The sequence below is a fragment of the Mustela erminea genome, chromosome 6 (genome assembly GCF_009829155.1).
Source record: "Mustela erminea isolate mMusErm1 chromosome 6, mMusErm1.Pri, whole genome shotgun sequence".
Classification (NCBI taxonomy): Eukaryota; Metazoa; Chordata; class Mammalia; order Carnivora; family Mustelidae; genus Mustela; species Mustela erminea.
The window spans coordinates 53,044,133-53,188,311 of NC_045619.1; the positions used below are offsets into that span (position 1 = coordinate 53,044,133).

General features: G+C 37.0%; 7 protein-coding genes across 13 annotated transcripts in view; 3 read left to right on the top strand and 4 right to left on the bottom strand.

Annotated features, from left to right (window-relative positions):
• The first annotated feature begins 430 nt into the window (after positions 1-430).
• LOC116593235 (UBX domain-containing protein 2A) lies at positions 431-4,908 on the top strand. The gene has a single exon (XM_032347210.1). It carries the CDS (start codon positions 544-546, stop codon positions 1,315-1,317), a length of 774 nt encoding a protein of 257 aa, XP_032203101.1. The 5' UTR covers positions 431-543; the 3' UTR covers positions 1,318-4,908.
• An 8,013-nt stretch (positions 4,909-12,921) lies between these two features.
• KLRB1 (killer cell lectin like receptor B1) lies at positions 12,922-22,492 on the bottom strand. Its single transcript, XM_032345601.1, has 6 exons — positions 22,318-22,492; positions 19,004-19,102; positions 18,255-18,329; positions 17,179-17,333; positions 16,690-16,799; positions 12,922-13,165 (listed from the first exon to the last, which is right to left on the bottom strand). The coding sequence occupies exons 1-6, from the start codon at positions 22,415-22,417 to the stop codon at positions 13,018-13,020; spliced, it is 687 nt and encodes a 228-aa protein (XP_032201492.1). The 5' UTR covers positions 22,418-22,492; the 3' UTR covers positions 12,922-13,017.
• Positions 22,493-37,744: 15,252 nt separating this feature from the next.
• CLEC2D (C-type lectin domain family 2 member D) lies at positions 37,745-68,518 on the top strand. Of its 4 annotated transcripts, none has more exons than XM_032347215.1 (10): positions 37,745-37,821; positions 38,596-38,988; positions 39,424-39,473; positions 40,130-40,274; positions 55,053-55,205; positions 55,873-56,062; positions 60,155-60,268; positions 61,502-61,686; positions 66,546-66,649; positions 68,198-68,518. In XM_032347215.1, the coding sequence occupies exons 6-10, from the start codon at positions 56,005-56,007 to the stop codon at positions 68,334-68,336; spliced, it is 600 nt and encodes a 199-aa protein (XP_032203106.1). In that variant the 5' UTR covers positions 37,745-37,821; positions 38,596-38,988; positions 39,424-39,473; positions 40,130-40,274; positions 55,053-55,205; positions 55,873-56,004; the 3' UTR covers positions 68,337-68,518. The 4 variants fall into 4 exon arrangements, with proteins under 4 accessions (XP_032203106.1, XP_032203107.1, XP_032203109.1 ...); XM_032347216.1 differs by having other exon boundaries at positions 55,126-55,205; XM_032347218.1 differs by lacking the exon at positions 38,596-38,988 and having other exon boundaries at positions 37,756-37,821.
• Positions 68,519-72,396: 3,878 nt separating this feature from the next.
• LOC116593236 (killer cell lectin-like receptor subfamily F member 2) lies at positions 72,397-106,790 on the top strand. 4 transcript variants are annotated; one of them, XM_032347213.1, is made up of 7 exons: positions 72,397-72,418; positions 94,690-94,784; positions 95,612-95,710; positions 96,831-96,920; positions 100,376-100,530; positions 101,524-101,636; positions 104,310-106,790. In XM_032347213.1, exons 2-7 carry the CDS (start codon positions 94,694-94,696, stop codon positions 104,440-104,442), a joined length of 681 nt encoding a protein of 226 aa, XP_032203104.1. In that variant the 5' UTR covers positions 72,397-72,418; positions 94,690-94,693; the 3' UTR covers positions 104,443-106,790. The 4 variants fall into 4 exon arrangements, with proteins under 4 accessions (XP_032203104.1, XP_032203102.1, XP_032203105.1 ...); XM_032347211.1 differs by lacking the exon at positions 72,397-72,418 and adding an exon at positions 81,420-81,507 and having other exon boundaries at positions 94,693-94,784; positions 104,310-106,758; XM_032347212.1 differs by lacking the exon at positions 72,397-72,418 and adding an exon at positions 93,955-93,994 and having other exon boundaries at positions 94,693-94,784.
• LOC116593478 lies at positions 82,767-86,248 on the bottom strand. The gene is made up of 4 exons (XM_032347753.1): positions 86,233-86,248; positions 85,481-85,556; positions 83,236-83,730; positions 82,767-82,942 (listed from the first exon to the last, which is right to left on the bottom strand). Exons 1-4 carry the CDS (start codon positions 86,246-86,248, stop codon positions 82,822-82,824), a joined length of 708 nt encoding a protein of 235 aa, XP_032203644.1. The 3' UTR covers positions 82,767-82,821.
• A 5,199-nt stretch (positions 106,791-111,989) lies between the features above and the next one.
• Positions 111,990-136,443, bottom strand: LOC116593238 (C-type lectin domain family 2 member A-like). The gene is made up of 7 exons (XM_032347220.1): positions 136,183-136,443; positions 123,616-123,666; positions 120,711-120,863; positions 119,904-120,044; positions 115,624-115,793; positions 113,136-113,239; positions 111,990-112,261 (listed from the first exon to the last, which is right to left on the bottom strand). The coding sequence occupies exons 3-7, from the start codon at positions 120,757-120,759 to the stop codon at positions 112,138-112,140; spliced, it is 588 nt and encodes a 195-aa protein (XP_032203111.1). The 5' UTR covers positions 120,760-120,863; positions 123,616-123,666; positions 136,183-136,443; the 3' UTR covers positions 111,990-112,137.
• Positions 136,444-142,390: 5,947 nt separating this feature from the next.
• LOC116593239 (killer cell lectin-like receptor subfamily B member 1B allele B) overlaps positions 142,391-144,179 on the bottom strand; it is a 20,737-nt gene continuing 18,948 nt past the window's right edge. The window contains exon 6 of the mRNA XM_032347221.1: positions 142,391-144,179. This exon is cut by the window's right edge and continues 47 nt beyond it. Within this exon, the coding sequence (XP_032203112.1) occupies positions 144,112-144,179 (68 nt within the window). The 3' untranslated portion in view covers positions 142,391-144,111.

Genomic DNA, 144,179 nt, shown 5'->3' on the forward strand with positions numbered 1-144,179 from the left:
TTCAGAAAAGACTTTTAGAAAAAAGTGATAGCTCGCCAACATCTCTCAGAGCTCCTATCTCATCTCTGAAACAAACAAAACAAAAAAATAAACGAAGTGGGGATGATTTTAAAAGTCATATAGCACTCACATGTAACACTGAGAAACAGTATTTTACAGATTGAGACATTTTGTTGAAAAGATATGTATGGTAGTAGAGTAAACAGAATAGGTATCCCTTTAAACCAGGATTTTATTATTTATTTATTTATTTTTTTTAAGGAAAAAGGAAGGGGTTCTAAAAACATTTTGGGAAAATTTGGATACAAAATATATCTTAGAATATACATTAAATCATTTTTAATTTGCATAGATCAATTTCTATTGTGTGCAACTTACTTTCAAATCATTCAGAAAAGAGGGTAATAAAAAGCAAAAGAGGAGGGGCTCCGGCCCGGCAGCGGCGGTGGCGCCCGCGGCCCCGGAGCGAACCGAGGACCAGGCCGGGAGGCGACAGCGCGGCGCGGCCCCCTCCAGCGGCCGCGCCCAGAGTAAGGCAAGAGAATGAAAGAAGTAGATAATCTCGAAAGTATAAAAGAAGAATGGGTTTGTGAAACAGGATCTGACAACCAACCTCTTAGTGATGATCGACAAAGAAATTGTGAATATTTTGTTGACAGCCTTTTTGAGGAAGCTGAGAAGGTTGGTGCCAAATGCATGTCTCCCACTGAACAGAAAAAACAGGTGGATATAAGTATAAAATTATGGAAAAATGGATTCACAGTCAATGATGATTTCAGAAGTTACTCTGATGGTGCAAGTCAGCAGTTTCTGAACTCCATCAAAAAAGGGGAGTTACCTTTGGAATTACAGGGAATTTTTGATAAAGAGGAGGTGGATGTTAAAGTTGAAGACAAAAAAAATGAAGTATGTATGTCAACGAAGCCTGTATTCCAGCCCTTCTCAGGACAGGGTCACAGACTAGGAAGTGCCACACCAAAAATTGTTTCTAAGGCAAAGAGTATCGAAGTTGAGAATAAAAATAATTTATCCGTTCAACTAAACAATCTGGAACCCATCACTAATGTACAGATCTGGTTAGCCAATGGAAAAAGGATTGTCCAGAAATTTAACATTTCTCACAGGATAAGCCACATCAAAGACTTCATCGAAAAATACCAAGGATCTCAAAGAAGTCCTCCCTTTTCCCTGGCCACAGCTCTTCCTTTCCTCAAATTGCTAGATGAAACACTCACATTGGAAGAAGCAGAATTACAGAATGCTGTAATCATTCAGAGACTCCAAAAAACCGCTGAACCTTTTAGAGAACTTTCATAACATTGATTTTTGATACACTGAGTGGAAAGTTTGCAGAGAAATGATGGTTGTAAATGAACATCCAAACCAAAATGAGGGAAAGGAAGTGAGATTCACTGGACTTTTGGTTCGAGCACTATTTAACTCCCTCCTGATGAGAAGATTTTTAAATAAGTACAAGTTAGGAAAGTGAACCATGACTGGAAACTATATTCAGTGCACTTTTCCCAAAAAGCTGCTCAGAAAGAAAACTACACTTATTTTCAAATACCAGTTAGTTATTCAACAATAAGGTATATTAAATCACTATATATCGTATAGAATCTTAATGTGTATAAATTAGCAAATGTAATCACGGCACCATTCATTCAGATACTCCCAAACAGCAGCGGTATGTTCAGATGTTAGCTGTCTCAGATTTTTGAAATGACAATATATTAAGAAATTTACATGGCAGGTTAAAACATCAGTGTAATGATTTTACACTGAGATACAGTCAGAAGGCTGGAAGGAACTGCTTTCACCAGAGCTATGCCTGAACCTCAAAATGTTCTCAATTTTTACTTTCTAATGGTGAAATATACTCATTTGGCACAGTATCTAAAATGTATTTTAAGAATAAAACTGCAGCTTAGTATAATGTCAGTATTAATCTGCCTACTCACATTTTGACATTTTCAAGAAGTGTAATTTTTAAAAATTTCTTTTCTATGCAGGAACCCTAGTTCAGCCGTTATTTTGTTTTCTTTTGAAAATTAGGGATTTGTTTTTAGCTAACATTTTTGAGTTAGCCTTTCATTTGCTACCACTCACTTAGAATCTAATGCTTGTGTTGACACATTGCTATTTAATATTTTTTAACTGCATCAGATAAAGTATGGCTTTCAATTCCATATATATCAGAGCCAACCTGGGTATATATTAAAGGATTATTTATTACATTCTGATGCCACTAAGGAAAACATGTTTTGTATCTTAGTCTTTTAATTCAAACTGGTTAGACTTCTATATTTCACTGTCAGATTGAATTCCCATGCCTGAAGATAAGTTTAAGAAGTTTTTTTTGCAAATTCCCTATTGAATCTTATTTAAAGCAGAATTTACATTGAATGTGCCAAGGAACTAAGTAGCCATACCTATCAGCAGTAATGTTCACAGGGCACTGGGTATCTGCTGGAAGAGCAGTTCTCAGACTTTTTGGTCCTGAGACCTTTTGTTTATGTGGGTTATATATATGATACTGAAAATAAATTATAAAATATTTATTCATTAAAAATAATAAGCACGTTAACATAAAACCACATTTTATTGAAAATGCATTTTCTAAAAAATTCAGTGAGTAAAGTGGCATTGTATTCCATTTTTTGCAACTGTCTTTACCATCTGACTTAGAGAAGACAGATGGACTCTTGTATCTGCTTCAGCTTTCATTCTGTTGGATGTTGCACATCGTGTGGCCTCTGGTAAATGCTGCTGTATATTCACGAGAGAAGTGGGGGCAAATAATGTCTTAGTTTGGTTATGAAAACAGTTTGACTTAGGGACCTCCTGCAAGAACCATTCTTACAAAGCAGTTTACAGTGATTCTCGAGTCTTAGTGTAAGAATCACTAGGGAAACACTTCAGAGTATCTGTTCCAAGCATCTGCCACACACATTCTGATTCACGGTATCTGGGATGGGTCCCAGATCTCTGCATTTGCAAGATCTCAAGTGATTTTTAGGTATGTAGTAGAAGAACCATTCCTTCACTGTGCCTCCACCCTAAGAAAATAAACCTGCGTGTTTCACCAGGAACAGTGGAAGAAGACTCTCCACTCAAATGGGACTTTTGGACCTTTTAGGTTTAATCCTTTCTCTCCCATGGTTGGTTCTTAGACTGTTGCCCTTTAACTCTTAATCATGGTATAAACCTGTACTCCTCTTCTCCAGGCAGCCTCTTCTGAGGCTGGAACATTTAAATGAGATTTTCATTAGAAGCTCATGAATAACGAAAGGGAAATACACACAACTAGATGACCCGGTTTGTCAGCTGCGTCTTGTGTTCGGGTCCCTAACAAGACTGCTTCCTTTTCTAGCTCGCAGCCTTCCATGTGGTAGAGGCTTATCTTTTTATCAGGAAGAGAGGAAAGGCAAAGGAGAGCCTTTTCCTTTTGTCATTTACTTTCAGAAGTGAACAGATAACAGAAAGTACTATCACAATGTTTACGGCTGTAGTAGAGCCACTCCAGTGAAATACAACGGTATTCTTAAAATGAGGGGATGGTAAACATCAGTGAACTCTTTCAGATATAAAAATATGATGATGGTTAATATATTTTTCAAGAGTCTGTAAGAAAAGGTTTCCTATAGGCCTATCATGAAGCTTTGTATATTTTAATTTGCATAGTCTATGTGATTCTCCATATATTTCTGTCAAAGGGCTTCTCATTGGAAATACTTTCTCGTACCTATAAAAAAACCTCCTTTGTGGATTTTCCAGTTTTTAATTATCTATCCAGAATATACATAGGAGGTTTTCTTGTGTGTACATGTAAAATATACCCCAGTGAGAAATTCCTATGGAGAAAGACCCATCATCAGCAATACTTCATTTCTGTAACTGTGAACACCTTTGTTAATGTGAATAATACTCTCAGAGGTTTTCAAAATGAGAATAATTCGTTAAAGCTTTCTACCTTAAAAATAGAAAACTGAAAGGTTGTTAATTCAGTGTGTGGATTATGTAAAACATACTGATGTTAGAAGATACAAATTGAATTTGGTGAGGGAAGGCAAACTTGAAAATAATCAAAACATTTTAGGTGTGGAATACAGTTTGACCTACGTAGTTGTTTCAAAACTCATCAGTCTCTTGAAAATCATTGTTTAGGCTGATATAAGAAGTACATTTCTGGTTTTACAGATTCTGATTTAATAGTTAAATTAGTATGCATTATGCTGGCTGTAAAACTGGTCTTATTTTATTTTATAGACTTTTTTTTCACTCAGAACACTTTTCCTTATGTTCATTGTGTTGAAAATACGGTATTATGCATCTGTTTCAGTGCCTTATTTTGAAAGCAATCTTTGGCTAACAGTTAAAGAATGTTGTCTTAAGAATGAAATAATAATTCATTAAAAGGATCTGTGAAATAATCTACAGTTGTTTCTTACACAGTAGTTGCATCTGGGTGTATTTGTTACTTTTATTTGGCACTGGCAAAGTCATTCAGTTTGAGAATCAACATTTATTAGGTGCCTTCTGTTTACCAGGTACTTTAATCGGTGTTGCTTTCATTTAATCCTCAGAAAGGTTAAAATGTGGTATTTTTAATAGGTGCGTTTTTTAAAAAACCATTTGTGTCCTGAGTTGAATTAGGATGAAGACTCCTTGGTAGGGTTTACTTCTTTGTTCTTTCTCTAAGTACAAACCATTTAATTAAGAAGTTGCTCATCATGCTAATCTTGAGATAGAAGTGGCTTTTTCAGTAAACTAATATCTGGCTCTTTGTCATTAGCTTTAAATATTTTTTTCACAGATAATTCATATTCTTTGTAGAAAATTGTAAAATGCTGAAGTGATCACTAAATCACCTATTTCACCTTTCAAATAATGTAACCACTAATAACATTTTGGTGTGCATCCTTTCAGGTATTTTTAAGTGAGTCAGTTTTTATATTAATTAAAAGGCTTCTTGGTTATTGCAAAAAAAAAAAAAAAAGCAAAAGAGAGGTAAAGTTCACATGGAAAAGTTGTATTAAGTGTTAGATCTAGGTAAGGAAAATACTGATGTTTATTGAACTTTTTTTGTAAATATGAAACTTTCCCTCTGGAAACTGCATTTTTATTTCTTTAATTTTTAAAGATTTTATTTATTTATGAGAGATAGCAAGAGCGCGCGCGCACTAGGAGGGACAGGAGCGAGGGAGAGGGACAAGTAGACTCTGTGCTCAGCCCAGAGCCCAACTGTGCTCCATTCCAGGACCCTGACGTCATGACCTGACCGAGACCAAAAGTCAGAGGCTTAACCTATTGAGTCACGCAGGTGCCCCCCAAACTGCATTTTTACTGTTGCAGCTGCACACGATGGTCACAAGGTGGCGGTAGACTCACTTTTGAATTTTCATACGGACGCTTCTGCAGTGAAAGGAGCTTCCAGAAAAGCGTACTTCCTAACACAATATCTTCAATAGAGAAATGTGTAAAAATCTCGGAGGTAAGAATCACAGAGAAAATTCACACTTAAAACTGAGAAGTTAACATTCACATGGGCATGCTGGAAAGTGGAAGAGACACAGAAATAGAAAGAAGCAAGGACTGATTGGGAGAAATCTAGTTTTTAGTCCTGGCTCAATTAATGCTTAATCTGTGACTTATCCAAGTCAACTATAAGTAGCTTTCACATGTAAAATGGAATAAAAAGTTAGACTCAGGGATCTTTCACTTTCTTTCCAGCTGTTAAAAAAAAAAAAAAGTCCTTTCTCTTTTTGGTTCAACTTGAATATGGTAAATATCTAATAATGAACTACTTGCATCTTAGTCCTCAGAGACATTGACCCTGGAAGCCAGTGCCTGATAAACCCCGCTGACATTGTTGCTCTGACAAGTTTCCTGTGGAGAAGGAAACATAGTCCCTTGTAAGATATATACAAGTATGATTGCAGATGCCATAAAGTATTCGTGGGCACTTATCTGTTTGTAGCACATGGATAGGTATTTCTGAAAGCGTATGTACATACACTAGATTTCTGTAATTGTTACTATAGAGACAGTTCACCAGAGCCGATTTTCCTCTTCTGCTCCTATGCATTGCCGTCCCATATGTAAGCAACGTGGAGAGAGTAAAGCAACAAAGCTAAGAGGGATGAAGAGGCAGTGGGCAACAGGACATATGGTAAAGATCTGGAAAGATTTAAACGATAAATTTCTTTGATGGGAGAAGGAAATAGAGCTGGCTCTGAATCAATTATCTTGTGCATTTCATCTTTCTCAGACTGCATGCACCAATTCATTTTGTTCATGACCCTCACTAACATTCTGACAGCTGTACCCAGGAGGCTGGTGTCTTTTTACTGTTTTCTGGTAGCTTCCAAAGCAACCAGATCGTCCCTCTTCTATCATATCCACTGTTATCAAACTATTTGCAACTCTATCCCCCCTTGAAACTAAAGTCCATTTCATAGGAAAAACATGTTTTCGAACTGACTGACAAATTTTATTGATTGAAAGTCCCTTTTATCTCCCCCCCTCTAATTTTGGGGGATAAAGTCATAGAATTGTTGAATCCTTCCATTGGAAAACGCCTCTTGGACATCTAGAACTGATATCCCAATTAACAGAAGAAATTTCTGCATATACACTGTGTAAAGTATGGTACAACTAGAAATCATTTTGAAGGGTTATATGTAAATTGAGTAAAAAGAAATAGCACCAGTCCTGCTTCTCTGCTCCTCCATTGTATCCATGCCCTTTGTAGGGGTACTTGGCACCTCCTCCCATTAAGATCAGAAGTCTACTATCCCCACTCCTTGAACTGGGCTAGTTTTTTGACTGGATTTGTCTAACAAAACGTGGGGAGAGTGACAGAGTCTACTGGCAAGCCTAGGCCCCTCTACCTCTTGGAACTCTTCTAGCCACCATCTGAATAACTTGAGATAACCTGATGGAAAATAAGAAATGCCTGAACCTGCTGGCCAAGTGGACAGTGAGCCAATCGCCTCACAGGTAACTAGGGTCCCCCAGCCCAGTCAGCCTTCAGATGCTTGGTCAGTAGCCCAAAGGTTCATGAGTGAGCCCAGGCAACATCAACTGAACTAAGATCAGATCAGTAGAAACTTCCAGCTAACCATTGATCTCATAAGTAAAACTAAATCAAGTTTTAAGCCATGAGTTTTGAGGTGATCTGTCATGTTAGAAAACCTAACTGACTCTGGTAGCAAGTACAGTTGTACTTGTACTTATTGTTTCTAGTATAAATCAGTTTTAGCATTGTATAATTCCATTAATTAAATCTGAAAAATTTAATAATAATTTGCTGCTGACTTGCTTGCTCTGATTTGATTGGTTAGAAATTTTGGATATTATTTTGGTTTGTTTTAGCAATTCTTCCTCTGGGTTGCTTTTGTCTCTGTCTGATAACTCCAATGGATGCTAATTCAGGAAAGAATATTGATAAGCCAGAAGTCGCTCAATTATACGCTATGTAGTGTGAAAATTTTAAAAGAAATACAATGAATGACTCTAAAGACTGTATTTGTCTTAGCATAATAACAAAATTGAGAAATAAGGGAATTGATAATAAATTTAACACAAGTATGTGACCAAACCTGAAAGTGCTATAAGATTTCACAGAAATCAGCATCTCCTGCAGCTCAAACAATCACAAGGTGCTTTATCTAAGGTAGAACGTAATTGAGTCTTAAAAATACTCAACATTCCCAACAGGTTCAGAGAAAAGAAGGGCATTCACTCGGAAAAACAGCACAAACAAAGGCATCCTCATCCCAAATGCTGTATGCTCTTGAAACATCATTTTTAAAAGATTTTATTTATTTATCTGAGAGGGAACACACACGCATGCGCATGCATACACACACGCGCACACACATGCACGCACACATACACCCATGAGTAGGGAGATGGGCAGAGGGAGAGGGAGAAGCAGGGTCCCTGCTAAGCAAGGAGCCCAACTCCGGGCTCCACCGCAGGATCCTGGGATCATGACCTGAGCTGAAAGCAGGTGTTTACCCGACTGAGCCATCCAGGTGCCCCTTGCAACATTGTTTTCTTAACTACTTACAATTACTTACGAAATAAACTGACATAGAATATTTATTTTTCTTTTTAAATCATCATTCATTCAGTATTCGCTGAGTACCTGCCTGGCATCTTTCTAGGTTCTTGGGACACATCAGTGAAGAGACAGGCAGAGGTCACTGTGACTGAGGAGCTCACGGTGATGAAGGGATTCACCCCTCCATTGCTGGTTGGCAAAAATCGCTTCATGTGCAAACGAATCATTCATTTAAATCACCCTGTAATTTCATTAGCACCAAACAAGAAGTTGAAATAGGGGCACCTGGGTGGCTCAGTCGTTGGGCTTCTGCCTCTGGCTCAGGTCATGATTCCAGGGTTGTGGGATTGAGCTCTGCATCAGGCTCCCAGCTCAGAGACTGGAAGGCTGCTTCTCCCTCTCCCACTCTCCCTCCTTGTGTTCCCTCTCTCACTGTGTTGCTCTGTGTCAAACAAATAAATAAAACCTAAAAAAAAAAAAAAAGTTGAAATAATGTGTAATAATTGGGGTACTGCCTTTCGTGCTTTCAGCCTGAAGAATCATTACTAATGAGTAAAAGTATCTGAATACAAACCTGGAGAAGAAAACAAGCTATCTGGAGAGCTGTTTTAGTAGAATTGGAAGTACATTTAGAGATTATGCTTACTGAATGTCTTTGTCTGGGAATTTGTAGCCATGAAGTAGTTACCTATTTCCTAAAGTTATTGAATATTTGAAAACTTCCCATGAATCACAAATGATAGATCCAAAGCACACTCTCGAGTATACAGTGTTCAAATGTTTGTTTTGAAAGGGCCCCACTAGATTGTGTTGGGGTAGATGGAGAGGTAGATACGCAATCACCTTCATATACTTGTGAGATCAGATTTGGTTCCAGCTCTATCAGTGGGTCACTTCCTAAATGCTGACAAGTCATTCTGTACTGCTTTTATTATTATTTGAAAAATGGTCTTTTTAGAAAAACTGTTGCTTTAACTCAGCCATCCACCCTGATGAGGTTTGAGGCAACAGTTCTAATCAGTAACCACAGATGTTGGTGAGGAAAGCTTTGCTTTGAGATAACGCCAGTCCCCATCACCATCTCACTTCAGTCACATTAGAGACCCCAAGCAAGGACCATCTTGGCAAGCCCATTCAATCAACAAATATGATTGTATAATAACTTATTTGTGCAGGAAATACTTACTGAGAACTTACTATGTGCCAGAACCACACATTGTTTAATAATGCTACATAGGTCCTTCCTCTCACAGAGTTCATAATTTTCTTAAAAGATTTTGAGAGGAAGTTATTTACTTTGAGAGAGAGAGAGAGAGAGTTAGAGCATGCATGAGTTGGGGCAGAGGGAGAAGGAGAGAGAATCCTCAAGCAGACTTGCTGCTGAGCATAGAACCCCACATGGGGCTCGATCCCAGAACCCTGGGAAATATGACCTGAGCCATGCATGATCAAGAGTTGGCCTACCAGAATAACAATAACAAAACAATAATCAGATAAACAAAATAATTACCCCATTTCACGTGTTACAAAAGAAATAAGGCATTGCAATGGGACAGAATGGAAAAAACTTTCCTGATATAGTACTATTTATTGTTTGTTTGTATCATTTCTCCATGGCAAAATTCTTTAATTATTTAATTTAATTTTATTTATTTTATTTTATTTTTATTCGAGTACACTTGACACAAACATCAGTTTCAGGTGTTTTTTTTTCCTTTGTTCTACTTTTGCTTGGTTGGAGCAGAACAAGCCCAGCCAGGAAACCACAACCCAAACCAGTTAAGTCCACAAGGTGGCAGAATGGAGTCCGCGGCAAACAAGGGAAGTGCAAGAGTAGGTTACTTAACAAAGCAAAAGAATCTCGGGCCTGGCTGCCTACACATCTGGGCATTGGAAACAATGACTTTTAAAAAAGCTAAGCTAGGGACGCCTGGGTGGCTCAGTTGGTTGGACGACTGCCTTCGGCTCAGGTCATGATCCCGGAGTCCTGGGATCAGGTCCTGCATCAGGCTCCTAGCTCCATGTGGAGTCTGCTTCTCCCTCTGACCTTCTCCTTGCTCATGCTCTCTCTCAAATAAATAAATAAAATCTTAAAAAAAAAAAAAAAGCTAAGCTAATGCATCAAGAATACCTTATTTTTAGGTTTTTTTCCACCATAAGGGTTTTTGCGCAAGAACCTCTTAAAATTTTTTTCAAAATTTAAATTCAATTAATTAACATTAATGTATGATTGGTTTCAGAGGTACCGGCCTGTGATTCATCAGTCTTATAAGATACCACGAAAACTACTTTTTACCATGCACTGCCCCTATAGCAGCAGGCTGTGAAATGAGCGGACAGGAAGTAAAACGGAAGCAAATCTCCAAAAACGGTCTTCAAATCTCCAAGTCATGGTGGAGAAAATAAAGAGAAGGAATCTCACTGGTCCAGCCTCAAGGTCCATCTACTGCGACATGAATAGACTACACTGTGCCATTACTCAGCTTAGCTCACGATATTAAAACAAGTCAGGGATTTCCTTTACTTCTTTTCATTGTTCTGTCTTGGTACTTGTGCAGCGTTAGCCAGGAGAGCTGTGGAACCAGCCTGAGAAACATAAAAGCAATTCTTATAATATAGCAAAGAAGAAATATAATTATATTTTGGAAAAGTAAAGAGAAATAAATTACAAATTGGGGGAGACAGAGAAGTTGAGGAAACATCCAGAAAGGAATTAACATTTGATTTAAGCCATCCGCAACTACTCTGGTTTTTCTAGTCAAAGCATGAAGATGTGTGAAAAGAGGACCTCACATTCATGGGACAACACGTATTATACTTTGAAATCATACAACGTCAGGAGGGATTTGGAGATCGGTAAGGAGCCTGCACACAGAGCTTATGGGCCACATAGTGGAAGTGTAGATGGCAGATCTTGAATGATGCACCAAGTATTTGGTACATGTTTTAGAGTAGCAGTTAGTTTATGTCAATAAACACTGACTCAAGTACTGTAACCAGAATTGTTTCTTAGATCTAATTTTTAAAAAAAATTTTCTTAGATTAACATATAATGTGTTATTTGTTTCAGAGGTACAGGTCTGTGATTCATCAGTCTTACACAATTCATAGCACTCACCATAGTAGATCTAATATTTTTTTGTGCTTGGAATATGGTTAGACATGCTTTTCACAGGGAGCTGCACCTTCCTAGTTTGAGTCTCAGAGATGATCTCTGGTATCCTATCCAATGATAAATTTAATTGATCATCTGATACTGCAGTAGAAAATCCTGGTGACAGAAACTAACTTTTTGGAGTCAGTTTCATTGTAAAATTTTCTTACAGACGTGTCCCTTAGGAACACTTCATTTGGGATCTAACAAGTGTAAGAGAAGGAATAGATCCATGTTTGGAATGAATTCTGGATTAACTGGATGGTTTTAGAGAAACGTACCCTGATTCTCTTTGGAAAGTTGCACTGAGGGGCGCCTGGGTGGCTCAGTTGTTAAGTATCTGCCTTCGGCTCAGGTCATGATCCTAGGTTCCTGGGATCCTAGGGTCCTGAGATCAAGCCGGGCATTGGGCTCCCTGCTTGGTGGGAAGCCTGCTTTTCCCTCCCCCATTCCCCCTACTTATGTTTCCTCTCTCTGCTGTGTCTCTGTCAAATAATAAATAAAATCTTAAAAAAAAAAAGTTGCACTGAACATCATTTCAAGGGTCAATTACAGAAACACATTTTTTTTCCAGATTTCTGTTCTTTACAGGTCTCTTCTTCAAAAGTGCCAAACACTTCAAAATCTAAGTAATTTATTTCCTAACTTACACAAATGAATTATACTTTGGGTTTTTGACATATTTAAAATTGTATATTAACAAGTATTATAAATCATTACGGAAAACAAAGTGAAATATTATTTTGGTCATCATAGTATGTACTTGAATTTATATAATTCAAATTAGCATTGAATTATTAGAGTAAGTATATATCTATTTTCCAGAAATTTTATTAAAAGTCTCCAGTATTATTATTTATTAGATCTCCATAGAAGATGTGGTATGTTTTTTAAAAAAGTTAACACTCATGATATTTATCTGAATAAACATTTCCCTTTTTTTGAAAAAAAAAACATTTATTTTCCATTAAATAATGGAAAATTTAATTGCCTATTTCTTGCAGCATGAATGTGAGCCATAGAAAGGAGACATGGAAAACAGAGAAGTAATGAGAAAAAATGTGAAAAACCTTGGAAGGGCGGGAAGAGTGTAGATCCCTTTCTGAGATTTTTTGGTTATGAGATTCTATCAGAGTCAACAGAATGGACTTAAGTCAATGTTCTGCCCCAATCCAGTTGTGTAATGATATGAAAAATCATAGACTATGAAATATTCACAGGACTTTAGTAATCTTTTACTAAAACTATTCAAGAGGTGAGCTCAGGCATAGAGGAAATTGATGAAGGACACACATATATGTCAGGACTGGAAACCATTTCTCTCAGTTGTTCTGGGCTTCTTTCCATAGAAAATCACTGTATCTTAAAAATGATACATGTTGGGGCAGCTGGGTGGCTCAATCGGTTGAGTGTCTGCCTTTGGCTCAGGTCATGATCCCAGTGTCCTGGGATGGAGCCCTGCATTTGGCTCTCTGCCCAGCAGGAAGCCTGCTTCTCTCTCTCCCTCTTCCCCTGCTTGTGTTTCCTCTCTTGCGGTCTCTTTCTTTCTGTCAAATAAATAAATAAAATCTTTTTAAAAAATGATACATGTTTTCCCCATATATTTGTTTCCTCGTTCATTTAATGAGCAGATTAGACATGAACTTCTGTAAGATCCACAATAGTTTTAGAATTCTGAGTATTTGTACACTTTGCATTACTAAATACACATCTAGGCCAGTTTAGCTGTCTATATAGTTGAAATTGCAGAGACATGTAATGGAGAGTAAAGAAATTGAGAGGGGATGTATAGTCAAGACTCAGAACATACTTTATTTCTGACAGGTTTTAGTTCTTTTTGGCAGATCCATCGATTTTCTGTGTCACAGTAGTCAGAAACAATTCCTGTCTGTGAGATGAAAACACAGCTGCTTTCTTGAGTAGAACCAGTAATTTGTAATCTGTGGAGCAAAAGAAAAGCTTCCCTTAGTGTTTCGGATTTTGGCACATAATCAATTCTCTTCATGTAGCCAGTGTCTCCTGTAAATTTCAGGCAACAATGGGATGCTAAATTATTACGTATAGCATAAGTACACAATCACAAATATAATGGTATAAAATTTTTCAAAAAAATATTTCATTTATTTATTTATTTAGAGCACAAATAGGGGGAGGAGCAGAGGGAGAGGGAGAGAAACTCCCAAGCAGACTCCATGTTGAGTGTGGAACCTGATGTGGGACTCAACTCTGGGCTGGACATGGGGCTCAATTCCATGACCCTGAGATCTGAGCCACCAAGGAACCCTGAAATAAACCTTTAATTTAAAGCTCTATCTATCTTTGGAACTTGCAAGTTCATCTTCACTGGAAAAGCATCTCCTTTAACAAGAAGCTTCATAACAATATATACAAAGAAGACAAGCTTTGGAAACTGGGATTCTCTTCTTATCCTTATTCTATCATTAACATATCATGTGAAATTTTCTTTACTGAACTTCAATTTTCTTAAATATACAGGACATAACCACTAATATTTGGGGGAGACATTGAGATGGCACATGTGAAAGTATGACAATGCTTAAAAGTAAATGTAAATGTAAAGTAAATGTATTAAGTATGCAGTGAGTGAGGAACATACAGGGTCTACAGATGGACGCAGCTAGGAAAAGACGCTTTCTTTGTGTGGCATGTGGTCAGAAGTTTCCTTTTTTTCCCATTCCAGACAGAGGTTGGAGGGTGTGTGCTCCAATATGCCATTAGTTCCAACAAACAGGAGGTTTGGGGTTCACTGCTGGTGAGGGTGAGAGAGTAGAATCAACAGTGGAATAGGCAGCATTAGGGTCAGGTGCCAGGAATGGGGTGAGTTCAAGACTCACGTATGTGTTTCAAACCAAGTGGAGTGGTGGCTGTGGACAGGGTTCTGTCACAGCTTTTCTTTGTTACTTCATTGCATTTTTTCATGCAGTTCCTTGGTCCTCAGTGGTCAATCTGATTCTTCCCTAGTGTCTGACACTTTTGTCAAATTATGAACTTCTCTCAACAGGGCTATTGCCGAAGTCCACCATGTTTTATTTCTTCTATCTTTTTGATCCCTTCTTCAGCTTTCAAGATATCTTTTTTAATGCTCAGATGGCCAGGCCAATGACTGTCTTTCCAAAAGGCTATTAATGGCTTCCCAAGCTTTCTTTGACCAGATCTCAGATTGGTTCTCTAACCTTATCTCATTTAATCCCTAAACAGTCCTGTGAGAAAAATTATAATCACTCTCTATTTTTCTCTGTACCAGCAAGCCAGGCTGACAGTTAAAATGAAGGCAGAATCTGATGCTTTTTCTACTATAACCCGATACCTTCTACATTTATCTGATCACCACCATCTTACTCAAAGCATCATTTTTATTCCAGAGTAAAATGGAATGTTCAGCTGAATTTAATTCATCCACTTATATTTCTGCTCAGAGACACTTCAGTGTGTTTTCCAATTTCATTATGAACCTCAGTAAAATAAGTACACATATGTTAAATTGAATCAACCAAAATTAACCTTTACTGTATGTCTTAAAAATTAGAAGTAAGTCAGTATCAAAATTTCATTTATATGTAAAGTATAGGATATAATACCCAGAAAGCATATAAAAATATGAGGACAGATTTTTATGTGTGTTTCTGTGCTCTGTGTGTGTGTGGTATATGTGTAGAATACATGTGGTGTATATATGTGTTGTATATGTGTAGTGAGTACGTTTTGTGTGTGGTGTGTGTGGTATATGTGTGATGTGTGTTTGGTGTATGTGGGTGTTGTTTTTGGCATGTTTTGCTGTGTGTGTTTGTGGTGTACATGTGGTGTGAGGATAGATTTTATTTAACAAAATGAGTATGCTTACCTTTTCAGGACACTTTATTTATTTATTATTTATTTATTTTAGATTTATTTATTTTAGAAAGAGTGAGAGAGCACACGGGGGAGAGACAGAGGGAGAGAGAATTCCACGCAGACTCTGCTGAGCACAGAGCCCAACACGAGGGTCTGTCCCGTGACCCTGGGATCATGACCTGAGCTGAAACCAGGAGTCAGATGCTTAGCCAACTGCACCTCCCAGAACACTTACTTTAAAGTAATATTTTAAAGAATCATATTTGAAAAAATAGTTTAGAACATGGGTCAAACAATGTGAAAATGGTCTAATGAAGCCAGCTTTTTTTCAATGCTTAACACTTTCCATATAATCACTACAGCTTTGATAAACTTGAACATGCTCCTGTGTTTTAAATTTCATGTTTTTTCCTCATGTTCCTCATGTTTTTTGAATGGTAAAAAAATTTTAACTATAATTTATGCAAATTTGATTGAATCAAAGACTTAAAAATGTGACATAATATCTCTTCTGAAAAATTTATCAAAAAGTTTTTTTTTTTAAAGATTTTATTTATTTATTTGACAGAGAGAGAGATCACAAGTAGGCAGAAAGGCGGGCAGAGAGAGAGAGAGAAGGAAACAGGCTCCCTGCTGAGCAGAGAGCCTGACACAGGACTCAGTCCCAGGACCCTGAGCAGAGGCTTTAACCCACTGAGCCACCCAGGTGCCCTATCAAAAAGTTCTTTACAGAACATTATTGAATTCCTACATGCTCTTGCTTCTGATGAAAAAAAAATACTCTTCCCTTGTTGTACAATTAACCATGAATTCTGTTAAAATATGTAATTTACCTGTGCAGCATCAATTCATATTAATCAAGCCATATTAATCCCATTAATCAAGCCATATTAATCCCATTTCCTCAAATAACTGTCTCCTTTACACCACTAGTTAAAATACACAGCTGACCCTCAAACATGGGATTGGACTACATACTTTTATGCATTTCTTTTTGGATAAATAGAATATATTTTTCACGTTTATGCTTTTCTTTTTGGATAAATAGAATACACTACTGTAAATGTCGTTTCTGTTCTTATGATTTTTAAATAACATTTTATTTTTTCTATCTTGTTGTAAGAATACAATATAGAATATATATAGCATATAAAATATGTGTTAATCAGTAAGCTTTTGGTGTGTCTGGGATCTGCACTCTGATATTTACTTTGTTTTTCCCTCTTATATTCACTGTTCCACGGCTGATTGTGACCAACCAAAGCATGTTGTCCCACAACTTGAAAAACACTACTTAAAAATTTTTGCATGCTAAAAGCCACCAGCTAGAGATGTTTAATTTCATGTGCCTCTCCCAAAAAAGTTAGTCTATTTCTTGTCTCCTCTAAAACCCTTTTGCAGATTAAAATAGATATTGCTATGATGTCTTTTCACATATGGAACTTTTCAACCAACCAACTTCAACATCATTCATCTTAGTCTATTCTGAACCTCTTAAAAATTTCTAGACTAAATTAAAACCACAAAACTCGATCTTCCATAACAGTATTACTATCGTGAAATATAAACCTGATGTACAGTGAATATTCAAATTAGCTGGTCTAATACTCACACATTTGAATTTAAAAATGAGCCATTAATCCACTTCCATTTCTTTTCTGATAATGTTAATCCAATCCAAAATAGCATTCCCTTTTCATTTATCCAGTTTTGTATGAGTTTCTACCAATGAAATGGAAAAAAAAAAAAAGGTTGAATATTGAATTGGCATTAGCTATTCATGGTTTGCATTTTTCTACTCGTTCTCTAAACCAGAGTTCAAGTGTACCTAGTTTATGATATCTTTCCTAACTCCCCATCAGAGTTAATTATTCTTTCTTTGTGATATTATTATGTCTACATTTATACTCATATTGTTGTATGCATCAAATTATATTCAATTATTTGCTTATACCTGTGTATAGTCTCTCAGACTGTGAGCTTCCTGAAGTCAAATTCGCTACTTCTATCTGCATAGAACATTTGGGCTAAAGCCAGAAGATCTTGGTGTGGTTAGAAAAAAGTGCTGAGTTTTACTAAGGTATCTTATTTAATTATTTACCAATTCTTCCTGATCTTGAATAAGCAGCAAACTGGATTCTTTTGTGGAACAATCAGTCAGACTGTCATTCCAAGTGTTGGGAGCATGGGAAAGAAACAAGCATTTTTCTTGGAGTAGATGCCAGTCTCCTGGGCACTTTAACAGGTTTGATTTCTCTGAGGTAAACAGAAAGAAGAAATAAGTAAGTGTTATATTTCTATCCTGTCTCCACCCACCACGACTAATCATACATGTACAGGTCATTGTAAATGCACAGAAGTCTCTGATTCTCACTGTGAGAACAACAAATGAATTTATTATAATTTAAGGTTTTTGAGACTTACTGTTCATTCTGGTATCAAGAAGTGCAAATTCACGACCATGAACTATATTGAGCATAAATGGAATTACAGTTATATTGAGCATCAGTGGAATCATAGAATATTAGGATAGGGAAAGACCATCAATGTCATTTAAGCAGCCACGTCCTACTTTTTAATGCACTGACAGAATAATTTAAGTCCACATAATCAGATGGTGGTAGAAGTCAAAACTATTCCTGAGTTTCCTGTAATAATAATTTCTACTCAGCACTAGGTCTGACTCCAATATGTAGTTTTCCAAAAAATGTTTATTTTAAACAACATGCAAACTGAAAGGTAGATAATAATTGATTTCACTAAATTAATGACAAATTCTATGGAAAATTTCTTATTGCCAAATTATCTATTTGCTAACTTCAGGCCAAAAAGGATAATAGTTAACTTTTTGACATGCTCATTAAGATCATCAAATATTTCATGTGAGCCCATAGTTTACTTTTTAATGTGTTATTTGACTATTAATTATTGAATATTCTAGCAGCAACTTCTCATGAGGGGCCATGAGCTGGTGATTAAGATCATAGACTTTGATGTCTGGCCACAGGTGTAATTTCCGTTGTCACCTCTTACTAGGTGACTAAACAATTTGCTTATCCTTTCCTTTTCTCAGCTTTGTCAAACATAAAATGAGAAAAATAATGCCACCTTAATGTAAGGTTTGCTATCTGTCAAATATGGGCTATTATTTTTAGGAAGTTCAAGCTACCAAGTTACCTTTTGTTTCATTCTTGTTCTCTTGAACATCCACTTGGCTTTCCTCTATTGATGAGTTTCGTCTTAAGAGTATCACTAGTAAGTAAGGAGAAACCATTAAGAAGATTAAATGCTGAATGTGGTGAAATGGATATGTTATATTGATCACGTTAGGAGACTGTATTATCTCAGCAAGGCTGATAAAGCAATAGTTATGTCATAGCAAAGGGTCTAGAACACAACATATGTGTTAGAACACAGCATACATATGCAAACAAACAAACAAACAAGAAAACACATGGAACAGTGAACTCACACAGACACTGACTTACCTGCTATCTACTCTTAAGTTGTTTAGACTCCTGACCAAGCTTTTTTATCTTCAAAATGAATATAATCATGCCTACCCCATGGGAGAGATCGCCTAGTGCATTCTGGAATTTAGTAACACTTAAAAAACTGTAAATAGGGGAAATTTTTATTTCTTTTTGCCATTGTCATGTTTTTATTACAATTGTGATCATTTACAGGTTCTGGGAGCACATCTGAAATACCCCATGAAGATGATCAGAACAATTAGGAAGAGAAATGTGAAAGGCGAAAGTTTGCAGAGGAGGTTGGGGCCAAGCATTGTGTAAAACGTTGTTTTGTAATTGTTTTTATTTACTAGTCTTTCACTAAGTCTGTGGTGGCCAAATGATGTTGATACTCTAGTATTTGTGATAGAAATAATATAAGTATTCTGAAGCAAATGATCTTGAATCACTTACCTGAAACACTCAACCCAATCACAGTCAAAGTAAGAACAATAATGGCAGTACAACCAAGTTTCAGAGCAAACGGATGCCAAGATGAACCTTGACAGATGTCTGAGAAGTTAAGAAAATACACTCAGTTAATCCAGTTGAGTACATCTGGTATAAAAAGCAAGGGCGTTTTGGATCACATATAGGCAGATTCAGGTTGGGAGCTGGGAGCAGGGAAGAACATTTATCAGCCATATTAGGGTCCCAGGAGGTGGATTCTCAGTCAGATCCAGCTGAGAGTTTGCTCATTGATAAAACAGAAATATTTATGCTTGTCTTATGGACAAATGATCACTGTAATAATCAGGTGGGATAGATGTGGAAAAAGCTTGAAAATTGCCAAGCGCTGGTGTGAAAATGAAGGACATACCCTATTGTAGGGAGTAAGTTAAAGGACTTTGTTTAAAAAGGATGGCCTTCATCCGGTCAAGGTATTTTAGAAAGAGCTCTACTGAGGCTCTATTTTGTGTTAAGCACCATTTTAGGTTCCGGGGATATACTACAATTCTGTTCTTAGACATGGATTCCTCTACTTTATTGTTATCTAAAATAATTATCTCCAACTTGAGTCAGATGCATGACATTAAGGAAGAGTGTTTTGTGAAGCTGCATATTATTTTCAGTATTTCAATGAATGTAACATAGCACAAACTTATGTCTACGACATTGCATATTCTAACAAAATATCAAACACATTTGTATTTCTCTGTAATCGTAATATATTGTATATCTCATGTTCATCAGAAATTGTGATTGTATTAATGAAATGGGAGCCTAAATTAATCATAACTTTATCAATATATTTTGGTTCTCAACATCTTTATTTAATTTTAAAAAAGATTTTATTTATTTACTTGACAGAAAGAGAGCACAAACAAGGGGAGCGGCAGGCAGGGGGAGAAGTGGGCTTCCTGATGGGGTAGCTTGATTTCAGGACACTGGGATCATGACCTGAGCCAAAGGCAGATGCTTAACCGATGGAGCCACCCAGGCATCCTGGTTCTAGACATCTTTTAAGTTTTGGATTTATAGGGAAAAATCACGAGAGTAAGTTTCTAATAAAAATATTTATCCCACACTTCTTTCAGGTCTTGACTCCAGTGTCACCTCGCTATCACCTTCTGTAAATATTCCACTTGATACAGTCCCCTTCCCCAAAACTAAATTCCTCTTCTATTTTTTATTTCCTCAGTTGCACTTAATATCATATGAACTTTTTACATATACTTAGTTCTTTGTTTATCTGTGTTTATAGTGGTATAATATAAATGTAATAAAGGAAAATCTTTTTCTCTGTTTTGTTTACTGCTTAGTCTCAGCACCAATAGCATGCCTGGCACATAGGAGGTGCTTATTTTCGAATGAATGAATAACCTCTAGAGGAATTTTGCCATCACCTTGCATATTTTTCTAAGGGACCAAACGCCTTGGCTGTGACAAAATAGGTCAATGATCACATCTCTGTCTGGTTTTACTGACTCCTTTGTTTGTGCTTACTATTTTACAGTAACCACAGCTTGAAAAATTTGGCCAAGAAGCTCAGTAGTGGTTTCATAACAAATGTAGTATCAGGTCAATGGTTTTTAATGACACATTTTGCTTTTTCTACTTTTTTAGGTTAACTTTCAGGATGATATTTTGTAGGATAAAAATATAATCAGACTAGACAAATTTTCTGGACCCACTGATTTGGGGTCATAGAATAGCTTTTGAAGAAAATCTCCCTGCCTCTTTTCTCTTCCTTTTTTTCTGACATTCCCTTTCAACACGATCTTCCTTTCTCTCCATTTTTGCTAGATCTAAATAGGGTAAAAGAACTCCTACTCTGTCCCATAAAAAAATAACTGTGGCTAAACCAAATCCCAATTGTAGTTATCAAAATCGTTCAATTTCCCTTAATCACTATATGGACAGTATAGTGAAACTTATTTAGTAATCCCTAAACCTTTTTTCCCAATTTAGAACATTGATAATTTAATAGTTGCAAGCCTATACCAAATCATCCTAAAAGGATATAGCCCACATGCTTAGCACAACATGAAATGAATATCAGGTTAGATAAAAATCCCAATATTACATTTGGTTAGATTTCAGAAATTCATGATAATTTCATATGTATTTTCAGCCTAGTTCCTAGTCTTTTTTCACCCATGTCCAGATCATGGCATCCCTCACCTATTACTTCACATTACACTTCCCCATTTTATTCCCCTGCCACAGAAAAGTGCTGATTTCAACAAGTATCAAATAAGCTCGTTCATTAATGATATTCTCTAGTGTCTCATGGCTTATCTCCTTCTAAACTGTAATACTTTTTTTTTTAAGATTTTGTTTATTTATCTGTCAGAGAGAGTGAGAGTGAGCACACAAGCGGTGGAAGTGGCAGGCAGAGCAGGCAGAGGGAGAAGCAGGCTTCCTGCCAAGCAAGGAGCTTGATGGCAGGACTTGATCCCAGGACCCTGGAATCACGACCTGAGCCGAAGGCAGTGGCTTAACTGACTGAGCCACCCAGGCATCCCTAAACTGTAATACTTTTCCAGTATCAAGTTTCAAAGTCAGAAACTATCACATTGTAATTATATTGAAGTCTTTGATCTTGAATATGATTTTCTTCCAGAAATTTTCTCCCCCTTCTCTTTGGAGAAGGAAGGATGTTAACCATTAAGCTTGTACTTTACATTGTGAAAAAATACTATAGAAGTGAATTCATTAGAACTTAATCTTAGTATTTTGTGGAGGGATTTGGAATAATATAGACTGCCATTACAGCAAGGTAGTAATGTGTCTGTAAAAATATTACTTTGTTTATACGTGTAAAATATTTCTTCCTGGTTTTTAAGGCTCAGTAATAGAAGTGATGTTCTATGTTCACACTAGTGTCTTTAAAAAAAAAAAAAGATTTATTTTTGTATTTATTTGACAGAGAGGGTGAGTGAGCAAAAGCAGGGGGACTGGAAGAAGCAGGTTCCTCACTGAGCAGCCTCCTTGATGGTGGGTTCGATCCCAGGACCTTAAGATCATGACAGGAGCTGAAGGCAAACACTTAACTGACTGAGCCACCCACATGCCCCCACACTAATATCTTGATAAAAAATGATATCTATAAGGTCTGTGCTTTTCTGCACAGTTACTGTTACCTACAGACAAACTATGCTGCACCACCATAACATAAATATAGGACTGCTGCTCATCCTCAGAGCAGTGATTTAAAATCCTAAATCCAAGAAGAAACTCTGGAAGATAAAACAAAGGCCAAAAGGAAAATTAAAGGTACCTACCTTGAGGAAGTGATGGGGGTGATGAACTTGTAAGGCAAGAACCCCTGGATAGGTTTAAGTCAGCATATACCACTTGTCCATCCATTGCAAACAGGGGCATATGGCCCTGAACTTGTGTGTAAGGGCAGACTCCAAGTTCTGTGAATCAAGATCAGCAAAAGGAAGTGCCCAGTCTGAAATGCTTTGTTGTCTCTCTTGTATCCCCACCCACCCACACTTTTAGCTGTGGGTTTTCTCCGTAAATTAGTGAGACAATCCACTTATTGGGTGTCCAATATACTTAGATACGTAATATCTACCTTGCTTAATAACCTGGTCTGTATGACAAAATTCGGACAAAATTTTGTCGTTATCTTTCTAACCATTCCTTTTGAGTATCTTTCTCAGGGTCAGAACCAGGATGAGGCAAATGAGACATTCATTTAGGATGCACATTGAAGGGACTCTCCAAAAAGACTCAGTAATCAAGAGAAATAATTAATTCAATGTTGCAAAAAATAAACATTTATGCAAAAAGTGGCAGAATGCCTTTTAAAAGCTCTAAATTCTTCCTGAAATATTTGTGTTCCAAATAAAGTTGCAAACTATGGAAAAGGGCATCTAAATGTGGAAATGGCCACTTGTAAGATAATTTTTTAAAAAAGTATCTATAAACCACTCTTAGCTTAGTTCTAAAGGCACTTGTGAGTATAACAAAGTTTCTATGTAAGTAAAAAAGAAATTGAAATCTGCCAGAATTATAGAAAGTGGAGCACTTAAGTCTGTGGAATTTCCTCTTTCAAGAATTTTTGGGTATAGGACCTTGGATGTCACCAAATCTGACATTCCCACTTTACAAATGAGAAGAGAGAAAACCAGGAGTTTCCTCAAAGTCACTTAATGTAATCAGGGCAGAACTGTATCAAATGCTCAAAATCACTGGATAGTGAAAGCAGTCTCCTGGTTTTGACTCCCCAGAAGGCAGGAAGTGTCTGTTCACAGCAGAAAGTTTTCTTTTTTTTTTCCTTTTATATTTATTTATTTATTTTAATATTTTTTTAATTTTTTCAGCATAACAGTATTCATTATTTTTGCACCACACCCAGTGCTCCATGAAATCCATGCCCTCTCTAATACCCACCAGCTGGTTCCCCCATCCTCTCACCCCTACCCCTTCAAAACCCTCAGATTGTTTTTCAGAGTCCATAGTCTCTCATGGTTCACCTCCCCTTCCAATTTCCACCAACTCCCTTCTCCTCTCCATCTCCCCTTGTTCTCCATGCTATTTGTTATGCTCCACAAATAAGTGAAACCGTATGACAATTTACTCTCTCTGCTTGACTTATTTCACTCAGCAAAATCTCTTCCAGTCCTGTCCATGTTGCTACAAAAGTTGGGTATTCATCCTTTCTGATGGAGGCGTAATACTCCATAGTGTATATGGACCACATCTTCCTTATCCATTTGTCCGTTGAAGGGCATCTTGGTTCTTTCCACAGTTTGGCGACCGTGGCCATTACTGCTATAAACATTGGGGTACAGATAGCCCTTCTTTTCACTACATCTGTATCTTTGGGGTAAATACCCAGTAATGCAATTTCAGGGTCATAGGGAAGCTCTATTTTTAGTTTCTTGAGGAATCTTTACACTGTTTTCCAAAGTGGCTGCATCAACTTGCATTCCCACCAACAGTGTAAGAGGGTTTCCCTTTCTCTACATCCTCTCCAACACATGTTGTTTCCTGTCTTGCTAATATTGGCCATTCTAAGTGGTGTAAGGTGGTATCTCACTGTGGTTTTAATTTGAATCTCCCCGATGGCTAATGATGATGAACATTTTTTCATGTGTCTGATAGCCATTTGTATGTATTCATTGGAGAAGTGTCTGTTCATATCTTCTGCCCATTTTTTTAAATATGATTTTGTGTGTGTTGAGTTTCAGGAGTTCTTTATAGATCCTGGATATCAACCTTTTGTCTGTACTGTCATTTGCAAATATCTTCTCCCATTCCGTGGGTTGCCTCTTTGTTTTCTTGACTATTTCCTTTGCTGTGCAGAAGCTTCTGATCTTGATGAAGTCCCAAAAGTTCATCTTAGCTTTTGTTTCCTTTGCCTTTGGAGACATATCTTGAAAGAAGTTGCCGTGGCTGATATCGAAGAGGTTACTGCTTATGTTCTCCTCTAGGATTCTGATGGATTCCTGTCTCACATTGAGGTCTTTTATCCATTTTGAGTTTATCCTTGTGTACGGTGTAAGAGAATGGTCGAGTTTCATTCTTCTACATATAGCTGTCCAGTTTTCCCAGCACCATTTATTGAAGAGACTGTCTTTTTTCCACTGTATATTTTTTCCTGTTTTGTCGAAGATTAATTGACCATAAAGTTGAGGGTCCATATCTGGGCTCTCCTCTCTTCCACTGGTCTATGTGTCTGTTTTTTTTTTTTTTTTAATGCCAGTACCATGCTGTCTTGGTGATCACAGTTTTGTAGTAAAGCTTGAAATCAGGTAACGTGATGCCCCCCCCCCCCCGTTTTATTTTTGTTTTTCAACATTTCCTTAGCGATTTGGGGTCTCTTCTGATTCCATACAAATTTTAGGATTATTTGCTCCAGCTCTTTGAAAAATACCAGTGGAATTTTGATCGGAATGACATTAAAAGTACAGATTGCTCTAGGCAGTATAGACATTTTAACAATGTTTATTCTTCCAATCCAAGAGCATGGAATGGTCTTCCATCTTTTTGTGTCTTCTTCAGTTTCTTTCATGAGTGTTCTGTAGTTCCTCAAGTACAGTTCCTTTACCTCTTTGGTTAGGTTTATTCCCAGGCATGTTATGGTTCTTGGTGCTATAGTAAATGGAATCAATTCTCTAATTTCCCTTTCTGTATTTTCATTGTTAGTGTATAAGAAAACCACTGATTTCTGTATATTGACTTTGTATCCTGCCACGTTACTGAATCGCTGTATGAGTTCTAGTAGTTTGGGGGTGGAGTCTTTTGGGTTTTCCATATAAAGAATCATGTCGTCTGAAAAGAGAGAGAGTTTGACTTCTTCATTGTCAATTTGGATACATTTTATTTTTCTTTGTAGTCTGATTGCTGTTGCTAGGACTTCTAATACTATGTTGAACAAGAGTAGTGCGAGTGGGCATCCTTGTTGGTGTTCCTGATCTCAACGGGAAGGCTGCAAGCTTTTTCCCATTGAGGGTGATATTTGCTGTGGGTCTTTCATCGATAGATTTTATGAAGTTCAGGAATGTTCCCTCTATCCCTACACTTTGAAGCGTTTTAATCAGGAACGGATGCTGGATTTTGTCAAATGCTTTTTCACAGCAGAAAGTTTTCATTCTGTTTCTGCTTTAGCCACACACAATTATTCCTTAAAGATTACTGATAATTATGTAGAGTAAGCATGTGTGGGAGTTGAATGACCCAAAAAGAAAAATATGACATTTGTAATTTTTAAAAATTTTATTTATCCAGAGAGAGAGTGTGTGTGAGTACAAGCAGGGAGAGTGACAGAGGGAGAGGGAGAAGAAGGCTCCCCTTTAAACAGGGAGCATGACGGGTGAGGGGAGTTTCAATCCCAGGACCCCAAGATCATGACCTGAGTGGAAGGCCTATGCCTAACCCAGTGAGCCACCCATATGCCCCATTACATTTATACCTATGCACCCTTAAGCTGATGGTGAGGAAAAACAAAAGAGGTTGCTATTTTTAGAAACATATGAAAACTACATGTCCATATATTATAAAAATATATCCAGCATTCTTGATGATAATATTCTGAATTTTAAAACTTCTAAATATTTCTTTTCGTTTTCTTGTGAGAGTTTGATTATTAGAGTGATGCACCAATGCTTATCCACCATTATTTAGAAGGTGGATGTTTCACCTTTCCCCCAAATTCTGAGTTTTGAGTATGATATACTGGGTCATTAAAACTAGCTTAGGTTGATAATACCATTATATGCACTCTTCAGTGACTCAGTGCCAATGTTCTTTAATTATCTGACTATTTGGTAAACTAAGAGTCACTTTATTTGTGCTGTGATATTTGGTTTTGTCACATACTTCACCTAAATTTTTAGAGTAAACATAATCTGCCAGGATTATGGAAGGGGATACTGGGTTATCTATATAGAACAATCATTCCTGAATTTTAGTACCTATATACGGAGCACCTGGAAACTTGTTAATAATGTAGAATCTTGTCACACATACTCTTCTCTTCCTAAGATAAAGTTAGTCTGAGATGGGGGTTGTGTTAAAAAAAAAAAAATCCCAGGTAACTGGGGTGGTTCATGAACCACAAATAAAGAAACACTCATGTAGCAAGTAAAAAGTGTGGGGACATTTGAGGAAGATCAATAGAATTAACAGAAGTCTGTTAATCATGGGATTTAAATAGATGCTTTTAGTGTAATAAAGTTTAATTTAAAGTTATGCAACACCAGTATGCCTGGGTGCCTCAGCCTTCTGCTCAGGTCAGGATCCTACAGTCCTGGGATGGAGCCAGGACTGTAGGGCTTCCCCTCAGTGGGGAGTCTGTTTGTTCATCTCCTCCCTATGCTCATGCACTCTCTCTTTCACATATATAAGTAAAATCTTAAATAAAGTTACAAAACATGATTGTGACTATTAGGAATCCACAATGGCCATGTGAAAAATAATTCATTTGAATGTTCCTTTCAGAGTGTTTCCTTAGCTTAAAGAGAAGTCGGAAGAAAAAAGGAGTCTTTACTTGTGCATATATACTATCCAACATATTGATGGTTCATTTTGCTTGTTACAGCCATCTTCACAATCATCTGTCACGAAAGACCCTTATTGTGTAATCATTATTGCATACATATAAAATAAACCCTTCATGGGAATTCATGGGAGAATGTTTTTAGTTATGTTCATTCTATTCATCTAGATGGCACTTTTGCAAAAAGGATATCAGAATTTAGTAATATATTGTCATATATATATGTGTATATGTTATATGCATATATATATCACAGTACATATAGTGTATTTATATATATATATGCACACATACACACACACATACAGAGTAGGCAGACATATATATGATGTTAAAGTTAAATATTTCAGAGAATGAATGATTACAAACTGTGAGATTTAGAAGGTATAATAGTAGCAATAATATTGAGTAACTAAAAAAACAATAAAGAAAGATTTCTTTTTATTGTACCACCTATTTTGGCTTTGAGCTTTTCTAGGTTAATAGTGGGAGTTGGAGTGGGCAGGAAAAGAGGTTTAAAAAAAAAGGTTACTTTTGAATGTGAAGAAATATAATAGAGGCCAGAAGATAGCTAGAAATGGAAAAACGAGTGGTAAGAGAATAATTTGGTGCAAGAAGATGGAAACTCAAGAAGCAATATGTGGTAATCATGAGACTAGAGAATCCATTCCAGGCTTAATATATATATATATATATATATATATATATATATATCAGACTAGGAAGCTACAGACCCACCTTCTTCCACTATATTAACAACAATATATAGGTCAGAACACCTCTGTAGGAGTCTAGAGACCAGCTGAGAAACTGCAGCACCCAGGCTATTATAAAACCAAGAAAACATTCCACCAAAAGGGGTAGGATAATTCCCAGCATTTGGTACACTCATTAGTGCCCTTACCCTTACACAGCACATTGTGGAGACATTAGGAGGAAACCTCATGTAACCTCCTTCAAGATTGGGGGTGGGGGGGGAGAGTGGACCATCCACCCAACATTCTGGATTGTCTGAAGGCTACTCTATTAACTGGTTTCTGTCTTGGCTACCTCAGAGTTTTTAGGGGATCAGTTCAAAATAAGCCACTCAAAACTGAGGGGAGCAGCAAGCAGGGCTACAGTATTTCAGGCAGACATGGGAGGAAAGGAAAGGAAGAAAATTATTCCATTTATAATAGCATCAAAAAGAATAAAATACTTAGGAATAAATCTAATTAAGGACATGAAAGACTTGTATGTTGTAATCTATGCAACATTACTGGAAAAAATTAAATAATAATTATTTAATAATTATTTATTTCCATAAATAAATGGAAAGGCAGCCCATGTCATGGATTGGAAGACTTAATATTGTTAAAAAGTACATACTGCATAAAATAATCTTTAGATTAAATGTAATTCCTATTAAAATCCCTAAGATACCTTTTTTTTCCTCATGAGTATAAAGAAAAATGGGGTGCCTGGGTGGCTCAATCATTTAAGCATCCAACTCTTGATCTCAGTTCAGATCTTGATCTCATGGTCATGGGACTGAGGCCCACATCAAGCTCTGTGCCGTACTTAAAGCCTGCTTAGGATTCTCTCTTTCTCTCTCTCTCTCTGCCCCTCCCGCCCTTAAAAAAAAAAAGCAATAGAAAGAAATCATCCTAAAATTCATATGGAATCTCTAGGAAATTCAAATAGACAAAACAACTTTGAAAAAGAAGAACAAAGTTGGAGAACTCATACTTTCTGATTTTAAAACATATCATAAAGCTACAGTAACCAGAACAGTGTGGTACTGGTGTGAAGACAGACAAATGAATCAATAAAATAGGGAACCTAGAAATAACTCTCATGTTTTTGGCTATATGGTCTTCAATAAGTCTGCCAACACTACTCAAGGGTAAAAGAGAATCTCTCCAACAAATAATGTTGGGGAAGTAGACATGTATAAGAATGAAGTTGGAATATTACTTATATTATATATAAAAATCAACTAACAATGTAAGTGTAAGACCTAAATTTATAAAAGTTTCAAAAGAAAACATACAGGAAAAACTTTATAACATTGAATGTGGCAGTGATTTCTCTTATTTGATACCCCATAAAAGATAACATCACATCTAGGCAAATGGAACTACATCAAACTTTAAATCTTTTGTGCATCAAAGGACACAATAAAGTGAAATATTTGCAAGTCATATATATGATAAGGGGTTAATATCCAGACTATATAAAGAATTTCTATGACTCATATACTGCAACAACAAAAAATCAAAGAGCCTGATTAAAAAATAAGCAAAGGAGAGGAGGAGAAAGATGGTGGAGGAGTAGGAGACCTAAATTTCATCAGGTCCCAGCAGTTCAGCTAGATAGTTATCAAACCATTCTGAACACCTACAAACTCAACAGAAGATTGAAGAGAAGAAAAGCAGCAATTCTATGAACAGAAAAGTGACCACCCTCTGGCAGGTAACATGTGGAGAAGTGAATCTGAGGTGATATTTGGAAAGATAGACCACTGGGGGAGGGAGCCTTCATCAGCCACTTCCTGGCAAGTGAGAGAGCAGTAGCACACAAAATCAGAACTTTTAAAAGTCTGCTCCAGTGAGGGATGTGGCTCCAGAGGCTAAGCAGGGGGTGGAGCCCTCATGGGAACAGTGTGGTCTCAGAACCCGCAGTGTCACAGAAAGACCGGGGGTGTCTGAGTGCGGCAGAGCTCCCAGGTATCAGAACAGGGAAGCCATTGCAGATGTGGAGCCAAGGAGGGGCTCTCAGCTCGGTGTTACCTTAAACCATGATCCAGGCAGAGTTGGGCCACTAATATTTGAGAAGGGACCCCACAAGTGGCAGATCCAGGGAGACTCACCTTCCTCCTCTGGGAGAAGCCATGCGGGAACACACTGGAGAAATCTGCTGGGTTTGGAGACTCCAAACACCAGAGATAGAAATGCCTGGTCACAGGCTGGGTGAGCTCAGAGCTCTGCCAGAGACCAGAGAGATGGGAGGGATTGACTGCTTTTCTCTGAGGGTGCAATGAGGAGTGGGGCCCCGAGTTCTGGGCTCCTGCAGACCAGAGACTGGGAGGCCACCATCTTCATTCCTGTCCTCCAACATGGTATGGAAAGTGTTCAGGGAACAAAAGCGCCCAAAAGCGAATCCAAGCAGACTACTTAGCCTGGCCCCTAGCAAGGATGGTGCAATTCTGCTTCAGACAAAAATAGACTCCAAATGGATGAAACAGGATGAGACAGGAATCCATCAAAATCCTTGAGGAGAACACAGGCAACAATCTCTTCGACCTCAGCTGCAGCAGCTTCTTCCTAGAAATGTCGCCAAAGGCAAGGGAAGCAAGGGCAAAATTGAGCTATTGGGACTTCATCAAGATCAAAAGTTTTGCACAGCAAAGGAAACAGTCAACAAAACCAAAAGACAACTGACAGAACGGGAGAAGATATTTGCAAATGGCATATCAGATAAAGAGCTAGTATCCAAAATCTATAAAGAACTTAGTAAACTCAACACCCAAAGAACAAATAATCTAATTAAGAAATGGGCAGAAGATATGAGCAGACATTGCTGCAAAGAAGATATCCAAATGGCCAACGGACATATGAAAAAATGCTCATCACTCAGTATCAGGGAAATACAAGTCAAAACCACAGTGAGACACTACCTCACACCAGCCAGAATGGTTAAAATTAACAAGTCAGGAAAAGACAGATGTTGGTGAGGATGCGGAGAAAGGGGAATCCTCCTACACTGTTGGTGGGAATGCAAGCTAGTAAAGACACTCTGGAAAACAGTATGGAGGATCCTCAAAAAGCTGCAAATACAAGTACCCTACGAGCCAGCAATCGCACTACTGGGTATTTACTCTAAAGGTACAAATGTAGTGATCTGAAGGGGCACGTGCACCTGAATGTTTATAGCAGCAATGTCCACAATAGCCAAACTATGAAAAGAACCTAGATGTCCATCAAGAGATGAATGGATAAAGATGTGGTATATATATATACAATGGAATACTATGCAGCTATCAAACACCCCCAAACCTTGCCATTTGCAACAACATGGATGGAACTAGAGGATATTATGCTAAGTGAAGCAAGTAAACTGGAGAAAGACAATTATCATATGATCTCTCTGATATGAGGAATTTGAAAAGTAGGGCAGGGGGTCGTGGAGGGAAGGGAGGGAAAAAAATGAAACAAGATGGGGCCGGGGAGGGAGAAAAACCATAAAAGACTCTTAATCTCAGGAAACAAACTGAAGGTTGCTAGGGGGTGGGAAGGGAAAGATAGGGTAGCTAAGTTATAGACACTGGGGAGGGTTTGTGCTATAGTGCCATGAATTATGTAAGACTGATGATTCACAGACTTGTACCTCTGAAACAAAAAGTACATTATATGTTAATAAAATTTTAGGGGGACCAGGGCGGCTCTGTGGGTTAAGCCCCTGCTTTTGGCTCAGGTCATGATCTCAGGGTCCCAAAAAATGAGCAAAGAACTTGAAGAGATATATCTCTAAAATGATAAAGATATGGCCAACAAGCATATAAAAAGATGATCAACATCACTAATCATCTGAACAAATGAAAAGCATGCTAATTGGTATAAAGTATCAGTTCACACAGTTAGTCTGGTTATTACAAAAAAAAATACAAGTGTTGACAAGGATGTGGGGAAATGCAAACCCTTGTATATTGTGGGTGGGATTGTAAAATCCCGCAGCAACTGCTATGGAAAATAATATAGAGGTTCCTTAAATTTTTAAATAAAACTCCTATATTAATCCCATTTTTGGGTATATATTCTAAAGAATTGAAAATAATTGAAAGAGAAGGAGTCCTAAAGAGATATTTCCATAATCATCCTCATAACAGCACTATTTGCAATAGCCAAGAATTGGAAACAATCCATATAACCCTTGACAGATGAATGGATAGAGAAGATATGTTATGCTGACACCTGTCCAAATGGCTGGAATTCAAAAGATAAGAAATAATAAGTGCTGGTGAGGATGTGGAGGAAAAAACCCTCATAAGCTGTTGGTGGGAATGAAAATTGATACAGCCGCTGTGGAAAAGAGTATGGAAGATATGAAAGTGACTCAAGTAACCATGAGTAGATGGATTCAGATAAAGATGTGAGAGATAAATAAATACACACATACACACACACACATATACGTGTGTAAATGTTTTATGTATGTATATATATAGATAGATACAGAGAGAGAGAGAAGAGAGTGAGAGAAAGAGAGAGAGAGATACACAGTGTAATATTACTCAGCCATAAGAAAAACGAGATCTTGCCATTTAAATAACATGGATGGACCAGAAGGTACTATGCTAAGTGAAATAGTTCACAGAGAAAGACCAATACACATGATTTCACTCATATGTGGAATTTAAGAAACGAAAGAAATAAATGAAGAAATGAATAGATAAAAATGCTCTTTTTAAAAGACTATTCATCTGAGAGACTGAGTGAGAGAGAGAGAGCACACGAGCAGGGGCAGCGGGAGAGGGAGAAGCAGACTCCCCCTGAGAAAGGACACCAGTCTGGGGCTTGACTCCCAGGGGAGTCGATGTGTAACACTGCCTGTGTTGATTTGCTAGGGTGGCCAGAACAAGGTTCCACAGACTGGGTGGTAGAAACAACAGATGACTTATTTCCTCATAGTTGTAGATGTTAGAAGTCCAGGATCAAGATGTCAGCAGGGTTCATTTCTTCTAGGGCTGGCTCTGTGTTTGGATTTTAAATGGCTGTCTTTTTTCTGCGTCTTCCCATGACCTCTCTGCAACTGTACCCTAATTTCTTCAAATATAAGATATTATAAATAATAAGGACACTAGTCGTATCGGATAAGGGCTCACCCTAACATCCTCATTTTAAATTAATTACCCTTCCCCTCTATACAGTCACTTACTGAGGTGCTAAGGCTAGGATTTTAGTATATGAATTTTTGGGGGGGGGGCGTTAGGGACTATAATTCAATCTAGAACATATTCTAACGAATTTTCCACTTTTAAACTGGGCTAATGGTTATATATGGCTGCAAAAGATGGTTTAGGGTTCTATAACTGAACTTGAAATTATTAATATAAGCTGATCATACTGCAAAAATCAAAGATATTTATGGGATGCCTGGGTGGCTTAGTTGGTTAAGCTTCTGCCTTTGGTTCAGGTCATGATCCCGTGGTCCTGGGATGGAGTCCCACATCAGGCTCCTTGTTAGTGGGGAGCCTGCTTCTCCCTCTGCCTGCCACTCCCCCTGCTTGTGTTCTTTCTTTCTCTCTTACAAATAAATAAAATCTTTAAAAAAAATTAAAGATATCTAAACACCAACCGAACCCACTATTTAATCCAAGACAAAATACAAACTTTCCGAATAGTTAATGCACTTTCTATAGCTTGTTTCATAATGAGTTATGCCAATATTGAGAACATTTTCACATTATGATAAGAAAGATACTGCACAGAAATGTTTCATGTTTAAGGTTTAGAAATTTCCACTGCAGATAAAATAGGTCAGTTGGCTATGCACAGGAAATACTTACCACAAATACCGTCCTAGAAACATTTCCATTTTTATAGCTATGGTCAGGTGGTGTGCCAGCAACACTAGCCCTATTAGCATTTGCCTGAAGTCCAGCCACTAAAATGAAGATGAATATATATAGTTAGAACCCACATTTATAATGTGCCTGGGTGGCTCTATTGGTTCAGCATCTAACTTTTGAGCTCAGCTCAGGTCTTAATCTCATTGTCGGGAGTTCAAGCCCTGTGTTGGTCCCCATGCTGGGTGTGGAGCCTACTTAAAGAAAAAAACAAACAAACAAAAAACAAAAAACTAACACCTGTTTATATAACTGGAGAACTGTGGTTATTTTTAGTGTAGCACAGTTCTTTTATCATGTTTGTATTATCAAATATAGAGGAGGTACACGGGATATAAGGCAGCTGCTAAAAATCAAATTCTCAGACTTGATTTCATAAAGTGATATGATGCCCTTGTCATGTGATTATTTCAACAGTCATTTGGTCCATATTTATGAAGCATCTACTGTGTTATACTTCATGTTATTTGTTGGGAGGGTTATGTAGTAAAATCTAAATATAAAATACAAATACACAACACAAAGTTAGCAACAACCAATGTAAAGTACAATTTAGGTTTTCCAAAAAAGTAAAAGCGGTTGGGTAAATTTCCAGCTGATGTGTGGGTGGTTGTGGTATGAGGATGGTGGCAAAGGTAAGAGAATTTATCTGAAGGGGAAAAAAATGGCTTAAAACAAAAGACACTTGGGTTTTGAAAACCATACAACAAAAACCATTGTCTATATTATTTATCAATACATACTTGTGGTAAATTCATAAAAAGCATGCATGCAAATTGCAGCAATCTCAGATTAGATTTTAACTTTGGGAGAAAAGAAAGAAAAAAATGGCTTTGGTGGGATCTGTAAATTTTGCTTATTTTTTAACTTGATGCAAGGCAGTTTGGGCGCAAGTGTTAATACATGTTATATATGTGAGGGATTATTTTATTGACTCACTTATTTATTTAATTTTTTAGCTGCAAATCCAAAATATGTACTGGGCCATTTTTTTTTTGCAATATCTTTAGTCATTTTGCTTAAATGCATTTCATAATCAGCAATTTTTATTTTATACAAGTCATAATGTATTTTTGTTACTATAGCAGATTGCCCCAAATTTTATCTCCTTATTTTGTGCATGTGTTTGTGCATATGTGTTATAATTATCTTTTGTATATGATCTATGTTTTCCTTTTCTGCATAGTCCATAAGTGCACACCCTTCTTTTGGAAATCTAGAAGCTTTATAATCTTATTAAGGTCTTTAGTGGCAAAAGTTTATCTATCATCTATCTATCTATCTATCTATCTATCATCTATCTATCTATCTATCATCTATCTATGTATCATATCTATCTTGGTTAAAAATTTACATTGCTTTTGTTCTGAGTGAGTTGAGAATCTGCTCAGTGCTTTGGGACCATTTGTAGATCCTTTTTGTAAATTTTCTGTTTTTGTCATTTGACTATTTTTATATTGAATCATTAGAGGATATCTTAATGAATACTTAAAACTCTTAATATATTAAAGGAATGAACCCGTTTAACCCAGATTAATATGTAATAGTTATTTTGTTTGTATACTCAAACAGTTAAAGGATATTACCACCTGACTCAAGCTCTTCCAATTTATAACCTTTATACTGGGCATCAATGAATGCGTTAAATCTTCCTATCACCTCCTTTTTTATAGCCAGCAAACTAGAAATATTTTTTATTTTTACATTTTTCTTTGTCGGGAAAAAATGTTTTAAAGAATAGTTTATACTCAATGCAAATTTAAATAATCAGAATAAGGACGTTTTAAAAAAGATTAGTATGTATGTATGTATGCATTTATTTATTTATTTATTTAATTTATTTGAGAGATAGAGCACATGAACCAATTCCAGCATCGGGGGTGGGTTGAGGGAGGGGAAGAGAATTGCAAGCAGACTCCCTGCTGAGCAGAGGCCTGCCATGGGGCTCAAACTCATGACCCTGACATCATGACATCCTTGTATTGTTTCTATGTTAAAGGAAAGGCTTTCAACCTTTCACCATAGACTATGGCATTAGCTGTGGGCTTGTTGTATATGACCTTTATTATATTGAGATATCTTCTTTCTGTAACTGTTGAGAGTTTTTATTATGGAAAGATGTTGTAATTTGTCAAGTGTTTTTCTGGATCTATTGAGATGATCCTATAATTTTTAAATTTAATTCTATTAACATAGTGTTTACATTTATTGATTTGCATATGTTAGACCATCCTTGCATCTCAAGAATAAATCCCATTTGATCTTGCTGTCTGATCCTTTTCATGTGCTGTTGATCTCATTTTTCTAAGTATTTTGTTGAGAACATTTGTATCTATATTTACCAGGGATATTGGTCATTTTTCATCAGGATAATGCTGGACTCATTAAGTGATTTTGAAAGTATCTCTCCTGTCCTATTTTTAAGAAAAGTTTGAGAAAGATCAGTACTAATTCTTCTTTAATATTTGGTAGAATTCACCAGTGCAATCATCTGGTCCTGGGCTTTCCTGTGTTCCTGTGTGGGTTTTTGATTACTGGTAGGATATCTTCACTTGCTATTGGTCTGTTCAGATATTCTAATTTTTTATGATTAATTCCTAGTAGAATGGAATTTATCCATTTCTATTAGGTTATCCAGTTAGCTAACATATAATTGTTTATAATAGTCTCTTATTATTTTTTTATTTGTGTTATCAAAAGCTGAAGTGAGTCTCTTATAGGCAGCATATTGTTGGATCTTCTTCTTCCTCCTCCTCTTTTTCCCCATTCCTCTTTTCTCATCTCTCCTCTCCCCTCCCTCCTCTTCTTCTCCCTTCTCCGACTCCCCCCATCTTCCCCTCCTTCTTCCCCCCTTCTTCTTTCTTCTTTCTCCTCCTCTTCCTTCTTCCTCTTCTTCCTCTTTTCTTTTTTCCATTTGGCCCCTCTGGGCCTTTTCATTACATAATTAATTCCATTTGCTTTTAGCGTAATTATTGATATGTAAAGACTTCATAATGCCATCTTATTAATGCTTTCTGACTATTTTGTAGTTCAGTTGTACCTTTTTCCTCATCTGCTGCCTACCTCTGTGAATTGGTGATCTTCTGTGGTGGCATGATCTGATTTCCTTCTCTTTGTTGTTGTGTGTGTGTGAATCTACTATGGTTTCACACAAAAGGTTTTATAGATATGAGTGCATTTTATACTGATAGTGACTTAACTTAGACAACATACAGAAACTCTACCCCTTTAGCTTTCCTTTTACGTTTTTAATATTGAAATTTCCCGCTTTACACATCTTGTATTTAAGTATAGTAGCAATAATTGATTTTAATACTCTTTTTCTTTAACATTTGTAATTCAGTGATTAATACACCATTATGTTACAGAAGTAAAGTTTTTGGAATCTGATGAATTGGAGGTTTGCATTACTGTTTTCACACTTGAAGTAGCAGTCACTTCCTTCAATCTTTACTAGCTACCTTCAAGTGAGAGGTACTTTCTGTTGATCCTGCTCATATTTTGAGGCTTTCTCTGGCCTCGTAGGATATACTTGCTCCATGCTTCTTGTTCCCTATTTTGGCATAATTCTTAAGCTTGTATATTTTTCTCCACCTTCCAACAGAGCCTGTTGGCTTTGGTAACCTCCCTTTTTATTCCTGCGGGTGGTGCTAGAGTTGAAGATTATGTTTCCTCTCTTACCTCAAAACCTAACTTGTTTTCTGCATAAACTGTGTCTAATCTAGTTTCCTCTTGCTGCCCTCCCAAGGAGTGCACATAAAGAGCCAGCTACAAATTGGGCGTAAGTGTGGGTTTGGTGCTAAGGGCTTTGGGGGTGCCTAGGCACCAGTTGGGGTGGTTCCTCAGGTGAAGTTTTCCCAGCAGCTCTTGGCCAGACTTCCTACTGGAGTCTAGAAGTCAGTTAGTAGGACCGGTGTTTCTTGTCTTTTTTTTTTTTTTTTTCCTCTAGGAACCGGAACTACTCCTTTTTTTTTTTTTTTTAAAGATTTTATTTATTTATTGGACAGATCACAAGGAGGCAGAGAGGCAGGCGGAGAGTGAGAGGGGAATAGGCTTCTTGCTGAGCAGAGAGCCCCATGCGGGGCTGGATTCCAGGACCCTGAGATCATGACCTGAGCCACCCAGGCGCCCCTAGAAACGGGAACTTCCATAAAGACTCTTGTGTCTGTGAGTATCTGCCCAAGTCAGCATTTTCCAGGCACTGTGGTCAAAAGGGATTGGATTCAGTGAACAAGATCCTCCTGGTTCCACAGCCATATGGGGTCTGTCTGCCCATTGCCCAATTCCTAGGTGAGTGTGACTTCTGAGTCCCTTGGCGTATGGTGCTGGAAAACACAAACTCCCAAAGTGACACTTTTGTTCGTGGATAGATGCCATATTTTAAATGTTAAGAGAGGACAAAATGAGGGATTTTTACGTTGCTATGTCACTTTGCAACTTTTCCAATTTAAATTTTCTCAATTTCATATTTGTTGGCTGATCAAAAGTCTATCAAATGATATGAGGAAGTGGTGATGCAACATGGGGGCTTAAGTGGGTAGGAGAAGAATCAAAGAAACAAGATGGGATTGGGAGGGAGACAAACCATAAGTGACTCTTAATCTCACAAAACAAACTGAGGGTTGCTGGGGGGAGGGGTTTTGGGAGAAGGGGGTGGGATTATGGACATTGGGGAGGGTATGTGCTTTGGTGAGTGCTGTGAAGTGTGTAAACCTGGTGATTCACAGACCTGTACCCCTGGGGATAAAAATATAATTTTATAAAAAATAAAAAATTTAATTAAAAAAAAAAGTCTATCAAATGAGTTTCTACCTTTGCCAGAGGAAGAATACAGTTACATTTACATTTCTTATATTTACTTTTTTTTTTTTTTTAGGTAATGAAAGTTTCCATTGTGGTTCAGTCTTAGTTTTTACTGTTGTAAGATTTCTTTTCTTTTAGGGCACATGGTTTTTAGTCACGCTGCTACAAAGAAAGAAGTAGACCAGAAGAAGTGGTGGGCTGCAAAGCACGATTTACGCAAAGCTCCCAGAAGAGGGAGGTGATCCAACCAGAGTGTCTTAAGTCTAGGGGTTTTTACAGGCTTGTAGGCGACCATTCTAATATGATTACTCCTCCATGCGCCTGTCACCCAATCAGGTTTTTGTCCACGTGCTCTTCTACCAATCAAGTAGTTGTTCACGTGGAAAGCGTGGAGCGCTTCTTCCAGGCTGGTGAAAGATCCTTTCAGGGGTGATCTTTCTTTTCTTCTTTTTCTTTTTTCTTCTTTTTACTTCTTCTTTTTGTGAGAAATGGCTTTCAGACAAAATCTAAATACGAAGACAGTTGTAAAAGGTTTGTACAGGGAAGTTTTTATTTTTGTTTGTTTTTTCCTTTTTTAAAATTTGAATTCGATTAACATATAGTATTAGTTTCAGAGGTAGAGTTCAGTGATTCACCTGCCTTTCTTCTGACTATCCTTATCATTTCATCGCACACAGTTTAATCATCATATGTAGCGCTTAAACTTCATATGAAATAAAATCATTAGTCCTAGTGAAGAATCTATAGTTCCATTCGTTTCATACAATGTCTTCATCTTTTCTGAGATCCTTATTTTAAACTATCCATTAGTTGGCTGGATCTATTTATTTATCAAGTAGTTTATTTTTAGAAAGATATATATTGTGTATGTTGTATTCAATGAGTTCCTAATGTTGTTTGGTTTTAATTTGCGTGAGAACTGAATGGATATAAGAACTTGCCTCACTCAGTATTTTTCTCATACAGTGCTGACATTATCAATTCCAGCCCTTGATGTGACTGTGGCAAAGTCTAAGGTGGGGTTGGCATGCCCCATTGTAAGCAACATACTTTATTTTTATTTTGAAAAATAAGAAGCTTTACCAAGATGTGCTTTATTTATTTATTCAATGCTCAGATTTAGTTGACTTCTTATTTCAGGACAGTTTTTTCTGTTAATGCTTAGCTGTTTTCTACTGTGGGCTAGTCTTTAGGAATATTGAGTTTATGCATGTCAGAACTCTTTTCTTTCTTAAGAATCACTTTTATAAAATTATTTTTTAAAATTTTTTTCTCACCATACCCTCCTCAAAGTCCATCACCCAGCCACCCCATCCCTACCACCCAGTTCCCCTCCAGCAGCCTACAGTTTGTTTCCTGAGATTAAGAGTCTCTTATGGTTTGTCTCCCTTTCTGGTTTAACCCCTTTCTAATTGTGTTGACTTGGTTTGCAGAGTCACTATTATATCATGATATTTCTAACAGTTTTCTTTTATCAGATATCAGTGGGCATTCTTATCTTTCTGATAAGAATATCCATGGTATTTTTCACCTTCCTTTTCTGTGCTGAGAGCTGCCAGCTTATTTTTCATTTCTTTATTATGTCTTACCCTTTTAATTTTATCTGTTACAGGAGTTCTTTTTTCAGTCTAAATTTGTTCCATACTGTGTTTACCCATCTATCCATTAACAGGCATCTTGGCTGCTTCCAAACTTTGGCACTTATGAATATAGCTACTCCAAACAGGCTTGGGCAGGTTTCTCAATGTCCCAGGACCTCAGTTTTCAAATCAACTAATTTGTGTAAATGCCAAGGAGCAACATTGCTGGACCATAGGGTAAGTGTATTTTGCCAGCCTTTTTTTCTTTTCTTTTCTTTTTTCTTTTCTTTACTTTTCTTCTCTTTTCTCTTTCTTTCTTTCCTTCTTATGATTTTTTCTATTTATTTAAGAGAGAGCAAGCAAGAAAGAGCATGAGCCAGGGCTAGGGGAAGAGGAAGAGGAAGAAGCGGGCTCCCTACTGAGCAGGGAGCCAAATGCAGGACTGGATCCTGGGACCCTGGGATCATTACCTGAGCTACCTAGGCACCCCAAGCATATTCAGTGTATTAAGAAACTGGCAACATGTCTTTCAAAGTCATGTGTTTTTTATTATTACCTGGTGGTGAAACTTCTAAAAAAAAATCTCAGAGATTAAAATAGTCCACTGGAAAAAAAAAATGTCCTTGACCTAAGACTGATTTCTGCAGTTACTGTCTTGTTTTAACAATATGAACATACATAGAGACTGCTCCAACTGGACAAATCTCACCATGGGCTGTCCTCAGCTTTGAAATCTAATCACCCCAAGGAAATCCAAGAGAACAGGATGGAGAGAGACTTAACCCTAGGGGCAAAGCCCTGCCCCCATCTTTGTTAGGTCAGGCCATACCAGGATGCCGAGTCCTGAGCAGAATTTTATCTGCTGTGTCTAGCAGGGACTGGCAGGGACCGAGTTTGGTCCCCAGGCCTGGGAAGAGGCTCTTCCCTGAATCAGGACCATGGGATATGGACATTCCCTCTGGTCCACGGCTGTCCACCAGAACACCAAACAGGCGTTAAGGGCAAGGGGGTAAAGTGCCCCCACTGCATGTGTAAGGAAACCAATGACCTGTGAGCCTTCCTGTTTATGAAGTTTTGGTTTCCTGTTCTTCTATTTCAAAGGCTTTTCGAGAATAGAAAGCCACAGGAGATAAAACTGAAAGCAAGAACTCCCTCTGGGGGTGGTCAACACTTCAGAGGAGTGGGGGCTGGGAAGCTGCTATTGTTCCTGGACTGAACAGGTGGTTGCAGCCCAGAAGCGGAGGCACTGGGCTCAGGGGGTCTGCAGCTATGGAGGGGTCCAGGGCACAGATGAGAGAAAGCCACATGCAGAGGTCTGCAGCCTTAAGACCCCCCCACCCCCACGAATCGCATTCTTCCACTTTGTCCAGAGTTCCCCATTGGTGTGAAAGAGGAACTACCACCAGGAAAGGGAAAAAAAGGGGAGAGGAGAAAATGGCTTCTGGGTTTTTTTCTGAGTTTGGCCTCAGGACCTCCCTAGCCTGGTAAACTTCTGCCCTGACCATGGCATTTGAAAAATTTGACCTGACTTCCTCCCCAGATGTTGTGAACCCCTGACCAGCTTTCTCTCTTCATCAGAGAGTGCAGAGCTTGGAAGGGGGCAGTGAGTAGTAGAGTTCTTGGGACAGGTCCAGGGGTTTGAGGCTTAAGGACTTTTGGAAAGACTGTTGGGGAAACCTGTGTTTAGTGTTCTGGTTCCGTCTCCCCCCCACCCCTTATTTCTCAGTCTTCCTTTCTCCCTCTCCCAACTCCTTGGCCTTCTTGGGTTGAAAATTTATGAAAGCTGCTCTCAAGAAGCATTAGTATTTTAAGTGGAAGGCAGGATTTGGAGCTGGCCCAGGATTCCTTCTTTCCCAAGAACACAAATGCCTCAACTTTGAGAAAGAGATTTGTCTTAAAACTGGGTCTGAGTATGCATATACTCAGGTGGGGTGTCACTTTCTTGTCTTTTCTGGGGCCACCGCTGCCCTAAGAATTGTTGCCCAGTTGTGAGCACAGCCAGTTTGCTCCTCCGGGAGATGGTAAATGGCTGGAGCATTCCAGTCCCTTTCAGGGAGCTCAAGCAAAGAGCAATCTCTCCACGAGCCCAGGTCACTGTTTATGGCAACTTGAGCTGAGAGCCCCTTCCTGGGCTCACTGACAGTAACCAGTTTCCTACTCCCCTGCTTGGACACTACTCATTCAGGCACCCTCATTCATTCTGTGTGTCCTCAGATCCTGAGACCACAATGACCCACCTAGAATTCTGCCCTTTTCATGCCCTGAACCCCTTTTAGAAAGGGATACCTCACTAGAGCAGATTTCTAAGTTTTCTAATTTTGTGCTCTGGTGTTATAGCACTTTCTGATAGCCGGCTCATGGAGGCCTGCCCCCACCCCCCCTACCCCCCATTTATCTTCCTATATCTCCCCACAGATTCAGGCCTCCAAACCTCCTACATTGCAGAAAGCTGTCACTTTTCTACTTGTAGACTTCCAGATATGTTTTACTACATCGCAGGCTGAATTTGTGAGTGTTCAGAGTGGTTTGATAGATACACAGCTAAATTCCATGGGCCAGATGAAATGAGGTCCTCTACTCTTCCGTCATTCCATTTCTAACCAGCTGTGACCTTGATCAATTATCAAGCCCTTCAGTAGAGTTTCTTCATATGAAAAGTAAGGCTAAGATACCAGTTGCTCTGCCCAGTACAAGATTCAAATGAGCTAACAGATAAAAGTCTTTGCCAGTGTATCTGGCTCATAGTAAATGTTCAATAAATTGTTATTCTTCCATTATAACTCTCTGGAAATAAACATAAAGTAGCAGCAATAGTTCTGCCACCAGTGTGGGGACATCTAAGTGACATTAAGTTTATCTCCATTTTCCTACTACCCCCAGCAGGAAGTCAGTGAGTTGTTCATATCAGTTTCTGATAGAGATCATTACTGGTTGAATTACTCATTCAAAGCACATGTGGAAAACATTTCTTCATGGGAACAAGCTTGAAAAGTACATGGTACTTTTCAGAAAGTACAGAAAATGTCTGCATAATTTAGAACTTGCCCATTCTTCACTTTAAAACCATTCTGACTCATTCAGTCAAATGCCACTGAAATTCAGAGTGATCATTCTAATACATATATGATCAGGTCACTGGCTTGCATAGAATCTTTCAATAATTCCTGCTCTGCTCTCATTATACAACCCAAACTCCTAATGATAATTAAGGCCACATAATGTAATTATGTCTCCCTTTCCTTTCCATCTTTAAAATGCCTGTGCTCTCCAAACTTGATACCAAAAAAGAGAGAGAGAGAATATTATATACTAAGTAAATTTCCTAGTAGGGTAAAACACCAAGCTTGTGAAGAGTTCGAGAAGGTGCAATTGTCAAGCCAGAATTTTTACAGAAACTCCGTGGTGTTCACTGGAAATAATATAGTAGTCACCCCTTATCCATGGTTTCACTTCCTGTGTTTTCATGGACCCTTTTTAAACTGTGGTCCAGAAGTAGACAGTCCTCCTGAGATCACCTCAGAAGGCCAATAGTAGCTTAATGCTACATCTTATTGCCTACATCATTCACCTCACTTCATCTCATCACATAAGCATTTTATCGTCTCACATCATCACAAAAGGAAGAGTGAGCACAGTATAATCAGATATTTTGAAATACAAAAACGACATCTACATGACTTTTATTATAGTGTGTTGTTAAAATTGTTCTGCTTTATTGTTGTTCATCTTAAGAGATTAAGATTTTATGTGCCTATTTTATAACTTAAACTCTATAGTAGGTATGTAAAAAAAAAAAAACTACACAACATAGTATATATAGAGGGCGTGGGACTCTCTGCACTTGCGGACAATCCACTGGGGAACTTAGAATGTGTTCCCCATGGGTATGGAGGGATTGCTGCATTGCTGTGTTAGCAGTTAGAGAAGGAATGAGGCCTCAGCCATCCATGAGTGATCGGGATTATAGTCACATCAGCAGCTGCAGTTCCAAAGACCTGAATTCCAGTGTAGAGGATGAATTCTCTGAAAGAGTGCATCAACTTTGGGTGTCGTGAATGAATAGAGAACTGCAACCATGGAGGAGTTTGGCCAACTCTTCTTAATCTTCATTCCATCAACACATACCATAGATGTACTTTCTGAACTTCCCCATGCTTGTGTTCTCATAGCTGTTATTTACCCAACTGAAACCGCATTATATTGTGTTGCTATTACTTAACCAATTTTCTTATTTCCCAATAAGAGTGTAGCTACATCCAGGAAGAGGACACAGTGACTTCTTCCTGATTGTGCTCTCAGTGCTTTGTGTAGTCCCTGATGGATAGTAGTTAATACCTATTAATTAGTCTGGTTGAATGTATTTTTCTGTTGTTTATTTTTAAAAAATCATACTCTTAATAGTTTGTGGCCAGTTTGATTAAGAACATGTGTAGTCTTTCTGTATCATGGGGTATACTTGATAGTCTTTTGACATAGTTGAATTTGAGTAAAGTAGAACAATGATATAATCTCTCCTGCAAATAACCCAGAAACCTTTGAGATAAAGTACATCGACTCTACAACAAAGCAATGATGCAAGTTATATTTAAAGACATCTGAGATTTTCATTCATTATGCTAATTCTCCTATTATGAAATAAAATAGAAGTAGATTTTGACATTTGTGCAGTGGAAAGTAAGGTACGAGATATGTACAATTATTTTGTCAATGTAGGAAATAGATTTAATGCTGGTACTTAAATCTTGTTTTTTGACGTTGGGGTTTTTAAATTTTATTTTTTAAGTTCTTTTTTATTGTGGTAATAACACTTAACTGAGGTCTACTCTCTTAACAAATTTTGAAGAGTATAATGCATTATCATTTTCTATAGGTACAGAGTCATACACATCTCTAGGGCTTATTCACCTTGCTTAACTGAAACTTTATGTCTTTGATTAGTAATTCCCTATTTCCTTCCCTCCCCTTCCCCTAGCACCTATTATTCTGCTGTTTGATTCTCTGAATTTGACTATTTTAGATTAACTAATGGAATCATTTGGTCTTCATGTTTCTGTAGCTGACTTATTTGACTTAATGTCCTCATGTTTCATCCATGTCATCACATATTGCAGAATGTCATTCTCTTTAAAAAGCTGAACAGCATTCCATTACACATATAGATCATGTTTTCACTATCAGTTCATCTACAGATGGACATTTAGGTTGTTTCCATGTCTTAGCTATTGTGAATAGTGCTGTACTGAACATGGGAGTGCTAATGTTGCCAAGATCCTCATTTCAATTCTTTTGATAAATATCCAGAAGTGAGGCTGTTGAATAATATGGTAGTGCTATTTTTAATTTTTTGAGGAACCTCCATACTCTTTCACATAGAAGCTACACCATTTTGCATTCCCACCAACAATGTGTAAGTGTTCTATTTCTCTACATCTTCCCCTGCATCTTTTAGTTTTTCTGTTTTGTTGGAGTTGGGGGGTGGGTTCTTTTTCAGTAATAGCCATTCTAAGAGTGTGAAGTGATGTCTCCTGGTTTTGATTTGCATTTCCCTGACAGTGCTATTGAGCATTTTTCCATATACGCCTGTTGGCTATTTGTATGTCTTCTTTAAAGAAATGTCTATTCAAATCTTTAGCCCCTTTTCTATTTTTAATTGTTTAAATTTAAATTCAATTAATTAACGTATACTGTATTAATAGTTTCAGAGGTAGAGTTTAGTGATTCACCAGTCTGATATATTACCACTCCTCATTACATCATACTCTCCTTAATGTCCATCACCCAGTTACCCCACACTCCCACCTCCTTCCCCTCCAGCAACCCTCAGTTTGTTTCCTATGATTAAGAGTTTTATGGTTTATCTCCCTCTCTCATTTTGTCTTATATTTCTGTCCATTGCCCTATGATCCACTGTTTTGTTTCTTAATTCCACATATGAGTGAGATCATATGATAATTTTCTTTTCTCTGTTTGACTTCTTTCACTTAGTATAATACCCTCTAGTTCCATCCATGTCATTGCCATTTGTATCTTTGGGGTAAATACCTAGTCGTGCAATTGCTGGGTCATAGCATAGCTCTATTTTTTACTTCTTAAGGAACCTACATACTGTTTTCCAGAGTGACTTCTCCAGCTTCCATTCCCGCCAACCTTGTAGGAGGGTTCCCCTTTCTCCACATCCTCACCAACATTTGTTGTTCCTTGTCTTGTTAATTTTAGCCATTCTAACTGGTGTAAGGTGGTATCTCATTGTGGCTTTGATTTGTATTTCTCTGATTGCAAGTGAGGTGGAGCATTTTTTCATCTGTCTGTTGGCTATTTATGTGTCTTATTTGGAAAAATGTCTGTTTGTGTCTTCTGCCCATTTCTTGATTGGATTATTTGTTCTTTGGGTGTTGAGTTTGGTATGTTCTTTATAGATTTTGGATACTTGTCCTTTATCTGATAAAATATTTACAAATACCTTCTCCCATTCTGTTGGTTGTCTTTTAGTTTTGTTGACTGTTTCCTTTGCTGTATGAAAACTTTTATCTGGATGATGTCCCAGTTGTTCATTTTTGCCTTTGTTGGAGATGCGTCTTGCAGGAAGTTGCTGAGGCTGAGATTGAAGAGGTTACTACCTGTGTTCTCCTCTAGGATGTTGATAGATTCCTGTCTCACATTGAGGTCTTTCATCCATTTTGAGTCTATTTTTGTCTGTGGTGCAAGAAAATGGTCCAGTTTCATTCTTCTGCATGTGACTGTCCAATTTTCCCAGCACCATTTGTTGAAGAGACTGTCTTTTTGCCATTGGATGTTCTTTCCTGCTTTGTTGAAGATTAGTTGACCATAGAGTTGAGCATCCATTTCTGGGTTCTCTATTCTGTTCCACTGATCTATGTGTCTGTTTTTGTGCCAGTACCATACTGACTTGATGATGACAGCTTTGTAATAGAGCTTGAAGTTCAGGATTGTGATACCACAAGCTTTGGGGTTTTTTCCCCCCAACATTCCTTTGGCGATTTGGGGTATTTCCTTGTTCCATACAAATTTTAGGATTATTGATTCCAGCTCTGTGAAAAAGTTGATGGTATTTTGATAGGGACTGCATTAATGTGTAGATTGCTTTGGGTAGTATGGACATTTTAACAGTATTTGTTCTTCCAACTCATGAACATGGAATGTTTTTCCATTTCTTTGTGTCTTCCTCCATTTCTTTCATGAGTGTTCTACAGTTTCCTGAGAACAGATCCTTTGCCTTTTTGGTTAGGATTATTCCTAGTTATCTTATGATTTTGGTGCAGTTGTAAATAGGATCAACTCCTTAATTTCTCTTTCTTCTGTCTCATTGTTAGTGTATAGAAATACCACTGATTTTTGTGCATTGATTTTATATCTTGTCATTTTGCTAATTCCTGTATGAGGTCTAGCAATTTTGGGTGGAATTCTTTCAGTTTTCCGCATAGAGTATTATGTCTTCTGCAAAGAGTGAGAGTTTGACTCCTTTTTGGCCAATTCAGATGCCTTTTATTTTATTTTTGTTGTTGTTGTTTGCTGAGGCTAAGAGTTCTAGTACTGTGTTGAGCAACAGTGGTGATAGTGACAGCATACTGTCCAGGTAGCTTTCTTCATTTCTATGGGCTGAAGGTCCCCTTCCTCCAGCTAGATGCACCAGGTTGAACAGCTTGGGAAAATTCCTGCTCCCGTGCACAGCAGACCAGGAGAGCCCCTGTGGTACCAAATAAGCCAAGGCCAAAATAGCATGGTAAAACCTCTGAAAATTCACACTGGAAACACAGATCACAAAAGTGGGCCAGAACATGCATGCTAAATTGAAAAAAGGTGACTGCCTGCTAAAATGAAAATGAATAGTTCCCAGAGTCTCCAAACATAGTAGACAGAATATCTAGGATACGATGGAAACTCATCTATCATACCATGAACCAGGGAAAGAACTTGATAAAAACTCTTAGAAAACTAGGGATGGGGGGGGAGAACTTCAACTTAATAAAAAGCATCTATACAAAACATACAGCCGACCTCATATTTAATGGTGAAAGACTAAATTCTCTCTCCCTGTTATTGGGAACAAGGGAATTATGTCCTGTCTCACCACCAGCATTTAACATCATAGTGGAAATTCTAGGCAGTGCTATAAGACAAAAATATAAATGAACAAACAAAAATAAACAAGACATATAGGATAGAAAGGAAGAATTAAAACTCCTTTTATTTGCAGATCACAGGATTGTCTACATAGAAAACCCGAGAAAAATGAAAACAAAACAAAGACTTCCTAGAACTAATGTGATCTCAGCAAGTTTGCAAGATACAAGTTCAACATACAAAAATCAATCACATTTCTATATACTAGCAATTAACATGTGATAACAGATTAAAAACACAATAGCAACCACAGTCATTCCAAAGAAAGTGAAATACTGATGTAAAAAACTAAAACCTATTCAGGATAAGAATGATGAAATTTTAACATGCCGATGAAAGGGGCACCTGGGTGTCTCAGTAGGCTAAGCGTCCAACTCTTGACTTCTGTTCAGATCATGGCCTTAGGTTTGTGAGATCAAGACCTCCATTGGGCTGCACGCTCAGCAGGGAATCTGCTTGAGATTCCCTCTCCCTCTACTCTTCTTCCCATTTGTGTGTGTATGTGTGTTTTCTCTGTCTAAATAAATACAATCTTAAAAAATAAAGTGTTGATAAAAAGTAAAAGAAAACCCAGATAAATTGAGATACACACTGTATTCATGGATTTGGAGACTGCAGGTGATCTATAGGTTTGATGCAATTTTTATCAAAATCCCAGTAGGATTTTTGTAGAGATAAATTATAAACAGTCTTATTCCAGAATTCAAATGGAAAGGCACAGGCCTTAAGAAAGCTAAAAATAATCTTTAAAAAGAAGAATAAAGTGGGGAAATCCTCCTATATGATGTAAGATCATTAAAACAATAGTTTCAGAGTGCTGGACACATAGATTAATATAACGGAATACAGAACTCACAAATAGGCCCATACAAATATGACCAACTGAATTTTCACAGAGGTACAAAAACACTTCATAAATGATGTTGGAGCACTTGGATATCCACTGGCAAAAACAAACAAACAAACCAAAAAAAACCTAACACCCCCCCAAAAAAATCCCTTGAACTTTGACCTAAACCTTACATCTTAAACAAACATTAATATAGGAGGGGCCATAGGCTTAAGTCTATAATATAAAACAAGAAAACCTTTGGGAAAGAAACTTGGAATAGTTTTAGGTATAGAGCTGTACAGTGAATCTTAGATTTGACACCAAAAGCATGATTCATAAAAGGAAAAATTATAAACTAAATATCTTTATTTTGCATAATACCCTTTTAAGAAAATGAAAAGCTGGGCCTGGGAGAAAATGTGTATACCAGATGCCTGACAAAAGACTAGTATCTAGAATATATAAAAGACTGTTAAAACTCAACAATAAAAAAAAATCCAATTAGAAAATGGGTGCAATGACTTTTTTAAAAAGGATTTTTTTTTTTTTTTTAGAGAAGTTTTGGGAGATATTCCATACACTCCCAACCCCACACATGCATAGCCTCATTATCAGCAGCACTTACCCTAATGGAACAAAACACCAAGGAGGAACCTGCATTGACACAGGCTAATCACCCAAAGTCCATAGTTTACCTTTGGGTTTCATTCTTGGTGTTATGCATTCTATGAATTTGGACAGAAGTATAATGACATCTATCCATAACTATAACATCAAACTGAGGATTTTCACTGGCCTGAAAATCCTCTTTGCTCTGCTAATTTATCTCCTTGTATCCCCTCAGCACTATAACCACTGACTTTTTATTGCCTTCATAGTCTTGCCTTTTCCAGAAAGTCATATAATTGGAATGATAAACTTTTTCAAAATGATTTATTGCACTTAGTAATATGCATTTAAGTTTCTTGTGTGGATTCATAGCTTATTTCTTTTTAGCTCAGAATAATATTGCATTGTCTGAATGTTCTGGTGTTTTATCTACTCAGCCACTGAAGGACATCTTGATGGCTTTTAAATTTTGGCAATTATGAAGAAGGCTGCTAAAAACATCCTTGTGCAGATTTTTATGTATAAGATTACAGCTTCTTTGGAACAATACCAAGGAGCATGATTACTGAATTATATGGACCAAATATATTTAGTTTTATAAGAAACCACCAAACTGTCTCCAAAATGACAGTATCATTTTGCATTTTACCAGCAATGCACAAGAGTTTCTGTGGTTCCATATTTTTACAAACACTTGGTGTTGTTCCAGTTTCTGGCCATTCTAATAGATGTGTCATGATATATCATTGATATTTTAATACGCATTTCCCTGATGATATGTCATGGAGAGTATCTTTTCATATGCTAACTTTTCATCTATGTATTTCTGGTGAGCTGTCTATTAGGATCTTTGACCCACTTTTATTTTTATTTTATTTTATTTTTATTATTATTTTTAAACATTTTATTTGACAGACAGAGATCACAAGCAGGCAGAGAGGCAGGCAGAGAGAGAGGGGGAAGCAGACTCCCTGCTGAACAGAGAGCCCGATGCATGCCGCGATCCCAGGACCATGAGATTATGACCTGAGCCGAAGGCAGAAGCTTTAACCCACTGAGCCACCCAAGTGTCCCATTTGACCCATTTTTAATTGAGGTGTTTATTTATTTCTCATTATTGTGCTTTAAGTGTTTTCTGTGTATTTTGGAAACCAGTTTTTTACTGGATATGTCTTTTGTCAATTTTTTCTCTTGGTCTGTGTCTTTTCTTCTAATTCTCTTGTTATTGTCTTTTGCGGAGCAAAAATTTTTAATGTTAATAAAATCCAGCTTATCCATTATTTCTTTCAAGAATTATGTCTTTGATGTTGTATCTAAAAAGACATCATTATATCTAAGGTATTCTAGGTTTTCTTCTATGTTATCTTCCATGAGTGTTATTTCAGATCTAGAGACACATGCAGGTTGAAAGTGAAGGGTTGGAAAAATAATCTAGACACATACCCAACACCTTCCCCCAAAATCAACTCAAAATGGATCATAGACCTAATGATATGGTGCAAAACCATGAGTCTCTTGTAGACAGCATATAGATGCATCTTTCTTTTGTATCTATTCAGTCAGCTATATCTTTTGATTGGAGTATTTAATCATTTCACATGCGAAGTAATTATTGTCCTTATTTCCATTGTGTTACTCATTTTATGGTTGTTTTTGTAGTTCTTCTCTATTCCTTTCTTCTCTTGCTTTTCTTCCCTTGGGATTTGATGGCCTTCTATAGTGATATGCTTGGATTCTTTTCTCTTTATTTTTTGCTTATCTATTACAGGTTTCTGATTTGTGGTTACCATTAGGTTTATATGTAATATCCTATGTGTATAGCAGTTTATATTAGTTTGATTTTCACTTAAAATCTAAAAGCACTAAATTCTCCACTCCCATATTTTATGTTGTCATGCCTTTTTATTTTTTTGAATCCTTTGACCGATTTTTTTAGATATAATTGATTTTACTATTATTATGCTTTACCTCTGTACTAGTTTTATAAGTGACTCATCTATTACTTTTATCATATTTGTATATACCTATGAAATTTTTTCCTTCTGAAGTTTGTTTACTCTTGATTGGAGCCTTTTCTTTCCACCCAAAGAATCCCCTTTAACATTTCTTATAAAGCTGGAGATGAATTTCTTTAAATTTGTTTGGGAAACGCTTTATCACCCTTTCAATTCTGAATGATATCTTTGCTGGACAGAGTATTCTTAGCTACAGGTTTCTTACTCTGAGCACTTTGAATATATCATGCCACTCCATTCCGGCCTCGTGAAAGGCTAAGAAATCAGCTAACAGTCTCATGGGGCTTATATGTATGTAACTGTTTTCCTTTCTCTCACTCCTTTTAAAATTCTCTATCACTACTTTTTGCCATTTTAATTATTGTGTGTCTTGGTATGGACGTCCTTGGCTTTCTTGTGCTTCCTGGATCTGGGTTTCTGTTTCCTTCTTCAGATTAGGGAGGTTTTCAGCTATTATTTCTTCAATGAAATTTTCTGCCTCTTTTCTCTTCTCCTTTTGGGATCTCTATAATGCAAATGTTATTATGCTTGATGACATTGCTGAGTTCTCTTAACATATTCATATTTTTTATTAGTTTTTTTTTTCTTTTCCTTGTTCAGCTTGATACATTCCCATTACTTTATCTTCCAGCTCCTTGATTTGTTCTTCTGCTCTCTCTAGTGTATATTTTTCCCTTTAGTGTATTTTTAATTTTAGTAATTGAGTTCTTTATCTCCATCTGGTTCTTTTTGACTTTTCTCTTTGTTGAAGGTCTCATCGGCTCTTTTGCTCTTTTCTCAAGTCTAGTGAGTATCTTTAGGACCAACCTTTTGAATTCTTTATCTGGCATATTGCTTATCTTTGTTTTGCTTAGTTGTTTTTTTTTTTTTTTTTTCCTGTGATTATGCCCTGTTCTTTCATATGGGACACATTCCCCTGTCTCCTCATTTTGTCTATTTCTCTGTGTCTGTTTCTATGTGTTAGGAAAGTTGGCTATATTGTCTGCTTTTAAAAACAGTGGGTTTATGAAGAAGGGCTTCAGTAATGTCCTGTAGTGCAATGTTCCCTGTGCATCAGAACTTGGTGTGTCAGGGGTGTCTCCTAAGTGTGTTGTATGTGCTCTACTGTTGTGGTTGAGATGTTTTTGCTTTCATTCCAGTTGTCTGCAATGCTCTCTTTGTCTATTATATACAGAGTTTGGTCCCTGTGCTGTTAAGAGGCTAGTCTTAGGCCACCTTGGGCTGGTGTTGGGTCAAAATAGATGCCTGCCCTCAGCCCATTTCTGGGGCTATAGTCATACTGGTGTGTGTGGTTATCATACCGTGTTCTCAGGGCAGGTCACTGTGGAGTGGTGCTGGTCATTTTGAGGATGTTTGCAGGATAAGACCGGCAGCCACTTTAGAGGGACTCTGCTGAATTGGGATAATCATCCCAATGGTGCAGTCTGCAAGAGAATGCAGGGACAGGGCACATTGTTAGAAAATCTAGGTGGAGAGTGTTTGGACTGATTCCCATAGATATCTGTGTATATAGGCTAGTGGGCGGGGGAGAGAAATGGCACCACCCAGCTTCTTTGTTATTGGAGAAGTCTCCCAAAGGTATCTGCCCCTCTTGTATATGCTTTGAGACTAAGAAATACATCTTCCTGTGTATCCATATGCTCTTCAAACTGCTGCTTTTATGCTATACTTAGGGTTGTTTGTTATACTGTTTCTTTAAGGGTTGGGACTCAGTTTCTCATCACCCTCAGGCTCTCTCAGAGCCAAGCTTGCTGATTTTTAAAGTTTCTGGTGTTAAGCCCTGCTGATGGAACCATGTGGTAATGGAATGGTTCTGTATCCTGACAGTGTCATTGTCATTATCTTGGCTGTGATATAATACTGTGGCTTTAATTAATTGGTTAGTTAATTAATTAATCAATTTTAATGTATTCTCCTTGATTCAATTTTATTTTAGGGTTGGCACAATTTCCTTTTCTATATATGTGAATGGGTATATATAAATACTGTATGATGTTGGTGAATTAATGTTTGTGAGATTTTTACTAAGCAAAGACATGGAAACCAAACATACTGTAGTTTTTAAAAATGTTACTCTCAGGGAAACTGGCTAAAGGGAACATGGGTTCTTTCTGTAATATTTCTCATAACCACATATGACTCTATAATAATCTGAAAATTTAATAAACCCATTTAAGTAAAAAATGAAAGCTCTGTTAGGTGGGGTCAAAACTAATTCACCTCTTTCCTGCACACAGAGTCAGGACCCACTACATAATTTGCAGTGTCAAGTGCAAAATAAAAACACGGAGTGTCTTGTTTAAATAGTAGTAATAATTTGAAGACATTGATGGCAGCATATTAAACAAGTGGAAAGCCCTTTTGAGCATGGAGATCTACTGCTGGACAGACAGTATGTCTGTGTAGCTGGTCCTGTGCACAGTCATTTTTCAGTCCAGTTGCAATTCATCATTGACTACTCATGCTCAGTGTGTTTGCTTCCTGAAGAGGGTACTTCCTTTGTTGAGCTAGTTAACAATAGTTGCTTTGCCTAGCAGGCTTCTCTTACTCCTCTCAGAGCCTAGCATAATGCATTAGGATGAAACACACCATTTCTCCTACCCTTGAAGAAACATTGACATTCAAAATATTTAAACGTAGGCACTGGACTATCAGAAAAATCTCTGGCCAGTGTTCTGCACTTGTGGGAAATGGTGTTATCTGAAACTAGAAGAAAGACCAAGAAAAGTGGGGCAGAGTTTAAGTAAGACTAAATAATTTTCATGAGATTTTGCTGTTTTGTATAATTTTTTTTTTATCACTGATGTGTTTCAACAAAACAAAATCTGCTAAGATTACTTTTATTTTATTTTATTTTTTTAAAAGATTTTATTTATTTTTTTGACAGAGAGAGGAGACACAGTGAGAGAGGGAACACAAACAGGGGTGTGGGAGAGGGAGAAGCAGGCACCCTGCTGAGCAAGGAGCTTGACATGGGACTGGATCTCAGGACCCCGGGATCATAACCAGAGCCGAAGGCAGATGCTTAATAACTGAGCTACCCAGGTTTCCCTAAAATTACTTTTACATTAGTCACTTGGGGTAGTTTTTTCTATTGACTAGTAATAGCTCTGAAGGAACTTTTTTATTTTCACAGATAATTAGTCACTTATTTCTGTCTCTTAAATACATGCCTAATTTTAGAAAAAAATCTTGTTTCAGAAAAGGAAAAATCCTTTTCCTAAGTGAAATTAAAATAGTTCTCTGTGTCCTCTGTCCTTTCACCATGCAAAAAACATGCCAGTGTATCTTAAGTATGGTGTCAGCACAGGGTTTCATAAGAAAGTGAACAAGATCTTAGGGCTTAGAAGTCATGAAATGCACAGTTTAGTATAGAGTTAATTAGAAAGTTATTTTCTCATGTTTCACCCTTCACAGTTTGTGTTCCAGCCATCTTAAATATCAGGAGGTTTCTCGGCTACATTCCATGTTCTCTTCTCTTTGGGCATAGATGAACACAGTTCCCTTCAACTGGAGCCCTTCTGCCATTTCAGCCTCACTGTTTTGTTCAGCTAACACATCATCATGACTGTAAGAACTAATTTTTCTGTTTCTTTTTCTCATAGTGAGGAACTGTTTCAGGAATAGAAACTGAGATTTTATGAGTGTATGAGGAGTATAATTTATAAATGTCAGAGGAATCAGGGGAATCAACATTTGACCTTTACTGACTATGTAGGGTCTTAAACTTTCAAAGAAGTTTCTAAATCAATCTAAATTATTTAGAATCATTTCTAAATCAAAGTAGTCTGTCAGTATCTGTGAATTTAAAGACAAATTAGTCTTTACTCAAGAAGCTTATTTTAAAATAAAAATGGTAATATTAGCCTCATTATTTAGTTGTACTAATTAAATGAGAACACATACTTAAGTCTTTCATCCATACTTCTGTATCATGGTAAGGGACAATAAACCATAGTTTTATGTTATCACACCATGAGAATAATAGTAAAAGTATCATGATTAGTTCTGTCATCTGTGTAGGAATTCCAAGAAAATGTGGAATTTATCAAGGTTTACTTTCTGTCCTCTTTGACAACAAAATCATGAAAAAATGCAAAATAGGATAAACCTGAAAATTTATATTTACTTCTGCCGATGTACAAGTTGAGAGCTACCACATTTATGCTGAGAACCATAAGAGGCATTTGCTGTAGCAAGCGGTTTTCAGCATCGCTTCTTTCTCTTTCCTTTTTAGTCATGTATAAACCGAAGCCAAAGCTTCAGTTAGAGGAAGTTCTAACCAGAATGTGAGTTTTTCTCGTTTTTTTCACATTCTGGAGATGAAATTGCCAACTGAGTGAGCTATTCTGTAAAAACTGAGCACAAAATGCATGATGGCAATCAACTGAAGAAAGACAGTGAAGCAGTGGAATTGACAGACTCAAGTAAGAAGCTGGGCTGTATGTCATGAATGTGGGCACTGAGGTGGTAAGATTATAGCAGTGATGGGTCTAGTTTCTGCACAGGGACTTTTCAAGGATGAGAGATGGAGTGCTGAAGTTTATAAATTAGTTTATAATTTTTGTAAAACTATGCAGTTACTTAAGTACACTTGTCCTAACAAGTAAGGAGAGAGAACTATTAGAGAAAGTTGTAAGAGAATGGGGGTCAGGTTAAATTTATGATTGAGAATAAATATTTAAAAATTAGTGTCGCTGAAACACATACTATTTTATCGATATTAATATTATTAATAACCCATCAACCAGCTGTTAAATATTAAAATTTAAAATTTTTAAATTTTTTAAATTTTTTTAAATTTTTTAAAATTAATAAAATTAATTTTACTGAGGGGCACCTGGGTGGTACAGTTGTTTAAGCACCAGACTCTTGATTTTGGGTCAGGTCATGGTGTCAGGGTCATGAGACGGAGCCCCACACTGGGCTCCAGTTTCTGCATGGAATCTGTTTAAGAGTGTCTCTCTCTTCTTAACTAAATAAATTCATTATTTATTATAAATTATTCATTAACATTATTTTATCAATATTAATATTAATTCTGTTTATTATTTTAAATATTTATTTATATTATTATGAATATAAATTTAATTTATTACACACTTACTAATTATTAAAAAATAATTTTACTGAAAAGAGCAATACACATTGTTGAAAGTGTTATATTGACATATGGTATTATTATTATTAAATAAGGCAAAAAGGGGGATGCCTGGGTGGCTTAGTCAGTTAAGTGTCTGCCCTGGCTCAGGTCATGATCTCAGGATTCTGGGATTGAGCCCCACATCCAACTCCCTGTTCAGCAAGGAGTCTGCTTCTCTCTTTCCCTCTGCCCCTTCTCCCAGCTCGTGGACTCCCTCTCTTAAATAAATAAATAATATCTTTAAAAATAAGTAAGGTAAAAAATCTATAATGAAATCTCATAGGAAAGAAAGAATTAAAAAGGAAAGTTTAAATAAAGAGTTTAACAAATAAAAAACAAACAGAAGTCAAAGGAAAAACAATAGAGCATTCAAATAGAATTATCTTACTTTGTATTTTAAAGATTTTATTTATTTATTAGACAGAGATCACAATAGAGCATTCAAATAGAATTATCTTACTTTGTATTTTAAAGATTTTATTTATTTATTAGACAGAGATCACAAGTAGGCAGAGAAGCAGGCAGGGGGCGTGGGGGAAGCACGCTCCCCACCGAGCAGAGAGCCTGATGCAGGGCTCGATCCCAGGACCCCAGGACCTTAACCCACTGAGCCACCTAGGCACCCGGCGAAGCTTGAAACTTAAAAAAATAAAACAAAAAACTTGTATTTGTGAGCACTTGGGTGGCTCAGTGGGTTAAACCTCTGCCTTTGGCTCAGGTCATGATCTCAGGGTCCTGAGATAGAGCCCCACATCAGGCTCTCCGCTCAGCAGGGAGTATGCTTCTCCCCCAAACCCCGGATTCCCTCTCTGCCTGCTTGTGATCTCTTTCTGTCAAATAAATAAATAAAATCTTAAAAAAAAACACAACAACCTTGTATTTGAGGCTTTATATGATGACTTAATAAGTGAAAAAAAAAAGTGTTTTGTACCAGTTGGGAAAAACTGAAGTGTCATAATTTAGGAAAACAAAATATTTTTGTCTTTGGTAGAAATAGTAATCAATTTAGAGAGAAGGCATTTCAGATGAGGAAAAGATGATTCCTAATTATTGTTAAATGACTTCATTTATTTCTTTATTCATTTGGTATTATGAGTATTTCTACAACAGCTGCTTTAAGGTATATGTCAGATAATTCCAACATCTGTGTCATCTCACCATTGGCTTCTCTTGATTGTCTTTTCCTATGGAAGTTGAAATTTTCATGGTTATTCATATGCTGAGTAATTTTGGACTGTATTCTGGACATGTTGAATGAATATTTTGTTGTGAGACTTTTGACTTTATTTAAATTTTTGGTTTTAGCAGGCAATTACTCTGGCTAAATTCAGGCATTCTGTCTGCTTAGATTCCAAAGTAAGCTCACTTTTTGGATCCTTTGTAGGGTTATTCACATCTTTCCTGCACGCATATCAACCAGTGGTCAATCTGGTAAACGTTAATGAAAAGCTTTCTAGTGTGGATAGAATATATTTTTTAAGATTTTATTTATCTTAGAGAAAGAGAGAGAGTGAAAGAGAGCGTGAGAGGGGAGAAGGTCAGAGGGAGAAGCAGACTCCCCACGGAGGTGGAGGCTTGATGCGGGACTCAATCCCAGGACTCCAGGATCAGGACCTGAGCTGAAGGCAGTCACCCAACCAACTGAGCCACCCAGGTGTCTCTAGTGTGGATAGAATGTTACAGAGAAATATGCCTGTTTAGCCAAGAACATCTCTAGATGAAGGAGCTAAGAGAGTGTGTGGTAGCCAAGAGATGGAGTCAGAAGTTCCAATGATTTAAATTTTACATGATTTTAAAATTTACAAGAGGTTTTAGGGGTACCTGGGTGGCTCAGTCCTTAAGTGTCTGCCTTCCGCTCAGGTCATGATCCCAGGGTTCTGGGATCGAGCCTTGCGTGGGGCTCCCTGCTCAGTGGGAAGCCTGTTTCTTTCTCTCCCACTCCCTGCTCCCTCTCTCAGCTGTGTCTCTTATCAAATAAGTAAATAAATAAAATATTAAAAAATTTACAAGAGGTTTTAGATAATGTAGAATGTTTTGAGCTACAATGCAAATGTAGAAAATTGTACAAAACAAACACACAGCTTAATGAATTATTCTAAGTTGAGCATCCTTATTAAATACTGTCTTTGTCAGAGAAAGAAGCTTGCTACCAAGTTCAGAGGCCCTCCAGGTATTCTCTGGAATCAAACTAAATTGACTTTTAGGAGAATCATTATCTCACTTTAATTTTGACTTAAAAGATAATTAATTATGTAGAATTACGTAGAATGTTTTTTAATTGACGTGATTCTCTATCTCTTGTATTTCTATTAAATTGGTACCTGGGTCTGAAACTTTAATGAGATTTGCTGCTGCCCCTCGGAACAATTTGTTACTTAAACTGTAACCCCTGGAGGATTTTACTAGTTACCAAGCCCATTTAGATATGGCCTTAAGAAATACATATACTGGCAACAGGTCTTTGGGGAGAAGGACGATATACGACCGTGAAGCTGGGCAGCTGGGGACGCCCGGCCCGCCCAGGGCGGAACGCCGCCTGCTTCAGGGAAGCCGAGCACCGGGGAACGCCCAGTCAGCTCAGGGTGGAACCAAAACCGCCTGCTTCCCTTTTCCGTAATCACTCCTTTCTCTTACCAGAAGTGCCCGTTGTTAGTTAGATGAGTCCTTTGAATGTGCTTGTTTAACTATAAACTTTATTCTCCTCCTTGCTTGCCTGGAAGACGTGACTAACATTTGACCATCGATCCTGCTGTTGGCTACTCTTTTCTATCCAATGAAAGTGAGATGGTGGAGTTGCTCGGGGCAGCAGTCCTTTTCAACTGTTGTGCCCTGCTCCCAGTCTTTTGCTGCTGACTTGTGTGTGCCTAATTCTTCTCTCATTGCCGACTGGAAGCAGCAAGAGATTTGTGTTTAGTTTTTGGGAGGCATGCAAAGCAGTTCATGGGTTGTATGTTAAGATCAATTTTAATTTCTGTGAACAATTAAATCAAGAACGGAAATTGCAAATTCACAAAATAACAGGACAATTGCCCCCTCTAGTGGAAAGGAATGGAGTGGAAGTAGCATTTTGATGGTTAATTCTTCTACTAGCCTGATGTCTGTTCTGCATTTAATATAAACAAAAACAAAAACACATTTTTTTTTTAAAGATTTTATTTATTTATTTGTCAGAGAGAGAGAGCGAGAGCGAGCACAGGCAGACAGAGTGGAAGGCAGAGGCAGAGGGAGAAGCAGGCTCCCTGCGGAGCAAGGAGCCCGATGTGGGACTCGATCCCAGGACGCTGGGATCATGACCTGAGCCGAAGGCAGCTGCTTAACCAACTGAGCCACCCAGGCGTCCCAACAAAAACACATTTTTAATTATGCTTTTTTCCAGGTAATCTGCATCCAAGGAAGCATTCTATTACCAATACTCTGAATCGACTCTTGGTTTTATGCATAATCATATTGCTTATAATTATAGTGATTGCAATACTAGTGGGTTTGTTCGGTAAGTGAATTGTAATCTTTGTTCATCTAGAGAAATCCACTTTCCAAAAGAAGAGAGGACTTACAGATAATTTTCCTGTTCTTTACACTTCCTAATTTTTAAAAAATTTCACTGAATTAAATTCTAATTACCTTGTAAGTTGGGTCTTTGATTTTAATTGTGTAATATAGAGGTCATAGTATTGCAAGCTTAATAGAAGGACCAGAGCCTGCATAAGGTAGAACCCAGTTTTCAACCATATTGTGCTTTAATTTATATTATTGCTAGGCCTTTTATCATGTAGTTTTACTCTACAGGTATACATATATATATTTATATACTCATATATTTTATTTACAAACATGTAATTATATACTTTGTATATTTTATATATAAATTTACTCTCAAATTACATTTTCTTTTTAAAAATTTTTCTTTGGATTAAGGATATGTGAAAAATGAGCTATAATTGACATATAATATTATATTAGTTTCAGGTGTACAATATAATTGAAATTAAATTTTCAACTAAAATTACTTCAAAGGTATTGTGTGCAGATCCTTATGGAGGACACATCAAAATAGAGCTGTATAAGCTGAGTGTGTATGATTTATGAAATTGTGTTTATGTTTGAATATTGGCCAAGAATTCAGTAATTTTAAATAATATGTTAGTGAGGACATAGGCTGAGATGATATTAGAAAGAAGAGAGGACCACAAAAACATTGTGGATTACAAAATATAGGCCTCTCTGGCCTTTCAATAATCCTGTTACATATGAATAGGACTGTGGGCCTATTATTTTCCATCATTCCCAATTATATCACTGACTTTATCCTCATAGGACTATTTAGACATATATCTGGTGATTTCATCTCAAGAAACCTTATTCACAAAAGATATCTATACCCTGCCCCTCATTTTATTTAGGAAAGAATCTAGAGCTCTTGAACTATCTGTTCTCTAAGGCTGATAAAATGTTGCTATTGATTACCTGGCATTAAGGAAGGGTAACAGTAGTCCAGAGTTTAAGGCATTATTAATTCTTTTTTCAATCAACCCACTAAGACATTAGTTGAACCTTAGCTTTGACATTTATTATGTAGTGTATGCAATGACTTTCAGAATTCTATTCCTCATTTGAAAAAGAAGGATAATACATTTAGTATTTCACATGACCATTGAAAAGTGTATTAGAAAGCACATGGTAATATATATAGGAAAATATAAAAGCAAGTTGTTTTTATTTTTAGTAACTGGTAGAAAATTGCATCAGATATCATCAGAGTGTCTTGAAGCTGCATGCCCAGAAAGCTGGATTGGTTTCCGAAGAAAGTGTTTCTATTTTTCTGATGACTTCAAGAATTGGACATTCAGCCAGAGGTTTTGTGACTCACACGGTGCTGATCTTGTTCAAGTTGAAACCATCCAGGAACTGGTAAGAAAATAGTTTTACCTAGAATTAAAAATAAAAACGACCCCCCCAATTCACTCCCCAAAGGGGAAAAAAACAAGTACTGTTTCTGGAAATCCCTTGGAAATCAATTCAGTTTGTAGGGGTTGAAGAAAAAATGGCAGCCCATCTCTGTATCTTCCCCTCAGCAATGAGAAGGAGCAGTGGCTCCTGGAATCTGTACCTAAATCTGTACAACTATTGAGCTAGCAGAAACTTCCTCAAGTAACTGTTTTGGAACTCTGGAGTCTTGTAGCATCCAAGGGATAACTTAATGAAGAGGTTAGTAGATTTTACTTAATCCCAGTGAGTTTCAACTTTCCCACTCAGTGGCTACCATTCCCCACACTTCATCATGGCTGGGAGCCATGGATACTTCTGGCCATGTTCCTGGTAAAACTTGCTGGAACCAGGATGGCCAATAAGAGTATTGTTCTTCAAATATTTTGGCTACGTGTTGTGATTAAAAAAAAAACATTTTATTTATTTATTTGATAGAGAGAGAGATCACAAGCAGGCAGAGAGGCAGGCAGAGGGAGAGGGAGAAACAGGCTCCCCGCTGAGCAGAGAGCCCAACATGGGGCTCAATCCCAGGACCCTGGGATCATGACCTGAGCCGAAGGCAGAGGCTTAACCCACTGGGACACCCAGGTACCCCTGTGTTTTGATTTTTGAGTGCTGCTTTTCATTGCTGAGGGGAAGATACAGAGATGGGCTGCCATTTTTTCTTCAACTCCTTCCAACTGAAGTGATTGCCAAGGGATTTACAGAAACTGTGCTTGGTTTTTTTCCCCCTTTTGGGAGCCAGGCATTTAAGAAAATCTTTGGCTGGTAACTGGCTGACCTTAGAAATAACAGAATAAAAATTTCAGTGACCACACAGAGTTGGGAATACACTTTTTCCAAAAATTATTAGAAAAGTCACAAACAGATGGCTCCAAATCTCAATAATCAAAATTCAAAAATCTTTGAAGAAAATAATTATATTCCCAGAGTTAACACATAAAATATTCATAATGTCCAGTTCTGAACAAAGAAATTACAGAGCATAAAGATGAATAGAAAGCATAGCCTGTTCACAAGGAGATATATCTGACAGAAACCATCCCTGAAGGAGCCCAGTCATTGGAAATATTAGTCAAAGATGTAAAATCTACTGTCCTAATTATGGTCAATGAACTAAAGAAAACCATAGACAGACAAAGTAAAAGAAATCAGGAAAATGGTATATAAATAAAATGAGAATATCAATAAAAAGTAGGCATTATTAAAGGAACAAAATAGAAATTCTCCAGCTGAAAGTACAATGATTGAAATGAAAAACTCACTAGAGGAGTCAAAAGCATATTTGAACAGGAAGAAGAAAGGATCAGCAACTTGAAGATAACACAATTGAATGTATCCTGTTTGGGAATAGAAAGAAAAGAAAAGAAACCAAAGATAAATGAACAGATCCCGAAGGAACGGTAGTGTCATCAAGCAAATCAATATATGCATTGTAGGGATCTCAGAAAGAAAAGAGAAAAAGAAGTAGGAGAAATATGTAAAGAAATAATGGCCCAAATTTTCCCAAAGTTGAGGAAGGAGATGAATATACATGTCCAAGAGTCTCAACAAATCCCTAAGCAAGATAAATTCAAAGAAATCCCCACGAAGACAAATTAGAGTCAAGTAGTCAAAACCCAAAGAGAGAAATTTGAAAGCAGCAAGAGGAGGGACTAGTCAGGTACCTGGGATCCTTAGTAAGATTAATAGTTGATTTATCCTGAGATACTATAGAAGCCAGAAAGCTGTGGAATTACATATTTTAAAAATTCTGGGGGCACCTGGGTGGCTCAGTGGGTTAAAGCTTCTGCCTTCAGCTCAGGTCATGATCCCGGGGTCCTGGGATGGGAGCCCTGCATCAGGCTTTCTGCTCAGCAGGGAGCCTGTTTCCCTTCCTCTCTCTCTGCCTGCCTCTCTGCCTACTTGTGATCTCTGTCAAATAAATAAATAAAATCTTAAAAAAAAAAAAATGCTGTGGGCACCTGGGTGGCTTAGCGGGATAAGCCTCTGCCTTCAGCTCAGGTCATGGTCTCAGGGTCCTGGGATCAAGCGCCGCATCGGGCTCTCTACTTGACAGGGAGCCTGCTTTCCCCTCTCTTTCATCCTGGCTCTCTGCCTATTTGTGATCTGTCTCTCTGTCAAATAAATAAATAAAATCTTTTAAAAAAAATTCTGCAAAAAAGCCTGCTGATCAATAATTCTGTATCTGTTGGGACACCTGGTTGGCTCAGTTGTTTAAGCATCTGCCTTCGGCTCATGTTGTGATCCCTGGATCCTGGGATTTAGTCCCACACTGGGCTCCTGGCTCAGTAGGGAGTGTGCTTCTCCCTCCACCTGCTGCTCTCCTTGCTTATGCTCTATCTCTCTGACAAATAAATAAAATCTTTAAAAAAATAATTCTGTATCTGTTGAAACTGTCTTTCAGAATGGGGAAAAAATTAAAACACTTCTAGACAAACAACAGCTAAGGGATTTTCTTAGTAGTAGATCCATCCTTAAGCAACTGTAAAGTCTGAAATTAAAGTACATTAGATAGTAACTCAGAGCCAAAATAATAAAGAACACTCATAAAGGTAACCACACAGATGAATTACAAAAGCCAGTATTGCTATACTCTTGGCTTAGTTTGTAACTTGCTTTTTTTCAGACAAGATTTACAAGATGAATTCATAATATAGTATTATAGATCTGTGTTAATGTGCTTGCAATGTATACATATAATATACATATATGTACATAATATACATATAATCTATGACAATAATATAAAGACAATGTTGGAGGTATATAGGGGCAAAATATTTATACAGTATTAAAACCAAGTTCATATTATAAACTAGATTGTTATAAGTTTAGAATGTTAACTGCAACCCCCAAGGTAACCACTAATAAAATTACTAAAATCCATACAGAAAAAGAAAGAGGGAATAAAAATGGCACTTACAAAAGCTCAACTCAATAAAAAATACAATAATAGAGAAATTAGAGAATAAAGAACATATAAGAGGTGTAAAAAATAAATACGGATTCCTCACTGGGAGTGGAACCTACTAAAAAAAAGATAAATGGTAGAAGCAAGTCCTTCTTTATGGGCAATCATATTAAATGTAAATGGATGAACCTATCTGATTAAAAGGTGGAGACTGGAAGTTGGATGAAAACAAAACGAGATCCATCTGTATGTTCTCTCTCAGAGACTCACCATAGATATAAAAACACAAAGAAGTTTAAAATGAAAGGATGGAAAAAGATACTACACGCAAATAGTTACCAAAATAGAGCTGTGTGACTATATTCTTGTCGGATGAAATAGACAAAAGCAAAAAATTTTATGACACAAAGAAGGATATTATATCTTGATACAAATTTTGATACAGTAAGATCTAACAATTATAAACATGTGGTACCTTAATAACACAAACCCCAAATATATGAAGGAAAAATTGACATAAGTGAAATGAGAAATAGTTCTATTATAATAGCTGAAGACTTCATGATTCTACTTTCAATAATGGGTAGAACAACAAAAGAAAAGAACAGTGAGGAAATAGAAGTCTTGAACAGTTCTGCAAACCAATTAGATGTAGGAGACATGCAGAAAACTCCTCCCAACAACAGAACACATATTCTTCTCAAGTGCACATGGAATGTTTGTTGGGATAGATCATATGATAGGCCACAAAACAAGTTAGTAAATTTGAAAAGATTGAAATCATATAAGGTTCTTTTTGCAGTTACAATGGAATGAAACTAGAAATCAACAACAGAAAGAAAACTGGAAATATGTTGAAGTTAACCGCCTGTTAAATATCCAGTGAACAAAAAAGAAATCACAAGGGAAATTAGAAGATAACTTGAGACAAATGAAATGAAAACACAACATACCAAAATTCATGATATGTGGTAGAAGCAATATAAGAAGGAAATTCAGAGCTGTAAATGCATACCTTAAAGAAGAAAATATATAAAAGTCAGTATCCCAACTGTATACCTCAAGGAAAAGCAAAAATAAATATGTTTATGACTTCAAAAGAGTAAAAATTTTCCTAAGAAGTCATTAAATCACAACTCCACTAATCATAAGGGAAAATCACACATTTAATTATAGTGAAATTAATACTTGTAATAATAAAAAATACTCTAAGTGTTAACAAGGATGTATAGCATGGAAAACAGGCCTATAATGCTGGTGTGAGTGTAATTTCTTACAATGACATAAAAAAGGAGTTTGGTGTCATTTAGTAAAATTGACAATAAGTATCTACTGTGGCTGGATCATCCATTCCAGGACAGGTGCCAAAAATGTCATTACAACATTTATAATAACTTCAAACTTGAAATAATACTGGTGGAAACCAATAATATAACAGATAAACAAATTGTGGATTATTAATACAAAGTAGCACTATGCTGAATTAAAAGTGAACAAATTATCAGCAATTTCTCTTAGTTTTAATATTTGTGTGTGTATGTTGCTGTAGCATATCTAGTCTCTATGTATTATAAAACAATATAAAATTAAAAAGGAGAAAATCATAAGAGCAGTTAAGAATATAGTATAGAGGTGCTGCTGGGTGGCCCAGGTCATGATCATGAGGTCCTGGAATTGAGCTTCACATCAGGCTCCCTGCTCAGCAGGGAGTCTGCTTCTCTCTCTCCCTCTGCCACTACTTGTTGTGTCTCACTCTGTCAAATAAATAAATAAAATATTTTAAAAAAAGAACATAGCATACAAGCAGCACTTCTGGGAGAGGTCAGATAATGACAGGTTAATGCATATCATCTTTGTTTTCTAAAAGAATTTCCTACTGAGGTATAAAGGGCCTTATGACCACTGGATTGGGCTCAGCAGAGAACTAGGCCAACCATGGAAATTGATAAATGGCACTGAATGGAGCAACTGGTAAGTTCTGAAAGATATGATAGCACTATTTGTATTTGAATTTACTTTGCATGAAATCAAATGTGTTCTCCAGTTATATCCTCTAAGAATTTTTATTTTAGGATTAGTGATAAAGGAATAAAGTGAAAAATTGTAGGTGGTAGAGGTTTTGAAACATCCTCCAACCAATACCATGTGGCATGGTAGAATGATGAACTTGACAACAGCCTCCTGTGTGTCATTGACCAACTCTTTCACGTTGAGCAAACTACACACTATCTTTAAGTATGTTGCTTACCTCTACAACAAAATTAATTGTACTTGCTCTATTGATCTCACAGGGTTGATGTGAGAATCAAAGATTTTGGTGTATATGGCTGCACTACTTAAACTTTAAAATCTTATATAAATGCAAGTTAAATTATATTAAACTATCACTGCCTCAGTGTTCAACCATTTACATAGGGATGAGTCATGGTAATGGAATCCATTACAAGATCATAATTATAATGGTCAGCACAAATATAGTTTGGCATTGTCAAATTTAATCTCACTCTTATATCTATCGGGTCTTTATATTACTGGGAAAATTTCAGATAATGCTGGAAGACTTGGATTCAGACAGTTCTGCTAAATGTTTTCTTGTCTGAGCACATGAGGAAGTTTTGAAAAGTTGCCTTATGAGGTTATGAAAAAGTCTTCAGCATTGGAAATATCACTATTTTTTGGTGAAAAGGGCACTAGGTAGGACATTCGTAGTTTTGAAAACTAGTTCTTACTTACTAGCTTTTTGATCTTGGACAGATACTGTTTTAAGAGTTAGAACTTATGTTTATACACTGTTGTATGTGTAGTGCCTAGCACATTGTGGAAACTTGTTAAATATTTTGTTTTAACCTTTACTTCTTCCTCAGCAATACTGAAATAATAATATTCACTTCACCTAATTCTCTAAGTGTTTAAAGGAGCAAATATATTGTCAACTATTCAGTTGCTGAAAATTGTTCATCACACAGAAATGAAAAATATATTTTATTAAGGGCTAGCATGTCTCAACCGTAGGCAAATCAGGTCACATGAAAACAATTTCACACAGTACAGAGGAAAAATTTGTAGTCTAAATGCTGACTGAGATGTCTGTGGCAGGCCATTTAAATGCTGATGAACATCATAAGAGAAAATAAAGACCCAAGAATAGCAGCAACAACAAAAATCACCCGCAATATAACATCATTTCTTCCCTCTTCTCTTTCTCAAAGTGAAGAAAGTGAGAATAGCATGGGCCCTGTATTTTCATTGATTTAGGTATGAATCCTAGTTTTACTTGTTATAAGAATCTTGGTAAATTCTGTTGTTTTGGTTTGTTTGGTTGTTGTTGTTTTTGTCCATGAAAAGAAATGATACAGATCTCAGTGGGTAATTTTTAGTATTAAAGAGATGACATGTATAATGTATCTTACATTTAGAGGCTGATTTAATGTCAGTTTCCTTGTTTTCTTATCTTTATTCTCTCTGCTTTTGGAGAAATATCTGGTGGCCAGCTGATTGACTTTGCTTCTTCCATTGCAGTTTTCCTATCAGAGGAGGAGGAGAATGTGCCTATTTGAATGACAAAGGTGCCAGCAGTGCTAGGCATTACACAGAGAGGAAGTGGATCTGTTCCAAACCAGACACGCATGTCCAGATGCAGAGACAAAGCTCTATCTGATCTTCATATACTCATCGTAACCTACCAGTGAAATTTTATTTCTCATTTTGCATATTGGAAAGAATATTATTTTATTCTTTCCAAAATTTTTAATGTGGTGATTCTCTGTTACTTTGAGTTCTGGGTGGGGCACGGAGCCTACTTAAATAAAACTAAATCAAACCAAAGCAACACCCCCCCCCAAAAAAAATCCAAACACAAAAAATAAAGAGCAGCCCCCTCCAAAAAACCCCAAAAGACGAAAATATCTATTTTTTTTTGCCTTTTGCTTTTTTGAAAAAACCTATTTTTGTAGAGAAAAAAAAAACTTAAAAAAGATTCAAGCTCTTAAAAAGAGGACAGGACTAGAACCTAAAGTTCTTTGTATATAGTTAGCATTTTATCATAAAGTGTATAAATTTTCTCTTAAAACTCTGTGTGGACAAAAAGTTTTCATTCTAGAATTACTTATTGAATGAGTATAATATTACTAATATTATAGTATGTGTTAACTAGCTAGAATTTAAATAAAAACCTGAAACAAACAAACAAAAGATGTATATATAAAAATAAAGGGTAAGTGTACCCTTAATCCCCTTCACCTATTTCACCCAACCTGCTGACCCACCTCCCCTATCTTAATATCAGATTTTCCCTCCGTACCTAAGAGTCTATTGCTTTCTCTCTTTTTTCCTTCTCATTTGTTTCTTAAATTCTACATATGAGTGAAATAAAATGGCATTTGTCTTTCTCTGACATATTTTGCCTACATGATACTCTGTAGCTTCATGCATGTTGTTGCAAATAGCAAGATTTCATTTTTTATGGCTGAATAATATTCCATTTTATATACCACATCTTTGTTTGTTTCAAGTTTTTATTTAAATTCTAGTTAGTTAACATATAGTATAATATTGATTTCAGGAGCATAATTCAATGACCCATCATTTGTATATAACACCCAGTCTTCATCACAGCAAGTGCCCACCATTTGTTGAAGAAACTACCTCTTATCCATTGCATATTCTTTTCTGCTTTTTCAAAAATTAGTTGACCATATATTTGGAGGTCCATTTCCGAGTTTTCTATTCTCTTCCATTGATCCATATGTCTGTTTTTGTGCCAGTACCATGCTGTCTTGATGATCACAGCTTTGCAATAAGGCATGAAAGCCTTAATTATGATGTCTCCTGTTTTGCTTTTCTTTTTCAAGATTTCTTTGGCTATTTAGTGTCTTTTGTGGTTCCAATCAAATTTTAGGATTGTTTGTTCTAACGCTGTGAAAAATGCTGGTGGTGTTTTGATACTGATTGTATTAAATGTGTAGATGGCTTTGGATAGTATAGATATTTTAGCAGTATTTGCTCTTCCAATCTATGAGCATGGAATTTCTTCAACTTCTTTTTGGTTTTTTCATTTTCTTTCATAAGTGTTCTATAGTTATCAGAGTACAGATCCTTTACATCTTTGTTAGGCTTATTCCTAGGCATCCTATTGTTTTTAGTGTGATTGCAAATGGGATTGATTCCTTGGTTTCTTTTTCTGCACCTTCATTATTGGTATATAGAAATGCAACAGATTTCTGTACATTGATTTTGTATCCTGCAATTTTATTTAAATTTTTATCAGTTCTAGCAGTTTTTTGGTGAGTCTTTTGGGTTTCCTACATAGAGTATCATGTTATCTGAAAATAGTGAAAGTTTGACAACTTCTTAGCTGATTGGATGCCTTTTATTTATTTCTGTTGTCTGACTATGCCATGTCTTTTTTAATCTATTCATTTATCAATGGGCACTTGAGCTGTTTCTATAGTTTGGCTATTATAAATGATATTTTTCATTAAAGTTTAAAGAAAATATTAGAGACATTGGGTGGCTTACTTGGTTAAATGTCTGCCTTTGACTTGGGTTATGATCTCAGGGTCATGGGATCAAGCCCTGCATTAGACTCTCTGCTCAGTGGGGAGTTTGCTTCTCCCTCTCAGTGTCCCTCTGTGCTCTCTCTCTCTCTCTCTCGATAAATAAATAAGATATTAAAAAAAAAAGACTAGAAGGACTTAATTTTGTGAGTTTTTACAATCAGTGAAGCTTATCACTGGGAACCTTAAAAATCAGTGGGCTTGGTTCTGGGAAAGCCTAAGGGTAATAAGAAACTGAGTCCATGCCCTTAAAGGGACAGCATAGCAAACAATCTCACCAAGACACAGCACAGAAGCAGTGGTTTGAGAGATGTATTCAGGAGTATTCAAGAAGGTGTATTTACTGGTCTCAGAGCAAGCACAGGAACATTAAGGATTTTTGGAGACTTCTCTAAGAACAAAGGAGCTGACTGGAACAATTTCTATTCCTCCCACCCCACCAACCTGAATACACCAACACCTGCTAGAACCAGCATGAACACTTCCCACCAAGATTTTCTAACAACACACCCTGTCCCTGCATTCTCCTTGGACTGCCCAATCCAATCCATCCCTCTATGTAGGAGTTCCTCCAAAGCACCTCCACACTGCTGCCCACAAGCAGACCAACAACATAACTTGCTAACACTCTGAAGCCTACCCCTAGATGTCCTGTGTATGAAACCCACCAAATCAGCCCCACTTGGCAGGAGTTCATCCACAACTGAACAACAAGTGTGGTATTGTGTAAGCAGCCCCAAGTGTGACAAGCACTACTTAAGAGTGATTCTTGCCTTGGATAAAGGGGAAGATAACCACATATATCAGGTCAACTGCAGCCCCAGGAGTGGGCTAGGAGCAGACATCTGATATGACTGCTGTTCCCACCGAGCAACAAAACTTTACAAGGGACAGTACAAAGGGAGACTCCAGCAACTTGAGGTCACTGCAACCCTAACAGACATCTAGTCTGACTGCAGGCTCAGCCCACCAATGAAAATCTCTCAGGGGAACAATGCAGAAAGAGCATCCTGCAATTCAGTGTGACCATAGTTCTGGCAAGTGAGCTGAGAGTAGGCATTTGGGCTGACCCAATTCAAGCTCAAGGAAGACCCAGTCTGTCCCCTTAACATCACAGAGACCAAACACTGTCCAGAGCAAGCAAAGATAGCCATTGAAGACAACTGACCTGAAGGCAAACCTATCTCAATCACAACAGTAGGGTACACACAACACATTTAGGAGACACCCCTGAAGCACCAAGTTCTGATGCATAGGAAGCATTGCACTACAGACTTCTTCTTCATAGGGTCACTATTTTCAAAAGCAGGAAATGTAGCTGACTTTCTTAACGCATAGAAACAGACACAGAGAGTTAGATAAAATGAGGAGACAGAGGAATATGGACCAAATGAAAGAACAGGACAAAATTGCAGCCAAAGAGATAAACAAAATAGAGATAAGCAATATGCCAGATATAGAATTCAAAGGAATGATCATAAAGATACTCACTAGACTTCAGAAAAGGGTGGAAGATCCAATGAGACCCTCAAGAAGGAGATAGAAAATATAAAAATAACCAAGCAGAGATAAAACAATTACAGAAGTTAAAAATTCATTTGAGAGAATAAATATTAGATTAGATGAAACAGAAGGATAGATCAGTGAGCTTGGAAAGAGAATAACAGAAATAAGTCAAATGAAACAGGACAAGAAAAAAGAATAATAAAAAATGAGAATAGGTTAAGGGAACTCAGTGATGCCAGCAAGCAGAGTAATATTTGTATTATAGGAATCCCAGAAGAAGAGAAGAAAGGAAGGCAGAAAATTTATTTGAAGAAATAGTAGCTGAAAACTTCCCTAATCTGGGGACGGCAACAAACGTGCAGATCTACAAGACAAAGGGAACTCCCAACAAAGTCAACCCAAGGAGATCCACACTAAGACACACGATAATTAAAATGACAAAAGGTAGTGATAAAGAGAGAATTTTATTTTTTTTATTTTTATTTATTTTTTTTTAAAGATTTTATTTATTTATTTGACAGAGAGAAATCACAAGTAGATGGAGAGGCAGGCAGAGAGAGAGAGAGGGAAGCAGGCTCCCTGCCGAGCAGAGAGCCCGATGCGGGACTCGATCCCAGGACCCTGAGATCATGACCTGAGCCGAAGGCAGCGGCTTAATCCACTGAGCCACCCAGGCGCCCCTAAAGAGAGAATTTTAAAAGCAGCAAGAGAATGGGGGTGCCTGGGTGGCTCAATCTGTTAAGCATCCATTACTTGGTTTTGGCTCAGGTCATGATTTCAGGGTTGTCAGATCAAAACCTGCATTGGACTCTGTACTGGGTGTGGAGCCTGCTTAAGATTCTCTCCCTCTCCCTCTCTCTCTCTCTGCCCCATTTCTCTCTCTCTCTCTCAAAAAAAAAAAAAAAAGCTGTAAGAGAAAAAACAAAACAAAACAACCCCTCCACAATAACAATTCAATGGAAACCCTATGAGACTATCAGCTGATTTTTCAGCAAAAACTTTGCAGGCCTGAAAGAAGAGGCATGATATAGTCAAAGTGCTAAATGGGAAAAATGTGTAACCAAAATTATCCTTTCTGGCAAGGCTATCATTCAGAAAGAAGTGGAGATTAAGAGTTTCCCAGACAAACAAAAATTAAAGGAATTCATCACCACTAAACCATCCTTAAATTAAAGGGGATTCTTTGAGTGGAAAGGAAATATCATAAAGAGAAATAAAAGTAAGAAAGGAAAATATTTCACAGATTCATACTAACATAATAAAAGTAGTAGATTTATTGCTTATAAAACCAGTATGGAAGTTAAAGCACAAAAGCAATAAAATTAAATATATCTGTAACAATCAGCCAAGGGATTCACAAAACACAAGGATGTAAAGTAGGACACCACGTACCTAAAATGTGGGGAGAACTGGGGTAAAAATTTAGTGATTTTAAAACGGGTTCAAATGAGCAACCTCCAAATTAAATTAGACTAATGTAAGCTATAGTAATCAAAACAGTATGGTGTGGGTACAAAAACAGACAGATGAATATAAAAGATTAGAGATCCAGAAAGAAACCCACAATTATATGGTCTATTAATCTATGACAAAAGAGGCAAGTATATACAATGGGAAGAAGTCTTTTTAACAAATGATACTGGTAAAACTGGACAGCTACCTGCAAAAGAATGCAACTAGAACCCTTTCTTTCTTTCTTTCTTTCTTTTTCTTTTTTTTTTTTTTTTTAAGATTTTATTTATTTATTTGAAAGAGAGAGATCACAAGTAGGCAGAGAGGCAGGCAGAGAGAGAGGAAGGAAAGCAGGCTGCCTGCTGAGCAGAGAGCCCGATGCGGGGCTTGATCACAGGACCCCGGCATCATGACCTGAGCCGAAGGCAGAAGCTTTAACTCACTGATCCACCCAGGCACCCCTAGACCCCTTTCTTATCCAGTACACAAAAATAAACTCAAGATGGATTAAGCACCTAAATGTGACATCTGAAACCATAAAATTCCTAGAGGAAAATACAGACACTAATCTTGAAATCATCTATAAAGACATTTTTCTAAATATTTCTCCTTTGGCAAGGAAAACAAAAGCAAAATTGAATGATTGACTCTGTACATCAAAATAGAAAGCTTTGCACAGAGAAGGAAACCATCAATAAAACAAGATAACCCACTGAATGGGAGAAGATATTTGCAAATGATATATCCAATAAGGGGTTAATAGCCAAAATATATATAAAAAACTTATACAACTGAACACCCCCCTAAATAATCCAATTAAGAATGAGCAGAAGACATGAACAAACATTTTTCCAAAGAAGACATACAGATGGCCAATAAATATGTTAAAAGATGCTTAATATCACTCACCATCAGGGAAAGGCAAATCAAAATTACAATGAGGTATCACCTCACACCTGTCAGAATGACTAGAATTAAAAAAAAAAAAAAAAAATGAAGATATGGAGAAAAAGGATTCCCTGTGCATTGTTGGTGGGAATGTGAACTGGTGCAACTATGGTAAAAAGCAGTAGGGGTGTTCCTCAAATATTAAAAATAGCATCACCATATGATCCAGAAATTCTACTACTGGATATTTTACCCAAAGAAAACAAAATATACTGATTTGAAAAGATACACACCGTGCTATTTATTGTATATTATTTACAGTAGCCAAGATATGGATGACTGGATAAAGAACATTTGCCATATATAATGGAATATTACTTGGCCACAAAAAGAATGAAATCTTGCCATTTGCAACAACATGGATGGATCTAGCAGATATAATAGCTAAGTGAAATAAGACAGAGAAAGACAAATACTGTATGATCCACTCACGTGTGGAATTTAAGAAACAAAATAAACAAAGAAAAAAAGAGACAAATGAAAAAGCAGAATCCTAACCACACCAGAACAAACTTGTAGTCGCCAGAGGGGATGTGGAATAGGTGAAGGGGACTAAGAGCACACTTATCATGATGAGCACCAAGTAATGCATAAGTTTGTTGAATCATTATATTGTACACCTGAATCTATTATAATACTGTATGTTAATTACATTGTAAAGTAAAATAAGCAAAAATTTTAAAAAATTCAAAATCCATGGTGATCTGATATCTTGGTTGTGGTAAAGGTAAAATTTGGTAGTACTAAAATAAACCTGTTTAGTGAGATTAAAATATGTTTACTGAGTTATCTCTTATTAATAATCACCTATTTTCTGTTGAAAAATACACATTTCAGCAGATATATGGGGTTTCTAATTCTGTGTTGAACATTAAAATACCAAAGTTATGGTTTAGAAATATCTACTCAAGCACTTGACTTTTCTCAGCAGTCTTTTGTATTTTTTTTTTTTTTTTTTTTTTGCATCAACATCTATTCCCAAGTAAGGGTTCAATTAAAAAAAAAAAATTCGGTAAGAGAATCTTATATTGAACCTGGCCAAGGCACTCTAATTTTTCCATATGCCCATTGTGATAGAGCACCTCCACACATCTGACTTCATAAAAATATGATTTTTGTCCTAGGATCTGATATTTCTTACAAGTGAGTCAGCATTATATTTTAACAAATCTCCATTTTAGCTTCATTCTACTTTTTTGTAGGAAACTAATGGGAAAAAAAAGAAGCACAATCATTTTGGACTTTAGATCTTAGCCTCCTGCTGAAGAAATTATGGGTTATTTGTGATACAGTAGTCAGTTATATAGTTTATGGACCAAAGATTTAGTTTCCATTCCCCCCCCCCTTTTTTTTTTAGCATTTCCCCTTTTTTGTATACTCTGTTCAATAGATGTGAATGGGGAATGCATTCCTCCATTTCTCTTCAGTATCCCTCAGGTTACAGAAAACACCTATTTTCACCAATAATCTTAAGATGTGATGGTGTGTTAGTATTTGAAGGAGTCAAATAAAGATTTACACTAGTCTACCTTTCACATTCTTAGTCAAATGGTAGAGACTTGCAAAGGAACCATACTACCTGGAGGGGCCCAGAAGCCTAAAGGAGGCATCCGCAAGAAAGCCAGCTTGTAGCCAGGCCTGCTGCAGTGAAGAGGGGTCAGCCCTCCTGAAATTGCCTCATGAGGAAGCCATCTCATTCCAAAAAAGGAGTTCATATGCGAAATTTACCAAATGGAAGAGAAAGATGAAAAAATTATTTGTATCTGAGGAAATAGGGCAAATAGAAGAATTTATAAAAACAAACAAATGGAAAATAATCTCAATCCCCCTAAAAAAAACTTTTAAAATGTTTATATTTATTATTCTTGAGGAGATAAAGGAATAGGGCATAAAATAGGCAAAACAATCTAAAAGACCTGATCATAATCTTGAAAACAAAATTTATTGTTGAAATATACTCAATAGAAGAGCTACATCTATGAAAGGACCCAGCTGACAAACAAAAGAGTTAAGGAATAGATTGGGTTGAAGATATCACTGAGAAATCAGAATGAAGAGATGAAGAGTTGATGAATATTAAAAAATTAAGAGGCACATGATTCATGGAGAAACTCAAATATACATCTATTAGGAATACTAAAAGGGCACAGCAGAGAAATGATAATAGAATCATCTGAAGAACTTACAGGGTGTATTTAATACCATCTCTGGGCCTGGACCATGGGGTTTTTTGACCAATGTCGAGGCTCCAATATGACAAGCGTAGGCGATATATTTGCTATGAGCTTCAGGAGATCATCTGAGTTAAAAGAAAAACAGGGGGAAGAAAGAAGAATAAAAAGAAGGAAGAAGAAGAAGAAGAGGAAGAAAAAGTAGGAGGAGGAGGAGGAGAGTGTACAATGGCTGGTTTTATTTTCTGTTGTAAATACCTTTGTTGGTTACAAACTGAAACATGGAGAAATACTTTTGATTACAGTAGGGGCTTACATGTAGAAATTGAATAGTATGTAGACTAAAATGTGGAATCATCAGCTACATCCTATGGAGTATGAGTGGCCAAGGAAACCAATAACTTCTATGGCTTCACCACTTTCAGAACAGGTATAGATTTATATTTCATGGTTGGCTCTCATGGTACAGAAAGGGAATGAGAAACTAGCAAATATCTTGAGCAATCCTTGATGAACTTGAAATGCTGCATTATTAGCTTTTGTATACAACAGATATTCTCAGATCATAAAACAGCTAAAATCACATTCAAACTAACGCTGGGATTTTAATACTATATACTGCGGCACATCGAAGCCATCTGTATGATCATTAAGTCCAGGTGATATGGAAGACTAGCTACCCCTAATCTTTTAACTCATAATTAAAATATTTTCTCCTTATACAAGTTTCTCCCTAATAGAGAGCAGTCACTCTCAGTTTATGGCAGGTATCATGTTAGTGTCCTATTTACAGTTCATGCTTCCATTACCTGTTCTGCTTTAATGGGCTAGACTCTTTTTTTCTTTTTGAAGGGATATTGCAGCAGGACAGGGCTGCTGATGTTGCTTCTTCTCTCTGTCTCTCTCTTTCTCTTATTTATTTATTTTTAGTGACCAAAACAGAACAGATCTATAACTGCAGCTTCTGGAAAGCCATTTGTTCTTGCCAGTCTTGTATCTCTCCTTTAACTTGACCTTGGCCTCTTGTTGGGCCTTGCATTTAAGCGCAGGGTCTCTGAAGACATCCTGTTGATGATAGTTTTGTCCAAGGGGATATCCACAGAGTATCTCGTGGGCATGAGGTGGTTGTAGTTACAAACTTTCATAAAAGACTTAACCTTTGACCTCTTGGTGATTTTCTCCTAGCCAGCTGGAGGAATGGTCTGAGGTACCATCATAAACGTTCTTCACGATGGCCACTTTGCTTCCAGAGTAACATCAGGCCAGGACTAGCACTAGCACCATCTTTCCAGGTTTCATGAACTTGCCCATCTTGACACAGCCACTTAAGGACCAGAACCACCTTTCCAGGTTTCATGAACTTGGGGACACAGCCACTTGAGTCTACAGCAGAAAAGAAGAAATGGCCAGAGCTTCCCTTCTTGATTCTGATATTTCTGTTTTGTTCTCTTTTGGCTCTTGCTACACTGGGGCATGAAACTGACACAAACGAAAAAGGAAACTAAACCATCAATAGTCCTGTGGTAACAAGAAGAGACAAAATTATTTTTGGAGTTGGATTATTTTATTTATTTATTTTTAAAATTTCTTTTGTTTATTTGACAGAGGGAGATCACAAGTAGGCAGAGAAGGAGGCAGAGAGAGGGGAGGAAGTAGGCTCCCTGCTGAGCAGAGAGCCCGATGCGGGGCTCGATCCCAAGACCCTGAGATCATGACCTGAGCCGAAGGCAGAGGCTTTAGCCCACTGCGCCACCCAAGCGCCCCTGGAGTTGGATTATTATTTAGACATAAAAAATGAAGTATTGGGGCACCTGAATGATTCAGTTAGTTAAGCATCCGATTCCTCATTATATCTTAGGTCATTATCTCAGGGTTGAGAGATTGAGCCTTGTGAGACTGAGCCTCACATTGTGTTCCATGTTCAGTATGGAGTCTGCTTCAGATTGTCTCTTGCTCTGCCCCTCCACCTATTTATTCTCTCTCTCAAATAAATAAATAAATAAATAAATAAAGTCTTTTTAAAAAATGAAGTATTGATATATGCTACAATGCAGATAATTCTTGAAAACATGATGAGTGAAAGAAACCACACAAAAAGATCACACGGTGTGTGATTCCATGTACATGAAATATCCAGAGGAGGTGACAATATAGAGACAAATGCAGATTGGTTGAAAGGGGCTATGTGTGGTGATGAGGAGTGGGGGGCAGCTGCTGAATGGTATGGGGGCTTGTCTTAGGATGATCAAAATATTTTGAAACTAGATAGAAGTGGTGGTTGCACAATATTGTGAGTGTACTAAATGTCTCCAAGTTATTCACTTTAAAGGAGTTAATTTTATATTATGCCAATTTTACCTCAAATTAAAAAAAAATAATCTGGAGTGACACTTCCACAATGTGGGAAAATCCACACCCATATCTAGTTCAGAGTAGAAGACCAAATACACCCCCTGGGAGAGTCAACAGAAGCAACAAACAGAAAGATTATAAAGAGAAGAACCCCAAACCATGTTTAAGTAATGACATGAAACAGTATAGTAGGAATTGATGGAAATTATAAGGAAAGAACAAGACTCTATGAAAATAAAATTTTTTTTAACATAACTACAGAGGAGTTTTAGAAATGAAAAGTATAATAACATTTTTTTAATGAATTGTACAACTTATTAAGTTAAACTGAAGGAACTATTAGTGTAATGGAATTTAAGTCTGGGGATAATAAAAAGATTAAAAATATGTAAGACATTTAAAAACTCAGAAGATAGATTGAGAAAATTCCAGAACATATCTAATAAGTCTAGGAGCAAACAGTAAAATAAAAAAAAAAAGAGAGGCAATATTTGAGGAATCAATGACTAATAATTTTCCATAATTCTCATTTTTAATAAAATATATTATTAAAATTACTTTAAAGAAAAATTGAAGTTGAAGAAGAATGTATGAAGAAGAAGTAGAATCCTACTTGTACTTTTCTACTGGACAGAAGTTCTTAGAATAAGTACCTGTGTAGTGATGTACCTTGCAGCCTTATTTGTAATAGGGAAAGATAGAACCCTATTAAATGAATCATTCCCAGGATGTCTTTGACTCTGCTTTTACATGTTAAGAAATCTGCATTTAGTCACTAAAGACTATATACTATTCAAGAATTAAAACATTTGATTAATTCAATTTTATCTGTGGAAAAAGTCCCATAATGGCATTTAAAATAAAATACATAAAGTAATAAGTAGAGACATAAGTACTTTATGTAAAAGTCTGCTGAAACAATATACTCAAAATAAGGCCAATATGTACTAGTCAGAGGAATGTCCCATTTGAACCCTGATTCAAGATCAGTTATGTAGTTATATTATGCACAATTCTAATGGGTTTGATCATCTGACCAGTTCACAAGCTATCAATAGTAGATGAGAAGGAAGGGATGAAAATATGTCCAGAGACGAACACGAGACTGAGCAGCAAGGGATGACAGTGGGAAGAAAAAAACAAGCAATAAAAAGCAGACGTATTTAACACAAAAAGCTTACCACTTTGAGTCCCTTAGTTTGGAGGTATACAGCCCCATGTATGTATTCTTCTTGAAGTCTTCATCATCATGGTATAGTATTAAAATCTATGGTCAAAGTGGATCCTTAACACAAATTTCCTTTTGTTCCATATGCTCTCTTTAAGACAGTAGGTTGAGAAGAATGGAATAGAAGTTACAGACAATAAACACGTGACTAAAGAAAGATAAAGGGGAAAGTTCTTAGTAGTTACACTGACAGTCTGACCTCAAAGCTTGCTGCTGGGTAGGATAACTTCAGGAGCCATATGCCCTAAAATGTTGTCATTATCCTAGAGTAACACGTATAGGGCACAAGTGAGATCAAGGAAATTAGCTGTCTTCTCAGCTTTCAAGGAAATAAGAAATGACACAGAAATAAGAAATGATGCATTTTTTTTAATGGTGTCTGCTATGCACTGTAAACTTCTCCTTTAATGAAGCTCCCTATAAATCTTCACTAACACATGTGTTCTGCTAATGCTTTGGAATGAAGGATTTGTTATGGTGACTGGGGATGGTGTTGAGCCCTGACCAATACAGAGTGACAGTAAAAATTGCCTGCAGGTATAGCTAAAAGCCAAGTTCTGGTCAATGCTTTGTCATGGAACTGAGGACATTCAGAGAGAAGGCCCACTGTGAAGAGCAGGTCATACTCCTAAACTTAAAAAAAAAAAAAAAAAAAAAAAGCAGAATTAAATTGTCAGCATTTCCAATAGTATATTTGAGTGATTTTCCGAGTTTCTGAAAGAAAAAAATCCTTTACCAACTCTGCTAATTTACCCCATGATGCCTAGGATATAATACTTCATTACAACCCTATTGAACTGACCCATGGAGATACAAAGCCTTTGGCATATATGGGATTTTCTAGAAATGTAAAGAAACAAACTTAATTCTATGGAAGGAGATATGGGACAGGAAGAGAGGAATTTGAGGGGTTGGGTTATTTGGAAAAGGAGATTATTTGGAAGCCACTTGACTTCTCTCTCCCTGAAAAATCCCTTCTATACTCACATTCTCAGATTTTTCTTTCATTGTTATAGAACAGTAGCAACTTAGGTCTGCCCTAGCAAGGAGGGAGGTGACAGAAACATAGCTTCCACAACTCAGAAAACCCTCCTCCATTTCCTGCACACCAATCCACCTTGAAGTATGTTTTCCAGTTAAGACTTCAATTTCATCTCAGGCTTTACCTCTTCAACGTGGACTCATGCTTACCCTCTTGTGTAAGTACTGTGGGTAGAAGGACCCGTCATGTTTCCCAGGAAGAAAATATGAAGCAACCAGTAATTGCTCAATGAATGACTCAAAACACCCTTCTGACAACAGGTTTTTATTTGTTTTGTTTTGTTTTTGTTGTTATGTCACACAAAGGAATAACATACAAATATAATTGCAGAAAAAATTCCTTTTCTAATTAGCCAGCTAAGAACTATGGACATTGCCAGGGACTGTTCAAGTCCTCACCTTTTTGTTTGGATCCTGGGTCATGACTACAGCAGTATGTCTTTCTTCACAGATTATTCTGCTGGCCAGCCAGGCATCATTTTTCTGTGAACACCACTAGTATGTTTCCTGGTAAGATTTCCTCTCTGATGGACAGAGTAGAGATCTAGAGGCCTGCGGTGGCAAAATGTAAATAAGGTAATGAGAGATTGTCAGTATGGTGTGCCTTGGGAAAGCTCATGAAGAACATTCTGTGGTTTTCTTTTCTTTCTTTCTTTTTTTTTTGTATTTGTAAGCATATTTTGTTTTAATTTTTATTTATTTTTTAAAATTTATTTTCAGTGTTCCAGAATTCATTGTTTATGCACCACACCCAGTGCTCTATGCACTATGTGCCCTGCTTAATACCTACACCAGGCTCACCTAACCCCCCACCCTCCTCCCCTTCAAAAACCTGTTTGTTTCTCAGAGTCCACAGTCTCTCATAGTTTGTCTCCCCCTCAAATTTCCCCAACTCACTTCTCTTCTCCATCTCCCCATGTCCTCCATGTTGTTCCTTATGCTCCACAAATAAGCGAAACCATATGATAATTGACTCTCTCTGCTTGACTTATTTCACTCAGCATAATCTCTCCCAGTCCAACCATGCTGATACAAAAGTTGGGTATTCATCCTTTCTGATGGAGGCATAATACCTCATAGTATATATGGACCATATCTTTATCCATTTGTCCGTTGAAGGGCATCTTGGTTCCTTCCACAGTTTGGTGACTGTGGCCATTGCTGCTATAATCATTGGGGTACAGATGGCCCTTCTTTTCACTACATCTGTATCTTTGGGGTAAATACCCAGTAATGCAATTGCAAGGTCATAGGGAAGCTCTATTTTTAATTTCTTAAGGAAGCTCCACAATGTTTTCTAAAGAGGCTGCACCAACTTGCATTCCCACCAACAGTGTAAGAGAGTTCCCCTTTCTCCACATCCTCTCCAACACTTGTTTACTGTCTTGTTAATTTTGGGCATTCTAACTGGTGTAAGTGGTATCTCAATGTGGTTCTGATGGCTAGTGATGATGAACATTTTTTTATGTGTCTGTTAGTCATTTGTATGTCTTCATTGGAGAAGTGTCTGTTCATGTCTTCAGCCCATACTTTGATGTGATTATCTGTTTTGTGTGTGTTGAGTTTGAGGAGTTCTTTATAGACCTCAGATATCAGCCCTTTGTCTGTAGTGTCATTTGTGAATATCTTCTCCCATTCCGTGGGTTGCCTCTTGGTTTTGTTGACTATTTCCTGTGCTGTGCAGAAGCTTTTGATCTTGCTAAAAGTTCATTTTCGCTTTTGTCTCCTTTGCCTTTGGAGACATATCATGAAAAAAGTTGCTGTGGCCATTGTTGAAGAGGTTACTGCCTATGGTCTCCTCCAGGATTCTGATGGATTCCTGCCTCAGGTTGAGGTCTTTTACCCATTTCAAGTTCATCTTTGCGTATGATTTAAGAGAATGGTAGAGTTTCATTCTTCTACACACAGCTGTGGTTTTCTACTGCCTTTCAGCGCTATTCCTCCGCGGGTCTCCTTTCCGGTTCCTACTACCCACGTGGAAACTTCCATGGTCCAGTCCTGCCTCTGTCCTCTGAGACCAGGAATAAAACAAATGGTTTTTAGCTAACTGATTTAATTCCTAAATAAGTTAACATAAACCAGAGTCTAGAAAAGCTAAGGATCGTTTTGGGTTAAATAAACAGCTTTAATCACTACTGCGTTGTATTGATTACAGTTCCCAGCTGTTCTGGTGCATAGCTTTAGAAAAGAATGTCTACAGGCCCCTCTTCACATCCCCTTCTGTTCTCTCCTGAAGCCATTTGGCTAAGTGTTTGCTTTTTTTTTCCTTACCCCCTTCACCCAAACCGGCCCTGTCCAGATCACCTGTGGCTTTCTTTAGGGGGAATCCAGAGCGGGTATCTTCCTCCAGGACTCCTAGGCGCCTCCATGGTCTTGCCAGGCCAGCCCCCAGCTGCTCTCAGGGATGGTCGGGATGCCGGGGCATCTGGGCCCCCAGCTCCAGACCGGGAAAATAGCTGAAGGCCAGCAGGGGGCCTCGCAGCGCCCCAGAGATTCGGGGAACTCGCCTGCGGGGCAGAGCTCCCAAGCCGCGCCCACTTCCTCTCCTCCTTCCAGTCCCGGCTGCGCAGGGCCACCGCAATCACGCGGGTCGCGCCGGAGGGCCGGCCGGGGGCGCGCGTCGGACCCTGGGCACCCGATGCCGTAGCGCAGCCAGTCCGCCCCCATCCCCGCCCGCCCCTGCTCCCCTGCGCCCTGCCGCCCTTGCAAAGAGAAGAATCGCTACTGTGGGTGCACCACTTCCTCCCGCTGAGACCGAAGGTGTTTCTTCCGTGGAGGGTGACGATTCTGCAGAACCGTCTAGTTTATCACGGAACCGAAAGAAAACACGATAGAGCATTGCTTTTGTTTCTTTTTTTTTTTTTTTCTTTCTTTTTCTTTTTTTTTTAACCGGGGATATAATCAAATCTACTGCTGGTCCTGGCGGTACCATGGTGGAACTTGGTGTTCCCCTGTGCACAGTATCATTTAATCCTTATGGCTACACAGTCCATATGTTGTTGGCAGTTGCAAAGAATCTCTGTCTCTAAGGCGAGATACTCTAGCTACAACGTTGTCCATGGCCAAGGTACTTTTAAAGCAAACAATTTTGGATTAAAAAAATAAGCTTCAATCTATAATGGGAGAAAACAGAGAGAGGAATTGTCAATTTTAAGAAAACCCAGAAGTCTTGCATCTGGGTGGGTTATGGGTGTGTGTGGGGGTGGCGGGGGGGGGGCGTGCTACCTCAGGCCAGAAGGGGGACATTTTGTAATTCCTCAACTCAGAGGAGATATCTTCTAGAAAAGTACCCCCATCCCCTCCATCCCCAACCCAGGGTGCTTTTTATCCTGTGGATAAAAAGGATACCACATGACTAGCCGTGGTTCTCTCAGCTCCTTGGCGTTCACAGGGATTAATCTTGGTGGTTAAATTCTCTCCAGTCATATGTGACAAGACAGCTTCAAACCGTGGGCTCCGCGGGGTTTTCCTGAGGGAAGTGCCTCAACAACAGCATCTTAAAACCAGCAGGGAGGTTAGGGACTGTGGAACCTCAACCTCTAGGGGTTGGGAGGGCTCCTTTCACTTTGCTGAGGAGGTGACTGGTTTTGCCAAAAGCTCCAGTACCACCTAGGCCCCAGACGGTAGTGTGGGATTAGGTAAGTGTAGGCATCAGGCTGCCTGTGGGAAAGCCTTGACTTTCAGCTTATTTCCTGTGTGACTCTGGGCAAGCTACTCAACTTCTTGTAATTCAATTTTACCTTCTAGAGCCATCCTGGGTGAAATTAAATGAACATTTAATGCATATGTGTAAAAAAGGTAAAAATCTCCCCGGAATCAAATTTGGGAAGGGCGACCTTGTGAATGCTGACTCTTCTGTAAAAAAGAGATAGAGCTTGCAATATTATGATTTGGGCACCAAGGGAAATTATGACCAGGCATATGATCTACCTAGTAAAGATTGAGATTCAGGGTAATAAAAATAGTAACATGCTCAATTTTCCTTCTTTTTAAGCTATCAATATCATTTTAGTGAAAGTACATTTATTGAAGCAAAAGGGTCCCTTTTGTAATAACATGTCTCATAATTAATAGAGCAGTATTGTATGATAAGAAGAATGCTGGAGGCAGACTCAGGTACACTGTGTGCCATCTTCTTTTATCACACTTATCTGGGTGACCAGTTAACACCTTCACATTTTTTCTTTTCTTTTTCAAAAATGAACTATTAGTTTAGATCAATGGCTCTATATTATGATGTGTGTCACAACAATCTGGGGACTTTTTTGTTTGTTTGACATATATATCCCTAGGGGAGCCTCACTGGCTCAGCTGGTTAAGAGTCAGACTCTTGATTTTAGCTCAAGTCATGATCTCAGTGTCCTGAGATCGAGCCTGGCATTGGGCTCCTCACTGAGTGTGGAGTCTGTTTGGGATTCTGTCACTCACTTTCCCTCCCTTCTGCAACCCCCCCCCCCCATGCTCTCTCTTGTCTCTGATTCTTTAAAAAAACCAAACTATCATTTTCTATCTATCATCCATCCATCTATCTATCTGTCTATCTATCTACCTTCCTATGTACTGTCCCAAGTCTATTGGATTAGAATCTTCTGGGTTCTGGACTAGTAATCTGCATTTTTTAAAAGCTAAGAAGACAAATTTGGAGCAATGCTTATATTTATGATTGATTTCCGTTCCAAAGTAACAAACAAATGTAATCCATTTCATTATCTTTTCCCACACTCAAATTCTATGATTTCTTTAGTTACAAATGTACTTTTATAACACTGTAATGATTTCTACATTGTTTCAATCTATATTGCCATTTCAGGGTCAACAACTCAAATTGTTTATGTTAACAGGTTGTTACCATAGGAGTTATGAGACACAAGTCTAAAAACATGTTTTAGTTTTGGTTTAGCTTAAGATTTATTTTCAAGTGTCTTAAGTTTTCAACAACATGAAAAGAACAAAGGAGATTTTTACAAAATATGGTTAGTTGCTATGACTAAATCCTGTACAGCTTGTGACTAAGTTTTTCTTTTTTCTGACGATCAGGTAACACAGGTTACGTGTGAATAGGAGATGCTATCTTTCCTTTTCACGGAAATTGTGCTTGATTCTTTGACTAGTGCTTCCTTTCTCTAGTACTGCAGAAATCAACTCCTTCATTCAGAATTAGTATTATTTCAAAGATGACCATGCCATTATCTTTCATAAGATTATTCAGAATATGTAGTAATGACTAGAGAAAACAATTGAGAATATTTGCACTTGTTTGCTAGAAGAAAAAAAATGTAAATTAATAGTTCAGGTGCTCACTTCTGATTTGAGACATATCGACCTTTTTGTTTTTTCCCCAAAGTATAGTGTCAAAATGTATCAAGAATCTGAATGGACATTTTAAGTTAAAAAAAAAAAAGTGCACATATTTCTGATCTCATCCTATGTATTTCCTTAGTATAATCCAGTAACTAAAAGTAGTCATTCTTTCTATTTGTGTGATGTAAGTTAGGATTTATCCTGGAAAAATAGGTAGCAAATTTTTTTTGAAGGTTTTTATTTATTTATTTGAGAAAGAGAGATAGTGAGCGAGAGCAGAGCAGGAGGGAGGGGTAGAAACAGAAGCAGACTCCCCACTGAGCAGGGAACTCAATGTGGGGCTCAATCCCAGGATCCTGGGATCATAACCTGAGATGAAGGCAGACACTTAACCAGCTGAGACAGGCAGGACCACCCCTACCTTCCTGGTAGCAAATATTTTTTAATAATTATCCAAGAGGAAAGGCATTTCAGGATAAAAGAAGAAATCAAGAAAAAAATCAGAAACTATTTGTAAATGAACACAAACATAAAAATTTGTAAGATGCTAGTAAAGCAGTACTTGCTGAAAAATTTATAGCTCTAAATACCATGTTAAAAAAGAAGAAAGATCTTAAGGATTATAGTTTTCATCTTTCAAAATTAGAAAAAAAAAGACAAGTGTAATCCAATGTAAGCAAAAGAAAGGAAATGGTTATGATGAAACTGAAAAATCAATGAAATAGAACACAGAAGAACTACAGTAGGTCAAGAAAAAGAAAAGGAATAAAGGGTACCCAGACTGGAAAGGCAGGATTGTAGGTGATTTGTAGAGAATACCAGAGAAAATAGAAAAAAGTTGTTACCTTCAACAAATGAGTTTGCCAGGTTGTAGGATATAAGATCAATATACAAAAATAATAAACTTCAGTGTGTAATTCACATAATATACAAGTATTAACCTGATAATAAAGTTAATTATCTCTAAATTAATCTGTAAAGGGTCATAGATCTAATATAAAGCCTTAAACTGTAATAGTTCTGGAAGAAAACAGAGGAAAATCTTTTGAGCCTGAGATAAGTGAAGATTTTTTAAGATACAATCCCAAATGCCTGCTACATAAAAGAAAAAAATATAAATAAATTGGACTTCATCAAAATTAAGAACAGGCTTAGAAAGATGCTCTTAAAGAAATGAAAAGACAGGCGATGGACTAGGAAAAACATTTTTTCAAATCAGATATCTCATAAAGGACTTGAAGAAAAAATATATTTTACATCCATTATATATAAATATATACATTTATATTTATTATATATATTACTCAAAACACAATGATAGTAAAACAAACAATTGAAAAAAAAAGAGTTGAATGGCACTTCACAAAAAAAGATATATGGATGGTAAATAAGCACATGAAAAGAACATTTTCATCTTTAGTCATTAAGAAAATGAAAATGAAAATTAGAGACTAGGACATGTACAAAGTCAAAGAGGTTGCCCACATTAAGTGTCAGCAAATGATGCAGCTGTTGGAACTCATATGATGTTGGTGGGGGAACAGAAAATGGTACAATCTCCTTGGAAAACAGTTTGTCTCTTTCTTAAAAAGACAATGACATTATGTAATACATCTAGAATAAACAGGTCTGTGGTAACAGTAAGTAGATTAGCAGTTTCCTATGGTTTTGGGTAGGCAAGGACTCAGGTGGAAGGGGTGTGAGTGATTGCTAATGGCTACAAGGTTTTATGTTTGGTTTTACAGCCCTGTAAATATGCTAGAAAACATTTTAAGCTGATGGACTTTGTGGTATGTAAATCCTATCTCCATAAAGTTATTTTAAAAAGGTAGCATACGCATTTCATATAACTGAACCATTCCACGCTTAGGTTTTTATTCAGGAATAATGAAACATATGTTCATACAGACACTTGTATATGAATATTCATAGCAAATTTATTTCCAGCAGCCAAAATTGGAAATAAGCCAAAGTCCAATAATCAGTGAATCGGTTAAAGAAATTGTGGTATATTCAGATAAGACAATACTGTTCAGTGATAAAATAGCAATGACATCTGACATATAAAATACCACCAATCAGTTTTAAAATAATTGTAGTGAATGAACTAAGTCTATGAAAAATAAGTGTATACTTTGTAGTTCAATTTATATAAAATTCCAGAAAATTCAAATCTAACTACAGTGATGGAAGACATAACCTCATGTCTGAGGTGGGGCAGAAAGATTTGGGAAGATCACAGAGGAGCAGGAGTAAACTGAAGATAATAGATATGTTCAGATGCATATATATATCAGATTTATCAATTTGTATTCTTTAAACATGTATATTTTATTTTATGTCAATTATACCTCAATAGATCTGTTAAGAAATTTAAGTATAAGAGAATATGTAATCAATCAACTAATATACAATAACTTATGTTTCTGTCACTAGATGAGCCCCAAAGAGCTCCAGAGAGAATTTTTCTAAAAGGTGAGTGTTTTTCTAGTATATTCCCTAGAGGTGTTCCTGCTCAGATAAGACTGATGTCAGACCACAAGAAACTAAATCGAACCAGACAGTCCCAAGATGACAAAGTGGGCCAAAGTTCATTATATTCCCTTATTATATTCCATTAACTTACCAAAATCTCCTCCTCAAAGGCATTGTGACAGGAAGTCCTTGACCAAATAAGTAAGAAAAAAGTGCGGCTTACCTTCCTAGAAATCATGTCCTCCTCCTGCAATCCGGCCAGCATTAAGCACTGCTGTTTTGCCCCGCAGCCCGGTCATCTCTGCTCCTCCACCTCTCAGAAGAAGGAGCCCTTAGAGCACCTGTTCCCCTTCTACATTCTCTGGCCATTGAATAAGTTATCTGGGTGCCATCAAATAATGCTTTGTTATTTGACTATTTGGCAAATGGTATTGAATAGGGAAGGAAACTTCTAGCTCCCTAATTGTCCATGCAGTTCTGTGGCTCTTTTTCTTTCATTTTTGCTAGGATGTACACAAGTTTCACATTTGATTATCAGTAAATCTATCCATTTTTTCATTATGATTCGTGTCTTTTCTAGATAATTATAGAAAATCATTCTCTATATAACTTATTTCTCCCTCTTGAATCTTTTGATCAAGCCTCCACAGGACTAAATTATTTAATGGTTGTCCAAAGACCACTTTGCTCTGCTCTCTTCATCTTGGAGACCCTGAAGTTCTTAGGGCTCATTTTGATTATTTTACCCATCAAAATGTTTCCTTAATAACAAGTAATTAGGAATATGGTAGTACAGTATGCACAGTAAGTGATTGAAAAGGTGATTACTCACACATTAGTAATCACTGGTAAAAAAATTTCTCCTAGGATCAAGAGAAACTGAAGACTTTGAGATGGTATAGAATAGATGTCTTTGGGAAAATGTGTGTGTGTGTGTGTGTGTGGTGTGTGTGTCTGCTTGTTTTGAGAAATGTTATAGTTATTTGTTTAAGAGACTGTAGAGATCCATTCTTTTTTTTTTTTAAGATTTTATTTATTTATTTGTCAGAGAGAGAGAGAGACAGCAAGAGAGGGAACCTAAGCAGTGGGAGTGGGAGAGGGAGAAGAAGGCTTCCTGCAGAGCAGGGAGCCAGTGCGGAGCTGGATCCTAGGACCCTGGGATCACTACCTAAGCTAAAGGCAGATACTTAATGTCTGAGTCACCCAGGTGCCCCAAGAACCACATTCTTGATCCAGTTCTACTTTAAGTAACTTGTTCTCTCTGCCTCTTAGTTTCCTCATCTATGAACTGGCAATAATAGCTGTCATAGAGTGGTTTGAATGGTTAAATGAAATAAGGTGTCCAAATACTCAGAAAAATTTAAAAAATAATATCTATCATCTAAATAAGTGATATAAATAATAAAATAGCTGTTTTTATTATTTCAAAATAAGTGAATACCTACCTCTTCTTTTTCATTTTCTGCCTCCAGTCATAAGTGTGTTTGTGTAAATGAACTGCACTGTACCAACTGGGCTTTGTCAATCCCACTTGTGTATTTGTTTACTCAACACATACATATTTTTAAAGCTACATTCATCAAGTGTTCTACTAGATGATGTAAATCCAAAGACAGAAAAGAAATGATCTCTGATAAGCATAAGAATACAAACCATTCTTAGTTACTGAATGATCTTGAGGTCAATCTTAGCTTTTTATTTTGCCTTTTTTTTTTAAAAAAGATTTTATTTATTTATCTGACAGAGATTGGGAGATCACAAGTAGGCAGAAAGGGAGGCAGAAGGAGAGGAGGAAGCAGGCTCCCCGCTGAGGAGAGAGCCCAATGCAGGGCTCAGTCCCAGGACCCTGAGACCAGGACCTGATCCAAAGGGCAGAGGTTTAACCCACTGAGCCACCCGGGCTTTTTTTTTTTTTTTTTTTTTTTTTTAGGTTTTATTTATTTTTTGACAGAGAGGGACACAGCGAGAGAGGGAATACAATACAGGGGGAGTGGGAGAGGGAGAAGCAGACTTCCTGCTGAGCAGGGAACCCAATGCAGGGCTAGATCCCAGGACCCTGGGATCATGACATGAGCCCAAGTCAGATGGTTAATGACTGAGACCAAGCACCCTTTACTTTGCTTTTAAAATTGCTTTAAGTTCTATTGCCATAACATTGTTATCATTTCCTTTCTTTTTAAGTCATTATCACTTTTCTCCTTTTTTAAAAAATGCCTATTTGTTCTCTATTTTGCCCCACTTTCCTCCAGCCTTTTGGAGGATAGTCTCTTCAGGTAAACATACTATTAAAAGAACTTCTTCTGGGGCACCTGGATGGCTCGGTGGGTTAAGGCCTCTGCCTTTGGCTCAGGTCATGATCCCAGGGTCCTGGGATCGAGTCCACATGAGGCTCTCTGCTTCATGGGGAGCCTGTTTCCTCCTTTATCTCTATCTGTCTCTTGTGTCTGTCCAATAAACAAAAAAACTCCTTCTTCTTTAGTTCCAAATCTTCTCCTTTTCACAGCAAGTCTTCATAATATACCTGGCTTCCAATTAGTGAGTTTGCTGCATCATATCCACTTAGATGCATACTGGTCTAATTTATTATTTTTTTCTGTAAAATTTCGAATAAATCACAAAAGCCTAGAACATATATGATGAAGTCTTAGGTAAGCCACAGTCTTCAAAATATGCTGAGGAAATGCCAGAACCACTGCAGAGAGGAAATAAGTGCCCAGCAAAGGAAGAGACTGTGGTTGTACTTCCACAACTTCTTTTCTTTGATGCAGAAAAATAATTTATAGGTCTGTACACAGCCCTTGGCAGATTGCACCAAATGTGTCTAGAATGCAAACACAGGATCATCCTTGTTCTATCCATCAATAATATACATTTAAAACCTTTATCTCTACTATTTTCCCTACTGTCACAATAGAAATAGTATCTTTGCTTTTATAAAAAGCAAACCCAGCCACTTGTACCTCTGGAACCCATTTTACTCTTGACTTCTCAAAACACTATTGAGTGTTTTCCACTTTTTCCACACTTCCTTGAAGTATCAATTTTTTCCTTCTCACTGATTCATTTCTATTACCATAAAAATATTCTAGGACTCACTATATATTTTTTTAAAAACTCCTATGACCAGACATATTCCTCTAGCTACTATCTCATTACTCCTCTCAGAGTATACTTGTCAAAAGATTTGGCTAAGTACACACTCTCAAATACTTCACCTTCTGTTCTCTTTTCAATATGTTTTCTCTTCTCTTCATAAAATAAGTTCTGATCAATGTTACTAATGATTCTACCTTGCCAGATTCAATGGCCATTTTGCTATACTTGTGTTTCTTGAACTTTGAGCAGCATTTAACACAGTTGACCACCTCTCATTCAATACAAAATTTCTTCTGTGGATTTCTGAACTTGTCTTTGTATTTCTTCTTCCATCCATAGCTTACCCTTCTCAATCTTGCCTACTGGCTTCCATCCCTCCAATTTTTTTTTTAAGATTTTATTTATTTATTTGACAGATACAGGTCACAAGTAGGTGGAGAGACAGGCAGAGGCAGTGGAGGGAGGGGGAAGCAGGCTCTCACTGAGCAGGGACCCCCATGTGGGGCTCGATCGCAGGACCCCAAGATCATGACCCGAGCTGAAGGCAGAGGCTTAACCCACTGAGCCACCCACGCATCCCACAGTCCCTTTGTTTTAGTTCCAACTGTCAAAGTTCCTCAAGGGACAGGACTCAGCCCCCTTTAAGCACTTTTTAGAGCTCATTCTGCTTCATGAACAGTTCTTTTTCCTGACTTCCTGGTACAAATATCTGTCTGCCTATATGACATTTCCTTCTAGATATCTAATAGGCATCTCAAACTTATGTCCAGAATCAGATCATTCTTTTTCCAATTATGTCTCCTCAATCTTTTACTCCCAAGTATTTTCTATTTCAGTGGAGTACAAGGGATTTAAATTTTAGGACAGTGAACTTATTCTGTATGATATTATAATGGTGGATTCCTGACATTATGTTTAAGTCAAAGCCCACAGAACTTTATGGCAGAAAGAGTGAACCTTGAGGTATGCAAATTAAAAAAAATAATTTTGGAGGCTATGGTACTTCAGCATGAAATGCAAAAACTGCTAAAAGACTCTGACTGTATTGCAGAGGTATGAAGCAGCCTCATTGAAGGGTGTGGAGATAAAATCTATGTAATCTTAGAAATGTGTCATCTTAGCTTGTAAGACTAGTAACAAAAGGAACTGTACATAGCACTGTCAATGGTAATTTCCCACAGGGTATGGAATAAAAATCCTAAAACCACAAAATATCTATACTGGAATTGAATAATTAAGTAAATGAATGGTGATGGTGGTAGCCATGTTTCTCATTACTGGAACAGGAGGTAATAGAAATGCAAGGGTAAGGGTTAACATGATCCATGTTATAATTTATTAAAGTTGGAGACATCAGTGTGAACTCATGGAACCAACTGAAGTAGTTCCGATGGACAAAGCTGGGGCAATGGGAATAACAAAATAAATAAAGTAGTATTGGATATGAATATGAATCCAATACTAATATGAATCAGTTTTACTGATATAAACACTTGGTAAAGAAATAAATGGGAGATTAGACAAAAATCACCTGTAGAAGATTTCTAAATAATTCATGTAGAAACTCTGTTGTGAAAGAGAAATGGTATAACTCTCTACTTCTTTTTTTTTTTTAAGATTTCATTTATTTATTTGACAGAGAGACACAGCGAGAGAGGGAACACAAGTAGGGGGAGTAGCAGAGGGAGAAGCAGGCTTTCTACTGAGCGGGGAGCCCGATGTGGGGCTCGATCCGATCTCAGGATGTTGGCATCATGACCTGAGCCAAAGGCAGACATTTGACAACTGAGCCACCCAGGCACCCCTAACTCTCCACTTCTTAAATGTGGGCTGCACATATTAACTTCCTTTCAAAGGGTACAGTTTGGAAATGGAGGAAAAAAGAGTAACATTATAGTACATAAACCACAAACACTACTACAGTCAAGTGATCAAAATTAACAGCAGTGATAAGGCATGTTGGTAGTATGCACTCTTTTTTAAAATTTTTTTATTTTTAAAAAAATTTTTTTTCACTATTTATTTATTAGACAGAGAGATCACAAGTAGGCTGAGAGGCAGAGAGAGAGAGAGAGGGAAGCAGGCTCCCCACTGAGCAGAGAGCCCGATGCGGGGCTCGATCCCAGGACCCTGAGATCATGACCTGAGCCGAAAGTAGAGGCTCAACCCACTGAGCCACCCAGGAGCCCCGGTAGTATGCACTCTTTATAAATTGTGATAAAAATGTCAATTCTTCTCTGTGATCTTCCTCCAAAAAACTTTACCCTAAGTGTAATGATGAGAAAAATATAAGACTGATTTGAGAATATTCTACAAGCTATCTGACCCACTTTTCTTGAAACTGTAAAAAAAACCAAAACCAAACATCAAAAAAACACACACACAAAAAAAAAAAACAAAAAAACAAAAAACAAGGAAAGAGTGAGATAGTGTCAGCCAAGATTATCCGAAAAGACGTGAAGAATAAAGGTACTGTAGTATCCTGAATGTGGTCCTTGAATAGAAAAATGTATTCAGGAAAAACTAAGAAAAGGTGTTAGTTGAAAAATGAATTAATTAAGGACTTTAATTAATAGTTATGTATGAATATTGATTCATTAATTTTGACATACCATACCAATGTAACATGGTAATGATAGGAGAAATTGGGTATGATGTATATGGGAACTTTCTCTACTACTTTCACAGTTTTTCTGCCAGTCTAAAACTATCCTAAAAGGAATAGATTATTTAAAAAAGATGAAACTCAACTCACTCATGAATCACATCCTTTGTGGTTTTCAGCATTGGGTTTATTTCAATGCCACAGTTTGTAGAGACTGACTCTGCTTTTGATCAGGTAATGTCTCTCTTTCCATCTCATTCAAATATGGATTATTCTATTTACAGGATGTTTGGACAGACGCAGAACACAGAGAGATCAATGATGCAGAAGCCAAGAAAGCATTCCTATCATTGCCAACACAAATGGGCACGCAAAGGTAAGGACTCATAACCCTCCATTAGACCACACATTGTAATACAGTTAGAATTTTCTGTGGGTCTTTTAATCCTAGACTTTTAATGAGAACTTTTAAGAACTTCAACTAGAATCTGTTAATCAGAAAATGTTTTATCTTACTTTTAAATGATGTTTATATAGATCTTGTTAAATTGAATGTAATGGGTCAGATTTGATTTGACCTGGATTGAAGATTTTGAAAGTGTTATAATGCTATTTTATTAAAGCAAAGTATGTAGTTATAAAGGTTAGCATCTGAGATTTGTTTCATGAATTGATATAAATATAACTCCTATTTCAAATAAGGTTTGAGAAGATGGCTGCAATACTCACTCTTGCTTATGTTTCTCTTTTTGGCACTCATTTTTACTATTATTCAATTATTTTGGCATTACTTATATTTTGCCTCCCCAGGCTTTATTCCCATTGAATAAAATCTGTGTCATTCAGAAAAGACCTAAATGAAGGTAGTTGACAAATTTCAGTGGCAATTGTTTGAATAACCAGCTGATCAACTAATAATCCACCACTTTCATTGTTTGCGAATTGTAGTTTTTGAATGGAAGTGTTACATAAGAAAGATATTTAATAAATAGGAAGTAAAACATATTAACCTCGTAGCATCAATAAATCCAATTCTTTAAAGATAATTAAGTATGTGTTCATCTCAAGGTAATTTAAACAGAGATTGTATGTTTCTTCCCCTCTTAAGAAAATGTGCACCCTCAGAATTTTACATTTCTATGATGCATTTCCAGTTCGTTTTAAATGCCTAAATGTTTCAGAAGGAAAAATTATTTATTACAGCTTACCCTAAATGTCCCAAGTGGCATCGCACTGCTCTGAGACTAAGCTGTACTGTGCTGGTTATACTCATTGCCACAGTCATAGGACTAACTACTTGGGGTGAGTAAATTGAGAGCTGTATGTTCAACTAGAGAAGTTTACCTTTATTTCTCGAACTTTTCCAGAATCATCTTTCACACTTACCTAACATATTCTTTCATTATTACTTAACTACATTAGTAATAAATGACAGAGTTGATAATTTGTAATGAGTAATTTTTTATATGAATACTTTTTCCCCCTATACAGAGGAGACTACAAACTTAGAAATTTAGAAGCCTATTCAGCTTATAATTTTAATTAATTCATAAATCGTGTGGGTTTGGCAGTCACAATTCTATGAAGTGAAGTTTTATATTTTGGTAAAAGCACTTACTTTTATGGAAGTTGATTATTTGGCCCTTAAATAAAATTTTTGGATTTTGGAAGTAATTTGATATTTTGAAGTTTTGACAAAATTTATTGGTTGTTTGAAAATTTAAGGCCAATTTAACTTGAATTATTCCTAAAATGAGCTCTACTTCAAGAAGAGTTATGGGTAATTATATGTTATTGTTTCTGTTTGTTGTGACCTTCTTTTTTTCTTTTTTCAAGGTGGGGGAGGGTTTCAGAGGGAGAGGAAGAGAGAGAATTTTAAGCAGGTTCCACACTCAGGACAGAGCTCTATATGGGGCTTGATCTCACAACCCTGAGATCATGACCTGAACGGAAATCAACAGTCAGACACTTAACTGATGAAGCCACCCAGGTGCCCCTCTTATGACCTTCTATGTGTTAGAAATTGAGATAAGCATTTTACATACATTACTTTTTAGTCTGGAGACAACTCTAAGTTTGTTAAGCATTTTCCCCTTTTATATGTGAGTGAACTGAGAAACAGAAAATATACATAACCTGTTCAAGATCATGCCAAACAGACACAAATTTCAAAATATTTTTAATTTTGCTTAGATGATTTTTTATTGTTTTTTTTTCTACTTACTTTTTCATAAGTAGATATCTACTGAGTTTCTAAGTTTATTCATGTTTTGTTAAATTCTAGGGTTGAAATCCTATAGACAGATTCATCAGCCACCAGTGTGTGCATTCATTTGTAGTTTTGTTTTAATGGATAATTAAAAGGCACAAGCTTATATTTGTAGAAATCTAATTAGTGTTACTGCTTTCCTTCACTTAATAGTAAGTCGCCTAAGTAGCGAGAATGGAACCAAAGATTGCGATTGTATAAATATTTCTCCCAGGAAACAGCAGAACAATACAAACTTCACAAGTAAGTGGTTATATTTCATTGTATTGTAGGGGAGGAAAAATTTTCCTCTACCCTCTTAAGTTTGGCACCAGGGTGCCTGTGAATTAGACTGTCAAAAGACCAAGTAATAGGAAGAAAAGGTTTATTTGCAAACAAAACAAGTAGCTTGCTCTACCGGGGTTCAGTGAAAGGTTTATACGCCTAGCTTAGAAGGAGAAAGTGAATGGGAAGAAGTGGCCTCTCTGGGAAAAACAAGGATATTGCTTTAGGAAAGAAAAATGGCCTCTTCAGGAGAACAAAGTGTAGATAATAAAGTGAATAATAGTGTCTGTATATACAGGTGTGAGTAGTCTTTCCTTCTTTGTAGTCACAAAATTCCTCCAGAAAGGGGATTTATGATAGAGTTCTTAGTCATCTTTTTTCTTTTTTTTTTTTTTTCTTTCTGGGAGTAAACCACTCCAAAGAGGAATTTATGACAACCTCTTATTTCAGAAGATTCTATTTTTAGTCAGATAGGAAAGCTCAGAGGAAGTTTCTTCCTGAACCTGTTGATTATATTAGGCATATACAAAATATAGAAAGTCACTAACTCCTAATACCTTCACCAGTTATAGGAGGTTTTCAGGCAAAGTACAGGGTGCGGTTGTTGTAAAAATTTAAATCCATGCCTTCTCCTTCGGTAAGTTTTCTAGAGATTTTGGTCATCCTCTTCTTCTTGTTATGAGTGGAAGGACACCCTTACAAATGGAGATTTCCCTTGTAACTGTAACTGTCTCTTACAAAATGATAATTTCTACTAGGTTTTTAGAACTTCTGTGTCTGCATTTTCTTAAAAACAACCATCTCAGCATAAACCTCATGCCAGGGAGGGATATTTCGGGGTGGTATATTTTGCTCTCCTTCAGCACTCTTGGGCTTCAAACTCTCCAGTGAATTTCTGTAGTCTAAGGGCTATAAATCTCAGGACTGTAAGTCTAAGCATTTTAACATTGTCTCCCTCTGAGACTTGATTTCTTACAATAGCAGTCTCATTTCTCACAATGCAACTCTCCACTTTGTGCTCCAGGCTTCAGCAAAACAAACCTCAATATGGTAATAAAATGCAACATAGTCTCTCATCTTCAATTCTTTGTTCATTACTGATCCAATCCATTTCTTTTGGATATCTATCTCTCTGTTGCGACTTCATACTCTCTGAACCCTTCTAACACACACATAAACACACAAACACAGACACACACACACAGAGTTCAGACTATAACGCTGTTATCATCTGGTAAAACTACACATAGTTGGTTTTAGTTACATTTCTCATATAATAGGAAATTAAAAATAAAATCACATACATTGGATATTTATATGCTTTAAAGTAAAAACTTTGTAAACTGGTTCTCACTTTGTCCTTTTATAAAAATTAGTGTTTATTTTTTCTTACTTATCAATGTTTATTGTAGAATAAGAAAATTAACTTTTTCTCCCAAGTTACAGCTATTTTCCAAGTAAAAAATTACCCCAAACTATAAACTTTTGCATGGTCAAAATACCATGAATTATGCCAAAATATATGTTTAGATCTTAGGGTAAGTTTGGATAATTAATAAATGCATTCTAATTAAATATTGATGGTCATAGGGAGTGATAGAAAATAGCATGAAAAATATAACCAATGTGCATGCTTATGTTGGCACTTTTCCCTTAAGACTTAAGTCTTTATATCACATCTCTGTAATAGGTCAACTCATTGCTTCTTCATTATGGACATTTCTATATTGCTCCCCATACATTACTCTTCTGGGTTCCTCTAGACCGCTTGGAAGCCTTTCTACCATGAAGGTCCCAGAACTAAAGCATTAAAAAATTATTTGCTGTTTTCATCTCATTGTCTTTGGCATATCAATAATAGTCTCCCACTTTCTAAATAACTGTACTTTCCAATGGGTGGATTTCTTTCCACTTTACCGCACTGACAAGAGCCTGGGTTTTTTTAATTGCTGTAGTATGTGAATTTCAGGCAAAAAAATAGAAGAGTGAAGTAAATGATTCATGTTTTGTTTTAGAGAACAAATGCTACCACAGCAAAGGTCATGTCACAATAAACATCTAAATAAGCACAAGACCTTAAAGTCATTTATTTCTGTCAATAATTTACAATACCAAATTTCAGTAAAATGAAAATTTGTCCCTAGCTTTAGTCTGAAGTGTGTTTTGAAGTATTTTTCCTAACCAGTGTAGTTAAATCTAGTTCATTAATATTTCAATGCCTATGTTGTTATGACTTATAAAATAAAATGCTCTGGGAAGAGTGTTGCAAATATCAGGGTAGTTTGCTGATTCAAAACAGAAACTTAGTATATGAAATTTTCTACAAGTAATATGATTCCTCCTACCATCCCTCAAAAACCTTTACCAGTGATAACTAACTTTTGTACAGAGTATTTTATAATTTACATTTTCATTTCATTTTATTTAATATATCAGACAAGTTTGCACACAAATTTGTGGGCATCTTAAAATATGCATTACTTAAGATATACAAAAGTTTAAATATTTATTTATTTGACGGAGATCACAAGTAGGCAGAGAGGCAGGAAGAGAGAGGAGGAAACAGGCTTCCCGCAGAGCAGAGAGCCCGATGCGGGGCTCGATCCCAGGACCCCGGGATCATGACCTGAGCCGAAGGCAAAGGCTTTAATCCACAGAGCCACTCAGGAGCCCCAAAAGTTTAAATAGAATGCAATTAATACTTATGTACCTATCACTCAGCTTAAAATATAAGAAATTATTAGTTCACTTGAAACCTGTGTGTACCTATTTCTGTAGATAAGTTTATTTTAATACCTATTTCAAGTTTTTCCTTTTCAGAGATACATGGCAGGTTATTGGGGTCACGGTGAACAGTTTGCTTTACAAAGTTACTAATAAAACATACTATGAAATACATATATTTTTTGTACCAACAAGGGATTATGAAAAGGATATATATGTATTATTTTTTCCACAGCAGTTTTCTCCTGATGCCTTTTAGAATCTCCTTTTTAGTTTAAGTTTCCTTATGTCTTACCACTTACTATATTGGCAGTATTAATTATAACCTTGAGTAAATTACTTAACCTTAACCTTTGTCTTCCCCTTTATACTTAAGTTTACTTCACCTTAACTTTAGTATCTTTATTTACAAAATGAGGAATACAAAATTAATAATTTTATATATCTTATACATTTCTTCTAAGGAAAAATATTTCACATATCTGTGAGCATGACAGGAAATTGTTTGACATGTGGTAATTACTCAGTAATTATGAATACTTCTGGCATTTATTTCTTCTAAAGACTATTCATCAGTGGAAAGGGAGTTCTTTTCTTAGAAGTGGGACAAATCTTTACTTTTAAGGGAAAAGTTTACAAGATTAGTGCAAACAATTTTTTGATGTTCAAACCTTGCTTTTCTCCTATTTCTTCCTATTTTTGCATTTCAGCAAAACCAAAGCTAAACTTATGTCCTAATAACTGGCTGCAGAAAAAAGGGAAATGCTATAATTTTTTTAAAAACTTTAAATCATGGACCGATAGCCAAAAATCCTGTTTAATAATGAAATCACATCTCTTGATGATCCAAGACAAGGCTGAACTGGTAAGAGCTAATTTGCTATGAAAATTAGCCCTTCTAAAGCTGGAAGAAATAAGTAGGTTTTTAAAAAGATTTATTTCTTATTTATTTGAGAGTGAACTAGAGCAGGGGAATGAGAGAGAGAGCGCGAGAGCGGGCTTGAGCAGGGAAAGCGGCAGAGGGAGAAGGAGAAGTGGACTCCCCACTGAGCAGAGAGCCCGATGCAGTGCTCAGTCTCAGGACCCTGGGATGATGATCTGAGCTGAAGGCAGAAGGTTAAGGGACTGAGCCACCCAGGTGCCCCCCAAAGTAGGTTTTATAATAAAAGAATTATACTGCTCTTAATTATGGCCATTTATTGAATTCCTAGCAGATGCCAGGCACTGTGGTAGGCATGCTATGAATGTTAAACTTAGTGCTCACAATAACTTTGAGATAAGCAGGATTTCCCCTATTTCCAGAAGACTCTTCAGAACTTGGCAGGTTGTAAAACTTGCCTGTTTCACTCAGCATATGAATGACAAAGCTGGGATATCGATGCCATCCTTCCGTAGGACTTCTTGGAAAGATTCTCTTTGCACATTTTCAGTATCTGGCAATATTCTGAGTACCTTGGGTAGGGAAGATGGGCTCTTTAGTTTTGCTCGTGGGTAGGATACCGTAGGTACCAAGTTTCCCCAAGACTGCACATTGGCAACAGCACGCTGGGAATAGTTCTTGCTCCTTTAAGCCGACCTATTCTTCCCTAGGTTTGCCTTCACATCCTCTTTGAACCCCCTCAGCAGTTGCTGTTCAACCACTATCTCCATGAATTCCATCAAGCACCAAATGCCTGCACATAATATATGAGTCATGTGTTGTGAAATCCTTCCTATATCGGTTTCCTTCCCTAAATATATAGAAACTTCTTAAGGCTTCTTAAGATTTTCCTGAATAAGGAGATAAATATCAAGACTTAAGTTTGGACAAAAGTCAGAAGAGGCTATTTTAATAGGGTTTAACTCCGTCTTCTCATAGGATTTCATACAGAATAATATACAAGATGGAATCTATTTTTGGATTGGGTTGAACATCACACACCCACAAAAGACATGGACCTGGCTGGGTGGCACCCCATTGAATCTACAGTTGTGAGTATTTAACATTTGAGTCTCTCAGCAGCCGTTTCTCTTGAGGATTGACTAAAACCCCAGATAGCCAAATGGTTCCATAGACTGCAGACTTTGACCTTTGTTAATGTGTGAATGATTAGGAAATTTGCCTTAGAGAAATGAAGTCTGCTAAGAGAATTTATTTTACTTGGGCTTTGAATTTATCTATAATACTAGAGGTAGAAATGGAAAATTGTAGGTAATGAAAATTCTCCAAGTTTCATTTCTTTGAAGTATTTCTTAAAAGTTTACCAAACAATCCTTATTTTGATTAGTAGGAAGACTTCAATTATTGGGAAATATTATGGAATATTTTGTACATAATACAAATATCATTTGACTCTTTTTAAATACTGTCACCCAGTCGGCATTATGTGTATCTATTTTTATGTACTTCATTCATTTCTGTTTGAATTCCATGGACAGAGAGTGCTAAAATCTTTGGAGGTTAGGCATTAATCCCCAAAACACAGGCAGAAGCTCCTGGGGGTCCAGGGTGAAACTTTCTACTCTAGGCATCCAGGTTCCAGGAATTATCAAAAGTTAATTACACTTCTTGAAAATGTGGAATTTTGTTGTGTCTCTCAAAGAGATGTGAAGTTAAGGGGTTTTAGGAAGACTATAGATGCTTTGGAGTGATAGACTGGGTGAGAGTAGGGGGAAAAATGCTCTGACAGAGAAAGTCACTTTACAAATGAATATATTTTTTTTATATAAATAATAATATGTATTATTTATATTATATATATATATATATATTTATTTATTTGACAGACGGAGATCACAAGTAGGCAGAGAAGCAGGCAGAGAGAGGAGGATACAGGCTCCCTGCTGAGCAGAGAGCCCGATATGGGGCTCGATCCCAGGACCCCGGGATCACGACCCAAGCCGAGGGCGAGGCTTTAACCCACTGAGCCACCCAGGCGCCCCTACAAATGAATATTTTTATCCAGAGACTACTTAAAATATTTCTTGTTAAAATTTAAACTCCATACCCACCCATGCCATCATACTCTGTATATCAAACACTAAATTAATTTTAAAACTTACCATACTTAACATTAATTCTTTTTTTTTAAAGATTTAATTAATTAATTTATTTGGCAGAAAGAGAGATAGAGAGAGAGAGAGAGAGAGAAAGAGAGCGAGCACAAGTAGGGGGAGGGGCAGGCAGAAGGAGAGGGAGAAGCAGACTTCTCAATGAGCAGAGGGCCCAATGCAGTACTCGATCCCAGGACCCCGGGATCATGACCTGAGCTGAAGGCGGATGCTTAACCAATTGAGCCACACCCAGGCATCACAGCTTTGATTATTTTTAATAGAAATGTATCACCGTATTTTTAAAGTGATGCGATCCACCCACTTGAAAACTTGCTTAGAATTTTTAATTTGCCAGTTTTGTTTTTAAAATTGAGGGTTTTTTTTTCTGATTTTTTAATGTGCTTTGTGGCTTATTTGTTTAAGACAAGAGAAGTTGGCCTGAAATATGGAAAAATAAACAAAAAATATGGAAAAACAGAACTTAGGGGAGCTTTTCTTCTTTTGTGTACAGGGTAAAGTATTTGGATATACCCACATATACACAAATGTGTGGAAATTCCCTTGCTGAGGTGTCTATATGTTTAAAACATTTAAAAGTGAGGAAGACTTTAACTCCTTCCCTCTTACTGTCTGGGGTTACTGTTGCCACATTTAACATGTACAGTGTAGATACACCATTCTTTCTTAGGATCTCTTATAGAAGTAAGGAGGCTTCTTATAGGCAAACAATGAAGGAATATTTTTAAAAGGTGTGACACTTGGGATGTGGGTCAGGAAAATGAAAAGGGTAATAGTTTAATTTTCTACGGAAAATTGATTTAATACTTTTTGAAAAACATACATATTTTAGATGTGTTGATATTTCTAAATCTTAGAATGATAAATATGATATTGTCTGTTATAAAGTTGGTATCATTCCATTGTTGCAGATATTCAAAAAATTGAATCGAGAATCTTTGGAGTAATAAAATGAATTTTTCTCCTAAAAGGGCAGGACTGTCCTCTGTCTTAATCCATTTGGGCTATTATGACAAAATACCACAGATTGGGTAGCTTACAAGCAACAGAAGTTTATTTCTTACTCTTCTGGAAAATGAGTTTCCAAGATCAAGGCGTCAGCATGGTCATGTTGGTGAGGGCCCTCTTCCTGGTTTGTAGCCAAGTGAGGACATAGTGGAAGGGGTTAGGGATCTCTCTGGAGTCTTTTTAATAAAGAATTAATGAGGGTTCCACCTCATGATTTAAGTGCCTCCCAAAGGCCCCACTTCCTAATTCATCACTTTAATGGGTTATAATTTTTAACATATGAATTTTGGGGGGAACACATACTTTTAGACCATACCAGATAACAGTCTTCTAAGATCTTTATTTTTTTGTATGATCACATGGAACTGGGAAACCAGTGCCTCTTATTCACATTTTTATTGTAATTCCATACAGCCTTTCCATTTAAAAATGACCATTTTTGTTTAAGAAACTATTTGGAGCAACTACCTTTATTAAAGAAGTCATTTTTTAACAGCTGTTCCTTGTCTGAGAGAAAACATACAAAACACACACAGTTATGTTTTCAGCTGAATGAGAACAGAATGTTTGTTGCCTTTTCCACAGATTTCAAGTCCTGGGCCAGCCTGAAGATAATGCCTGTGCTGTGATAACAAAGAACGGTGTGTTTTCCGAAAAGTGTTGCAATCAGAGTTTCTGGATTTGTCAACGCGCGCTTTCTGCAGACACTGACCTCTAAACTGATCCCAGTTTATCCTTCCTGTAAAAACCATTCAAAAGGACTTTTTAATTTATGTATTTTGTTGAAACACATTACTTTTACAACAAATATGGTGATAATGATGATAATGGTGTTGATTTGTGTCACTCTCAATTCAGGCAATCAGCCTCAACTCATCGCCCTAGCTCTACCGGGTAACTGGTGCTATATTTCCACAGCTATCTCCTGTGCATTATTGTGGCTATTTTAGACACAGCTGTCCCTTTGTCTACTCAATAATTCTGTCCCCAGGGCACCTGGGCAGCTCAGTCTGTTAAGCTTGGGCTCTTGATTTGAGCTCGGGTGATTACTCCGGGTCATGGCATTGAACTCTGTGCTGGTGGAGGGAGGAGTCAGCTTGGGAGTCTTTCTTTTTCCCTCTTCCTCTGCCCTTTCTCCCACTCTAAAAAGTAAATTAATTAATTAATTAATTAATTTAAAAAAATTTCCTACACTTCTCATTCACCATTAGCAAAGGAGCTTTTTTTTTTTTTTTTTAAAAAGAAGCCATCAGATAGATGATACATTATTCATTGACTTTCTACTACTGAGTCTACACAATTGTCTGCATCTTATTTCTTTTTCCTCACTCCCTATTTCCAACAAAGGGGTATCCCTCTGTCTGTCTAAATAAAATTTCTAAGTGCTACATTTGGGATTGCCTCTTTCCATTTTTTTCTAGGACAGTCCCTCCTCTATCATCTCCATTCTGGTCCCTCTTTTCTTCTGTCTCCTTTTCTTTCAGCAACAAAACATGCAAGAGCACAAGAAAATTTTCCCTGAACCACATGTGGCTTCCAGTTTCTGCCCAGTTTCTCCCACCTCTTTTAAGTCAAACCTCCTAGAAATTGTTTCTACTTGTACTTTCCTCTTTTCACCTCCCACTCCAGGTTCTTCTAAAATCTGGTTTCTGCTTTTCCTATTCCACTGTTCTCGCAACGTCATAAATGCCTTTCCTCTGGCGAAACACAATGAAGATGTTCTAGCTTTCATTTTAACTCTCAGCAGTGTTGCTCATTATTGACTTGTTCTTTCTTCTAGAAATATTCTCTAACCTCAGCATCTATGACACAATGCTCTGTTGAACCTGTATCTACGTTGCCTGTCGTTGCTCCTCAGTTTTTTCTGGAGGATCTCTTCTCTCTTCTGATCTCTTCAGTACTGACATTCCTCAGAGTTTTGGGTGAATTCTCAATCATACACAATTCTTGGCTAATCTCACCCACACTGGAAGTTCTATTGTCATAAATTTATTGGTAACTTCCAAACCCATATTTCTAACCCAGAACTTATTATAGGTTTTAGCCACTGGACATCTCTAACTGGACACCTCAAAGACCCTTAGCCTTCACATGTTAAAATGAAACTCATTAGCTTAGTGAATGACAGCAACGCGCCCATTAGTCCAACCAGAGTCCTTGGAGTCAACCATGACTTCTTTCTTTTCACCCATGATATTCAAACTCTCATTTCAGCCTGTCAATTTTACCACATAATTATTTCTGAATTCATCTACGTATCTACAGACCGGTCCTGTGGTTCTGGATTCCCTCAACACTTGTTTGTCTGTTTCTAGCTTTCCCTGCCAAAGTTCATTCTCCATATCATGACCACAGAGATTGTCTAAATCTGATATCAGGCCACATTACTCACTACGTATTTCTGTGTAGGGGTTTTTCCTTGCTTAAATCTTTGACCATCTCTGACCAGACCCTTTGTGTCTTGGTTCCTCTTCATTCTCCCCCCCACACCACCATGATTGTAATGAAGCAGATAACCTAAACTTTATTCATTTTCTCAAATGTGTCATGCTTTCTCTTGCCTCATATCTAATCATATGTTTGGCTTGGCTTGATATGCTTCCCTTTCATTTCTCCTCTTGCTTATGTTTGAGAAGGCTAGTTAAATGCATTTGGTGGAAAATATTTCCTTAACCATTCTCCACTCCAGACTCAATTATATGCATTTGATGTATATTCTCATAGTTTCCTGTACATATCTTAACATTTAATACCCTATTATTGGACCATTGTTCAATTATTTGTATTTATTAACCTATTGTAAGCTCTGGAAGGACATGATGCTCATTACTGTATGGGAGAGACAAGGTGCCTGATGCATGATGGATGATAAATAAGTACTTGTTCTGTTTTTGAGATTATTTGTAACATTTTATTGTTTCCCCAGCACAGCTTCCTATTTGTATAGAGCTTCCCTGCTTCCCTTAGCCTCGGTGATCATTATCTGCCAACTCTTTTTTGTTTTGTTTTTTTCAATAAAGGTCAGTATTAGGTATACATGAGCTAATAAATGACGTTTTCCAGGTTTATTATTTGTTTGTTTTTGGTTTTGACCTAGAACATACAATGAGACTTGGAGCAGATAGATTATTACAGTAATATTTGTTAATTAAATATGAAATCACCAATGGGAAACTTACTTTAAAGTCTTAGATCCACGAAGAGAAAAACTTAAAGGTCATACATGAATTTAAAAAAATTATTGCAAACTGGTATGTGTGAACAGAAGTAATTATAGTTTATAGGAAATGAAATATAAGAACTTCAACTCACTTAAAAAATTAAACACAGAGGACACAAGTCCATGTTTATTTAGTATAATAAATGCAAACATATACTAGTTTTTAAATGTGCACATTTGAGAAATGCAGGGAGAGTGTTAGGAGAGAATTTGCAGTTAAAGAAAAGGAAGGGAAAAATGATGAAAGATTAAGAAGTCTGTAGATATTTTTAAAATTCAAAGCTAAGTTATCAATGCTCTTTGTAACTCATATTTGATTTAAATATTTAAGCATTCAATTAAATATTGAAAAATAAAACAATTAGTCTAGCTGGATTTTTAAAAAAAATTTGTTCAAGGATTATTCTTGAAATATTATTTCCCATTAAGTTCTAAAATTTGCATTTGTATCTAAGGAAATATTTTATGCTGAAATTTTGATACATGAATTCTAAAAATTACTGTGAATTTAATTAGTCATGTCTAAAAATCCTTCTAGTAATCAAAGTTTGTCTTATTGTTTCCACTATAGATCTACATATATATATATATTTCTAAGGGGTTAGACTGCCTGACTCATAATAACTAAAGTTACTTTTAGATTACCCAGTTCTCCAAATTAATATTTTTAATTATACAGTGATTCTAATTGTTGGGATGGGAGAATATTAAATGACATAAATTAGAAGATTCTCAGTAGCAGATCCTTTAGGAATAAATTTATAATTTATGGCACTTCCAAAGTTTTTATCCTTAAACTTTAGACTTATTTTGATATGTATATAGGTTTATGTGTATACATGCAGCTGGGGGAAAATTGCTGCTTCATTATTGCTTCACTAAAGACTTTGATGAGATCAGGTTCAACTTCCCATTTATACTTCTATTAAAGCTGGGTGCTAAGACTGCCTCCCTTCCCTGGAAGGGAAGACTAGCTAAGATTCTTTTTCTCCCGAAGTCTTATTACGTCATTTCTGGCTCCTATTGTTCCTTTACCCTTTTCACCTTCTTTGAAAACTCTAACACTTTTTCACCTCATCTGATGCATTATCTCTAATAACCAAAAAAGAGCTAACGTTAGGTAGATAGGAAATGTGAAAAAGATATAAGGACCAGTTGTACCGCTCGCTTGTCCCCTCAGCACGTTTCTCTCTGACGTTGTTAACACAGTAAGGTGCACCTCAGCGCATGCTCCCTTCACGCTGGTTTAACTGAGTAGCCGGTGTCCCAGAGTGGACCTGTTGGAACACCCTTAGCTAAGGAACTCTCCATACTGCTTTTCTTCTTTACTCTTGAGGGCTTCCTTTCATTATCCTTATTTTCCCACTGAACTTTTTTTAATTCCCAGAAACCAGTTGGATTATTTCCCAAGAACAAAGAAGAAAAAATGGGATTATTTTAGTAGTTAAGATGTACACTGGATGGTATGGCAATTCAAAAATGGTGGGTCTGAGATAAATGTTGGGTGTGGCATTAGGCCAAACCCATATCAGAACTCTGAAGGAGAAAAAAGAATTGTTCAATAAACCCTTAACAGTAAACTGTCCATACGTATTTTTTTTAAGGACTTTATTTATTTATTTGAGAGAGAATGAGAGAGAGCAGGGGAAAGTCAGAAGGAGAAGCAAACCCCCTGCTGAGCAAGGAGCCGGGTGTGGGACCCCATCCTGGGACTCCAGGATCATGACCTGACCTGAAGGCAGTCATCCAACCAACTGAGCCACCCAGGCGCCCTGTTTATATGTATTAAATTACTATTCTGGAAACTATCCCATAAATACTGTATAGCGACTGAACTAGTATTCCCATTTTCAAAAAAACATTTTTCAAGTCAAATGAAAAATCATGTATTCATTCTTACACAGTGATAAGATTATAATCCTAAACATCTCCCCCTCCCCCATTTATCCTCAATTGCTTTGAACACCCCGGCTTTTTCGCTAATCATTGTGTAAATTAACATGTCACTTTCATACTTTGTTTATACTTGGTATATATAAAATACACACATATATATTATATATATACTACAAATATATACATACTAAAAATGTATACTTAGTTCTGTATATATACATATATATATATATAACATATACATGTGTAATTAAACTTAAGTGCAAATACAGTATATTTAAAGGTATAACAAAATTTTAAATCAAATATAAAAAATGTTTTACCTTTCATAAATTTTCTTTCCAAAATTTTATGGATATGCACTGCCAAGCATAATTATTCATTGTTTCCTTTCAAGACAGATGTAAGAATATTTTGATTTTATTTAAAAAACACAAAAAATCTTAATTTGTTTCTAAAGCAACAACTTTATTTTAGTACTAATTAGTACACTTGAGGCAGACAACTTTAAAATCTATGTTATTAAGTATGCAATAGCATTATGTGCTGTAAAAGCCACAAGTCATGCAAAGGGATTCTTGACATTACTGCTCTATTATTAGAGAGGGCTGATACAATGATCATATCATTTTTAACATCATACATTGAAAGGGCAAAGAAAGATTAGTACATTTTCCTACTTGATTTCGGACACAATTCAGTATTAGAAGTTTTGCAGATTTACTACTTCAGAGTATTTCAGCATCTGTCTTCCGAAAAATATGCACTTCTCTCATTTAAGACTTCTGTAAATACACATGAACTAATTTATTTGTCTAAAGTTGCACTATTGTTCTACTAGTGTTCTTATGCACAGATTCAGTTCTGGGATTAAAAATAAACAACCTAACTTTAGAGCTTACCTAAAAATAATAAAACAAAAAAAATCAAGAAATAAGCATTTATAAAAGATCTTTTTTTATTAAGCAAATAATCATCTGCTCTTTGCTCCCGAAAGCGCTTTGCGTCTTTTGTCATGTCAGCTCACCCCTCAGACCTCTGCAGCTCTATTTGTGTCCATGTCATGTATCCAACCCAGACTTGCTCATGAGTTCCAGAACAGTACAATGGACATCCTACTAAACATCACCTGAATTTCCCATGAGCTCCTAACGCTCAGTAATCTGAAAATATCTTTTACTTTACATTATCAAATAAGAGCACCACGATTCATCTACCTAACCTGGGATTTATTCTTGCTGTCTATTTCCCCTTCATCTCCCTCATCCTATATTCTCTAAGATTTTCTCTCTGAAAGAGTTCCCGAATCCACTCATTTGTCTCTGTTCTTCTTGACATTGTTTCTGGCACTCTCCTTATCATTTCTTCTTCTAATCAATTGGAAAGCCTTCTAAATAATTTCTTTGTCTGTCAGATGGATCTTATATTGCCCTGAGAATTATTCTAAATTATATATTTGAAGATGTCAGTATCCTATCTGCAAGTATTCAATAACTTTAGACCAACAACCTAGAGCATCAATGCTAACCCTCCCCTGACATGACATAGAATTTCTCCTAAACCTGGCCCTAGCCCTCCCCCTCCTCCCCTTCCTCCTCACTCTCAACCTCAGCTCCTGCTCTCTCCTATCTCACACCTCTCATCCCAGTGCTTCCAAACAAGTAATAATTCCCAATGGAGCAGCAATCAGTGCTTTCCCCTCTGCTGGCAATGTTCTTCCTGAGAATTTTCTTCCTGGAAAACCCTTACTTTTTTTTTTTGTCAATTTAACAATAGTTTCCCTGTAATGATTTCCCTGGGAATGTCTTTGTCAGACTTTGGACACTTTCTTTCTTATGCTGCCACTGAACCTTTTCATACATCATCTACATTTGTCTGTGCACTCCTTACACTGTTTGGTAAGGACCTGTTGGAAGTTCATCTAGCCCATCTCTGATTTTCTAAAGAATGGGGGAGGGGGAAGTACAGGGAGGAAAAGGAAGTGAAAATGAGGGTGCAGAGAGGGGTTGAAAAGATGGAAAATGTGGCCTGGCTTGTAGAAGATACAAGAATGAGACTTTCTTAAGTGATTTCCCTAAATTCTTACTTATCCCATTCTCCAGTATGTGTTCTATTACAAGTGTTCTAATTTCTATCAATGAGTATAGATTGCTCACCCATAGGATGTAGATTAATTTGTTTCTAAAGCAACAACTTTATTTTAGTACTAATTAGTACACTTGAGGCAGACAACTTTAAAATCTATGTTATTAAGTATGCAATAGCATTATGTGCTGTAAAAGCCACAAGTCATGCAAAGGGATTCTTGACATTACTGCTCTATTATTAGAGAGGGCTGATACAATGATCATATCATTTTTAACATCATACATTGAAAGGGCAAAGAAAGATTAGTACATTTTCCTACTTGATTTCGGACACAATTCAGTATTAGAAGTTTTGCAGATTTACTACTTCAGAGTATTTCAGCATCTGTCTGAAATATCTTTGTCTTTGTTAAATATCATCCTTTTAAGAAAAGGATGATATTTAACAAAGAGATCTTGTTAACCTTGAGTAAACATGAAAAGTTACACATTCTGACACAGAACCTAATTATAATTTTCTCAACTAGATGCTTGAGCTTCTAGTGCAAATTGCTCCCTCACCCATCTGCTCCCCAAATTTGTACCACTCATATTGTTCATTATGCAACAGCCTCTTGGCATTCACTACTAGAAAGCTGCTGGTTCAGCCTGTTCAGTCAGAATCTTGATGCCCATGATGGTCTGAACATGAATTTTTTTTTTTTTTTGCTGCGAGTTTAGTGTATGAAAGAGATTCATTTCACTAGGAAATCAACGCATTTAAATACAATGCTGAGTTTAATTTACACTACATTCATGAGTGGATCTCATCTTGCCAAACTGAAAGAAAATCAACAACTAATATTGATAATATAAGTAAAGAGATGGGGCAAATAGATTATTAAAGTTCTTGAAAAAGAAGTAACTTTAAACAATCTTAGTCTGAATTCACATGAGTAAATATCTTAAAATATCATTTAAATTTTTCATTTATATTTTAATGTATCAGAAATTTTACTCCATAGGAGTTTGGGGACATATATTGGGCATATATTTCTTGAATACTAAGTATTTAGTAGATCTATAAAAGTGGGTTTAGAGATTTGGGAATAAAAAGCACCAATGAAAATTTCTAAACATGAATTTCATGTACTTTATATTAATATAATATATGTATCTTAAGAGGAATAAAAACTATCTTTTATATAAGATATTTTAGAACTATGATGTCTTAACTTCTGGGTATACATGTGTCTGGTTTGCTGCAAATCCATTTCCTAACCAAGTGCGTACTGGCACTGCTAATCCCAATTCTGTGTAGATAGGCACATTCTCCAATTCCAATTATTTTAAGCCTGAAACAAAACACAGAAGGAAAAATGAAAGGCAATAGATTGGTGAGCGTTGTTTGGAAGAATTAGTAAAAAAATTTTTTTCTTCTGAGTTTTTTTTTTTTAAATTTTTAAAAGATTTTATTTATTTATTTGACAGACAGAGATCACAAGTAGGCAGCCGCAGGCAGAGAGGGAGGAGGCTTCCTGCTGAGCAGATAGCCCTATGCAGGGCTCCATCCCAAGGACCCTGAGATCATGACCTGAGCCGAAGGCAGAGGCTTAACCCACTGAGCCACCCAGGTGCCCTTTAAAAAATTTTTTTTCTTAAAGATTTTTCTGCTGTGAGCTTTTGTCTCACCAACACTGCAGTGTTTGAATGCAAAGCAAAGTGAATTCATATGCTTTGATCTAAAATGTGGCTTTATAAACTTGAGAAATCTATAAGCTATATGATGGAGATGTGTGGGATTTATTGCCAAATACATTTTATATTTTATATAAACAAATTTTGTTTATATTTTATATAAATTTTATATAAATTTATTTATATTTTATATAATAAACAAATACATTTTATATATGTGTTGTAAAATAGTGTAGGTCTTCACAACTTTGAACAGCAAGTAAAGTGGCGATAAATATACCTGCTTCCCACAGTTGTTGTGCAGGTCAAATGAGATCACGATTATGAAGCACTGTTTGGAATACTGTAGGTATTAATACTCTGTATAGTAATCTTTACATTACTACTTTTCCTCTGGGCTCATTTTATTTTCCACCACAGAGGAAACTTCCAGGAGAACGGTGCATATGGGCTGTAACTCAGATCTTTCCGTGGTGGCAAAGGGCTCAGAGCCCCGGCTTTAGGTGTATAAGTTATATACCCGGGACTTACCAGCCACTGTATATGGTTCCATCTATCCACTTCCACATCTGTCCTGGTTCTCGACTCAGTCCTATCCAATACTGAGAATGGTCAGAATATCTTTTCAGGAAATCCTTTAATAGAGTACATTTATAGGATGAATAGCAAATGCTTCATTCAGTTGCATTTTCTTTTGTCTCAGTATACTCTTTATAGAATACAAACTTTTATATTTGGAAGTGATCATAGAGGGGACAGCATCCTTATCTGGTTTACAGTTTAGTTCATGGATTGGGTTACTTCTCTAACAATTACCATAGTAAATTGCATTGAGTAGCTTTCTTTTCTATTTTCCAAAGAGTTTTTAAAAGACAGAAATGACCTGTTCTGTGATCCCTTTCTCCTATTTGCCAGTAAATCCTAGGTTTGGTGTCTTTTAGGATGGGAGAATCTTAACAGTAAGATAGTTGGTTCATCCAGGTTTTTATATATCTTCATAATTTATTATGATACATTATATTTTCTGATAGTATTACCACTAACCTTGCTTTTATGTTTTGTTTGGGTTTGGTTAGCAATTGGTTTGCATAACTATTCCTTTCATTTTCTAGCATGTGTGTGTGTGGGTGTGTGTGTGTTTGTGTGTGTGTGTGTGTGTACATGCACTTAGGTATGTCTCTGTAAGTAGCGTGTTACTGGAGTTTGTTGTTTTTTTAAAAACCAGTCTGATAATTTTTGTCATTTAAGAAACAAATTAGAACATTCCTGTTTTATCATGATCACTGTTGTATTTGGATTTATTAAGGTTGTGTTTTCTGACTACTAGTTTTTCTTTGTTCTTTTACCTTTTCTGAATACTATTGGATTGACACTTTTTCTACATCTTTAATTCATTTGAACACCTTCATTTGTTAGGACATTTTTTACTACTTGGTGCTTACCATTTATCTAAAAATAAATGCCTGTCTATACATATCTCAATATAGGTTGTCTAAACAATTATTCAAATAATTGTGAAGGCAATTAACCATTTCTTCAAAGTTTTCAAACTTATGGACATAAAATTATTTGAAGATTTTATGCTTTCAAATTCCTACTGTTTGTATTTATTAGGTGCATGTCTTTTTTCCTTTTCTGTGATCAATCCTGTCTATGCACAGAACCAGTTTTGCTTTTGTATATCCTCACTATTTTGTTGGACTTTTTAATGTTTATTTCCCAAATTATTTAAATTACTGTGTTTTTAGTTAAAATGTTTCTTTTGTTTTGTTTTAATGTTCATCATTTCTCATTTTTTCTCTGCTTTGGTTTTTCTCGATTTATTATTCTATAGAATGAACTATATGACTTTATTTATATTTTTCAGCCATCCAAATGTACTTATCTAAAAATCTTTGTCAGAATGGTCTACCAAATTAATATCAACTTGGGACAATCCCTCTTCTGACCTTTCCTGGTAGAGTATATGGTCGGTAAATGTTAAATATATCCCTATGCTCCTTGAGGTCTTAACTCTTCTGTCTCCTAACACTTCTGCTTTCTACATCTCTATTATTTCAGGTTTGGGGAGGTTTGTACTGTGCGGTTGGTTTCTCCATTGATCTTTTTCTGTGCCAGAAGCTCCAGACCTTCTTGGTTATAGTGACGCATTTTAAGTCCTTTCCAGTCTCTTTGACAACTGGTTTACCATAACTTTCTGCTTATTATGTTTCTGAATATAGTTCCCCCAAAGGCAATTTTAGTTTGGTGTGAAATAGGTAGGTAATAATAGTTCATTAATGAGGGCTTTCTTATGGCTTCATGGGTCTGAACTTCATGGGAGGTAGTTTTGGGTTTTCCCTGGATTTTGGTGCTGTATTCCAACTTGAAAATGTAGATCTGGGTAATATGTGGTTGAACGTCTTTGGACAATAGTTGGGGTCTTTCTGGTAGGTAGTAGTATATAAATTGCTCTATACAGGGCATAGGGAAAATGCCTACTATGTAACTTATTTTTAAATTCTTTTTACTCCCGCTTGAAAAGTCAAGTAGGGCAGTCATCTCCTGATAATTTGTACTCTAAGGGTTGTTCTGACCTGATGTGAGCTCTTTCTATGATTAAGTTGATGTGGATAAAAAGGGCTTTGAGGCTGGGTGAGAGGGTCTTTTCTGGCTCTTTCCATTTTCAGTGCCTTCTCCACATCAGCTGTGATCTCTGAAAACATAACTATAATTCAAAAGAATTGCCTTACTAAGTTGAGAGGCAAAGTGGGAGGTTTGTGGGGTAGGGAAGGAAAAAATGAAACAAGATGGGTTCAGGAGGGAGACAAACCATAAGAGACTCGTAATCTCACAAAACAAACTGAGGGTTGCTGGGGAAAGGGAGTTAGGGAGAGGGTGGTTGGGTTATGGACACTGGGGAAGGTATGTGCTATGGTGAGTGCTGTGAAGTGTGTAAACCTGGGGATTCACAGACCTGTACCCCTGGGGCTAAAAATACATTATATGTTAATAAAAAAAAAAAAAAGAATTGCCTTACCAGTTCTTTTGTGGTGTTGAAGACAGCAAGAGTGGCTGAATGAGAGGCACAGAAGTTCTGGCTTGCTGCCCAGGTTCTTGTATTTTCAGAAAAATAGAAGCACTTTCCCAGGTAACCAATCCAGCCATTCGAGCATGGTGTAGGTTCAGTGGAATATTTGTGTTTTTCAACTGAAAGTGATTTAATAACATATTAATTACTGGTGGCATAACCTGAATATCCTGCTCTGAGATATAATAGAATTTAATTTAAAACAGTTATCTTATCCACATCAATGAAATTCATCAAACTAGCTTTGGCCCTTTGATCTGAAGGTTTTGGAGTTCATTAATCATTCTTTATTTTTCTCCAAATGAGGTCAGCTCCTAAATTTTTACATTTATTTTTCTTGCTAAATTGAAAGAAATCCTTGGGAGATGGCACTCATGTATATGTTGTTATGGCTCAGATTCAGGGGTGGGTGTCTTCTCAAGTGACACACTCACCTAGGAGAACATAGTCATTTTCGTGATGTTATATCATGTTTATACAGATAATTATTAAAGTGATGTGTCCAACCCAGGCCTCTCATCAGAAATTTCCCATATACAACTACCTAATGGACACCCATTCATTGAATAATAAGGTATTTGTGAGTACACGCTATGATAAGCACTGTTGTATATGTTTATTAGAGACATAATCCCTGCCATCACTGTGCTAAGTCTAGTGGGGCAGATAGATATTCAACAAATAATTACAAAATCAAGGAATGGTACAAGCGGAATAGCCACACTGAGAGAACATGAGTTGAGAGGAACTAGTCTAGTTCAAGGGTAGGAATTGGAGTAGACATTTCAGCTGACACTTTAAGGATGGAGAGAGCTGGATTGCCAGATGAAGAATGAGGAAGGCATGTTCTCAGAAAAGAGGAAGTGAATGTGTAAAGGTCCTGGGGTGAGTGATCTTTTCACTTGAGAAAGGAAGATCAATCTGAGTGGAGTATAGAGAGAAAGAAGAAACATAACAAGAACTGAGGCCAGAAGAATGAACAGGAACGAGAAGTTCCCTATGTACACAGTAAAGATTTTACAACTTATCCTAAAAGGATTGTTCCAAACTAGAGATAGGTGGTGATGTATGGGCTGGATGGATGGCATGTTGATTCATAAAAAGAATTGTCAGAAGAAAATCAGATTTGGGAAAAAGACAAGTGTTCCATTTGAAGTGTATGAAAACAACTAAGTGGGATATATCTGATCCAGTTCCACCTAGACTTCCATTAAGCTTAAACCATGGTTCAAGTCTAGCTTTTCTTTATTTTTGTTTTAATTTTTAAAAAAAGATTTAAAATTTTTATTTTATTTATTTATTTGAGAGTGAGCAAGAGAGAGAACACAGAAGACAAGAGCACAGAAAGAGAGGGAGAAGCAGACATCCCACTGAGCGGAGAGCCTGATGTGGGGCTTTATCTTAGAACCCTGAGATCATGACCTGAGCCAAAGACAGCCACTTAGCCAAGGGAACCACTCAGGTGCCCCTAAATTTTTCTTTAAACTGTAATGAAATGTGCATCAGGATTTGATCTTTGTTTACATATTTGGCTTTATTTTGTCTTATTTTTCTGTAGGCACTTTGTTTTCCTCTTAATTTCCTTGTATACCAAGCTTGTTGCAGTCCCTAATACATGTCATGTTACTTTTAGGTGATATATGGGCCTTTGTTCCTGCTGACCTGTGTTCCCCAATGCCATAGCCCCACCCTAACTTGCAATAAAGAAGTCTGCCCCTGTCCAACTGGAAAGTATCTACTTGTATTTCAATAATCTATTATGTTAAAGCTAATTTTCTCTAAAAATTCCCCCTACTCTATCCCAGTGGAATCGATCATATTCTCTTTTCCATGCTTTTGGCTTCCCATAGACCATCAGATTTAATACATTCTAGTAATGACTATAAATTTTGCCTCTTCTTTCTCTATCCCAGCACCTGAAGATTATGTTATGTCTGTTTGCTGTATAAATAAACAAAATATGTAACTGTCATATGTCTCTGAGAAAAATCTATGTAACCATTCTCAAGCATGCCTAACATAAAGAAAAATTTTTATTCTAGACCTGATTATATTTTTGACTTATGTGTTGCAGACTATTTTAACCTAATCTGTAATGTCTATTATGTATGAAAAGTCTAGTTTTATGCCAAAGTCCAGAATCAATCATCTGATGTGGCATAGGCATTCAGCATATTTATTTCTCCTCTCCTAGATTATTTTAAATAACCCTTATTTTTACTTAATAACTTTAGGAAATCAGAGTTTCAGCCCTACAAGCAACACTAAAAATTATCCTGTCCAGTTCTGTGTTGTATAGATAGGGAAGCTGAGATATTAGACCCTAGAAGACTTATAACCAATAACAAAACCTCGAGAGGGAATTCTGGCCCCACATTTCAGTATCATTGTAGGATAAATCATATTAACCTTTATAAACTGACTAGAGTGTAATGTGATACAGTTTATAAAATAGTCTTTTGAATATAACTTGAATCAGAGAACAAAAATGAGAATTCTTAGGAATTCCATTGAATAAATTCCACTGAGGGAAAATTAGGAGCCCCTGGTAAGGCCTGCACGGACTTCAGCAGGTGGCCTAGAAGAAACTCTTTCTAATAACAGGTTGAACATATTTTATTTCCTTTAATAAATCACTGGGTGCTTATATGATATAAACTGTAGGAAATAAGCTCATTTAGGAAGACACAACATTGTAGACATGGTAAAGAACAATGAATAAAATTCAGAAGACTTAGACTCGGTTTTTACTTAGCTGTGTTTAGATAGCTACTATCTCTGAGATTCAAAGTCCTTGTATATAACAGAAGACAATAAGGGAAATAATACTTCATTACTTCTCTGGGTCACTCAAAGATGCAAATAAAATATTGTGTATTAAAATATAAAGCATAAAATGCTTTGTAAATATATAGCTTTATCAAAAACCTTTTTCCTCCTCCTTTTCCTCCAACTCTTCCTCCTCCTCTTCCAACTCCTCTTCCTTCTGCACCTTTTCATCATCCTCCTTTTTCTCCAGTTGAGTAAGTTCCATGAGGGCAAGAATCATTGGTCAACACCTAACATAGTGCCCATTTCACATAATGATTTTTTCTCTATCTCCTTATCTATATATCTGTCTATCCATCCATTTATATATATACAGTTTACTTACATATTTGTTCATTTCTATACATATGTAAATATAGTCAAGTATCTGTACATAATCATGTATATATGCAAGGCTTAATGCCTAGTTGATAGTATAAGCTTGATCATTATAGCTATATTATATAAACTCATTTATACATACTTATGTGCACATTTATGTATACAAGTGTATATAATACATATGCACATTAATTTCTACAAATTACATATCTATGTATAATATATACATTTATAATACATATATTCATGTATAAACAATATACATATTTTTATATGCACATCTATATAAATATATTCTTGTGTAGATATTTTCAAACATCTTGTTAAAATTGCTTCAAGTTATTTTTAGCATACATGTGCATATTTTGGCCTCATGAAGGGGAGATATGTCATCCTAAATGTGCTTTTAGAGGCTAAAAGCAATCTATATTTTGTATAAAAATATGGTCATTAGTAACAACTTTTTCTTGTCCAATTCTCTATAGCTCACACAGCTGTGAATTATGATTAGGACTTGTAAATCTGACTGCATCAGTGGAAGCTGCACAATCAGAGAGAGAGAGAGCAGATGTTTTACACATTTAACTCCGTTTCCCAGTCTTGTAAAAATAGTCATTAGCCAAAAGCAGCTTAAAAAAAGATACCAATATTTATGTAAAAGTATATGGTTTAGGGAAAGGTAGTCCATGTCTAGATAATGTTCCATAAACTGTTGGCTACTATATGGTTTATAAAAGAGTCTCCAAAGGGAGATAAGGATCTTGTGGTACACTGGTAACTAACTGTGTCACCAAGTATACTGTATAGTGATTTACATTTTTACCATGATCCCCTTACCTTGTAAGGTCTATAGCTAATACTGGTTTAGAAGGAAGTTTCATATGTATTAAATTACTATTATCCTCACAATATGCAGTATAAATATTATCCTCATTTTATAGAAGAAACATATATTCATCCCATGTACAAAAATGTCTGAAATTACCCTTAACCTTGAGCTACAGTGTGAAAGGCACACAGATGATGTAATATTTTGTAGTAGAGTTAACATGAGAATATTTGGGAAGTGGGCAACTCACCTGCTAACATTGTGGCCAGTGTAGTTATCAAAAGCACCAGGAAGATGAGAGTGGTGATAATTTTAGAGCTACAAAGGTGCTTTTTATCCCTTTTTGAGGGTCCTTGTGATTTTCTAGTAAGGTTGAAAGTAATAACATCTCCTATAAAGAAATCAATCAGTTTTTAGTAACTACTAAAATGGGAGTTTAGAATGTTGTAGGAACAAGGTCAATATATACAAACTGATTATATTTCTATATGCTAGCAGTGATCAATACAAAATTAAAATATACTATTTGCAATAGCATAAGAAAATTAAATACTCATGGATAAATCTGACAGAAGACATGCAAAACTTGTACTTTGAAGACCAGAAAACATTGTGAAATAAATTACAGACATAAATACATGGAGAAAGATACCATTTAAGTGAGTCAGAAGACACAATTTTGTGAAGATGTCAATTCAATTCAAAATAATTTATAGTTTCATCACAATTCCAAACAAAATTCCCAGCAGGCACTTTTTTTGGAAAGTAGAAATTGGCAAGCTGTTTCTAAGCATTTTAATGTATGTCAATTTTATCTAATAAAGCTGTTAAAAATCATAGCAAAAAAGTTACCTTTTATCCACACAGTGTGGGTCTTTGTAAGATACTTTGGAAAAATAGCTAAAAATCATATGACACAGAGAGAAGATATGAAGAAAATGGAGATACCACTCTCTCAGGAGGGTTAGCACTCAGAATTGATAACAGGTGCCCATCAAATGTAAATTTATTTACTTTACAAATAGTGCATAAAGCCTGGCATATGTGTGCTTCTTACCTGAGGACTGGGAATCTCCTGAGTTCGTCAGTGTTGTGTTATCATTCATGCCTCCTTTTCAGCAAAGCAAAAATACAGATTGGTTGTAAGGAAAGCACTGGATTCAAGATCCCTGCCCACTGTTGGATCTCTTGTCAGTAATATGAAGACAGTCTAAAATAAGGATATAGAGTTAAAGACTAAAGGGAGTTAAAGAGTTAAAGTCTAAAAGGAGAATACAGTGTTACAATATCCTAAACTGAGAATACCACAGTAATATAAGAATTATGATGAATTACCTCAGAAGTCTGATCAATGACATAACTCCTGCCTTTTTGCTACATTTCTGTCCAGATATCATTCTATCTCACTGCAGTTGGAGGAGCCACTGGAGGTGGTGGGAGACTCTGACATGATTCTTCTGACTGTTGGGGTTGGCAGAAATGAAGTGAGATCCAGTAGTTTATGAAGCCAACAAACTGAGTCTTCACACTATCACCCTGACCTACCAACGTTTTTAGTTAATTTTGGCCATTATGAATTCCAGTCATGAGCCAGTTCTAAAGGATTTGAGCATGAAATAGCAATTTAGATTGCAGTGAAAAGAACATCAATTGTCTTTAATAGTAATAATAATAATAATGGGAACAATCATATCTCCTATTTGTTGTGTGCTTATTCTAGGTAAGCCTAGTTCTGAGCTTTTAGCTTTTGTGATGCAATTTATACTCATAATCACATGAAATAGGAGCTAATTATTATCATTAATTTACAGATGAGGCAAATTCCTTAAAGTAACAGAGAGATAAAAAGATTTCCTTAAAGTAAGATAGCCAATATGTGGTCAAATTGAGATATCAATTGGCTCTGATCATTTAACCACTCTGCTCTACTGTCCTGTTTCTGTCTATTTGGGACCTTGCCGGGAGTGTTCTCATAAGCGGAACTCCTACTTCCAGATATAGAAAGTAGACTTCAAGCTCAGCAATAACAATAAAACTATAGTGCCATTGATATTATGCCAAAATCATTGTAGTCATCTAGTATCATTTGATATAGGCTCTCACGTATTCATGACAAACATGACAGCCTATATTTCAAAGTCCCTTCCATGAGAGACAAACAGAAAGTAATGGGTTAACATTTTTAAAAACTGGATTATAAGGTATACAGTTCTCCCTGATTTTGTATGTTGATGTTTTTAATATATGGATATTAATTCACATCTCCGAAAAACCAATTACTTCAGGAACCATGAGTGTGTGTTAGAGAGAGACAGACAGAGAGAGAGAGCGAGAGCAACAGAGACAGAGACAGACAGAAACAGAGAGAGAAAGAAAGATTGGGAAGACCCCTGGCTAGACTATTTTATTCACCTTTATCTGAAGCAAAAATTACCCCCACACTCTAAATGCTATTCAAAAACCATAAATTTTGCTCATGTACCAGTTTGTTATTGCCATAGTAATGCTATTTTACAAACCTTATCCCAAACGCTGGCTCACTCACTAGTCTGTGGTGTGTTGGCTGAGTCGTCTGGGTTTCAGGTTAAGGCTCAACCTCAAGCTGTGAGTTTGTGTTCTTGTCTCTTTGCTATCCTGAGGTCCAGGCTGAAGAGGCAGCAGCTACTCCAGAAGCTTTTCTCACGGAGATGTCAGAGGTGCAAGAGACTAAGCCGATCAACTCGGCATATTTCAAGTCTGGTTGACCTCAAAGTCAGGGAGTGGGGAAGTACACTTTACAACTAGTAAGAGGAATTGCAGAGCAATATATATATGTATCTATAAGGAGTGGATCAAGGGCCAACACGTCATAAGCCACAACTTGTTGTGTTCCTTCTTGAGGACTTCCAGTCAAATTTTACGACTGGTTTTTTTTTGAATTTATTTATTTATTTTTGGGATCCATCTCTTAGATCTTATTAGTTTTGTTTTGCTTTTTAAATTAAGAACTTTACCTAAGACTGCTACTTTCTGCCTCTTCTTTTTTTCCCTTATGGTCAATAGCATCTTATGCTAAGTCAGGTCAATCTTTTTTCAAAATGAGTTCCATATAAACTTTTCTTATTTCTCCTATGTATTTTCACTTTCCTTTTTCCTTCACTCCACTATTATGTTTGCTTCATGATGGTTCTGCTATGTTTTCAAAAAGATGTGTTGCAGATACAGTACCATAACTCTGCCAAGATAAAGTTGTATAGCAATGCAAAACTAATCCACACCAGTAGTTGTGATTTAACAGATGAAAGGCTGTGTTTCAACCACTGTGTTTTATCAATGAGGAAAATGAATCAAACATAAATGAGTAAATTACTCAAGGTACTCAGCTGATTGGTAAAGGCTTCTGGTTCTTTGTTTGCCAATTCATTTTCTCTCCAACATCTATGTCCAGCTTTGTAGATAAACTTACCTGGAATTTGAAAGCCTATTCTCACTTTCTTAAGACAGTCAAATAATAGACTGAGAACTAGTATTCAAATTGTTTAATTCTTTTACCCACAAATAAAATTGGTCACAATTATACATCAAAATCTAATTTGTCTATTTCTCTCCCACCCCAATTTTAATGAATATTTTAGTTGCTTATTATCTCTCAACCAGACATTTGTGACAACCTCTAACTAGTTACTTCTCCTCCAGGCCAGTTTCTTCCTTCTCTTTCAATCCAACACTCACATTACTGTCAAAATACTTTTTTTTTCCTAGATCACTAATCTATTCATAATAATCTCTTCACTGCTTAATTTTTGTCAGTTCTTCTCTATCATCTCCAAAATAAAAATTAAGCACCTTAGAATAACCCTAAGCAATTCAAATGTCGAATTACATTATCTGGGTCATCTCCCTTTCATCTTTTCTGTAGTGGACTTTGCATCATTTTCCAAACACTCATTCTTTCACTCTGTTGCCTTAGCTCAGGCTCTTACCTTTATCTGATGTGCCCTCCTCCACTTGTCTACTCAGCTCAAGAGCTGCCTCTGTTGAAACCAAATTTACAATCAAACAAACAACCTACTCTTTCTCTCTTTTTAAGGATTTTATTTATTTAGTTGGCACAGAGCTATCACAAGTAGGCAGAGAGGCAGGCAGAGAGAGAGAGAGATGGGGGGGAAGCAGGCTCCCTGCTGAGCAGAGATCTCGATATGGGACTTGATCCCAGGACCCTGAGATCATGATCTGAGCTGAAGGCAGAGGCTTAACCCACTGAGCCACCCAGGCACCCCAACAACCTACTCTCCTAAATCTTTTGGCAGAGTTAGGAAACTTCCCTATCAATCTTATACTTCTATTTTGGGTTGTATATAACTGATTATAGAACTTGCTATATTAAATTATATTTATTTGTTCATATCTATCTTTTCTAATGGACTATAAACTCCAAGATGGAAGGGACTCTTTTCATCTTTGTATCACCACACAGTCATTGACACAAAATAAAGTGCTAAAACCAGTGTCTGATGAATGAATAAATAAAAGTTCTAGATCCCTCTTATAGAGGCCAGTTGGACTCATCTACACTTTGTAAAAATGAATTTCTTTTGACAAATTACAAAACAAGCATTCATTCCTCTCTATCCTGTTGGTTTCTGGTTTAATTTCATGCCACTTTCCCTAGCTTAGGTAAGTTACTGATGACATTTGCCCAGGAGCCAAAATAATATGACTCTCATTAAAAACAACCTAGGTTTAACACTAACATGATTTTACTTTTCCCCTCTTGCCTGCAGTTTCCCACACAGGCACCTTCGTCTTCCATTAACCTGTTGCTTGCTACCATCGCCCAAGTTGTATTTCTTTAAGAAGAGCCAGAAAATCATCTTTTGTTAAATAAGGAATAACCAGAAATACTTAATAATTGGTAGATCACAAGCTTAATTGTATCACTGAATTATCTCACAATATCCAATTATATTCATTTTGAAATTCTCCTTTTTTTTTTTTTTTACTTTGAAATTGTTTGCTAAAATAGTCTCTAAGGTCATTCATCCAACTCAGACTTTTGATAATGATCACTCTAAAAGAAAATAGGAAAATTCTCTAAAACAACTCTTTCTTTCTAGTTCTCTCCTTGCCTTGGGGGACCTCATACTCAGAAATTTTCTCTATAGTCCTTCCTGCTCTGTTTACATTACATCTAGTTCATCGATATCCTTGTAGGTATTCAATACCTACCAGGGACATTTCAGAGCACTGACCCCCTACAAAAGCAAGATGACTAACCCTGGGAAACTATGCTAGTTCTCCAGCTTAACTCCACATCTTCCTTGTCATCTGTAGGAGCTAGGCCTGAAGCAACAATAAGACATGACCCATGTTTTCAGCCCTACTAGGGAATGGAAAGGGTTGAGATAATAACTAGCAGAGCTTGAAAAATTTCAAACCTAACCATGGGTCTGTGTCTATGAGGAAAAAAAAATACAGCAAAAATGTCACCTAATTACAAAAAAAAAAAAGTACCAAAGCTGAATGCATGGGTGAGAAATGGGGAGACATAAGGAACCGTCCAAACTGGAAGTACCACGCAAGGCTAAAGCATAAACTGTAAATCTCTTCCATCCTTTTGATAATGTCATTCTCCCTTCTATTTATTCTATTTATTCTATTCTAATCTGCCTTCAAAATAGCTATTCTTTTCAAGTGTGTTGATAGAACTTATTTGGAACACCTCAAACATGCATTTATTACTAGTGATATTTTTATATGAGTAGCCTCATTTCTTTGATGAAATAAATATTGTTTGAAAGAATCAGCACGTCAATCTTTCAGGATAAAGTATTTTAGTGCATGTCAATGGAAAGGAAAGGAAAGACCAGAGTTCCTCATATTCTTTTTCATTGCCCTCTTCCTCTTACAGTTAACCATAAACATACTAGTTGCTGAAGATGAGAAGTATATTAAAAATATTAGAAGAAGTAGTTTTGCCACTTCAATTACATCACTTTTCATATTTTCAAAAATAACCCATGCTTTTCTTACCATGCTCAATCACTGCTATTTGAGATTTCCTTTTTGTTCATGGAAAAAAAATGCCATTTATTTTAATATTTCTAATTGATGAGATTAATTTCTTAATTCTGCATGGGAATTTAATTGATTAGTGTTGGATATAAAAACTCTAGTCAAGACCAGAAATTTTTGAGTCCACACCACTTAATATTGTACTAGGTGCTGTCATTTTTTTTAAAGGCAAAAGATACTACACTGAAAGATACATTATAAAGTAAGTTCTTTTTTTTTTTTAAAGATTTTATTTATTTATTTGACAGAGAGAAATCACAAGTAGATGGAGAGGCAGGCAGAGAGAGAGAGAGAGGGAAGCAGGCTCCCTGCTGAGCAGAGAGCCCGATGCGGGACTCGATCCCAGGACCCCGAGATCATGACCTGAGCCAAAGGCAGTGGCTTAACCCATTGAGCCACCCAGGCGCCCCATAAAGTAAGTTCTTGAACTTCAAGGGATTTATGAACCATTTTGCAAAAATCCAAAAGTGTGGGTGTGTGTATGTGTATTTGTGTGTCTGTTTTGTACTTTTCTGTGCCATCCTTTCACTAGACCCTCAGAGAACTTCACATAAGAGATCTTTTCAGTTGTTGGTATCCTTAGCACCTGGACTTATCTCATCAACCATCCCTATGTGCCTTTATTTTTAAATCTGTCTTCTGTTTACCCTCTTTAGTGTCATGCCAAGGCCCTACTCCACTTTCCTTTGTTCCCATCAAGACACATCCCATCAAATATTTATATGAGTAGACAGGTAGCTATAGGATAACTTCCAGGCATTTGACTTTCATAACCAGAAGGATATAGTGTAGTGGATATTTATTTGTCATTATTTCAGATGTATGGCAACTGAGCAACTTTCCTCTGCTGAGGCTGTTCTTTGCCACATGAGTCCAGAAGGCAGGTAAGCCTTTCTCCATTGTAGAAACTAAAAAGGTTTCCCTTTCCCAACTTCCCCTGGAACTGCGGATGCTGAGGAGCATGTGGGATATACCCAGTTAGAGGCACACTAGTCAGATCTTGAGTAGGGAGATATTTATGCTCAGAAGCATTAGATATGAGGAAGTCAGTCCGGGGTAGGGGTGGGATCATAAATATTTAGTTTACAGGGTATTCTTGGAGTCAAAAATGTTTCCATTGGTGTTAACAGTTTCTTCTTGCAGCACATGAGATCAGAAATTCAGAAAGAACATAGTTGAATAATAGAACTAATTCATTTTGGGGCACATTGGTATTAAAGTTCCTCTGAACATCTAAGTAAAATTGTCTAGTAGGTATTGGTATACACAATTTCAAATTGTAGGGAAGCGATAAAGCTAAAGGTTGGACATTGTCCATATATATTAGGCAATAGAAACCATAGTTGATTTTTTAAAGCAAAACAGATTTATCTATTTTAAATTTTTTTTTTTAATTTCTTTTCTGTGTTCCAGAATTCATTGTTTAAGCACCACACCCAGTGCTCCATGCAGTACATGCCCCCACCAAATATCCACCACTAGGCTTACCCAGCCTCCTACCCCTCTCCCCTCTAAAACTCTCTGTTCCTCAGAGTCCACAGTCTCTCATGATTCATCTTGCCCTCCAACTTCCCCCAACTCCCTTCTCCTCTCCATCTCCTCATGTCCTCCATGTTGTTCCTTACGCTCCACAAATAAGCAAAACCATATGATAACTGACTCTCTCTGCTTGACTTATTTCACTCAGCATAATCTCTTCCAGACCTGCCCATGTTGATACAAAACTTGGGTATTCAACTTTTCTGGTGGAGGCATAATACTCCATAGTATATATGGAACACATCTTCTTTATCCATTCGTCCATTGAAGGGCATCTTGGTTCTTTCTACAGTTTGGCAACTGTGGCCATTGCCACCGTGAATATTGGGGTACAGATGGCTCTTCTTTTCACTACATCTGTATCTTTGGTAAATACCCAGTAGAGCAATTGCAGGGTCATAGGGTAGCTCTATATTTAATTTCTTAAGGAAACTCCACACTATTTTCCAAAGTGGCTGCACCAACTTGCATTCCCACCAACAGTGTAAGAGGGTTCCCCTTTCTCCACATCCTCTCCAACACTTCTTGTTTACTGCCTTGTTAATTTTGGCCATTCTAATTGGTGTAAGTGGTATCTCAATGTGGTTTTGATTTGAGTCTCCCTGATGGCTAGTGATGATGAACATTCTTTTATGTGTCTGTTAGCCATTTGTATGTCTTCATTGGAGAAATGTCTGTTTATATCTTCTGCCCATTTTTTGACATGATTATCTGTTTTGTGTGTGTTGAGTTTGAGGAGTTCTTTATAGACCTCAGAATATCTTCTCCCATTCCGTGGGTTGCCTCTTTGTTTTGTTGACTGTTTCCTTTGCTGTGCAGAAGTTTTTGATCTTGATGAAGTCCCAAAAGTTCATTTTCGCTTTTGTTTCTTTTGCCTTTGGAGACATATCATGAAAGAAGTTGCTGTGGCCATTGTCAAAGAGGTTACTGACTATTTTTTCCTCTAGGATTCTGATGGATTCCTGCCTCACATTGAGGTCTTTTATCCATTTCAAATTTATCTTTGTGTATGGTGTAAGAGAATGGTAGTGTTCCATTCTTCTGCACATAGCTGTCCAATTTTCCCAGCACCATTTATTGAAGAGACTGTCTTTTTTCCACTGTATATTTTTTCCTGCTTTGTCAAAATTTAGTTGACCATAAATTTGAGGGTCCATATCTGGGCTCTCTACTCTGTTCCACTGGCCTATGTGTTTGTTCTTCTGCCAGTACCATGCTATCTTGGTCATCACAGCTTTGTAGTAAAGCTTGAAATCAGGCAATGTGATGCCCTCAGTTTTGTTTTTCTTCTTCAACATTTCCTTAGTAATTAGGGGTCTCTTCTGATTCCATACAAATTTTAGGATTGTTTGCTCTAGCTCTTTGAAAAATGCCAGTGGAATTTTGATCGGATTGACATTTAAAGTGTAAATTGCTCTAGGCAATATAGACATTTTAACAATGCTTATCCTTCCAATCCATGAGCATGGAATGCTCTTCCATTTTTTAGTGTCTTCCGCAATTTCTTTCATGAGTCTTCTGTACTTCCTTGAGTACAGATCCTTTACCTCTTTGGTTAGGTTATTCCCAGGCATCTTACGATTCTTGGGGCTATGCTAAATGGAACTGATTCTCTAATTTCCCTTTCTGTATTTTCCTTGTATAAGAAAGCAACTGATTTCTGTACATTGATTTTGTATCCTGCCACATTATTGAATTGCTGTATGAGTTCCAGTAGTTTGGGGGTGGAGTCTTTTGGGTTTTCCATATAAAGTATCATGTCATCTGTGGAAAGAGAAAGTTTGACTTCTTCATTGCCAATTTGAGTACCTTTTTTTTTCTATTTGTTGTCTGATTGTTATTGCTAGGACTTCTAACCTATGTTGAATAAACAGTGGTGAGACCAGGTGCATCCTTGTCGTGTTCCTGATCTCAAAGGGAAGGTTATTAGCTTTTCCCCATTGAGGATGACATTCGCTGTTGGTTTTTCATAGATAGATTCTATGATGTTGAGGAATGTTCCCGCTAATCCCTCTGAAGCATTTTAATTGAGAACTGATGCTTTATCTTGTCAAATGCTTTTTCTGCATCAATTGAGAAGACCATGTGGTTCTTCCCTCTTCTCTTATTGACTTGTTCTATCACATTGATTGATTTGTGAATGTTGAACCACACTTGCAACCCAGGGATAAATCCCACCTGGTTATGGTGGATAATCTTTTTAATGTACTGTTGGATCCTATTAGCTAGTTTCTTGTTGAAAAACTTAGCTTCCATATACATCAGGGATATTGGTCTGAAATTCTCCTTTTTGGTAGGATCTTTGCCTGGTTTGGGGATCAGGGTAATGTTGGCTTTATAAAAAGAGTCTGGAAATTTTCCTTCTGCTTCAATTTTTTGAAACAGTTTCAGGAGAGTAAGTATTATTTCTTCTTTGAAAGTTTGGTAGAATTCCCCAAGGAATCCATCAGGTCCTGGGTTCTTGTGTTTTGGGAGGTTTTTCATCACTGCTTCAATCTTGTTACTAGATATTGTTCTATTCAGGTTGTCAATTTCTTCCTGATTCAGTTTTGGAAGCTTATAGATTTCCAGGAATGCATCCATTTCATCTAGGTTGCTTAACTTATTGACATATAACTGATTATAATAATTTCTCATGATTGTTTCTATTTCCTTGGTGTTAGTTGTGATCTCTCCCTTTTCATTCATAATTTTATTAATTTGGGTCTTCTCTCTTTTCTTTTGGGTTAGTTTGGCCAATGGTTTATCAATCTTATTGATTCTCTCAAAAAACCAGCTTCTAGTTTTGTTGATGTGTTCTACTGTATCTCTAGTTTCTATCTCATTGATCTCTGCTCTAATCTTATTTCCCTCCTTGCGTGTGGGGTTGGCTTAATTTGTTGTTGATTCTCCAGTTCTTTAAGGTGTAAAGATAGCTGGTATATTCTGGATTTTTAAAAAATTTTTATGAGGGAGTCTTGGATGGCTATGTATTTCCATCTTAGGACTGCCTCTGATGTATCCCATAGGTTTTGGACCAAAGTGTTTCATTCTCATTGGTTTTCAAGAATTGTTTAAGTTCTTCTTTGATTTCCTGGTTGATCCAAACATTCTTAAGCAAGGTGGTCTTTAGCTTTCAGGTGTTTGAATTCCTTCCAAAGTTTCTCTTGTGGTTGAGTTCCAGTTTCAAAGCACTGTGATCTGAGAATATGCAGGGAATAATCTCAGTCTTTTGGTATCAGTTGAGTCCTGGTTTGTGACCCAGTATGTGGTCTATTCTGGAGGAAGTTCCATGTGCACTCGAGAAGAATGAGTATTCTGTTGTTTTAGGGTGGATGTTCCGTATATATCTATGAGGTCCATCTGGTCCAATGTGTTGTTCAATGTTCTTATTTCTTTATTGATTTTCGGCATAGTTGATGTTTGAACAACTTGTTAAAATTGCATGGGTTCAATTATATGTGGATTTTTTTGATAAATGATACAGTACAATACTATAAATGTGTTTTCTCTTATGATCTTCTTAATAACATTTTTCTTTTCTCTAGCTTGCTTCATTGTGAAAATACTGTATATTATACATATACTCTTTATGTTTATCACTAAGGCTCCTGGTCAACAGTTGGGTAGTAGTAGTTGAGTTTGAAAGGAATCAAATGTAAACTGGATTTTTGACTGTGCGGTGGGTCAATACCCTTGACCCCCATTATTGTCCAAGGGTGAACTGTACATACAAATAATGTATGGAGTAAGAATACATATAAAGGCTGAACAAAATTTTTATATAGGGATATCATATTATTCATGTTATTTTATAATTGCCTCTTTTTTCAAAAATTTTGCTTCATTCTTAAAAGAATATTTTCATACAGTTTCCCTAATATATTGCAAAGGCTTATTTTTTTGTCCATTTTTCTTCATTCTTTCTGTTTTGTTAGGCAATGTGGCTTCCTTCTTTCTTGTGGAACTTGGGTCCCAGACCAAAGCTCACCTCCACTCAGCAACAATTCAATTCAATTCAGTTATCTGTACAAATTGAGTCGTTCTCTATAAATAAATTGAGCCAACTGCTAAGAAGAGCAAATATCTTATTATTACATTTGTATTTGTGGGTGCTGTGGATTCTTTCAAAATAATAGCATATAATGAAATTTTAATCCTCACTGAGAAAAGTCAATTACTACTTTGCAATATAACAAGTATAACTTCTTCATTTTGATAGAATATTTGTAATTTTGTGTCTTTAACAAAAGTTATATATTTACTTATTAATGTAGAATTAATTATTTGTATAGATGAAATTTTTCTAATTTTAACTTTTACTTTAAGAATCAACATATATATATATTGGGACGCCTGGGTGGCTCAGTTGGTTAAGCAGCTGCCTTCGGCTCAGGTCATGATCCCAGCGACCTGGGATCGAGTCCCACATCGGGCTTCTTGTTCGGCAGGGAGCCTGCTTCTCCCTCTGCCTCTGCCTGCCATTCTGTCTGCCTGTGCTTGCTCTCTCCCCTTCTCTCTCTCTGATAAATAAATAAAATCTTTAAAAAAAAAAGAATCAACATATATAAATAAATGTCACATGTGCAATTTTGTAAAGGTAAGATCTACTGCACTGCATTTCAAACTTCAATATAGAATGTGAAATAATTAATTTTTTTTAGCCTCAAATTTATATTTATGAGTACTAATTTTTCTTTCCTTTAACTCAATGTTAAGACATTTGATATGTGGAGTGCTATTTGTTAATTCACCTCCACTATATTGCTTGATTGATATAGTTGAAAACAGACAAAAACTAGTTTAATTTTTATTTATTTATTTTTAAAAAGATTGTATTTATTTATTTATCTATTTGTGGGGGGTGGGGTAGAAAATCCCAAGCAGACTCCACATTGAGCACAAGCCCTACAAGGGGCTTGATTTCATGACCCTGAGATCATGACCTGAGCCAAAAGCAGGAGTCCAACCCTTAACTGACTGAGACAGCCAGGCGCCTCTCATTTTTATTTTTAATATGTTTATTTTCTCATTACAAATGTACATGAGATATTAACCTCTTTAGTACAGGTGCTGTGCATTCCTTTCTTGATGACATTGATCTCTGGGTAATCCAGGATCCACTCTTCTATTTTTGTGATTGGAGATGCAAGAATGGGGCATGTGAGTTCCGAATCATTGTGAGAGGGGGAGGTGTTGTCTACACATGGAGTTTGTGTCAGCTGGCATTATTCTACCAGATAATTTATACTGTTGGCAAAGAAGATACAGACATATGAGTTCTTCATGGAAAATAGCAAGCACTTTTGCCCTTCTTGTTATTTCCATTTCACCTTGAGCTTCTTCATACCTTGACTCTGGGCCAAGGCTAAGCAGATGAATGTCTTTTCCTTCCCCAGAACCTCTTTTCACCAGTATCTTGATGTCCCCAGATTCAGGCACTGATGTGCATCTTGGAGGGAACAGGGTAAGGTTAAGACTCTGCTCTGTGGGGCCTTCATTTACTGTTGCAGTTTTTCTTTGTAATCCCATTTCTGTTTTTTTCCCAAGGGGAGCAGGTCTTAACCATGGATCATAATTTATCACCTTCTCTAAAATAATTGCTCTTCTAATCCAGACCTAGGCAAATATCACAGCCCCCTCCTTTTAGAATAATTATGGTTATGTCTTTTTTAATTAACAGAAAAGTGAGAGGCCCAGTTGGATTGCAGGTTTACATTGAAAAGTGGTCAGTATTATTAAAGGGGTAAGATGGTCCAGATGACGACAGGGTTTCCAAAAACAGTGAAAAGATTCTCACACTGGTACTTTTTTCTTTTCTTTCTTTCTCTTTTTTCATTTTTTTTTGTTGCCTTTTGTGAGTTTTGTTTTATTTCTTCCATCTTCCTCTTTTCCAAAAGGAAGAAAGTTTGAGGTAAAAGTGTGGCATGTAACCCAAAACCTAACAAAAATTTGTCAAAGTTTCAGAAAAATATAAATTGTTTTCCCATACTAGTTGATCCTCACGAAACTTCTGTGTTTTATAGGTAGAACATTTTTTTATGATACACATTTTATAGATCAGGAATCAAAAGATTAAGCTACTCAGTATGACACAGCTAAACATATGTTGTCTGATTTCAAAACTCATGTTTTTTTCCTATTGCATTTCACTTCAAAAGCCAAGTTTCCTTTTGAATATTTTATATTTCCTTGGGGGAAAAAGTCTGTGATTCAAAAGGTAAAAATGGTGACCTATGGATGGGATTCAGTCTTTCTACTTCCTTTATGTGCATAAACAATGTTTCAGAAAAACAATGTGCCATATTAGATGACACTTGAATGTCATGAGCTGTTACACAAAAAATAAGGTTTCCCAAAATACAGGAATATATCATCATTGGGTCTATAATCATTTTTAGCAACAACTTCTGTGGGAGCGGAGGGCAAGAATGGAAGATGATAGGGTTCTCAAACCTGAATATATTAGAAACACTTCGATTTTAAAGCACACAAGCCTGGGTCCCACTTGTGACCCACTCCACTATAATCTTCGGATGGAGGCTCAACCATAGTAAATTCTATGTGCAGGCACTGACATGGGGTATGTGGTGGGGTACATGCTCTTTGGTTTACCACTAAACCAGCCCTCACTTAACCTTCCATACTCACATGACCTCTTGACCTTTGTAGAAGTCTGAGTTGTCAATTCTGTATTATCACATTCTCAACTCATGACTCATCCAGCAATTTGAATTTCTGTGTTCAATAATCAAAACTTACTTCTTTTAGTTTTACTTGTTCTCAGAAAATTGTGCCATTCTCTTTCAAATGAGGGTTATCAAATTATAAATAATTGATGCATAGTCTAAGAGTCTAAGAGTGACAATACATGAACCTTTTTACTATAATCCTCCTTATAATACAAGCTGCAGAGAAGTATTTTATGTTTGTTTTTTGTTTTTGTGGATGATTGCTAACATGAAACCTGGTTGTATCTTGTTTCCAGAATGTACCTATTACACTGAAATCTCAGGAGAATGCTATCGTATTTTTATGATATTTTTTATTTTATACTTTCCTCCTTCCACAAAATTCTTCCAGAACACCAAAATCTGTACTGTATGATCACTACATCCTACTCCTTTCCATAGTATTTTGGAAAACCAGGTTCATTTTATGTTGATGTCAGGAAAGCAAGTCATTGTAAAGATAAATAGTTTTATTCCACTTTATTTTGGAATATTAATGGGCTTTGTGATATGCAGTTCTTGGATGCTGATGCTATAGGATGAGACCTCTGCAGTGTAGCTCATATTCAATCATTCTCTGAATTAGAGGGTGGGTAATATAAAGCTAACGTGCAGATTTGAAAGGAGGGCTTTTCAGACTGAGGACTCTGGTGAGAAGGTAAGTCTACTCTTGACCAAATGGTCCCTTATGAAAGGAGAAGCTATCTCTCTCAGCATTTCCCTTTTCGCCCCCGTGAGAACAGGGACTTTCCAGAGAAACTGGCAGTTTCTGTCTTCCATGCAAGAAGTGAATTAGAAGTTTATGTTTTTTAATGTTTATGTAATTTTTAATACTCAGCTACAGAAATTAGAAATCCATCCTTTAAAAAATCTCATTTTACTTTTTCAGTTTAATATTCAGCTACAGAAATTAGAAATCCATCCTTTAAAAAATCTTATTTTTCAGTGTTCCAAGATTCATTGTTTATGCACCACACTCAGTGCTCCATGCAATACGTGCCCTCCATAATACCCACCACCAGGCCCTCCCAGCCTCTCACCCCCTTTCTCTCCAAAACCCTCCATTTGAGAAATTCATTCTTTTAAACATCCCATCCCTTCCTATCATTTCCTCTCATTTTAAGTCCGCTTTCTGGTTTAATAGAAATAAGGACATTTGGTTCAGGGATCCTTAAGTTCTTGCTACTTTACCTTATAGCTTCACGATTAGGTAATTGGATCGGTCTAAGGCATTATTTTATTTCTTGAATAAAAAGGAACCAGTTATAACCAATATGCCAATATAATTTGTAAATTTGGAGGAAGGTTCTTTATTTTATTATACATAAGATGGACACAGAGTTGTTTCTCAAGTGCGTACTATGATCTGAATGTTTGTAGTCCCCCAAATTTGTATGTTGAAATCTTAACACCAAGTGTAATGGTATCAGCCAGTGGGGGCTTTGGGAGTTGATTAGTTCTTGAGGGTGAGGCCCTCATGAATGGAATTAGTGCCTTATAAAAGAGACCCCATACAGCTCCTGGCCCTTTCTACCATGGGAGGCTACAACTGGAGGTCTACAGCCTGGAAAAGGCTCCTCACTCACCAATGCTGACATCCTGACCCGGACTTCTTCCATCCTCCAGAACTATGAGAAATAAATTTCATTCAGACTGTGATATTTTGTTAATAGCAGTCCTAACTAACTAAGACACTGTGTCCTGAGAATCTTCTGTGTTCCAGAGAGATGTTTCAAGACAACCATGGGCAAAGAATGAGGAGGAAGAGAAGCCACACCTAAGACATCTTGCAATCCATACCCACTTAAATCAAAGCACTTTTGTTTTTTATGTGTTATACCTATTGGTATTCCACGTGGGTTTTTGTCTCTAAACAGGATTTTATTACTTAAAATGTTCGAATATCACTGAATCAGAGGGAAATTCTAGAGGCACTAGAGGTGAAAAAAATGGATCAAGTAAAATTTCAATCGAATTTACTACATTCTTATATCAGGCAGGGTCTAAGCAAGGGATTGGAATCCACAATAAGTTGAACTGGGAAAATTTAATAAAAATATTAATAAAGGATTAAAGTTATAGGTTGTTGGTTAAAAGGAGGTAAAGAAAACTCTAAAGAATACAGTATCAGACACAGGAAGCAGTCATCCACTAGTGCTTGGGCTGGGAGAGAAGACAGAAAGAAGAGCCTCTGTCCAATGCCACACTGTGGATTGAAATCCTGACCTCAGCACAGGGATGTCAGCATGGCTCACCAGATGACTGGAACACTTGGAAAGATGCCAAGTCATCAGGAATCTGCAAATCTTCTGGGTAAAGTGTCCACAGGAAGGTGCTACTATCAGGAGTTCACTCCAGAGCCACCAGAGCACATGGTGGGGGGGGAAGTCCACCATCAGGGTTGCCCTGCTGGCACCACTCAATTTTGAAGGCACCTGAAATAGTGTCATCAAAAGTTTCCTAGGCACAGGTGCTCCGTGCAGCTGGCCTTTGGGTACTGAAAAAAACCCAACTGTGTAACAGTCTGGTGAACCAAGTACACTGGAACCAGGAAGAGAAACTCCTTTGTCTTACAGAGTTCTTCCGGTACCCTCAACTGACAAAACTTAACTCTGTGCCATCTGGCATGGCAGAAAAATTTACAGTCCATCTCCATGACAACAGAGCAGATAGTGAATGATGGGTCTGGGGTGAAGTGGCAATCGATTGCTAGGCCAATTATTCATGTGAACTCTTGTGAACTAGGACTCTTCTGATAGAAACTTGAGATAAAACTGAATCCTTTGAGTTCATAGGTTGCCACCTAGACCCCAAAGAAAGGAGAGTTAGAGACTTGACTGGTGTTTCCAAGCCCCTTGATAATGAAAATTTTGACTTCATTCACTCATTTATTAATTAATTCATTCAAATGATTACTCTGTTCATAGAATTGGGGTTGGTGGTACGGGAGAGGCAGAATATGTTGTTCCTCGAGGGACAGGAAGTGATACAGGTAAAATAAGACTCTTGGTCTTCAGTTGCCTAGTCTCAAATTATTCTGGAAGGTATTTTGGTGTGAATGCAAATCCAGGCATTTACTAAGAGAAGAAATATCCTGGAGTTGGCTCGAACACAATAAATAAAACAAAAATAAATTTATTTCTACTAAAATTTATTTTAAAAGCTTTTGAGTTGATTTATAAAAATACATACACTTAAAGAAATATTCACTCATTATCAGGAATGAAAGAAAGGGACGAGATTTAATATACTGCCATAAAACTGGGCAAAATCTATGATTTTTCAATACTCAATCTAACTCTGAGCTTTCTGATAGCCAGAACTAACTTTGAGATTTCAGGTAGCTAAAAGTGAGAGTGAAGCATGATTATTTATACAGTTCTCACTATTAAAATTATGGAGCATATCAATTCTTTAGGGGTTGTAAAATTAATTTTGTAGTACTCAAAAGTGTATCTCTTACATGATCTTTTCTGTATTGAAGTATATTAGATCACAGGCAAACTTTTATTTTGTTGACACACTGTTGCCAAAACACAGGTGGTTCCTTTAGGACTAAGAGAATTAATGATTGATGTTGTTAATATTTCTGGGCTAAGACATATGTGTGATGTTCATGATCAAGTTTATATAATGCTCGTCCAAAGGAGACTTCATATCATGGACAACCATGGTATTTGGTTTACGATTATAGGATTTTTGTCACGCAAGAGGTTTAAATAGAAAATACCAATACCAATTTTGAAGGGCCACCCAAGTTCGCCACAGGCCCCACAGCTCTCATCTTCACTCAGCTAACTTTCCCATCTGGCTGATAGATGCAATATAACTGAATGGACTCTGAGATCAGATTACTTGAGATTAAATTTCCACTCTATCACTTACTAGATGTGAGATTTTGTAAAATTTACTCAGATTCTCCAGAAGGATAAATTTTTCCATCTCTAAAATGAGAATCATAACCATGCCTACCTAGCAGTTAAAAAAAAAAAAAAAGATTTGTTTATTTGTTTGAGAGAGAAAGAGTGGGGAGTGGGTAGGGGCAGAGGGAGAGAGAGAGGGAATCTCAAGCTGACTCCATGCTGAGTATTGAACCCAGTGCGGGGCTCAGTTTCATGACCCTGAGATTATGACCTGAGCTGAAATCGAGAGTTGGATACTTAACTGACTGAGCCACTCATGTGCCTCTACCTAGCATAGCAGCTTTTTTTTTTTTTTAAGATTTTATTTATTTATTTGACAGAAAGAAATCACAAGTAGATGGAGAGGCAGGCAGAGAGAGAGAGAGGGAAGCAGGCTCCCCGCTGAGCAGAGAGCCCGACGTGGGACTCGATCCCAGGACCCTGAGATCATGACCTGAGCCGAAGGCAGCAGCTTAACCCACTGAGCCACCCAGGCGCCCGCATAGCAGCTTTTTGATGAGGTTCAAATATATTTAAAATTCTTAAGTACCTTAGAACTATGTTCAACAAGTAGTAGCTACTATTTAAGTGGTGACTTTTTAGTATTCAAGTTGGGGACCCAAGAAAATGAGGTGTTTAAAGCCAACTTGGGATGATTTTGTATGATTACCTTCTATTTATTCAATTTACATCAGAGATCCTATTCATTTCAACTGTTCTTAGCATTCTGATGAAAATTTCTAAATCATACCTCTGTAGTCAATTTTTTTTTTCATAGAACATCTGATTTTTAGTATTCATGTTGATCTTGTAGTGCCCTGAGTTTTGTTTTCTTTTCCCCCCAACTGGTATATTTCAGAGTTACTGTCCAGGTTCTGTTGCCACCCTTCTTATCAAACAGTCTGTGTCAGTTTTATGGTTCACTTTTATATTTAGAGTGGGGTGATATGGTTCTCTGGTTAACGGAAACTGCAAAAATGAGATGTATTGATACTGATTTATTTGTATGTTTCCATGCTTTCTCCCCCTTCCCCGAAATTTAAGGCTAATTTAACTATTTGATTGGACTGTACAAGGAATCAGATGCATTGTGGAGATGAACAAAAAGTGATCTAATGATTCCTTATGAATCATAGCTCAGCTTTCAGTTTCTGGGTACAGGTTTTGTTCCCAAGACATCGGTAGACAGCTTGCCAGGCTGCAGGAAACTTGAAACTTTCTTTCGGTCTCCTCACACCCTCATTCCCCAGGTACTTCCCCCGCACGTCCCTCCTCCCTCCTGTTATTCTTGAGAATCACTGGAGACCACAAGGTGTCACTAAGCTCTGCAGACGAGTCCGCTCCTACTTGGATATTCTTGTCTCCCTATCAATTTGCTCCTGCTGTGGTCAGGATTTTCTCTCATTCCCTAAGTTTGTTGTATGGTGTCTACTAATTGCATTTCTTTTCTTTTTTCTTTTCTTATTGGTAAGCTGCAGTAAGTCAGTCAGTTACTGATGTGAACAGTTGCTGTCAGTATCTCAGAAGACCATAGAGAAAAAGGGCAAAGTTTTCTGGCTCCATCTGCTGGAGAGAGTCTGTACTGCTTGTTTTTGTTACTAGATAAAGTTGTCTGAGATAAGCTAGAAAAGTTCCTAGATACAGCTGGACATTTTTCAGGAATTTGGCCTAAAGATAAAACTACTGTTAGCAGCATTGTGAGGGACTGAGTAGAGGGAAGTTCTGGATTTTCAGCATTGCAAAATGTCTTTTGTTAAAGTGAGGGCATCAATTGGGAAGGACTGAGATCTTGAAAACAGGAATGGGGACATATGAAAAGATTCTAATCAAGCAAGCTAGGGACATGGAACCCTAAATTCTATTGAGTTTTTTTCTTTTCTTTTCTTTTTCTTTTTTCTTTCTTTTTTTTTTTTTTTTGCTAATTAATGTAGTCATTCCACCCATCCGAAGAGGTTAACCATGCTTTGTTTGAAGCACCTGTAATGCCCTCCCTTAAGTAGATGGATTCTAGGTCAAGTGAACAGAAGTTTAAACTGAATTCTATAAATAAGAGATCATGTCCCTTCAGTCAATTTCCTGACTTGAACCATTGTACAGGCCCAGAATCTCTTTAATTAAAACTGGGAGGCAAGCTTTTGAGAAAGAACTCTATGAAACAAGAAAACAAATTATATGGTTCATTTTCCTCCATTCTTCCCCAAAAGGATCTATGACCATTAACCTGAATGACTATGCATTAAGGAAAGGGAAATAATTAGACTTTTGAGGAGCTGCTGGGCAGTGGCTCTGAATGGACACTAATTTCAGGAGACCCAAACCATCATTGTATTATACTGATCAGAGTAGGGGCATAAGGAGGTCAAATGATGAATGAAGTTGTAGCTTAGGTCTGCTCATAGGTGGGCCTATTTTCTTCATCCATCAGAGACTTCTCCCTGGGAAGACGCTTCAGCTAAGCTCGTGGATGTCGGTAGCATCTATCTCCTGAAGACTATAATCCAAGAACTCCTGGATGTGTGTGTGTGTGTGTGTGTATACACACACATATATATGTGTGTGTGTATATATATAAATACATATATATATATGGATTTCCAAACTTGAGAGAAGAAAGAAAATAAGGGATCATTCCCAAAATATCTGAGGCAAGATTAGCAAACGAATTATTCTGGGACTGTAAGGGCCTGCCCCTCCCAGAGGAACTTGCTTATGGACCCTGATGTAGGGGTGGGGCAGGCCAGGTGGAGATGTCCAATCGGTGCAGCATGTGTATATCCACTAGGGTGGATTGAGATCCGATTGGCCACCTGTATAGGGGTGGGACTCAACCAACTGCATAAGGGTTGCTGGGAGGCTAGCAGAGGGGGAGGAGAGCTGCTACGGGAGCAGAAGAGTCGGCAGAAGAGTCGGCGGAGTGGAGGAGCTATAACAGCTCTTGTAAGAGCTATAACTGCCGCGAGTGGTCCCTGCGCCTGCAGCCTCCAGCCGCCTGCAGCCTCCAGCCGCCTGCAGCCTCCAGCCGCCTGCAGCTTCAAGCTGCCTGAGGCCCCGCCTCCGGTGGCCCCGAGCCACCTGCAGCCTTCAGCCGCGTGCAGCTTCCAGCAGCCCGGAGCTGCCCAGACACCAGTGGTCCAGCTGTCAGCGGTCCCTCAACATCTGCGGCCCTGAGACACCAGCGGTCCAGCTGTCAGCGGTCCCTCGACGCCTGCGGCCCTGAGACTCCAGTGGTCCAGCGGCCCAGCGGTCAGCCATCCCGAGATACCAGTGGTCCAGCATTCCAGTGCTCAGCGGTCCCCACGCCTGCAGCCCCAAACGTCAGTGGTGCCGAGACACGAGCAGTCCAGTGGCCCAGCGGTCAGCGGTCCTGATGCCTGCAGCCCCTGGATGCCAGCGGTCCCGAGACGCCAGTGGCCCAGAGATGCCAACAGCCCCTAGCCGCCAGCAGCCTTGCCGCAAAATGCCTTGCCACCCCGAGCCACGAGCGGCCTTGTCCGCAGTGGTGGCTTCCTCTGGGTGGCAGCCTGGTCAGAGTGGCATCGTGGGGAGCAGAGTCTGTGTCATCCGGGTTGTTCTCCTTGTCATCGTCGCTGTCATCGTTGCCTCTTCGTCGTTGGGAGCGGCCTCATCCGGGAAGCGGTCTTGTCCAGAATGGCGTCTTCTTGGGAGCGGCCTTGTCTGGGGAGCAACCTCATGGAGCAGCGGCCTCATCTTGGGAGTGGCCTCTTCTTGGGAACGGCTCCGATCATGGAGCGGCCTCATCTGCCGAGCGGCCTCATCTAAAGCAGCCTCGTCCGGAGCGGCCTTCTTGGGAGTGACCTTGCGGGATCATCGTCCTCGCCTTTTCGTAAGAGATAGCCCTGACCGGTCAGTTTGATTCTTGATGCTTGGCGCGAAATAAAGTTTTGTTTGACCTTCGCTTTGTATCAGTCTCGTTCCTTTGATCACGGACCCTAACAGGACGACCAAAGAATCACTTGCTAGACTCCACCCTAGAATCACGGGAGCGGGAAACACCCCACTCCATGCCCTTTAGTGAAAGAATGTGAACCAGAGTATCCGCAGTGTCAGCAGTAGTGTCTGAATTCCAAGACCTTTGTAGACCACTTGCAGCAGAAAGTGTTAGGTATTGTTTTTAAAGATTTTATTTGTTTATTTGGAGAGGGCAGGTGCAGAGGGAGAAGCATACTCCTGCTGAGCAGTTTCAGCAGGAGTATGCTTCTCCCTCTGCACCTGGAGCCTGATGTGGGGCTCGATCCCAGGACCCCAGCGTCATGAACCGAGCAGAGGCCAGCTTCTTAACAGACTGGGCCACCTAGGCATCCCAAATGTTAGGTATTTTTGTGTCTTCCCTTGTACAAAGCAAGGCCTTGATGATTATTGTTCCTTGAAATATTTTGTGTTTTCAAGTAGTTTAGTCTGAAAATCAGGCAAATAAATATTCTTATAGTTTTATAAACACTATTGTGCTCATATAATAAAACTTTTTTTTTTTTTTTTTTTGCTGGAATGTAGTGCCAACATACCACAATACAAAAGTTTTACCCATCATTTTATATAGCTGTCCAACTCAACATACACGAGTTGGTTTGTTGTTGTTATGATAATGATGTGCAAGAAAACATGTAAGTTTGTGATCACCATAAAGAGGGGAACATAAACATCACAAATAAAGTTTGTCTCTGAAGCATTTAACCCTTCACATAAACTTCCTTGGCATTTGTACGATTCTCTTTCAATATCAGTCTCCCATGCAGAATAATTCTTCAGTTTTTCCCTGGCACAGAATGACTTACCAATTGATTCTCCATTGTTGGAGTTTCTGTTTCTTTTCCAGCCTGTCTCCCCAGCCACACATCTGTATTTTACTTCTGCGATTGTTTAGAGAAAACGTAATATACTAATATACTTAATATACTAAATCGTCTTTTGAGGATTTATTTATGTGCTAGACAATTTAAAAGACACTAGAAATACAAAAACAGATACGGAAACCTTATGTAATTTATAGTCAGGTGGAGAACATTAATTAAATATTCACTCAAAGATTGATATATGTAAGACCAAAAATGTGATAAGTATTGGGGAAAGGACTATAATGTTGGGATATTCGACCTTGTTATGGAACTCAAGAAAGGGTTCTTAAAAATTCAGCTTCTACACAAAGGATGTTTGAGAGTTCACCCAATGGAGAGGAGAGAAACGAGAATTCAAGATGTAGGGAAAATGTCTGTAATGCAGTTTGGTGGAATTCTGTATGAATTCTTAAAATTTTGTCTAATGTGGCTGTGGTGTTGGGAGTTTGGGTAAGTTTTGTGTAGACAGACACTGACTCAGTAAGCAAGGATGAGACCTAACGAGGGATTTCTAAGCTGTGTTACAGAGTTTGGTGTTATTTTAAGAAAGATGTTGAAGCGTTTTTCCAAAGAAAGTGTGAATTGTCAGTATATGTATTTTTTAAGTATCACCTAGGTTGCATGGCAGAGAGTAACTGAAATGGGTTAGGAGTAGAACAGGAAGACCCTGTTATGGCAGTTATTTAATATTTTAATTCTTTGTTATTAAGATTGTGAAAACGGTGAAGGGAAGAGGTCAGATTTGAGAGAGATAAGTAAAAAAACAGGTGATAAGACTTGGTTTTGTGAGAAGTAGAGTGGAGAGCAGCCCGGAAGCGTGGGCCAGAGAGAGAGTGGTAACGGGACAGCCAGTTTATAGGTTGTATAATTTCTTATATGTTGTGCCATTGACTGAGAGGCTAAGGACTAGAGGGTCTTTCCTTTTGTGAGGAAAGTTAATGAATTATTTTTATACATTGAGTTCGAAATGCCTTTGAGATTTTGGATTTGATAGGTTAAATAAGCACTAGGGTCTGGTGATTAGGGAAGGACTGGGCCAGAGATGGAAATTTGAGAGGAATTGCTTTGTTCGTTGTGGTCACTGAAGTTGGAAGAATGTAAGGATATTGTAGAGGCAGGATGTAGAGAAGACTACAGGCAAAGAGAGTCATTGGTCATTGATTATGCAGATGAAAAATATATTCCTTCTATCTACTCAGTTTCTATGACATTTCATTTCCCCTATTAGCCTTCCTCCATCTCTGAGAAATAGTACTATACCCACACGAATGAACAAATGTGTGTGTGCGTGTGCACACAGATAGAGCCCTCCGGACTCTGATATGGTCTGACATCAAACTTCCTGTAGTGTCATGTGTCTTTTAGTCAGAGAAATGGAGACAGATTTTCTGCAGTGCGGATTAGAGTTGACAGATCCACTGGTCATTTTGCTCACAGTTTTGGTTGGCAACCCTCCTACGAGACACCT

What these genes read in the sequence shown, in the direction of transcription:
- LOC116593235 (XM_032347210.1), top strand. Translation starts at nt 544, where the DNA reads ATGAAAGAAGTAGATAATCTCGAAAGTATAAAAGAAGAATGGGTTTGT.
- KLRB1 (XM_032345601.1), bottom strand. Translation starts at nt 22,417, where the DNA reads ATGCCCCTGTTTGCAATGGATGGACAAGTGGTATATGCTGACTTAAAC. An exon ending in GATTGGGTTGAGTGTTTCAG is followed by an intron (nt 18,330 to 19,003) that starts GTAAGTGATTCA and finishes CTTACTTACTAG; the next exon opens with TGATACTCTTAAGACGAAAC. An exon ending in TTCAAGATCAGGAAGAATTG is followed by an intron (nt 16,800 to 17,178) that starts GTAAATAATTAA and finishes TTTCATTGGTAG; the next exon opens with AAACTCATACAAAACTGGAT.
- CLEC2D (XM_032347215.1), top strand. Translation starts at nt 56,005, where the DNA reads ATGCATGATGGCAATCAACTGAAGAAAGACAGTGAAGCAGTGGAATTG. An exon ending in AGTGGAATTGACAGACTCAA is followed by an intron (nt 56,063 to 60,154) that starts GTAAGAAGCTGG and finishes GCTTTTTTCCAG; the next exon opens with GTAATCTGCATCCAAGGAAG. An exon ending in TTGAAACCATCCAGGAACTG is followed by an intron (nt 61,687 to 66,545) that starts GTAAGAAAATAG and finishes GTTTTCTAAAAG; the next exon opens with AATTTCCTACTGAGGTATAA.
- LOC116593478 (XM_032347753.1), bottom strand. An exon ending in TTGGGACAGTACATAGGAAG is followed by an intron (nt 83,731 to 85,480) that starts GTAGATAGATAG and finishes GTGATAAACTAG; the next exon opens with ACGGTTCTGCAGAATCGTCA. An exon ending in CCCCCTAAAGAAAGCCACAG is followed by an intron (nt 82,943 to 83,235) that starts GTGATCTGGACA and finishes TCCTGGTCTCAG; the next exon opens with AGGACAGAGGCAGGACTGGA.
- LOC116593236 (XM_032347213.1), top strand. Translation starts at nt 94,694, where the DNA reads ATGTTTGGACAGACGCAGAACACAGAGAGATCAATGATGCAGAAGCCA. An exon ending in GAACAATACAAACTTCACAA is followed by an intron (nt 96,921 to 100,375) that starts GTAAGTGGTTAT and finishes TTTGCATTTCAG; the next exon opens with CAAAACCAAAGCTAAACTTA. An exon ending in ACCCCATTGAATCTACAGTT is followed by an intron (nt 101,637 to 104,309) that starts GTGAGTATTTAA and finishes CCTTTTCCACAG; the next exon opens with ATTTCAAGTCCTGGGCCAGC.
- LOC116593238 (XM_032347220.1), bottom strand. Translation starts at nt 120,759, where the DNA reads ATGAATGATAACACAACACTGACGAACTCAGGAGATTCCCAGTCCTCA. An exon ending in AGGAGATTCCCAGTCCTCAG is followed by an intron (nt 120,045 to 120,710) that starts GTAAGAAGCACA and finishes ATTTCTTTATAG; the next exon opens with GAGATGTTATTACTTTCAAC. An exon ending in ACTGGCCACAATGTTAGCAG is followed by an intron (nt 115,794 to 119,903) that starts GTGAGTTGCCCA and finishes AATCACTTTCAG; the next exon opens with TTGAAAAACACAAATATTCC.